At 40.8% G+C, this 142,855-nt stretch overlaps 1 protein-coding gene across 6 annotated transcripts; it reads left to right on the top strand.

Annotated features, from left to right (window-relative positions):
- The first annotated feature begins 24,779 nt into the window (after positions 1 to 24,779).
- Positions 24,780 to 141,323, top strand: LOC114657328 (bromodomain-containing protein 3-like). 6 transcript variants are annotated; one of them, XM_028809084.2, is made up of 13 exons: positions 24,780 to 24,906; positions 72,900 to 73,270; positions 78,858 to 78,995; positions 81,379 to 81,523; positions 83,544 to 83,740; positions 87,467 to 87,838; positions 96,736 to 96,864; positions 102,623 to 102,817; positions 110,441 to 110,509; positions 113,667 to 113,911; positions 133,636 to 133,928; positions 134,578 to 134,706; positions 137,687 to 141,323. In XM_028809084.2, exons 2-13 carry the CDS (start codon positions 73,070 to 73,072, stop codon positions 137,803 to 137,805), a joined length of 2,232 nt encoding a protein of 743 aa, XP_028664917.1. In that variant the 5' UTR covers positions 24,780 to 24,906; positions 72,900 to 73,069; the 3' UTR covers positions 137,806 to 141,323. The 6 variants fall into 6 exon arrangements, with proteins under 6 accessions (XP_028664917.1, XP_028664916.1, XP_028664919.1 ...); XM_028809083.2 differs by having other exon boundaries at positions 137,684 to 141,323; XM_028809086.2 differs by lacking the exon at positions 110,441 to 110,509.
- The last annotated feature ends 1,532 nt before the right edge of the window (positions 141,324 to 142,855 follow it).

Below are 142,855 nucleotides of genomic sequence, written 5' to 3'. Positions count from 1 at the left end.
TGAATTCTTGCTTTTGTCTTTGACTCTGACTTCTCCAGTCATGTTTTTACTTTGCTGTCAGATCTCCTTGACGTTGGTTTTGACCTTTAGATCTTTCTTCAATTTGCAGTTGTCCTGGTCATTTTTATTTCTGTTCTACTGACTCTTGCGAGTCAATATACCTACGTTGTAAGTAATCTGCTTTTAAACCTGCTCCACTGATTTCCATTTTTAAAGTTTATCACAGTTTGTGTGTTTCAGACTTTGTCTACATATGCTCAAAATGCGCCTTTTTAAAGATAAACTTAACATTTTAACCTCTCGCCCTCATTCATTGGCCAAGAGTCCTGTCTTCATTTCAAATATGGTGTCCTGCAAGGCTCAGCACTGGAACCTTTGCTGTTGTCACTTTCCATGCTTCTACTGGGAACTCTCATTAGAGGACATGACATTAAATTTCACTTGAATGCAGATGGCCCCCAGTAATTCATTTCTTTTAGATCAAATAACGTTTCTCCAATGCTGTCTTTAATTAGTTGTGTCAGTGAGTTAAAGTAGGAGACGGTTGAGAACTACTTGTCTTTGAATATAAAAAAAAAATAGAAATGTTATTTATTAGGGGAATAATGAGACCCCAAAAATGTTCTATCATTTTATAACTCAATTGGAATCACCATTAGTTTTACTCAATCATTGAGGTGTGGGTGAAAAAAATCGATTCATTTACAAATTGCAGTTTTGAAGTATGGCGATTATCGAATCACCAGTCTGATTAAAAGATCAATTTTTAGAAGTGCCAACATAACAATAGGCTTCATGGCAATAACTCCTGGGAAAATTGGAAATTAAGGTCAAAGCTGTCTAATCTTAAATTAAGAATGCAAAATGACAACAGAAGTTCAGAAGCAATGTCTCCATGACCAAAAAGTTAACTTTGTGAGCTGGAATGTTAAAGGTCTCAATCATGAATTAAAGAGAAAATAAATATTCTCTCACCTAACAGGTCTAAATGCTAAAATAGTATTTTTACAGGAGACCCACTTATTAAACAAGGCTCAGTTTCGGCTACACAGAGACTGGACTGGCCAAATATTCCATTCCAGCTTTACAAAGAAAACAAGAGGTGTGGGAATTCTAATACATAGAACAATCTGGTTTGTAGTATCAAATGTAGTATCTGATCCTGAAGGGAGATATGTGATTGTCATGGGTTGATTTGTTTCGAATCTAGTTTTGTAAAATTTGACTTGCTTGTATGGAATGTTATTTGATTTTAATAAATTCAATAAAATATTTAAAAAAAAAAGTTTTTTATTTTTAAAAGAATTTAGTGTTAACATTCCCGTCAACTTCTCTGAAGTTCTGCCTGTGCCACATGCCAGTCCAGGTGAGATTGAGGAGATTAGAAGGCATAACGCGTGGCTCAAATCTTGGTGCAGGGTAGAAGGGTATACATTTATGGGCATTGGGACTCCTTTTGGAACAGATGGGACCTGTTCCGCCATGACGGGTTACATCTGAACTGGAGGGGCGCCAATGTATTGGGGAGGCGTATGTGTAGGCGAGTCGAGGATTGGAGGCACAGGGAGTTTAGGACAGGCCAGGTTTAGATCTATGCATGGAGGTACAAACAATGGTGTAGAAATAAAAATGAATAGTAATGTAAATTCTAACATATCTTTTAAATGTAGAAGGAGTAACACATTTATTAGGGAGGATAGACAGAACAGAAAAGGAGGTGGGGTTGCTGTTTATGCCAAACAGGATTTAAATGTAAGTCCTCTTCAGTTGGATGATGAGCCCCATCGTAGTGAGGAGATGTGGCTTCGCCTGGAAAATATTAGGGAAAGAGGTCTTATTTTAGGAGTGTGTTATGGACCACCCAATTCAGACAGTATTTCCAACACACATCTTTTTAGTAATATCAAAAAGGCAAGTTTACAGGGAGATATTATAGTCATGGGGGACTTTAATTACTTTTAGAAGTAATCAGTGACTGTTTTTTAACACAACATGTTAAAGCACCAACATGGGGTGAAGCCTGTCTGGATTTAGTATTGTGTAATAATCAGGACAGAACTGAGGATGTAGAGGTGATTGGACCACTAGGGTCAGGTGACCATAATGTCATACAGTTCTCAATGTTCTGTAAGAGTGCAGATGCAAAGACTACAATTGTTGTGTTGAACTTTGGTAGGCTAATTTTGAGCAGATGTGACAAAGTCTAAGTAGGATACACTGGGATAAGCTTTTAAGTGTGGAGACAGTCGAGGAGCAGGTTTAAAAATGTTTTACATGTAATGCAGGACAGGAACATACCTAAACTTGGAAATAATAGGAAATTAAAAAAAACTCTACGGTGGATTAATAAAGATTTAAAAAAGAAGTTGCAAAGAAAAAACAGACAAATAAGGCATACAGTGCATCCAGAAAGTATTCCCAGCGCTTCATCACTTTTTCCACATTTTGTTATGTTACAGCCTTATTCCAAAATGGATTAAATTCATCTTTTTTCCTCACAATTCTACACACAACACCCCATAATGACAACGTGAAAAAAGTTTACTTGAGGTTTTTGCAAATTTATTAAAAATAAAAAAACTGAGAAATCCCATGTCCATAAGTATTCACAGCCTTTGCTCAATACTTTGTCGATGCCCCTTTGGCAGCAATTCCAGCCTCAAGTCTTGTTGAATATGATGCCACAAGCTTGGCACACCTATCCTTGGCCAGTTTGGCCCATTCCTCTTTGCAGCACCTCTCAAGCTTCATCAGGTTGGATGGGAAGCGTCGGTGCACAGCCATTTTAAGATCTCTCCAGAGATGTTCAATCGGATTCAAGTCTGGGCTCTGGCTGGGCCACTCAAGGACATTCACAGAGTTGTCCTGAAGCCACTCCTTTGATATCTTGGCTGTGTGCTTAGGGTCGTTGTCCTGCTGAAAGATGAACCGTCGCCCCAGTCTGAGGTCAAGAGCGCTCTAGAGCAGGGTTTCATCCAGGATGTCTCTGTACATTGCTGCAGTCATCTTTCCCTTTATCCTGACTAGTCTCCCACTCCCCACAGCATGATGCTGTCACCACCATGCTTCACTGTAGTGATGGTATTGGCCTGGTGATGAGAGGTGCCTGGTTTCCTCCAAACGTGACGCCTGGCATTCACACCAAAGACTTCAATCTTTGTCTCATCAGACCAGAGAATTTTCTTTCTCATGGTCTGAGAGTCCTTCAGGTGCCTTTTGGCAAACTCCAGGCGGGCTGCCATGTGCCTTTTACTAAGCAGTGGCTTCTGTCTGGCCACTCTACCATACAGGCCTGATTGGTGGACTGCTGCAGAGATGGTTGTCCTTCTGGAAGGTTCTCCTCTCTCCACAGAGGACCTCTGGAGCTCTGACAGAGTGACCATCGGGTTCTTGGTCATCTCCCTGACTAAGGCCCTTCTCCCCCGATCGCTCAGTTTGGATCAGCTCTAGGAAGAGTCCTGGTGGTTTTGAACTTCTTCCACTTACGGATGATGGAGGCCACTGTGCTCATTGGGACCTTCAAAGCAGCACAAATTTTTCTGTAACCTTCCCCAGATTTGTGCCTTGAGACAATCCTGTCTCGGAGGTCTACAGACAATTCCTTTGACTTCATGCTTGGTTTGTGTTCTGACATGAACTGTCAACTGTGGGACCTTCTATAGACAGGTGTGTGCCTTTCCAAATCAGGTCCAGTCAACTGAATTTACCACAGGAGGACTCCAATGAAGCTGCAGAAACATCTCAAGGATGATCAGGGGAAACAGGAGGCACCTGAGCTCAATTGTGAGCTTCATGGCATAGGCTGTGAATACTTATGGACATGGGATTTATCAGTTTTTTTATTTTTAATAAATTTGCAAAAACCTCAAGTAAACTTTTTTCACGTTGTCATTATGGGGTGTTGTGTGCAGAATTCTGAGGAAAAAAATGAATTTAATCCATTTTGAAATAAGGCTGTAACATAACAAAATGTGGAAAAAGTGATGAAGCTCTGGGAATACTTTCTGGATGCACTGTATAAGACTAATGACAGCAAAGTGAATTGTAGAGTGTATGAGAACATGAGGGCAACCATCAAGAAGGAGATCAGGGAGGCTAAAAGACAGTTGGAGAGGAATAGAGCAGATAAGAAGAAAGACGACCCAAAGACATTCTTTCAGTTTTTTAGTAGTACAAAGAACAGTCAAGGAGGAGATCAAGTGCATCAGAAATAGTAAAGGGAAATTAAAAGATACAGACAGTGAAATAGCGGACCCCCTAAACTTACATTTTTCTGAGGTGTTCACAAGTGAGCAAGTGGATAACCTCAGAGCAGTAACAGGGACTACTAAGGAGGTACTGAGAGATTTGGAAATTGTAGAGGGAGAGGAGAGCTGCTCAGATTAAATAAGACGAAATCAAACAAATCACCAGGAGCAGATCATATTCACCCTCGAGTTGTTAAGGAGGATAGCGAGTGCAGCTATAAACTCTTGACACATATTATTAGGAAGTCACTGCGCACTGGAGAGATTCAAAAAGACTGGAAAATGACAAATATCATCCCATTATATAAAAAGGGTGACAGTGCAGATCCAAGCAACTACAGGCCAGTAACCCTAACGTGCATCACAGGAAAATTAATGGGAGGAATTATTAAGGATAAGAGCGACACCTGGCAAGGACAGGAGTTATTAGGAGCAGTCAGCATGGGATCAGAAGAGGGAGGTCATGTTTTACCAACAGGCTGGAATTCTATGAGGAGGCAACAAAAGGATACGACCAGAGTGGAGCAGATGAGATTATTTATCTGGACTTTCAAAAAGGCATTTGATAAGGTGCCACCTGAGAGGGTGGGCATCAGACTAAGAGATATGGCAGTTCAGGGTGTTGTGTGTAGATGGGTGCAGAATTGGCTCAGACACAGGAAGCAGAGGGTGATGAGGGTGTGAGGAACCTCATCAGAACTGGCCGATGTTAAGAGTGGTGACCAGCAGGGGTCAGTGCCTGGGCCACTGCTATTGTTAATATCTAGAAATGATTTAGATAGGAATATAAGGAACAAGCTGATTAAGTTTACAGATGATACCAAGATAAGTGGATTAGCAGATAATTTGGAATCCATTATATCATTACAGAAGGACTTGGATAGCAGACAAGCTTGGGCAGATTTGTGGCAAATGAAATTTAATGTCAGTAAATGTAAAGATTAACACATAGGAAGTAAAAATGTGAGGTTTGAATACACAATGGGTGGTTGGAAAATCGGAAGGATTTAGGAGTCACAGTGGGCTCTAGGTTATCAACTTCCCATCAGTGTTCAGAAGCCATTATGAAGGCTAGCAGAATGTCAGGTTATAAAGCGCCTTAATGTGTGGAGTACAAGTCACAGGAGGTTCTGCTCAAGCTTTATAACACACTGGTGAGGCCTCATCTGGAGTCCTGTGTGCAGTTTTGGTCTCCAGGCTACAAAAAGGACATAGCAGCACAAGAGAAGGTCCAGAGAAGAGCGACTCGGCTGATTATGGGGGGCTACAGGGGATGAGTTATGAGGAAAGATTAAAAGAGCTGAGCCTTTACAGTGATGAAGAGGAGACCTGACTGAAGTGTGCAAAATGATGAAGGGAATTAGTCCAGTGGATCGAGACGGTGACGTTAAAATGAGCTCATCAAGAACATGGGGACACAGTTGGTAAACTTCACACAAACATTAAGAAGTTTTTCTTTACACAAAGAACAACAGACACTTGGAATAAGCGACCAAGTAGTGTGGTAAGCAATGAGACTTGAGGGACTTTCAAAACTCGACTTGATGTTTTGGAAGCAATAAGTGGAGAGGACTGGCGAGCTTTGTTGGGCTGAATGGCCTGTTCTCATCCAGAGTGTTCTAATGCTCTAACAGAAGGTAACTGTGTGCAACGATGTGTAAAGAATACCATGTGATTAATTACTATGGACAGTTCAATATCAGTTCAATATCAGATCCATTTGCCACAGCAAAGTCAAGTACTGTGGTAATACTATTAATAATCACACACATCTCGTTTGACACGACCTGGAGATGAACTCTGATGGCGACAAGCAAACTCTAGACACAGCCGTAAACACATTCCCCGGTACTCGTGATAAGGCAAAACAAATAATGTTCATTTTATTTGCGTGGACCTTCGCCCATACACTGTAGTGGAAAATGCAGGATTCCACAATATGATTTATACTCTCGAGTCGAAGTCCGTTATTTCATCACGATAGTTTTTCCCTGGTACAGTAGTCCCTGAAATATACAATGAGTTTGAATCAGAATTAAAACAGTCACTCTGTGAAGAGTTGCCCTGACATGTGAATCATGGAGTTTGAGAGCCACACAGCGTCACGTGACAGTAACATCACATCACAGATGGATGGCGCTTATCCTCTATTGTCGTGCATGGAAGTCACACCAGGGCTAACATGGCCAAGCTCCTTCATAATGTTGAATTGAAGAATAAGAGCCAGTGCTAGTCCTGACAATGTGGCCAAAATGCTTGTCGCAGATCAGGTTTCCTCAAGTTAAATGCTTATGTGCACACATTAAACATGGCGGCTCAGCACACATGCAAACTACCATCTGTTGTGCGACTGCTAGAAGAATACGACGTGTCACTGAGTTTTGCCACAGAAGCACCCAAGGCCTTCAAGTATTGCAGCAAAAGCAGAAATTGGATCTTCCTCAGCACAGGCGGATTACCATAAAGCTTTATAAATACATACATGTAAAGCCTGAATGGTGGAGATCCAGCATACTTGTCTGAACTCATCGTGACTTACAAACCAGAACGTACATTAAGATCCCAAGATGCCGGTCTGTTTAGGATTCCAAGGATTAATAAAATAACAGTGGGAGGTCGAGCTTTTAGTTACAGTCTCAGCTTTCAAAAGACTCGCCACTTCAGTTTAGCACACCCTGACTAGAGCTGCTGATTAACTGTGCAGACTGCATCTCTGTGGTCAATCATTAGCACTAAAACAGAAGTAATAATAGTAGTTAGCATTTGTTACTCACCCTCACCTTTTCTGTTTCTTTACTCGGTACACAAAGGTGGCACTTGGTGCCCACGGCCCACCTGCCAAGTTGTTTTGCCTGCCTAACATAAAGTCATCGGTGATGGAGGATCGCAGGAATCATCAGGTAGAGGGGTCCTGTCATCGGATTGGCTGGCCCAGCGCTGTTTCAGCTGTGGAATGGCCAGTAGGGGGGAGGCAGCTTGATGGCCGAGGTCTCCAGGACTCTCTGAACAAATCCAAATCCTGTGATGGGATAGCATCTCCTGTTGAATTCTGCTCCGTACTTGTAATATTTCTATTACACTATTATATTGTATAGGGTGGTCCAGATCTAACTATGCAACTTTTAATGCAATGCAGGAAAACAATGCAAGACAAAAGAATTGTTCGAAATAACAAGGGCAGGTGCTGCCGGCAACAAAAATATTTTTTTGTGAATTCTCTATGTAATAAACTTAATAAGTTATAGCGTAATGAAAATTGCATAATTGCATAGTTATATCTGGACCACCTTGTATTAAGGATTACTTGTGTTCTGTTCTGTATATTGTATTGTATTGTATTGTATTGTATTATATTGTATTGTATTGACCCCCCCTTCTTTTTGACACCCACTGCACACCCAACCTACCTGTTAAGGGGTCTCTTTTTGAATTGCCTTTCCAGAGGTTTCTTTCATGTTTTTTTCCTCGTCTTCTTAGAGAGTCAAGGCTGGGGGGCTCTCAAGAGGCAGGGCCTGTTAAAGCCCATTGCGGCACTCCTTGTGTGATTTTAGGCTTTACAAAAAATAAATTGTATTGTATTGTATTGCTGATATGCCAACCTGGTGGAGCAGCACACATGATATGGATGAACGTTTCCTTGAGGAGCAACCAGCAAGCACTGCTGCACTACTGTCCCCCGAGGTGATGGAAGAACAAGAAGGAGACTGTGACATCCACGGAGTCAGATATAACAAATGCAGAAGACTCTGTCAGAGTTCCTGTCAGAGAATGAGAGACAAGGACAGTCCAGCAAGTTACAGCCGTGGAGCAGCAACAAGCACCTCACGGAGACCGAAATTCATAAGCGCCTGTCAGACTTTACAGTACAGGCTCACAGTTCGGTTTAAGATGTGTTTCTCTTCGGTAGCTGACTGGCCACTCAGAGTAGGGCGGAGCCAGTGGCGTAGCGTAGTGGGGGCGGCCCGCCCCAGGCGGCACTTTTAGGGGGCGGCAAAATTTCACAATAAATAATAATAATATCTTGTAAAAATTTGAACCATACCTAAATAAGGGGGCAGCGGAATTTTCCTCCGCCCCAGGCGGCTGACACCCACGCTACTCCACTGGGCGGAGCTTCTCTCCGTGTCTGTGGGTGCAGGAGCACAAGTGCAGCGTGGGTACTTTTTTTTTTTTTTTCTAACATCTTCATTTTTGTTTGTTGGTCATTCTGTGCGGGCACTGAGCTTCAGTGAAATTGCCCACTGGTGTTATGTCAGATGACGATAACCCCACACTCTTTGTCGTCGCCCCAATTCACACACAGCTTCTGCAGGGCACACATGGCAGTCCAGGATATAAAAGATGCTAAAGAAGCAGTATGCAAGTGAGGAGGAGATGGCCGCACTTTATGTGGCATCAGCCATTGATGCAAGGTTAGCCATCCCCCCTTTTGGCTCTGCCCGCATAGTAGTGAAACAGGACAAAGTTTAAAAATTGAGGTGCGCTCCAACATGTGGCGACAGGTAGACCCACTCGAATGGAGGCTGACACATGAGTGACGAGGGCCCCCGCCTGGCTCCTCCCCACTCCTGAGGTCCCGCCTTCCCCCTCCCCTCGGACCCCCAGCCTCTCTCTCGGATTAGCACTAATAAATTGCCACAGCAAGTGAACTTAGCGTGATGAGAGAAGTCACATCCAGAATGTTCAAGCAAATTACAGAAAAAAACCTCAATCTAAATCCGTTGCGTAGTGAAAAGCAGACAGACAGACAGACAGACAGACAGACAGACAGACACTGGATTTTATATGTAGAGAGATTTGACTCACGGCCACTCCTGTCAGAGAATGAGAGACAAGCTACAGCCGTGGAGCAGCAACAAGCACCTCACGCAGACTGAAATTCATAAGCGCCTGTCAGATTTTACAGTACAGTCTCACAGTTCGGTTTAAGATGTGTTTGTCTTCGGTAGCTGACTGGCCACTCAGAGTAGGGCGGAGCCAGTGGCGTAGCGTAGTGGGGGCGGCAGGGGCGGCCCGCCCCGGGCGGCACTTTTAGGGGGTGGCAAAATTTCACAATAAATAATAATAATATCTTGTAAAAATTAGATAGATAGATAGATAGATAGATAGATAGATAGATAGATAGATAGATAGATAGATAGATAGATAGATAGATAGATAGATAGATAGATAGATACTTTATTAATCCCAGGGGGAAGTTCACATATTCCAGCAGCAAAAATATTAAATTAAAGAGTAATAAAAAATGCAGGTAAAAAAAAAAACAAACAATATCTTGAATAATGTTCAACGTTACCCCCTCTGGTGGAATTAAAGAGTCGCATAGTTTGGGGGAGGAATGATCTTCTCAGTCTGTCAGTGGAGCAGGACAGTGACAGCAGTCTGTAGCTGAAACTGCTCCTCTGTCTGGAGATGACACTGTTTAATGGATGTAGTGGATTCTCCATAATTGATAGGAGCCTGCTCAGCGCCCGTTGCTCTGCTACGGATGTCAAACCGTCCAGCTCTATGCCAACAATAGAGCCTGCCTTCCTCACCAGTTTGTCCAGGTGTGAGGTGTCCTTCTTCTTAATGCTGCCTCCCCAGCACACCACTGCGTAGAAGAGGGCGCTCACCACAACCATCTGATAGAACATCTGCAGCATCTTACTGCAGATGTTGAAGGATGCCAGTCTTCTAAGGAAGTATAACCGGCTCTGTCCTTTCTTGCACAGAGAATCAGTATTGGCAGTCCAGTCTAATTTATCGTCCATCTGCACTCCCAGGTATTTATAGGTCTGTACCCTCTGTACACAGTCACCTCTGATGATCACGGGGTCCATGAGGGGTCTGGTCCTCCTAAAATCCACCACCAGTTCCTTGGTTTTGCTGGTGTTCAGTTGTAGGTGGTTTAAGTCGCACCATTTAACAAAGTCCTTGATTAGGTCCCTATACTCCTCCTCCTGCCCACTCCTGATGCAGCCCAGTGTCGTCAGTGAACTTTTGCACGTGGCAGGAATGCGAGTTATATTGGAAGTCCGATGTATATAGGCTGAATAGGACCGGAGAAAGTCCAGTTCCCTGCGGCGCTCCTGTGTTGCTGACCACAATGTCAGATCTGCAATTCCCGAGACGCACATACTGAGGTCTGTTTGTAAGATAGTCCACGATCCATGCCACCAGGTATGAATCTAATCCCATCTCTGTCAGCTTGTCCCTAAGGAGCAGAGGTTGGATGGTGTTGAAGGCGCTAGAGAAGTCCAGAAACATAATTCTTACAGCGCCACTGTCTCTGTCCAAGTATAGATGATGGCATCTTCCACTCCCACCTTCTCCTGGTATGCGAACTGCAGAGGGTCGAGGGCGTGTTGGACCTGTGGCCTCAGGTGGTGAAGCAGCAGCCGCTCCATGGTCTTCATCACACAAATTTGAACCATACCTAAATAAGGGGGCGGCTGACACCCACGCTACACCACTGGGCGGAGCTTCTCTCCATGTCTGTGGGCGCAGGAGCACAAGTGCAGCGTGGGTACTTTTTTTTTTTTTCTAACATCTTCATTTTTGTTTGTTGGTCATTCTGAAGGAAGAGTCATGGACAGAACCGTATGAGAGGAAGAGGAGCGTTGCCCTTCATCAGCCAAGAGAAAAAAAAAAGTGCCTTGTGCCCTGGCTGATTTACACGGCCGCACTTTTGAATACATCTGCCAAGAAAAGGCAGAGGAGAAGAAGGTATAAAGGCGCTGCACCTTCTGGAAGCCCCTTGGAGCGATGGAAAGACATCAGTCAGAGTTGGCCGAACCAGCCAACCAGGGACAAGTGTGTCTGCTGAGCATCTGTTAATGCACCCAAAAGGAGCACCCTGACCCCTGTGGACCACGACCATCTGAGACACAAGTCTTGCCAAATCACACACCTTTTATTTATTCTTCTCCCCCAAACCACATCACACACGGTCCTTTCTTCCTCATTCTCTCTCTCGGTCTCCTCTCCACCTGCCGACTCCTCCTCAGCTGGTCCTGGGAGTGTCCCAGGTGGCTCATTAATCAGACCTGGAATCCCTCCCAATGTAGGGCTCTGCAGCACCCCCTGGCGGCCCGAGTGGAACCCAACAGGGCTGTGCACAAGTTCCAAGTCCCAGCATACCCTATGGGAATCCATGATGCCACAGCCGCCCAGGGAGCTGCCCTCTAGTGTCCCAGGGAAGGTATTGCACTGCTGATGCTTTCTCCCCAGGTCATTCCACACAGGTGGTGACCGTAGCCCCCCATCCCACTCCAGAGCATGGCAACCTGCTCTTGCTTGTACAAAAGAATCTCCGTGTCACGCAGCGCTACTTTCAAATGGAGCGGTTATAGCAGATATTGTAGTACTTTTGACTCGGCTCCTTTGGGCCCTTGAGCGAGGAAGGCCCTTAACCTGCAACTGCTGAGCGCTTTGAGTAGTGAGAAAGGTGCTATATAAATGCAAAGAATTATTATTATTACTTTTTTATTAACTTTTTTTTTCTACTAAGTATGGTTTAGTGTACAGTTTTTATATTCTACTGCCTTTAATTTATTGTTAAGGATTTCAGTGGAGGGTGGCACGGTGGCACAGTGGGTAGCGCTGCTGCCTCGCAGTAAGGGGTTCGCTTCCCGGGTCCTCCCTGCGTGGAGTTTGCATGTTCTCCACGTGTTTTCTTCCCACAGTCCAAAGACATGCAGGTTGGGTGCATTGGCCATCCTAGGCGGAGTGGTGGCTCTGAGGCTACGGATCTGCACTGGCACTCAAATCCCGTAAATGCCAAAAAGGACTCTGCTCTGTTGGGCCCTTAACCTGCAATTGCTGAACGCTTTAAGCAGTGAGAAAAGCGCTATATAAATGCAAAGAATTATTATTATTATTAAATTATCCCTAGTGTGTGCTTGGTGTGTGTCTGTGTGTGTGCCCTGCGGTGGGCTGGTGCCCTGCCCGGGGTTTGTGTCCTGCCTTGTGCCCTGTGTTGGCTGGGATTGGCTCCAGCAGACCCCCATGACCCTGTAGTTAGGATATAGCGGGTTGGATAATGGATGGATGGATTTCAGTGGATTGCTCATTTCTGCAGAATGTCATATTACACTCATGTAATGCATGTACAGCCAGTATGACATTTCTTAATTTCATGCATTTCTGTTGTCTGGTGATAAAAGAGAACACAAAAGAAAGAAAAAGGTTTGGGGTCGGAGCAAGTACTTGGCAAAAAAAAAACTGGAGTCCAAAACAGAATGAAAATAGCCATAAATATACAGTAGGTGAGCCAGAGGAAGTGATGTCAGAATGGGCGGGACAGGAAGTGACATCACAGTGGCCGGCAGGATTTCCTTTAGCTTGTCAGCAGAGGAAAGAGAGAAAGGATCAGTGAAGACTGCCATCTCCTGGTCTGGCATGTAATGGCACCCACTCGAGCCCTTTAGCTCTGTACACTTTACTGTATTATAGACTAGGGGGTTTGCCCTCTGCACGTCGTTCTCCAACCCCTGGTGGGCACTACCCGCTAGCCACTTTGTGTACAATTTAAACAGATTGTTATTTTCATGGGACTTGTTACATTTGCATAATAGACCTAACTATTTGATGTTACAGCGAGTAATTAACCATAGTATAAAAATAGTAAAACGTAATTACTTGAAAGTAAATGATGTTTCATGTTGCGTTCAAGTTTATCGATGCGTTATACGATTTCGCTCTGTTTGGCTTTGAAATTAACACGCAAATACTTTATAAACTTACACTTTTACTGTAAAACTTCAGTAAAAACAATTTTTGGAATTAACTTTTCGTCAAAATCGCATTGAATTTTGATTCCGTGTTTGGACTTTCATCGTGACCACGCAATGTATAAAACTGCCCGTGAGTGAATTTCGTTTCTTTCTCGCTAATAAAAAATCGACTTTTTCGAAAGTTTGTCTCTGTGATTTGTTAATAGTCATAGCTAAAGCTATTCTAATAGGGAAACTGTAAACGTTTTAATACGACTGGCATATCGAGATCTCCTTTGGTGTCTCATGTTAGATGGACTTCATTACCTTTCTTGTCGCCTGTTCATATTTTCCATGTTAGAATTGTTTGACCAATTTTCAATACAACTAATCTTGTCCCATTGCACAGCCCATCACTCAGACATTAATTACTCAATAACATTACGATACGCTTCTACAGTAATTCATGCAGTGGAAGACCAGCTGGTGTTAACGGTTGTAGATATTCTTCGTGATATTGTAAGTTGATGTTTTCATCTTCCGCACCACCACCACCACCTGTCTCAGTGGAGTCTATTGATCCGCATTTAACCAATCTGATGTGTAACCGATCAACAATTTTCAAGTTAATTCGTTTGACTTCATCGTTTCTCGGTGCTAGGATCGCCCGTGTACTCATTTCTTCTGTTGATAACCCTTCACGATGAAATTCTTCAACAAGACTTGGACATAATAAGTCTTCTTTTATTGGGAAGTTAAAGTGAGGAAAACGTAAAAATGTATAAGAGCCTGCGGTGGGCCCGGGGTTTGTTTCCTGCCTTGCGCCCTGTGTTGCCTGGGATTGGCTCCAGCAGACCCCCGTGACCCTGTAGTTAGGATATAGCGGGTTGGACAAGGACTGACTGACTGTCTGTATAAGAGCTGAGAGCACAGGAACTGTGTCTGACAAAAGCATTCACACCAATGAGAGGTGAGAGGACCACAAGAGGGTGTGGACTGTGAACTGGATATGTCTGAGAGGAGGGCGGGACTTGAAAAAATCTTCCAAAAAGTCATATCTCATCACAGTATTTTTTTTATTATTACAATAGAGAGATTTGGCCACACTGTGATGATTCTGATTTTTGATTTCTCCAGGGGCTTCTGTACCACCCAGCCATCCCTGTTTAGGGGTCACCTCAGAGATCTGCAGGTGGACAAGCCTGTGGTGTCCTGGATGACGGGCTCTCTGTCGGGCAGACCGCAGTTTGCGAGACTCAAGGATGGTGTGAGAAACTTCTGCAATGTGTTGTGCTGCTTTATTTCAATTTTCTGGTTTTGATTTTCTTGTAAGTCCTGTTCTACTATGAGTTTTGGTTATTTTTGACCCCAATCCTAACCCTACCCCTAACCCCAGTAATTACTTTCACTCAGTTCTGTCACCTTTTCTCTCCATGCTGTACACATCTGACTGTAAATGGAACAGCAGGTCAGGTCACCTGCTGAAATTCTCAGATGATTCTGCATTTACTGTATGGGCATTTATTGATAAAGGGGGATGAGACAAAGGAGAGGAGTCAGGGGGAGAACTTTAAGAATTGTGTGCAACTTAACACCAGCCAAGCCAAGGAGCTGCTTATTGCCTTTCACTACACCAAAAACCCTCCATCTCCGGTGACCATTCAGGGAGTGGAGGTTCAGGTGGTCCACACCTACAAGGACCCGGAGTCCACATCAATGACAGGTTGGACTGGCCTCGTAACACAGAGGAACTGGAGAAGAAAGGGCAGAGCAGACTCTTTTGTTCTTAGCAGACTGCACTCCTTTAATGTGGGACGTGACATCCTTTCACATCTTCTACTACTCTGTGATGGCCAGCGTGGTGTGCTGGGCTGGTAACGTCACTTCAAGAGAGGACCACCGAATCAAAAAGCTAAATAAAAGGGCAGGCTCAGTTATGGGATGCATTCCGGTAGTGTGTGAGAGAATGAAAACAAAATGGAGTGTCATTATGAACAACGCTGCACATCCTGTCCACGACACATGCACACTTAGGACTTCCAGTCAATGAATTATTCACCAGAAGGGTGTCATGAAACGTCTGATGTTTTCTTTCTTTGTAGTCTTTCTGCTGTGTGTGTGTGTGTGTGTGTGTGTGCCTATATATGTATTTATTGATCCTCTGTAAAAAGCCAAATTTCCCCCTAAGAAACTCTGTTATCTGTTGTGAATGTACCTGATTTCTATCTATCTATCTATCATATAGTGCCTTTCATTATCTATCTATCTATCTATCTATCTATCTATCTATCTATCTATCTATCTATCTATCTATCTATCTATCTATCTATCTATCTATCTATCTATCTATAGTGCCTTTCATATCTATCTATCTATCTATCTATCTATCTATCTATCTATCTATCTATCTATCTATCTATCTATCTATCTATCTAATTAAACGTGTGCATTTACGGGGTGATTTCTCAGGCTTAAAAGCTCGCCTTTTATTAAAAATGTAAATGCTAACTGTTTTCATTCTGAAGGGCACAAACCACGTTAGATTTCAGCCGTTAAACGCTCAAAAATGTTGGTACACCAGATATATAAGCGCAACATATTATCAGTTGTATTGTATGCTTACAATACATATAGAAATGTGTTAATCGTTAACTAATATTATGGGATGGTGTTTTTCGACTCGAGCCTTGATTTAAACGCTTGCATGTCTTGGTGCGTTTGCGTAGCTTATTGTCAATATCTTTACAGCTCTTTTTAAGACTTAATTTATAAAGGTTTTCTTTTCTTCTTAATAAAAATTTAAAAGCAGTACTTTGCCGGTGCGAAGCGCTAACTTCACTCCCTTACGGGAATCGAACCTCGGACATCAGCGCTAGAGGCGAAGCCCCAAAAATTGTGCCACGGCGTGTGGTTCGTTTATTTGACAGCATGTAGATCGGGGTAATTACATTCACGGCATTCGTAGTCTGATTCACAATCTGATTGTATGGGTGGATACCTACCAGGTAACGCTTATGGTTAGCCAGTAAGTCAACTCGAAGTAAAGGCAGCTTCACAAAAAAACAGATCCTTAAGAAATTGTTATTGGTATATTTTCTCTCAATTTAAAAAGGTTTTCTTTTCTTCTTAATAAAAATTTAAAAGCAGTACTTCGCCGGTGCGAAGCGCGTGGATTTGAGCGACTGACGCATACACACATATTCATGAGTGCAGGTACTTCAGAAAGAAAGCACCATGTAAACCTAAAGTTTAAATTAAGTTCATAGACCTACAAAAGGTTGCCATTGATTTCAGGCAAGATTGCTTTTCTACTGTACAACTATACGTTGCATTCTCAAGAGTGTGCTTGCACGGCTTGGTCATATTACAACCGGAGTGCTGAACTGACAACGTGGTATACAAACAGAACTATCGTAAAAAAGCAAAAAAAAAAAAAGCAAAGAACCCTTGCATTTAATAGAAAGGCTCCTTCCTTGGCGTTCGTTTATAAAACAGTGGAAAAGCTGTGTTAAGGCTGCTTCACAAAAAAACTGATCCTTAATATATATATATATATATATATATATATACAGTGATCCCTCACTGTATCGCGCTTCGCCTTTCGCGGCTTCACTCTATCACGGATTTTATATGTAAGCATATTTAAATATATATCGCAGATTTTTTGCTGGTTCGTGGATTTCTGCGGACAATAGGTCTTTTAATTTCTGGTACATGCTTCCTCAGTTGGTTTGCCCAGTTGATTTCATACAAGGGACACTATTGGCAGATGGCTGAGAAGCTACCCAACTTACTTTTCTCTTTCTCTCTCTTGCGCTTTCTCTGATCCTGACGTAGGGGGTGTGAGCAGGGGGGCTGTTCGCACACCTAGACAATACGTCTAAAAATGCTGAAAGATTATCTTCACGTTGCTACCTTCTGTGCAGCTGCTTAGTGAAGCGACATGCTGCATGGTGCTTCGCATACTTAAAAGCTCAAAGGGCACGTATTGATTTTTGACTGTTTGTTTTCCTCTCTCTCTCTCTCTCTTTGTCTGCTCCTGACGGAGGGGGTGTGAGCTGCCGCCTTCAACAGCTTTGTGCCGCGGTGCTTCGCATACTTAAAAGCCAAACAGTCCTATTGATTTGTTTGCTTTCCTCTCTGTTTCTGACAGCCTGTGCTCCTGATGCGCACTCCTTTGAAGAGGAAGATATGTTTGCATTCTTTTAATTGTGAGACAGAACTGTCATTTCTGTCTTGTCATGGAGCACAGTTTAAACTTTTGAAAAAGAGACAAATGTTTGTTTGCAGTGTTTGAATAACGTTCCTGTCTCTCTACAACCTCCTGTGTTTCTGCGCAAATCTGTGACCCAAGCATGACAATATAAAAATAACCATATAAACATATGGTTTCTACTTCGCGGATTTTCTTATTTCGCGGGTGGCTCTGGAACGCAACTCCCGCGATGGAGGAGGGATTACTGTATATATATATATATATATATATATATATATATATATATATATATATATATATATATATATATATCCATCCATCCATCCATTTTCCAACCCGCTGAATCCGAACACAGGGTCACGGGGGTCTGCTGGAGCCAATCCCAGCCAGCACAGGGCACAAGGCAGGAACCAATGCCGGGCAGGGTGCCAACCCACCACAGGACACACACAAACACACTCACACATCAAGCACACACTAGGGCCAATTGAGAATCACCAATCTACCTAACCGGCATGTCTTTGGACTGTGGTGGGAAACCGGAGCGCCCGGAGGAAACCCATGCAGACACGGGGAGAACATGCAAACTCCACCAGGGAGGACCCGGGAAGCGAATCCAGGTCACAGGTCTCCTAACTGCGAGGCAGCAGCGCTACCACTGCGCCACCATGCCGCCTATATAGATATATATTTATATATATATATATATATGTATGTATGTCTATATATAAATATGTAAGCTTATAAGTACTGCCTTACTTCTCTTTAAGAAAGGAAGATGTAATGATACTTGATTTAAACGATTCCATGTCTTGGTGGGTTTGCGTAACTTATTGTCAATATCTTTACACCTGTTTTTAAGACTTATTGACTGAAACGGGCTTTCACGAAAAAAGTTAGGGCTTTGCTACAGGATACACCCTCCACAAGTTAAGCAAGTAAAAATAAAATATATATTTCTGTTTTATTTAAACCTTTTAAGTTCGTATGCATAGCCCCATTTGGATGTTTTAGTTTTTTTTTCTTTCTTCAGTAATATTTAATCTCCTTAAAGAAAAAGAACATATGCATTTTACTTTTTTTGTATCTCTTTAGTGACATCACTTTCAGCTCCCGATGACGGCGCCACTTCCGGTTTCCGATGATGATGTCACGTCCGGCCCTCCCATTGATGACGTCACTTCCCATATGATCGCATTTCCTGTTTGAATCATTTCCTGTAGCCATTTTGTTTTCTCTGTATAAAAGCCAGCATCACAACTACCAGTTTGTCAAATGTCTGATATATTTCTATCATCTTGACCAATTATATTGCATGCCAGCAATATACGGGGCAATTCCCCAACTCTTGAAGATTTGTTTGGTGGCTTATTTCATCACAATATGTATTATCTAACTGCCTTACCTTAACCTTTCTTGTTTCTATTTGTCTGTTTTATTTCATTCTGTCTGTTATTAGATGCAACTGAGAAGGCAAATTTCATGTTTTCTTGTGTAAACAGGACTAAATAAAGAAACCTTAAACCTTAAACCTGAATGTGTGACACTCCACTCAGCTAATTAACCTGCAAAGGGGTCCTGAGCCTTTTCATGGTTTCTCAGTCTGCTTCAGTAGGCCATACAATCAGACTGCTGACGTGACAGTTGTCCAAAAGACAACTTTAGGAAGACTAATAGTGACCATCTGCCACTGAACACTCAACTGTGGAGGTCGTCAATAGCACCAACTTCCTGGGTTTCCACCTGGCAGAGAACCTCACCTGGTCCCACAACACCAGCTCTTTAGCCAAGAAAGCCCAGCAGCGGCTCTACTTCCTGCGTAGGCTGAGGAAAGCCCATCTCCACCAGCTACTCTAACAACATTCTACAGAGGAACCATAGAGAGCATCCTGAGCAACTGCATCAGTGTATGATAGATAGATAGATAGATAGATAGATAGATAGATAGATAGATAGATAGATAGATAGATAGATAGATAGATAGATAGATAGATACTTTATTAATCCCAATGGGAAATTCACAATATATATATATATACACAATGTATGGTTTGGAAATTGGGCGGTCAGGGATCGCAAAGCCCTACAACAGATAGTGAAGACAGCTGAGAAGATCATCGCTGTCTCTCTTCCCTCTATCATGGACGTTTACACCACACGCTGCATCCGCAAAGCCACCAGCATTGTGAATGACCCAACACACCCTTCACATTCACTGTTTACCCTCCTGCCATTGGGAAAAAGGTACCAAAGCATTCAGGCCCTCACCTCCAGAATGTGGAACAGTCAGACTCCTGAACACTCATGGACTGGACTGATATCTGACATTTGTGTTCTGTTCTGCAGTGTTGCACAGGTTTGCACATTTGACTCACATGCACCTTGTTATATGTGTCTGTATGTTATGTGTCGTGGATTCTTCATTGTCCTGTGTTCTATGTAGCACCATGGTCCTGGAGGAACGTTGTTTCGTTTCACTGTATGCTGTACAACTACTGTATATGGATGAAATGACAATAAATACTCTCTTGACTCATTGAGACCTTCTACAAGCCACAAAAGGTCACTGCTAAAGAAGCTGGCTGTTCACAGAGTGTTCTATCCAATCATATGGTTAATGGAGAGTTCAGTGGAAGGAAAAAATGTGACAGCAGAAGAAGGTGCCCAAGCAACAGGGAGAAGCACAGCTTTGAGAGGATTGTGAAGAATTTGGGGGAGACACCCAAGGAGTGGACTGCAGGTGGAGTCAGTGCTTCAAGAGCCACCACACACAGACGTGTGTATCGGGGACGTGGGGTACAACTGTCACAGCATTCTGTGTGTCGAGCCACTCATGAACCAGAGAGAACGTCAGACGCGTCTCACCTGGACTAAGGAGAAAACAGACTGGACTGTTAACAGCTCAGTGGTCCAAAGTCCTCTTTTCAGATCCATTTGGAAATCAAGGTCTCAGAGTCTGGAGGAAGAGTGGAGAGGCACAGAATCCAAGTTGCTTGAGGTCCACAGTCAGTGATGATTTGGGGAGCGATGTCATCTGCTGGCATTGGTCCACTGTGTTTTATTTATCAAGTCCAAAGTCAGCACGGCCGTCTACCAGGACATTTTAGAGCACTTCATGCTTCCCTCTGCTGACAAGTTTTATGAAGATGCTGATTTCATTTTCCATCAGGACTTTGCACCTGCCCACACTGCTAAAAGTACCAGTACCTGGTTTAGTGACCAGGGTATCAGTGTGCTTGATTGGCCAGCAAACTTGCCTGACCTAAACCTTTTCTCTATGGCGTATTGTCAAGAGGAAGATGAGAGACACCAGACCTGACAATGCAGACGAGATGAAGGCCTGCTATCAAAGCATTCTGGGCTTCCATAACACCTCAGCAGTGCCACAGGCTGATCGCCTCCATGCCACACTGGATTATGCAGTAATTTATGCAAAAGGAGCCCCAACCAAGTATTGAGTGCACACTTGGACATACTTTTCAGTAGGCCAACATTTCTGTATTAAAAATCATTTTTTTTATTGGTCTTATATAATATTCTAATTTTCTGAGATACTTAATTTTGAGTTTTCATTACCTGTAGGCCATAATCAGCAAAATGAATAGAAATAAAAGCTTGAAATATATACAATACAATACAATTTATTTTTGTATTGCCCAAAATCACACAATAAGTGCCGCAATGGGCTTTAGCAGACCCTGCCTCTTGACAGCCCCCCAGCCTCGACTCTCTAAGAAGACAAGAAAGACCCTTGTAGGGAAAAAATGGAAGAAAACTCAGGAATGGCACTTCAAAGAGAGACCCCTGTCCAGGTAGGCTGGGCGTGCAGTGGGTGTCAAAAAGAAAAGGGGGGGTCAATACAATACAATACACAGAACAGAACAGAACAAATCCTCAATACAGTATAAAAATAAAAATATTACAAGTATGGCACAGAATTTAACAGTAGATGATATCACATAATATGATTTGGATTTGTTCAGAGTCCTGGAGACCTCGGCCATCAAGCTGCCTTGCCCATTTGGCCATTCCACAGCTGAAACAGCCAATCCGATGAAAGGACCCCTCTACCCCACGACTCCTGCGATCCTCCATCAGGGATGACTTTACCTTAGGCAGGCAAAAAAAACTTGGCAGGTGGGCCGTGGGCACCAAGTGCACCAAGTCAATATACTGTATCACTCTGTATGCAATGAATCTATATAATACTAGGGGGTTACCCCCGCTCGCCAACCCCCCGGCCTGCACTATATGCCAGCCACTTCATGTCTCTGCCGCTCACGTTGTGAAGAGGGGGGCTGAACGCACCCCAAGGAGACGTGGTCGCTGCTCCGAAACCCCCTCTTAAACGGTGATACAATGGGAAACAAATAGTTTTTCATTTTACCTCCTCTTTACTCGATCAGCAGCTGCTGCTGCCGTGAAGCGTGATCTTCATCTCATGCGGCGCTTCGAACATTTAAAAGCCTGACAGCAGCTGTCTTTGTCATCTACTCTTGGTCTTTTATTCCCGGCCCTGGGAGTGGTTAAATATCTTGGAACAAAGTCTCGTCTCACGGGACATGAGTTCTTGATATTTTTTAGTTTATGATTTAAAAACGGAATAAGAATCTGAAAATCTAACAACATCACATTAAAGTTCGAAAAATTTTGAAGAGAATGATATCAAACATATATATGTAGGTCTTAAAATGAGCCTGATTAAAAGCGTGGTACAAAACGTAACATAAATGCGTGACATAAAATCATTGCACTTTTAGGCTTAGGATTTTATATATATATTATTATATATATTGTAACAGATAGAGGGCGCTATCGCTCCCTTGAACCCTTGTTCGAGACGCTAGACACCAGATAAAAGTCCAATATGACTTTATTTTATCAATAAACAGTGCACAAAGCACCCTACACTCCACAATACTCATATAAATAAACAATAATCAATCACTAATCAATACTCCACTCCCAGCTCAGCTCGATGTCTGGGATTTCCCATAGTCCTTTTATACTCCTTGACCCGGAAGTGTTTCTCTCTGTCCATGTGATTGTTAACACTTCCGGGTCAGATAAAAACTCTTTTTCTTCAACCCGGAAGTGAGTCATTCGCTCTGTCGCCGTGACTAATACGCACTTCCGGGTTATAGGTGAAACAAAAGTCTCGGGGCCTTCCTGCAGCGTCCCCTGGAGGTTCCCATGGTATCCAGCAGGGCTGTGATGAAAAACTCCACTGTCCATGATGCCCTGCTGGAACTCGGGGCACCTCTATTTTGCAGGCAGGGCTCCACCTGGCGGCTTGGGGGTATTGGCCGGGATGAATGGCCGGCCATATTCCACAATATATATATATATATATATATATATATATATATATATATATATATATATATATATACGGTATATATATATATATATATAGCAGATATGAGTTTCACTTTTTGAATTGCATTACTGAAATAAATGAACTTTTCAATGATATTCTAATTGATTGAGATGCACCTGTATTGGTGCCCTGTAGTTCATAAGAACTCAAGATATGTGGCAAATGAGAGGAGACCGTTCAGTGCATCAAGCCTGTTTGATTCGCTATGTGATGGAAACTGGAGCGTCAGCCAGCCCCAAACCGTCACGAACACACACAGAGTCCCGGGTTCAAATAATGGATGGCGTATTCATCCAAATTACACAATATCTCCACAAGTACACAAAAGCACAGGTTTCTCTCTCCACAATCCAAATTCTTCACCACAATTCCTCTCATCACCGTCAGTGGTGTAGCTAGGGGGGTCAAGGGGGGGGACATCTGTCCCTGGGCGCAGCATCCGGGGGCACCAAATTTCCCTTTCCCATTGAATTTTGGCAAACAGGAGGGGGCGTGAAATCTTCAGTTGTCCCCGGGCACTGAAAACCCTAGCTACACCTCTGACCACCGCACTACAAGTTGAGTGTTGCTCCATGTCCCCCTAGTCCCTTTTTATTAAGGACCCAGGAGTACTTCCAGTGCCAGGGCCACCTGCCCGATGGAAGCACTTCCAGGACACATGAAAGTCCATTATAACAGGGAGCTTGTCTCCCTGCAGCACCCTCTTGCGTCACCTCTGCTGGACTACATCACCCAGCATGCCCTGCTGGCTTCCTATTGGGCACTAATATCCTGGGCTGCTGCCATATAGCGTGCTGAGGGAGTAAAGAGCCCACAGTGACATATTGCTTTTTTCAGTGGGTTGTCCGTCCATCCCTTTCCTTCTGGGTCTGATTCCCTTCTCCTGCCTGGCCCGGGATGCCTATCTGCCTGTTAGGAGCCTCCCATCCAGGTAAGGAACCATCCCCTCTTCTAGCCCTATGCCCTTCCAGCCCATGTGGCATCTATAGCTAATAAGATTAAGGTTAGGCTTAGGGTTAGGGTTGTCAAGGGTTCCGCTTCAACTACATGTCTCTGTAGTTTGTTCCAGAGTCCTCATTTCAAATGTAACCTCTCACAGCTGAACGAGTCTCGTGTTTCAGAAGGAGCCACAATGTCACATATAATAGGACATTCTTTCAATTTTGGAAACCACAATTCACTTAGTTCTTATAGTTTCATCCTTTTTAGACAATTAAGTCAAACTGACTATAAAGACTACCTCAAAACTTTTTTTGCTTTTTACATTTTGTATTACTATGAGAGTGAACACTGGGAGTTATTATTACTATTAGATACTATTTGGCTTATACCTTTATCTAAGGTGACTTATGACATTTAAGAGATACAATTGGTTCCATTTCTTTTCTTGTTGTTTTTTTCCCAAATAGGAGCACAGACAGGTGACATGTCTTGCTCGTGGTCACACACTCACACTCGCACTGACTGCTGGGATTTGAACCCACAACCTCAGAGGTCCCCAGCCTTATCTAATACGTCACAGTGCTTGGGAATGACTGAAATGGAGTTTTCTGTCCTTAATGAATGTAAAAAAAAGTCAACAGCATTTCATAAAATTATTGATAAAAACATAACCTGGCTGACATTGGAAGTATTCAATCGACCATGGAGGACATATTATAATCCATAATAATCGGCGGACAAGCGATTCATACTTTTCTAATCAAAACAAGTCGCGTTTCGGGTTTTTTTTTTGACCCGTTGAGTTTTAAGATAACAATGTTAAAATCGTCACTACTTTATTTAGCCTTTGTAGCACATAATTCCCATAAAATAGGTTAATTATAACCGCGTCTTTGAACCGCAGCGTACAGTTTAAGGCACGACGGCGGCCGTCGGCTTACTAAATCAGTTCAATTCAACCTCATAAACTCTTCTACAAATTACGACAGTTAGCAAGATTAAAGAGTGTGGAGTGCGGCGGATGATCTAACAAACCGTCCTCCGAACATTTACAAAGTAAGGGTTGAAATAATAAAGGAATATAATACAGTAAAAAAACCGAATTGCCTGAAAATGGTAGACATTATTTATTTTTTCTCCGTACATCTAGAAGCAATCTGCTGACTGGGCCGAACGCAGAAAAAAAGGCAACGAGTCCGGACGCTCGGCATTGTGGGTCTTGCAGTTCTCAAGTCAGCGGCAGCTCCCTTTTACTCCACTAGACAGCGAACACTTTGAGGACTACACTACCCAAGAGGCCATTTTGGGCGGCGCATGGGCAGGGAGCTCCCAGCGGCTCGCTCTATTATGTTGCTTTGCTGAAATAAGAGGAGAGCTGTAAGGACGGCTGCAAGCAAAACGCTGTTGGAACCGCAAAGGGGGAAAGTAATTGATTAAAATATTTTCTCATTATTGCTTAGCATGTATTTGTGATTGTGTTGCCGGTAGACCGGAGGAGCCGGTTGAGCTAATAAATGTGTGCGTTGTGTTACAGATGAAAAAGAAAAAAAAAATCTCCAAAACGCTCACAAAGCTGCTTGTGTGCGCTGCAACAATGTAACAAAGCCTGCTTTAGCGGAGGCGGGGGCGCCGAGTGCGCTTCGGATCGGCAAAATGCAACGTGTTTGTAAACAAACGAGACGGGATTTTGGATTTGTTTGCGCGCGGGAGTCGGTGCGTGTGTGTGTGCTTTTACGCGATGTTAATTTGCAAATTGGCGTAAACGTTTCCGAAAAGAAAGAAGGGGGGGGGGGGGGTAGGCGGGGAGTGACGGGGGAGGACACGACTAAATGCATTTTTTACACCAAATCTTCACCACTAGTCTGCCCGCCATCTTTTAAAGGAGAATGTGTGTAGAAAAAAAAGGAACCAGAGAGAGAGAGAGAGCGCGAACGCATCAGGCCAGCTGTAGTTACACCGCCACTACCAAGACGCGAAATTTACAAGCAATCGAAATAATAAAGGGGGAAGAAGGGAGAACAATCGGAGGAGGAGGAGGACGGGAGCAGGATTGCGCGTTCGAATTCTCCGACTCCCCGGGGGGTGGGGGTGGATGGGTTCAACGGTGCTCCCTCGAGTCCCGGTAGAGCGCCCGCTTTGCGCCTTTTCTTTTTTTTTTCCTTCGTTTTCCACCTTATAAGAAATCCGACGGGGCTGACGTGTGTGGAGCCCGCCGAGCCGCAGTAGGAGGACTCTGTTAGTCCGTCTGTCTAACACGCGATCGGCGTCGCTCCCCTTTAATGCACACACAGACGAAGGACAAGTCTATTCGTGCACAACTAACGAATCGCTCCGTGTCCTAATCCGAAAATCGCAAACGTGATAATGCCCGAGTATATTGACTCTTAAAGCGGTCTTCGCTGACCCGCTGTGGTGTTACCCTTTATTTGCACGTACAGTATGAGCTCGTTCAGAGAATACAGTGTTTTTTTAATGAACCATGTCGTATTTTCTTGTGGTCACAAAGTGTACGGTTGGTTATTTAACAGATCGTTTTTGAGAGGCCGACCTTTTGAGGGAGCTTTGTTTCTTCCTCAGTTGATTCAGCGCCTTCTTCCCAGATGATTTGGGACAGAAACCAGCCGAATCGCGGGTAGCGCTGGCACAGATCCGTCCAGCCTGTTCACCTGTCTGTGGATCTGGGAGGGAGAACTAGAAAAGAACGACTGCACTTTAGGGACCATCAGACCTCGACTTGATGACATTTTGGGGGGGGCATTAGGATTGAAGAGCTTTGTTTGGACCGAGACTCCGTTAAGTTCTGTTGTTTCTTATTGCCAGTTGACAATCAAGTTGGATTGTTAGATTTGTGTTGCCTATATCCAGATAGCCTCCTGCACTCTGTCACTTTAAAGTTGTGCTTCTGGCAGTCCACAAGTGTTGCTTTCAGACGAGTCTGCTGGCAAATCTCATTGTGTCATAAATCACAAAAGCAAAAAGTGAGGCCTACCTGTCCCTGCTGTTATGGCTGCCTGCTTAAGGAGAGTGTGGAGGTGGAGCACAGGGACGCTTTGGGAAACTTCAGTGCAGGTTTCTCACTTAGAGAACCATAGACACCTGGAATAAATTACCAAGTAATGTGGTAGAGAGTAGGACTTTAGGGATCTTCAAATATGTTATTTTGGACTATCTAAGTGAATAGGATGAATGACCTTGTTGTGCTGAAGGGCCTGTTCTCCCTACAGTTTTTCTAGCGTCCTGATTTCTGTTTAACAAAAAAAAAACATGGTGGTCCCCTATTTGTCAGAGTTCTTATGCTTAATAGGTACATGGGTTAAAATTCCTGCTTTCCCTAATTTTTTTTTTTGTGTGTGTGTGCGATTATTGAATTGTGGAGGTGAAATGTTTTCTGTACATGCATGTTTCATACAGGCAGGCAGTGTGATGTAGTGGTCTTCAAACCTTTAAGGCTTGTGGGTTTAAATTCTGCTTATGACATTGTGTGACCCTGAGCAAGTCACCTCACCTACCTGTGTTCCAATTGGAAAAAATAAAGAAATGGAACCAGCTGTATATAAAATGTTTGGTTTTTTTTTTTGGTGTGTGCTTATTGAATTGTGGAACTCAAATGTTTTATGAACCTGTGTGTTTCATACAGGCAGGCAGTGTGGTGTAGTGGTCAAGGCTTTGGACTTGAGTTCATCAAAAACATGGGGACACACTTAGAAACTCGTTAAGGGTAAATTTCACCCAAACATTAGGAAGTCTTTCTTCACACAGGGAACCACAGACACCTGTATTAAGTGACCAAGTAGTGTGGTGCACAGTAGAACTTTCGGGACCTTCAAAACTCGACTTGATGTTAATTTAGAAGAATTAAGTGGATAGGACTGGTGAGCTTTGTTAGGCTGAATGGCCTGTCCTCATTCACATTGTTCTAATGTCAGTTTAAACAGCTTACAATTGCTGGACGTGAAACTAAGGATCTGTGCTGGTATCCAGAAGGTTACTGGATCGAATCCCTGTTCCTGCCAAAAGAGATCTTCCTCTGCTGGGCCCTTGAGCAACCTGCACTTGCTCCAGGAGCACAGTACAATGTGCACTCTGACCCCAACTAACAAATTCCTAATATACGAAATTGTATAAAGTGAAATAAAGAACAAATAACAAAAAAAACTATGCAACTGCGTGCCGACATTCCAGCACAGTCCTGTGCACCCCTTTCTCTTCACTCAAGGAACCATAGACTCCTGGAATAAATTACAGAGTAGTGTGGCAGAGAGTAGAACTTTAGGGCTCTTCAAATGTGTTATTTTGGACAGTTTAAGTGAATATGATAAATGACCTTGTTGGGCTGAAGGGCCTGTTCTCCTTATAGTTTTTATAATGTCATGATTTGTGTTTAATAAAACACCATGGTGGGCCCCTGTTTGTCAGAGTTGTCATGCTTAATAGGTACATGGGTCAAAATTAAAATTCCTGTTGAATTGTGGAGTTGAAATGTTTTATGTACAGTATATGCATGTTTCATACAGGCAGGCAGTGTGGTGTAGTGGTCAAGGCTTTGGACTTCAAACCTTTAACGCTTTGGGTTCAAATCCTGCTAATGACACTTTGTGACCCTGAGCAAGTCACTTCACCTTCCTGTGCTTCAATTGGAACAACTAAAGAAATGGAACCAGTTGTATCTAAAACGTTGCAAGTCTCCTTGGGATAAGGTGTTAGTTAAATAATATGTCATAATATGTGTGACATTACCACAGAGAAAATAAATGTCCAGAGTTTATGATGATTATTAGTAGTGGTATCACGCATAGTGAATTCTTACTTGCATGTCTGACTGGCACATATTACTGTTAAATCTTTATACATGGTGACTTTATTGATACACTTGTAGTCTACAGTGTCAGTGCTCACAGAGTATTTAAACAGCTTCAATGGACACTTGAGTGTGAAGCATTAACTTTAGAAGTGGTCTATTAACTGGGGGTGGGGAGCGTCCTGCATTTTATTGTTATGTTTGCTTAAGCATTATAGTGTTGTTTTTTTTGTGTTTTTTCCTTAAGACTTTAAGTACGTGTCTGTCCAGCTTTATTTACAGTTTCTAATGCTTAGTGAATTCTGTTCATTTCATTCTTCTCTAGTGGGCATGCAGCCTATTTAAAGCTGTTTAAATGAAAAGTGGCATATACAGTACCTAGAAATCCTGTATGTTGTTATCTGCGCTTGTACATTTATGTTCTTGTAGTCAAAGTGTTTGTCATGGATTTCTTTTTAAAAAGTCACTGAAGTCATCCTGCAATGCTTCCAATATAAAAACACACATACAAATTGAAATATAAAAGAGAACTTTCCCTTCACAGTTTAAGGATATTGCTTTATTGTAATGTAAATAAGCATGCACATATGGTTTCAAATCTTCTCAACCCAATTCAGGGTTGTAAGCATGGTATCAGGTATAAAACAAGATGCGCAAATGGCACACAACCCACACTCACACAGTTAACCAAACATGCATGTGTTTTGGGGTGCACATATGGGAAGAAGGTATAACCTGCACACACAACAATGCGTTTCAAAGCTAGGATGCTGGATCTGTAAGGCAGTTGTGCTAAGCTCTGCGTCACCATGCAGTTCAGCACTGGATGAAAATGAAGCTCAGGTTTATGAAGATTTTGGTGGGGAAAAAAATCCTGAGTTTCTTTTTATTAGTAGTTAGTAGCTTTGTCACGTGTACAGTGAGAGTCTTGATTGCATGTCTGACCAACATGCATTACTGTTAATCTTTGTACTTGTGACTTTGTTAATACTGTTGTGGTTTATGGTGTCTGCGCTCACTAATTATTTATACAGCTTCAATGGACACATTAGTGTAAATCACACTCTTTAGAAGTGGTTTATTAACTCAGAAAACCTATTGTTCTGAATTTTATTAATATGTTCACTTAAGCATAATAGTGTCATTTTGAAGACTTTGAGTCTGTAGCTGTCTATGAACGTCTAGATTTTTATCTTAAGGACATATTGGCATGTTGACTGACTTTATTTGCAGTTTAAGCTCTCCAGTGCTTTAGAGAATTCTGTTTACTTCATTTTCATCTGGTGTGCATCACTTTAGATTACAGGTGTTGAACTCTGGTCCTGGAGGGCCACAGTGGCTGCTGGTTTTCATTCTAACCATCTTCTTAATTTGTGACCAGTTTTTGCTGCTAATTACCTTCTTTTGCCTTAATTTTAATTACCTTGACTCAGGCCCCTTAAGTGTTTCCTTTTTCTTAATTAGCAGCTGTAAAATGAATTGACTCAACACACTTAAAAAGGTTTGGGGCAGCCACCCGTATATTATTCCTAGATGCAGAAGAGTCTTTTAAATATAGAGATGTTCTCTATACCGAGTCCAAAACAGAACTGATGATGGTTTGTCAAAATGGTGGTTTTAAGGGATAGGACAGGAAGTGATGTAAGGGAACCGGAAGTGATGTTCTTCATTATACAAAGTAGATGCCGGATGTGATAATTTTCTAGGTGCCAGAACCGGAAGTGATATTTTTCTGGGTTCCGGAACCAGAAGTGATGTCTTCTGTTCTAAATCAGACAGGTTTTCCCGCGGCTGGTCTGTAGAGATAACAGGAGAAAGTTTAGTGCAACACGCCACCCCCTGGCCTGGCGTGGAATTACCTTTACTCGGTCCATACAACGTCTTCCTAGTCGCACGTGTGTGACACAGCCAAACAATAACGAGACACAAAACAAGAATCCATATGACCAGCTCACCTGTGCCCATCACAAACTATGTGAAAATAAAGAAAGGTGGAGGGTTTTTTTTTCTCCAGCCTTCTGGAGTTTTTTTTTGTTTTTTCTGTCCACCCTGGCCATCGGACCTTATTCCTTTCTATGTTAACTAATGTTGTCTTATTTTAATTTCTTATTTTGTCTTTTATTTTTCTTCTCTTCATTATGTAAAGCACTTTGAGCTACTTTTTGTATGAAAATGTGCTATATAAATAAATGTTGTTGTTGTCAGTAAGGCTGATCTCTCAGCTCACCAAAACATTGTGAGGGTGGTCTTAGAAAAAACAGAAAAATAAACAGTTCTGGAAATGTCTGCTGTGGCAGAGTGAGAGCACCAACAAGCCATGGAATTAAGTAACGAGTTTATTTAACAGCAAGAATCTGCTTCTCATTGTGAAACCGGTTGGAGTCTGAAGCCCCAATTTAGCTGGTCATCTCGTTTCATGCCTCATTTCTGTTTGGCTGCTATTTAATGAAGAAAGGAATCAATTCAGAGGAATGGATCCTTAAGAACAGGGCTACTGAAATGAAGGGATCAGAAGTTAATTAGCAGTGAAAACTGGTCACTGATAAGGAAAAGGGTTAGAATGAAAACCTGCAGCCACTGCGGCCCTCCAGGCCTGGAGTTCAACACCCCTGCTTTAGATCATCTCACATGACTTTGACTTTAAGAATATGTTTCAAATAAAATGAGTTGTATTGCATATCATCTTCTAGGGTTAGGTTAGATAACCTTTATTAATCCCAAGGGGGAATTCAGATGCCTACAGCAGTAGAAACATTAAAAAACAAGGATATAGACTCACAGGACCGATAATAAAGCCAATCAATCAATAAGTGACTAAATAAATAAATACAATTATGTTCTTGTAAGTTTATTAAGTTCTTGCATTCTTTTAGGTTTTTGGTGTGGTTTTATTTTTAAATAATCAATGAAGTCCCTCTGTTGTGGATCCAATGTGAACATATACATATATACATATGTATATATACATATACATATTGCACTTTGAGCTACTTTTTTGTATGAAAATGTGCTATACAAATGTTATTATTATTATGTAGAAAAATATATATAATGTAAAAATATAAGATTCATGCATTTAGCTACTTACAGTAAAGAGCTAAATTTCCCCATGGGACAAATAAATTATCTACCTACTGTATTTACCTATCTGTCTGTAGAAAAATTAATTTTATTTCAGTTTAAGTGTAGTGTTTGATTTTAATGTAAGAACGCATATGTATACACTTTCAAACCCACTCAAGGCTGCAGGGACAGCATGTGGTGTAAAACCATATGCAGACCTGGAAATGGTACCAGTTTACAACATGGCATAATCTTCTTAACCCAGTTCAGGGTTCAGGCACAGCATCAGGTATAAAACAATGTGCAGACCTGGCGAAGGTGCCAGTCCACAGCATGGCATACCCCTGGGCTCCCTCACACAGTTAACCAAACATGCGTGTCTCTAGAGGTGCACAGATTGACAGAAGGTGTGACCTACACATATAAAAGGAGTCTCAAAGTTAGGATGCAGGATCTGCGTGGCAGATGCACTAACCTCTGTGTCACTGTGCTGTTTATCATTTGATGAAAACAGAGTTCAAGTTTGTGAAGATTTTATGTGTAAAACATACACTTCTGAGATCTGGTGTTAGGATTATTACAGTGAAATTCTGAACTTGTATGTCTGGCCAATATGCCTCCACTCTCTGGTGTCAAGATGATGAAGAATGTAACAAAGTGCATAACCATATGGTATTGGAGGTTTAGATCAAATAACAAGCACAATTTATTAAAATTACCAGTTTTAAAATGAAGTTTATTAGTTGATCACAAAGTGCATTAAACAAATCCAAAATAATGATTTATCAATTATAAGCTATATCACACAGATCTGTTAAAATGATATAAAAAATGTGTACATGCAGTGAAAATTGTAATTAGATAAATATATTAATGTATTCAGTTGATATTGGTTCAGTTCAGTTTATTTTTGTATAATTCGCTTCACTGAGTGCAGGCACGGAGCCCTGTGACAAGTTCTCAGGTAAAATGCAAATGTAAATTTACAAATGACTAAATACAGAATTAGCGCACACAAAAACACATTTGTTTTAACACACAGGAAAATACAGTAGTTTGAAACTGGAAATCAAGAATATCTACACATGAATGAAGTGTTGAACTGTGGCCAATAAATTAAGAGCCTTGTGAGTCGTCGGGTCTGATTTTTATGCCATGCAGTGTTGTGTTAATGAATTACTGTTTAATGGTTAGCTGCTAATGAAAAATAATAAGCATCAGTTTACTCTTGCCAGTCCATATAAAGATTTTCATGGACAGCGCTGAAGATGGCAGTAGAAGTATGTGTTAGTTTTCTGAAATAAAGACTTTAAGACCTTCTTTTTTTAAGGAGGAGGAGTTGTTGTTTTTTAAGGAGTCTCCCTAGTATGCTTTTTTGCTTATGTAGTGGTGCTTTAACTTGAAGGAGGATAGTTTATTAATGAAGGCCAAAGAAATGTATCAAGTATCAAAGCAAACTTTATTGTCATCTCAACCATATACAAGTATACAGATAGATGAAATTGTGAAGCTCATGGTCCACAATGTAACAACATGAAGTGCAAATAAAAATTAAGATTTAAACACAAGACATTGTGCAAAGACAAGACAAAGAAGAATGTACATTTAAGTGTTTCTCTGGGTTGGAGAATGTAGTGAGAAGTCAAGCAAAATGAAACCTTTTATTTACTAACTAAAAAGATTACAATATGCAAGCTTTCGAGGCAACTCATGCCCTTTCTTCAGGCGAGATGTAAGATGGAGAGAATATAGTCTAGTGGCTAAGATATGGGATTTTTAAACTCCAAGGACATCAGTTGATCTCTGGATCTACTTTTTAAACATCCATATAAACTGCTGTACTATACTTTTATATTTCTAAAGTGCATTGGGATCTTGTTCACTTTAGAAAAGACACTATATAAAACAAAAGTTTGGAAATGGATTGGGGTGGGGGAGGAATGGTGTCACAGTGGTGCCAGTCTTGCCCTTTCACACAGTACATGCGATTTGAATGTTGTTCACATGTCTGAGTGACTCACACTCTAAAGATAAAATGTCTGAATTAGGGTAAGCTGCCCTAATTCAGGGTGTTCATAAGAAATGAGGTGATTTACTCCATGAGGTACAAGTACGTAATAAAAGAGAAAACCTGCGTCAGATATTTGAAATTAAAAAAAAAAATGTGTTTAAAGTCTAAATATTCCCAAATCTAGAGGTCTATAGCAGGCTAGACCACTGGTAAAGGATCAAAACATCTGTAATCACTGACCTAGCATAAAACAATATGCTACATGCTTATGTTTGAAATCTGTCATATATACAGTAACCTTCTGGGAGTGACTCTTAGAGGGCTTAGACCAATGGTGAAGATTTAGTTATTAAAAATATCATATTCATGATTAGTAATCTTCAAATAAAAGGCAATTTCCCCTCCAGGATTTATAAAGTATATAATAAAAAGGACAAAATGACACTGCAAGTGCTTATATTACTCATACTTTTTTTTCAAAGTTTTGTGAAAAGGAGTAACTTTAAATGCTTGTATCCCATTAGGAGGTGAAACCCTGGGGTCGGTTGACCATTTTTGCTGAAGACACCTATTGTTTACCCTTTATCATAAGGGTGTCGTTTCCTGCACAAAGCTGGGTGCAAAAATGCCCTATAAATTATTGCTTTTCAGGTGTACATGACCAAAAATAGGAGGGAATCCCCCAAAAAGCTTGATGTCTTGTGATTACATGACATCGAGATGATTTGAGCGCTATATCATATTTGGGAGTTTCCTTGTACCGGTGAGCTAGGAGACGTGGACATTTAAAAAAAAACAAAAAAAACAAAAAACAAAGTGATTTCTAAGGATTCATAAATACTTCTTAAGAAGACAATTCTGTTAGGCCCGTTGTCGAACCTGACTTATACAAGTGAGTGTACCCTTCAGTGCACTTGCCAACCCATCCAGGGTGAGTGCCTGACTTGTGCCTGAGGCCGCTAAGCAGCCATGTAGTATAACAAGTGGATTTAATAAGTGACTAAAAACATTCACTTTCAAATACAATATACTATGGAAAATAGCGTGTTTTGCAAAGCAATTTTGTGTCTCTTGGAATGCATAATTTTGTATTACTTGCAAAACAACTTATGAAGTAAGTGATTTTATATTGATAGTGTTTAATTTGTGTGAACCAGTTGATTTGTAATGAGGTTGCGCTGTCATGGTTTTGACAAATGTGTTTAGTAATTCTCCATTTTATTTACATTAAGGCTGGCACTCGATTTCAAAAGCACATTGTAAAAACACATCCCTGTGTAACATCTGAATGCTTCAGGTACAAACTGTAAATATATTAAGCGCTCCATATCTTCAAGGCAAACTCCTAAACAGTAGCTGTCCTGCATATATGTAAAATTGAGATGCATCTTCATCTGGGCTTTACAACTCAGTTTTGACTGCAGCAGTTACCATGGAAGACACCAGTGAGCTGTTGACCAGACAGCAGCCAAATTAAAAGGGTTTAAAAAACAAAACATGGCAGGCAGCAGTGTGACATCTTTAAATCTTTTACCTGCTGTTAGGACAGTGGTCAGAAAAGGAGACTGGGAGGTGTGGCTGGATGGTTATGGTGTGGTGCTGTATTTGCTGAAAGCATACCGAACGAGTTAAATATTGCCTGAAGTTTCTGTTGTGGACTGGTGATGTGCTGCTTGGAACCAGACTTAGGAAGGTAACCTTCCAGAAGCTCTGTCTGAGGAAAGCAAATTTTAAGGATGTGATTTGAATTATTGCTTTATTAAGTATTAATATCAGATACTGTAATTTTTAGGGTGTTTGAATTTGGCTTAGCTTCTTCTTCTTCTTTCGGCTGCTCCTGTTAGGGGTTGCCACAGCAGATCATCTTCTTCCATATCTTTCTGTCCTCTGCATCTTGTTCTGTTACACCCATCACCTGCATGTCCTCTCTCACCACATCCATAAACCTTCGCTTAGGCCTTCCTCTTTTCCTCTTCCCTGGCAGCTCCTTAGCATCCTTCTCCCAGTATACCCAGCATCTCTCCTCTGCACATGTCCAAACCAACACAATCTTGCCTCTCTGACTTTGTCTCCCAAACGTTTGAATTTGGCTTAGCTGTTGCATTTTATTTTAACTGCTGTCATTTTTGTTGCAGACTGGTATGTTTCAGTTTTACACTGACCCTCATTCCTTGAACTCGGCTTGAAAATCTTGTTGGGCTTAAAGGGGCTGCTCTTAACTGGTTCAGGTCATATTTAACTGGTAGACACTTTTCAGTGACTTTTAATTCCTCTTTTTCATCTACTGCTCCTCTTAAATATGGTGTTCCTCAGGGATCCATTTTGGGTCCTATTTTATTCTCCATATACCTTCACCCTATTGGAGCGATTTTTAGGAAATGTAAAATTTCTTTTCACTGCTATGCTGATGATACTTAGGTTTATATTCCTGTCTGCAACTCTACAGCAAATCAGCTCCACAACTGTCTTTCTGAACTAAGATCCTGGATGGCTAATAATTTTCTTGATCTAAATCAAAATAAAACGGAGGTGCTTATAGTGGGTCCATCAACTAAAGCCCAAATTGGTCTTGGACGTCTCGGCTCTTTCTCTGTCTTTTCCAAACCTCAAGTCCGCAATCTTGGTGTTACCTTTGACAGTGACCTCTCTTTTGAGAAACAAGTAAATTCTGTAGTCAAGAGTTGCTTTTTCCAACTTCGTCTATTAGGTAAGATAAAGCCTTTTTTATCTTCTAGGGATCTTGAGATAGCTACTCATGCGTTTATTTTTTCTCACCTTGATTACTGCAACTCACTGTATTCTGGGATTAGCAAATCCTTGATATGCAGGTTACAGTTGGTCCATAATGCTGCCGCTCGCTTTCTAGTTGGGGCAAGAAAGTATGACTCTGTTTCTCCTATTTTAGCTTCTTTACACTGGCTGCCTGTCAGTTTTCGAATTGATTTTAAAATCCTGCTTCTAGTTTTTAAATCTTTACATGGGCTTTCTCCTGCCTATTTATCTGAACTGTGTGTTTTACATCAGCCATCCAGAGTGCTTAGGTCTTCTGGTCAGCTGTCTCTGGTTGTCCCTCGTACCAAGTGTAAAACCAAGGGGGACAGGGCTTTTGCAGCTGCTGCGCCTCGCCTGTGGAACTCTTTACCTCCATTACATAAAGGAGTCGTCTACAATTGAACTGTTTAAAACAAGACTAAAGACTCATTTCTACTCACTTGCATTCCGTGACCTTCAGTAATACTGATGGTTTCCTCTTTGTGATTATATAACATTACTTCTATTTATTATGTATTTTATTTTATGTTCATATATTTTATTTCTATTTATGTTTTTTGTTAATTTGTTTTGTTTTTCTTTTATTCTATTATTGTAAAGCACTTTGGCCACAGCATTACTGTGTTGTTTTAATGTGCTATATAAATAAATTGACATTCACATTCTTTAGTGTAGGAATGGGTCAGTGTGCTTAATTTCATGTATGCAAGTCATTATTACCAGTACTCGTATCAAAACAGTTGTGAAGTAAATAATGGATAACTCTAAAACCCCCTCCGTCTTACACCAGCCTCCCTGGTGTGTCGTGACATCCCGCCACACCACACACCGCTTCCCTCTTGACAGCCATGAAGTCCCAATTGTATTGAAGCAGTTTTATTATATTGGATCCCCTGAGAAGTTCCATCCACATTGAAGCATCTACGAAAAAGATGTTTTTTCCACAATTGCAGTAGCAGGTGTTGAGGAAAAGTGGTGTGGGTGATTGAGAGGAAAGCAGACATTTACCTCCAGTATCGAAAAATTCTCAATATAGTACTGTACCATTTTAAAATTTGTTTTTTTCAGTACCAATATATCATTCAAACTTAGTTACCAGTCCAGAAACTCTGTGTCTGTGGATAACTGATATGCAGTAACAACAAAAGTTGTCATTTGCTAAGCAGTCCATGTGCTGCTTGTATCTCTTGCAGCGTTTCCCACAGATAGATAGATATTTTATTAATCCCCAAGGGGAAATTCACATACTCCAGCAGCAGCATACTGATAAAAACAATATTAATTAAAGAGTGATAAAAACACCGTGCAAGTTAAAAAGTGCAAGGTGGAGAGTGCGAGGCAGGTATAACAGTCAATAACATTGAATAATGTTAACGTTTACCCCCCCCCCCCCCCCCGGGTGGAATTGAAGAGTCGCATAGTGTGGAGGAGGAACGATCTCTTCAGTCTGTCAGTGGAGCAGGATGGTGACAGCAGTCTGTCGCTGAAGCTGCTCCTTTGTCTGGAGATGATCCTGTTCAGTGGATGCAGTGGATTCTCCATGATTGACAGGAGTCTGCTCAGTGCCCGTCGCTCTGCCACAGATGTCAAACTGTCCAGCTCCATGCCTACAATAGAGCCTGCCTTCCTCACCAGTTTGTTTCTTTATGCTGCCTCCCCAGCACACCACCACGTAGAAGAGGGCGTTCGTCACAACCGTCTGATAGAACATCTGCAGCATCTTATTGCAGATGTTGAAGGATGCCAGCCTTCTAAGGAAGTATAGTCGGCTCTGTCCTCTCTTGCACAGAGCATCAGTATTGGCAGTCCAGTCCAGTTTATCATCCAGCTGCACTCCCAGGTATTTATAGGTCTGTACCCTCTGCACACAGTCACCTCTGATGATCACAGGGTGCATGAGGGGCCTGGTTCTCCTAAAATCCACCACCATCTCTTTGGTTTTGCTGGTGTTCAGTTGTAGGTGGTTTGAGTCGCACCATTTTACAAAGTCCTTGATTAGGTTCCTATACTCCTTCTGCCCACTCCTGATGCAGCCAACGATAGCAGTGTTGTCGGCGAACTCTTGCACATGGCAGGACTCCGAGTTGTATCGGAAGTGCGATGTATATAGGCTGAACAGGACCGGAGAAAGTACAGTCCCTTGCGGCGCTCCTGTGCTGCTGACCACAATGTCAGACCTGCAGTTCCCGAGACGCACATTCTGAGGTCTGTCTGTAAGATAGTCCACGATCCATGCCACCAGGTATGAATCTACTCCAATCTCTGTCAGCTTGTTCCTAAGGAGCAGAGGTTGGATTGTATTGAAGGCGCTAGAGAAGTCCAGAAACATAATTCTTACTGCACCACTACCTCTGTCCAAGTGGGAGAGGGATCGGTGTAGCATATAGATGATGGCATCCTCCGCTCCCACCTTCTCCTTGTATGCGAAATGCAGAGGGTCGAGGAAGTGGCAGATCTGTGGCTTCAGGGGGTGAAGCAGCAGCCGCTCCATGGTCTTCATCACATGTGACATCAGGGCGACAGGCCTGATATAGGAGTGGGTCACCCCTTTTATGAGAGAATCTGTCTTGGTCACTTGACCATTTCCATTCTATTGTTTCGTTGGTTAATTCGTACATATTTTAAAGTCAATTGCTTATCATTACAATGATTATGACCATTTTGCATAGTGCTAATCGATTTAAGAAACAAGAAATCTGAACTTAACCAATTAATTTTTAATAAAATTAAAAGTAAACAGACATTAAATAAAACAAAAAAGTTCACAAATAATAAATAACAAATATTAAATACCAAAAAGAATTTTGAATTTAAAAAATGTTTTCTCTTTGTAAAGGTTACAAGTATAGCTGCGAAGACGCACAAAAGCTGAGTAACAGAGGTAAATGCAGCTCCATATTTAAAAGACATTCATTCTTCACATTGGAGCAGTGTCTTACATCTTGTTACAAACATGTGTGGTGCAATAAGTACCTCCCTGGCGTTTTACTGGGCTGTAAGAGTAATGTTAAAATGACACAATAAAATTAAATTGCAGTGGGATTCTGCTTTTTTTAAAAAAAAAACAATATGCTGTGAATCTGAGGTTGTGTGTTATACAGTCTTTGTTTTTGAACCACCTGTGAGAAACTACACACCATGAAACTTTTTCAGGTATGTCACTTCTTGAACACTAAATTATGACCTTAAATGCCTGCAACAAGTCAGTATAACGTTAACAGCCCTTACTGAAAGTAAATACGCTGTCGTTGGTCACTCCATCCTATTGGTGCTTCTGTAGCCATGATCCTATAACAGATAATGCATCTCGTATTTTTTAAAACAGCCTTTGGTTTGAAGGTTTCTGCAGAGACTTCAGTGTACCCTTGTTATCCAAAAGACATTTAGCTAAATACATTATTTGGTTTAAGAGTCTACACAATAAAAACGTCTTAAAAGAAGACCAGCCTTGTGCAAATAACTCAGCCTACAGTCTTCCTGCACAGCAATGTTTCACCCCTTGGTGGCATGGTTTACGCTCTAAGCTGTTTCTGCCTCGTGGTTGGCTTTGTTTTGATTTACTTCCCTATTTACATGAGAATTCATACAAGCAAACAGAAATTGTATCCTTACCACAAGAAAAATAGAACCAGGAATATGTGAAAAGTTATTTCCAGATCCACAATGTATATATTCTTGGTCACCACATGACAGTGTTTTAGTTCAAAATGGACACTGTCAGCAAACAGCAGCTTTTCATTATACAGCTTGGTGCGGTAAAATGGAAGGTATAATCTGATTTCCTTTCTGATGGCATTTCTTGATTTTGGTGTGGTGGCACTGGTTCCCATTTTTTTTCCACAGGAGAAGAATATTTTTTTAATGCGGGTAAAAAAATGTTATATCTGTGTGTATGTTTCAATTCAGTGATTTGGTGTTAAACAGTGCTTTTTCGTTTTATATTTTATAGTTGTTTACCTTTGCTGTTTAACAGTTCTAAGCTGTAAAGTAGCAGCCATTTATTACAGCCTTCATTTATATGATGTTATCGAGTCAGAGGCAGTCAGCAGTGCACCCCCATGATGACCAGCCGTGTAGTCCGGCATACCCAGCAACTCAGTCCAACTAGTCTGTGGCTCAGACAAATTCAGATAAGGTTAGATATTGTCTTTAGCTGAATGGGTGGCTCTTTGTGCGTGGGAGCTGACATCCAATGAACACTCATCCGGAACTACAATGCACATAATGCTACGATGAGAACTAAGGAACAAAAATGTTTTTGGGACTGCACAAACAGAATAGAAGCTAGTCTGTCTGTTGTTTTGTGTTTTACTTACCAGGGAAGAAGGGGAGTGGGGGTTGTGAGAGTTGTGGGAAGGGACAAAATTGTGGCACAACTGACTATACCAGTTAACCGACCATCTGGTAGTAGCCTGTTATTAGCTTTCAGAAGAAGAAGCGAGGATGACTGTACTGGAAAGTCATCACAAAGGTGACTTGGCCAGTGAATTCAGTGGTGTAAGTTGACATGGTCTGGTGATGAAATCAGCAACTGCATTTGGCAAATGTGACGTACCTTTCGAATAGAAGTCACCTAATGTGGCATCAGCTTTGTTTATTCTAGCATTATAACTTGCCACATCCCGTGCGGCATTCATTCTGTTATACTGTGCCAGCTTATTCTCGTAATGTCCAGCAATAAACCAACCAGTCCAATGTGCACATGCATGTTGTTATACATAAAGCTTATATCACTTGTGACTTGTATATGATTTGTGTACAGGAATATTTAGGAATGGTATATATGATGGTTTTTCTGGAATTTATTCTCTCTGTACAATGGAATTTGCCTTCCACAATTGTCAAACAGATGACCCATCAGTTCATGTGTATGCGAAGAAGACATGGAAGCAAGACAAATACAATACAATTTATTTTTGTATAGCCCAAAATCACACTAGAAGTGCCGCAACGTGCTTTAATAGGCCCTGCCTCTTGACCGCCCCCCAGCCTTGACTCTTTAAGAAGACAAGGAAAAACTCCCAAAAAAACCCTTGCAGGGAAAAAATGGAAGAAACCTTGGGAAAGGCAGTTCTAAAAGAGACCCCTTACCAGGTAGGTTGGGCGTGCAGTGGGTGTCAAAAAGAAGGGGGTCAATACAATATAATACACAAAACAACAAATCCTCAATACAATATAAAAATAAAAATTGTACAAGTGCGGACCAGAATTTAACAGTAGATGATATCACATAATATGATTTGGATTTGTTTAAAGTCCTGGAGACCTCAGCCATCCAGCTGCCTCCCCCATTTGGTCGTTCCACAGCTGAAACATTGCTTGGCCAGCCAATCCGATGACAGGACCCCTCTACCCCATGATTCCTGCGATCCTCCATCAGGGATGACTTTACCTTAGGCAGGCAAAATAACTTGGCAGGTGGGCCGTGGTACCAAGTGCCACACTTGAGTACCGAGAAGAGGAACAGAATAGGTAAGAGTTAGTAATAAATTATAACGATCATGTTACTTATGTTTTAGTGCTAATGACTAACAACAGAGATGCAGTCTGTACAGGTTTGGTGGGCTGAATGGCCTGTTCTTGTCTAGTTTGTTCTAATGTTAAGCTCCAGTTTACATTCCATGCTTAAAGTTAAGTTGTTTTTCCACTTTAATAATAGGATACGTATCTATGTTTCTGTCCAGTGGCTAAGCCTCTATCATTCCAACATTTTTAGTAATAAAATGCATTGCAAAATCCATTTCCAGAGATGGTGCACTGCAAACTTTAGCGCTGAGGTCTGCGTTGGTTGCTTACATTTTAACCGGTCTTAGATGGCTAACACCGCTATTCTATTGTATACTCTAATAAACTTTCAGGGCTCATGGTATGAGTTGTATTATGTTACATTACAGTTTGAAGCTGTTCACCCTTCATGCTTGCCGATTGCAAGGTGGAATCAAGATAGAAAACATCTCTACTTTAAATGACAATAAAAAAGTATACAAGTTCTTCCAATTACGTGTTAGGGTTAAGATAGTACCTGCCATTATCTATCTTTTTGATTATAGTGTATATTCTATAGAGAAATATAAAGTCAAACATTTGAAAATCACTAGGTAAATACTTGTAGTAATTTAACATAACATTAACTTACTAGAATGAGTCTTAGCAGTGGCCTCTGTTTCAAATCCCAAATATTCAAAGAAAACATTGGCTGCATGTGGTCACCACCAAACAGATAATAATGTTGGACAGGTGCTACTTATGTCAAGCTCATTTTGACACTCATTCTTTAAGGGAGACCACCTACGCATGCTGTTTGGCTAAATCAGACCCCTCATTCATGGCATGCCCTCTGAGGTGTCAAAGGGTTACGGTGCAGTGGCTAATTGCTGCACTTTAAACCACAAGGCTACTGGTTAAATTCCCTCCTTTGCCCAATTGTCAAGAATATCATTTTTTTCCCCATAGAATGCCTATTACATCCAAGACAATACACATGAGCCAGCTTGTCCATCACTCCTATTTGCCAAGATTAAACCCACAGGATCTTTTTTCCCTTATTCTTATGGTATGCTTACTGTTAAAGTGATCATTGTGTTCTTGGCCACCTCCCTGACCAAGGTGCTTCTTGCCCGTTTACTCAGTTTGGCCAAGTGGCCAACTCTAGGAAGAGTCCCAGTGGTTGCAAACTTTTTCCATTTCATTACTGAGGCCACTGTGCGCTTATGGAACACCCAAAGCTTCTGAAATGGTTTGATTCCCTCACCCTGATCTCTGCCTCACCACAGTTTGATCAATGCAGAGGTCTTCAGAGAGTTCCTTGGACTTAATTTTAGCTTGAAGTAGATGCATACAGTAGATAGATACATAGAACTTGATTTGTCCCCAGGGTGAAATTTGGCTTTTTACAGAAGCTGTTAAATAAATAAATAGACAAATATTTACACACAATACAGTATAGTCTGAGCACACATTAGAATGACTAAAATGGAAGAGAAACGTCTGACCTTGCAGTCCCAGTTAGAGTGAGGTGCCATACAGGCGTATTGCTGTTGGTTTAAAGGAGCCCCCATAGCGTTTCTTTTCACACTTCTTGTTCAGTGATTCTTGACTGAAAGTCCTCAGTGTTTAGCTTGTCATAGAGTGGGTGTCCATCATTGTTCATAATGACCCTCAGAGAATTGTTTTAGTTCTCTTCATTGCTACTGGGGGTCCATAGTGTGCCCCATAGCTGAGCCTGCCCTTTTAATTAGCTTGTTGACTCGGTGAGCCTCTCTTGAAGTGATGTTACCACCCCGGCACACCACGCTGGCCATGTCACTTCTCACATTAAAGGAATGCAGTGTTCTAAGGAAGAAGAGCCTGCTCGGCCCTTTCCTCTATAGTTCCTCTGTGTTACGAGACCAGATCAACCTGTCATTGATGTGGAACTGCACCACCTCTGCATCCACTCTCAGCTAAGTTAATCTTTATATCAAAATGGAAACTGATTTTTTTTTTCTTTTTTATAATTGGCAAAGATGATTTCAAAATTTGCTATGAAGATAATTATTGGTTTTTCAGATTAATGGCTTCACTCAAGGGATAGGAACCTTCTGGTGTCTTGCGTGCTGTCAGTGGGAACTTTTTAATAATTCATGTGCAATTAATGTACACCATTGGCTGGAATGGTGAAAAAGGAACTGGTGATGCACCCTGTTGTTTCAGCTCCTCATCTTCCTCCTAAATATCTAATGTTCTAGACATAATGCCAATATTACAGTTTCTCTGGATACAAGGAATATGGGTTACCCCCATTGAAGTTCAGAAAATGTGCCAATTTAAATAAACTTTTTTGGAGAGACCCCTGAAAGTGCAAATGTATTTTCTAAATATGAGTTGGTAGTGGGGTGTGTGTATTAACGGCCGGTATTCCTAATGGCAGAACAGCCTACTTGAAGCACTGATTGATATATTTCACCCAGGGTTCCTCCCCTGGCTCGTGGTCAGTTCCTTGTTTTATGTTCTTTGTGTGTCATTTATTTATTTATGTTGCTTTTGTTAATTATCTGCTTTGTTTTCGGTGCCAGTGTTATGTGCCTTGTGTCTTATGGATAATTCCCCAAGCGGCAGGACCACCTGCCCATTACTTACTGGGATTGTCCTGAGCCCTATAAAGGCGAGGGTTTCTCACGGTTCCTGCCAGTTTGTTCAAATGCTTGGGAGCTCGTGAGTTTTGTGACATCCTTGGATTTTTTCCCCCTTCTCTCGATTACTGCACTGGGACTTTGTTTTCTTTGGATTGTCTTATTGTTTTGAGTAAATTCTTTGCTGTTTTGTAATCTACGGAGCTTCAATGTTATTGAAGAGCTTTTCTTAAGAATACATCTTTTATTTATAAAGATACTGCATTTGTGCTTGTGTCTAACTGGGGTTAAATGGTAAATCCTTCCGTAGTGGGCCTTTTTGGAAGTGTTTTTGAAACTCTTTAGTGTTTTGAACTCCAAGATCATAATGGAGATAGTCACATTAATAGTTACTCTTGTTCTGTCCGTGGTGGTTGCGAGAGTGAAGGTGCCCGACATGTTTATGGTTTTTACTCAGCTATTCTAATTCTCACATGGATCCTGCAGGGGCTTTGAGAATGGGGTTATTGAAGGTGAAGTGCTCAGGGTTGATCTCTGTGAGTACAGTTACTGGTCCTGTGTACAGGTCTCCTTACATATCTAAGAAATAACAAAGTCTCCTTAAAAATAATGGATAGAACATATGTTAGTAATAAATGCAACTAAGTGTGTAAACTATAGAAGAATGTGTGGTAATTTCTGAAATTCATTGAACATTATGTATGTAGAGTGGACGTAGCTGGTTTTCAGACCTCTTCACTTTATTGTGCTGTAGATTTAATTTTAAATGGATACATTTGCAATTTGAGCACATCAATCTACACTTGATAGCTCACCAAATGACAAATTGAAAGCCTGTCTTCAGAAAGGTTTGCAAATTTATTAAAAAATCAAAAACTGAAATCGTCCATTTGTAGAAATATTCAGATCCTTAATTCAGTATTTGGTAGAAGCCCCTTTGGCAGCAATTCCAGCTTGGAGTTTTCTTGGGTACGTCTCTACAAGCTTCACACACTTGGATTTGGGCAGTTTATCCCATTCTTCCTGGCAGATCCTCTCAAACTCTGGTGGATTGGAAGGGAAGTTTTAGTGAACCGTCATCTTCAGGTCTTTCACAGTGTTCTGTGGGATTTATGTCTGGGCTTTGGCTGGGCCACTCAGTGACATTTAGGGACTTGTCCTGAAGCCCTACCAGCATTGTCTTGATTCAGGTCATTGCTGCCCTGAAAGGTTACCTATTGGCCCAGTCTGAGGTGGCATGTGTGTTGGAGCTGATCATCTTCATGAGTCTCTCTCTGTGTTTGGCTGTGTTCATCCTGTCCTCAGTTCTGACCAGTCTCCCTGTCTATGCACCCCATAGCATGTTGCTGCCATCACCATCCTTCAGTGCAACGATGATTTTAGGCAGCTGATGAGCATCATATTTACCTTTGGAAAAACAAGTCAAAAACCTTGCAAGAAAAAAAGGTTATCATGGGTAACAGAAACATGTAAACACAAAACTTCAACATAATCACAGTTTGAAAGGTGTATTGAATGGCCACTGCAGTACTGAAGCTGATTTAGTACACATCCATTGTGTAACATGCTTTGAGACAGTCACGAACACATGGCCCAGTGTTGCAGTTGGGGCAGCAGGATGCATCTTTCTTGGCACGCTCATAGTATTTTTTTCTATTGTTTAGCGAGTAACAGGGTCAAATGTCAGTGCCTGATGCACATGATTGCCGTGGCTCTTACAATCAAAGTAAAAAGTATGTGAACCCCTAGGAATTCTCTATATTTATGTCTAATTCCCATATAAAACATGGTCGTGTCTTCATGTCAGTCAAAATAATGAACTAACACAGTCTCCTATAACTACAGATACACAGATTTTCAGAGAATTTTTGACAATATTGAATAAATCATTCAAACTGTGAAACTGAAGGTTGGAAAAAGTAAGTGAATCCTAAGCTAATGACTTTTTAAATAGCTCATTGCAGTCCGAATTTAGCACACTTGGAGTCCATTTAATGACCTAGAATGACTTTGACAGATCAAAAACACTCTAAAGTTTGAGTTTGAGCTTTTGACAAGAAGCATATCCAGATGGGAATCATGCATCGCACAAAAGAGCTGTCTGAAGAGCTACGATCGAGAATTGTTAATCTACATAAGGCTGGAAAGGGTTACAAAGTCCTCTCAGAGATTTGAGATATTCATCAGTCTACTGTTAGGCAAGTTGTCTATAAATGGAGACAATTTGGTATTGTGGATACTCTGCCTAGAAGTGGGCGCCCTGCCAAGATGACCCCAAGAGCACAACGCAGAGTCAGCAATGAGGTAAAGAAGAACCCCACGGTGACAGCAAAGGACCTGAAGAAGTTATTAGAACTGGCTAACATCTCAGTTCATGAGTCATGTATACACAAAACATTGAACAAGAAAGGAGTCCCTGGCAGGAAACAAAGAAGGAAGCCACTGCTATCAAAAAAGAACATTGCTGAAAGAGCACTTGGACACTCCACAGCGGTACTGGGAAAATGTTTTGTGGAGTGATGAAACCAAAATTGAACAATTTGGGAGGAACAAGCAGAACTTCATTTGGCGTGAAAAGGGTGCTGCATATCAACATCAAAACATTCAAGTTCAAGTTCAAGTAGGCTTTATTGTCACTTCAACCATATACAGTTAGTACACAGTGAAACGAAACAACATTCCTCCAGGACCAAGGTGCTACATGCAACATAAATTTACAACATAAATTAACAGAAAAACTAAACTAGCTAACTAAGAGGCCTAGTTAGCTGGCTAGCAGAGACAAGACAGATTGACCTAACATGAATTACCTAACATGAATTACCTAACATGAATTACAACATAAATCAACAAAAACTAACTAACTATCTAAGGAAGACTTTTTTAACCAGACAGCAGACAACAAAGTGCACGTGCAATGTGCAAACAAAAGCAACAAGTGACAGTGCGACAAAAACACAAACGTAACATAATAATAAGGTGTTGTGGTGATGAGTTGAGGTAGTGGAGAAACAGTAAACATTCCTTAGTGTAGCAGCAAAAAATTAGGAAGTAAAGAAGTTAGTGCAAAAAAGTAGTCCAGTAATGGAAATTGTGCAAAAAAAGAAAGCATTTACAGGTTGGTACGTATGGTGGAAGGAACATCATGATTTGGGCCTGCTTTGCTGCATTAGGGCCTGGACAGCTTACCATCATTGAGAGGAAAATGAATTCACAAGTTTATCAACAAATTCTCCAGGATAATGTGAGGCAGTTCTGCAGGGGGGAAAAAAGGGCTAAAATTCCCCCTGCACAATGTGCAGGTCTGATCTGCAGTTACAAGAAGCACCTGGTTGAGGTCATTGCTGCCAAAGGAGGGTCAACCAGTTATTAAATCCCAAGGTTCACTTACTTTTTCCACTACCACTGTGAATGTTGAATGCGTTTGTAAAATAAAGACATGAAAGAGTAGAATTTTTTTGTGTGTCATTGGGTTAAGCTCATTATGTATATCAGTACCTGTGACTTAGATGAAGATCAGATCACTTTTTATGACCAATTCATGCAGTAAACCAGATCATTCCAAAGGGTTCACATACTTTTTACTTTGACTGTATGCTATTGTGGGCTACCATTGTGCAAGGCTTAGTTACTTAAATTACATTTTTATTTACTTATTTGGCTGATTTCTTTATTCAAGGTGGCTTATGGCATTTGACTTTCCCGCGACATGAACATTGACAGTTGCTATATTGAGAACAGCTTAGGAGATTAACTTCTTTCTTGATCTTCCACTTGATTCCAATCATTTTGCCTTTTTGCCACGCCACAGCTTTACACCACTAGATATCACTGCGTTTTAGTAGTACAGTGCCACATGCATCAGTGTCACCATCCTCATCAACATCTGATGACCAATTCACACTAACACTATTGCTTGAAATAACTAATGGTTCAGTTCCAGTTTGTACTAAAACTGGCTTTATAGCCACTCATTTACATGCCATTGTGTTTTGATTTGAAGGCTTTGCCCCTTGCTAAACACTGACATGTTAACCTAGAGTGGCAAAATGCATAGAAATATTCATGAATTTTTGCACCAAAATGATATTTTGTCCAGAGGATGACAGCAGAATACTGTCCTGAGTGTCATGCGGGCTTGGTACTATAAACCTAATCGTTACACCTCACCCTGACTTGGGCTTAAACGTAATTACACAAAATTCCGAGCCGACATCAGGCTCTGAGTTAACGCCTAGGAGGTTAATATTTTCATTCAGATATGGCCAGTTTACAATGAGGAGATGAAAACAAAAACACTGCCACCAGCATCAGTGGGGAAAGTAAATCTTTGGAGAGCCCACAGTCATTTAAAAAAACGAAATTAAAGAGTAAAGTCATGCTACATAATGTATTATAGCTGATAACAATATTAATAGTAAGTTCTTCTGAGCAGTTAGGGTGTTCTGAAAGGTGGCGGCTGCATGCACCATGTCTGCCACCCACCCATTCATTCTGATATATTGATGGTTGTTTTCCATTCCCAATGAGCCGTGCTCATTTCACAGAAAATGGTAGTTTTGTGGTTCAAGTTATGAACACCGTATTATCAGAAAACAGTTGATGTTAAAAAAATGTGTTTGTAGTAAATGGTCAGTTTCAAGTATGGTTCATAAGTACAGCTGCTGAAATACTGAAACACAGTGATATCCATAGATACAATCACAGCTGTCATGATTTGATGTTTCTTTTTTATTTTCTGTGCGTTTTCATCGACCACAAAAGTAATTGAAACTTCTTTCAGGGGAGGCCATGAAATGTAGCCTTGGCCCACTGGTGACTTATAGCAAACTTACAGAAAAAAACTTGGGGAGTATGATTCAACTTTGGTGTTTGGGGGAGTAGGGCGGGTTTTTTTTTTTTAGCCAAGATTAAGCCTTTTCTTACTTTTTATGACTTTGAGAAAGTGATCTGCTCCTTTACTACTTCGTTGCGTGACTACTGTAACTCATTGTAGGCAGGAGTCAGTCGGCCATCTCTTGCCTGTCGTGGGTTCAGAACACTGTTGCCTGGCTCTTGATGGGTTCACATAAATGAGAACACATCACTTCGTTCCTGGCTTCTCTTCATTGGTGTCCAGTCTATTTTAGAATTGATAATACGATTTTGCTTTTTTGGTTTTAAGCCCTTGAATGGATTAGCACCACCTTACCACTCAGATCTTGTGCGTTACCAAACTGCTGCTGGGTCACTTTGGTCTTCTATCGAAACACTGCTGAATGTTCCCAGATGGAGGTTGAAAGGAAAGGGGCCGTTGTGCTTTCTCAGTTGCTGCCCCAAAACTCTGGAATACTTTATACTAGCTGTATCCCGTGGCTGTGCCCACATAGTAATGAAACAGGACAAACTTTAAAAATCAATAGACGCTGGCACTATATCTGGTCTTGTTCAGCTCTAACGGGAGAGCGTTCCCTGTGTGGGGAGAAAAGCACATGGCTGTGATATCTCTGGCAATCAGCAGCTACCCTCTAAAACACACAGAGCTCTGATCGCTCTCTCTCAAAAACATCAAACGTTACTCCTTAACAATCTGTAGATGATAATGTCTGTTGAACAAACAGGTATCGCTAGCTAAGCGGAGGCAAGGTGCGCTCCAACTTGTGGCGAGACGTAGACCAACTCGAACAGATGGCTGGAGAGTGAATGAGGAAGGCCGCATCCCCCTGCTCTCGGCCCACAGCCATTCTCTTGGAATTGCATAAATACATCAGTACCGAAAGCGAACTCTTGGTACTTAGCGCGATGAGAGAAGTTGCAAATTATGGAAAACAACCCGATCTAAATCTGTTAAGTAATTCTCTTGTGAAAAGCGGCCAGACGTAGACCGAACGCACTTGGACCACAAAATTTTTAAAACCATTTCTTAGCGAGCCCTTATGGGCCAAGAGTAACCTACATTCCAAATTTCAAATTCCAAGTCCTCATGGTTCGGAGATTTTATGATGAGTGAGTCAATGGTATTTGGCTTTTTATATATATACACATATATATATATATATATAGAAGATTAGGACTACACCTACTTTACCTACTTTTAAATTATGTCTAAAAATTATTTTTAGTGTTTATCTTTTAATTCTCATTCACTTTTGTTTGTTTCACCCTGATTATGTCAGATTTCATTTGTTACAATTTTTTATGGATTTTACAGCACTTAAGTCAACATTTGTTTTTAAAATGTGCTTTATGGCCATAGTAGGCCAGATGTTTACTGTAAAGATAAAAAACTAAAAAACCTCTGCAGTTTTCCTTACAAATGTATTCTTGAGGTGGTTATTATTGTCACTGCTATTGTTAAAAAAAAAATAATGTCAAGTACCCACAATAGTGTTAATGTCTACACCCTCCCTCATTTTAGGCATGTTGGTTCAGCACTGCTATTACCGTCTGTCACACCTAATTTAGCACCTCAGGTGCTGAAATCCATTACAGCCATAAACAAGTTGAGTGTAAAACTATAACCATAACCCATCGGTTTTCTGATAGTGGGTATCTTCAGCAAACTCAACCATGCATGAAATTCCAGACTTGTCCCTAAAAATTCCAGACATGGATCTTTGGTTGTGACTACACTTTAAGTTGCATTGGTCATCTGAACATCTATGCTATCAGAAATATGCACTTTTGTCTGTTTTAACTTTGGAAAGAATGGACAAGTCATCCTAGAAGACATGTCCTCCTTCATTAACAGACAGCACTGCTTTTAACATCTGAAACACACATCTGGCCTTTGATGGGGATGAATGAGAAATCCATCCGTAAAATACTTGGGAGATCAAGCAATCTAGAAGTTCAGTGTCTTAGTCAGAGCACACTGCTTGTCTTCATCTTGGAACATAAAGATTGAGTTCACAATTACATAGTAGCTGTGAATATTAACTGCCTTTGTATCAATATAATAAGATTGAATGTATTTTATGGGGCTGAAGAAGTCTATTCATTTTTGTGGGTTTAAGCTTATATGAGTTTATTATATGGAGTGTCACTTGAGAGGGTTGTGTGGGTATAGATAATTGTGTTCATATACCGGGCAGTAAGTCAAGCCTGTTTAAAATCAAAGTTATTATTTTGAGTAGGATTATCAGCCAAGGCTTGGACTATGTGCAGTTTATGGACTCAAGGGTTGCAGCTCTGCAATCTATGGGCAGTGTCTTCTTGGCCATATTGAAGTGTGATCTCTGATGTCTCCAGATTTGAGATCGTCATGGTCCTATTCCAGAAAAGAGTGATGTGCTCTTTGTCTAAGACACAGCTACACTAAATGGAGTAGTTTTAATTCACTGATAGATACATAGATGTTTCATTTATAGAGGACTAGACATCCCCCGCGGCTTCGCCTGCGTATTAGTGAAACAGGACAGTGAGGAGGGCCTGGCCCAGCTCTCTACTCCTGACGTCATTCTTCACCCTCCCCTCGGCCAGCAGCCTCTGTCTTGGATTAGCATGAATATATGGCTCCTCCAAGCGAGCTGTGATTCTTAGCACAATGAGAGAAGTTGCAAAATCAACTGGAATGTTCAAGCTAATTATAGAAAAAAAAGATCTAAATCCGTTAAGTAGTTCTCTCGTTCACTAACTAAGCAGAGTTAAGGTTACTCACCGAGGCAGACGCGTGAGTGAGGAGGGCCTCGCATCCCGATGAGTCTGTCTCGGATTCGCACTAATAAATCAGTACCGCGAGCGAACTATGATACTTAGCGTGATGAGAAAGTTGCAAAATAAATAGAATGTTCAAGCAAATTATAGAAAAAAACCCTGATCTAAATCCGTTAAGTACTTCTCTCGTGAAAAGCGAGCAGACATACAAACTGGTCTAAAAAACTATAAAAAATTTTGCACTTGGACCACGGAATTTTTAAAACTGTTTCTTAGCAAGCACCTGTGGGCCAAGGGTATCCTACATTCCAAATTTCAAGTCCCAAGTCCTCATGGTTCGGGAGATTTCGTGATGAGTGAGTCAGTGGTATTTAGCTTTTATATATATATATAGATTCAAAGATTGGACGATGAATGGGTGCTGCAGCAGTTAATACCATAAGTGTTTTTCCTGGTGGTTTTGGGGAGGTGGGAACCAAATTGGCAAGCAAAGCCTTTATTTACTGGTCACACTACATCTCCATTTTCACCTTTGCTCATAAGCTCTGGATAGTTTGACTGAGTGAGCATGTTTGTGAGTGCAATGTCTGAAGTCGGCTTCCAGTGCAGGGTTGGCTCACTGTCCATGGCAGGAGTTTGATAATTTTGGAGAAGCTTGGTTTAGAGCTGTCTTCTCTCTGAATTTAAAGGTAATGGCCCTTGCAGGAGACAGATGGACAGGCTCAGGGCATGCAGGTACATTCAAACTCTCACTTGGTCTTTGAGTAGCTCCTTATTTCTCATGAACTAAAGCTTTGTAGCAGGACTGGGAAACTCTAGGGTGTCCAACTTCAGTGTAAATAGCAAGAACAGATAGAAATAACTTTTTGTCCCCAGGCAAATTTGGCCTTTTACAGAAACTCTTAATAAATAAATACATATTGTAAATAGATAAATAAATCTACACACGCATTATGGTCTAAACATACACCAGAATGACTAAGGAGGAAGTAAATTAAATAAGAAAGAAAACGTATGACTTGAAAGTCCCAGCGAGGCACTATATAGGCGCATTCCTTTTTGTATAAAGGAGCCTCCAGTAACGTTTCATGACACTCCTGCTGAACGATTCATTGTCTGAAAGTCCACAGTGTTACTTTGTCATTGAGTGGATGCGCAGCCATTGCTCATAATGGCACTCAGTTTTTTCATTCTGTCTACCATTTCTAGGAGGTCCAGAGTGTGTCTCATAACTGAGCTTGCCCTTTGAATTAACTTGTTGATTCGATGGGCATCTCGTGAAGTGATGTTACTGGCTCAGCACACAACACTGGCCATCACAGACTTGTAGAAGATATGAAGGATGTCACTACCATATACCAAAACACCCACATTAAAAAGAATGCACTCTCCTAAGGAAGAAGAGCCTGCTCTGCTCTTTCTTCTCTAGTTCTTCTGTGTTCCAAGACCAGTCCAGCCTGTCATTAATGTGGGCTTTTGTGGAGGTGATGCATTTCTACAGATACTCATCCACTACCTGAAAAATGACCAGACATAGAGGCTGTTTGGTAAGGCAAAAGTCAATAAGCAGCTCCTTGGCTTGGCTGATGTTGAGTTGCAGACAATTCTCAAAGTTCTCCCCCTGACACCTCTCCTTTGTCTCATCCCTCTTATCAATACCCCACATAAGTGCAGAATCACCTAAGACTTTCTGCAAGTGACATGACCTGCTGTGGTATTTATAGTCAGATGTGTACAGATTGAAGAGAAGAGCAGACAAGGCCTGTTCCTTGTGGTGCTCCAGAGTTGCTCACACAGTCCTTGAGTCTCACACACTGCGGTCTGCCCGACTGATAGTCCATCATCCAGGACACCACAGGCTCGTCCACCTGCATCTCTCTAAGCTGACCTCTTAACAGGGATGGCTGGATGGTTCTGAACATGCTGGAGAAATCAAAGTCATTATGCTACATTGCACTGCTTAATCAGTTTCGGTCTTGCATTTGATTGGTGTCTTGATAACTACTGGATTATTCCCGTGTAAGTTCGGGTGTAAAGCAGGAGATGCTAGTGGAACTCACTGTGTCACTGTGGTTATACTGTGATCATTACAGACATGTCCTGAATTTTGTTTGTGCTTGGGTGGGCGTTAAAAATTTGGTCAGTTTTAGTGTAAGAGTATTTTATAAAGAAAAACATAGATAACTTTTCTTGAAGTGATTATGTTGAGTTAATTCAGTGACATTTTGTTTTCAATAATTTACAAATAAGACTTAATGGGTAATTTTAAAATCCAAAAATATCATCATGTATCAGTAAACATTTAAGGTTGTTCAGCATACTCCTATTGACAGACACTCTTTAGAAGTGCGTTTGTAATAAAACTTTCGTCCCTTTGTTAGGTATCTGATATTATGTTTCCATTTGTAGATTTCTGAAACAGTAGTAGATTAACAACAGTGAAAAATTGTCAATCTATAATTAAAACAAATTTATATTGTTATGTGTGCTTAATATTTGATCAGTCATTTGAACATTTGTATTTGCATTTTACCTTAGAACGGGGTGTCCAACTCAAGTCCTGGCGGGCCACAGTGGCTGCGGGTTCCTAATCAGTGCCCAGTTTTCACTGCTAATTAACTCCTTTTCCCTTCATTTTAATAACACTGTTTTAAGGATTCCGCCCTCTGAATTGATTTGTTTCTTCATTAAATGGCAGCCAAACAGAAATGAGATGTGAAACGAGCCAACAGATGACCAGCTAAATTGGAACGTCAAACTCCAGCCAATTTCATTCCAAGCAGTTTCTTAATGAGAAGCCAATTCTTGATGTCAATTAAAGCAGTTATTGAATATCAGGACTTGTTGCTGCTGTCATTCTGCCACACCAGACTGTTGATTTTCTGTTTTTCCTAAGACCACCATCAAAATGTTTTAGTGACCTGATAAAGACCAATATGACTGAGACCTTCACCTTTCTTTATTTTCATGTGGCAGCTTGCTTTGTATCTCATTATTGTTTGGCTTCTCATTAAGGAAAAAGAAACAACTAAGGGGGTCCGATTCACATCAATTAAAACAAAGGCAAAACAAGTGAATCAGCAGCAATTAATTAACTAATTAAGAAAATGGTTGGAATGAAAACCTGTGGCCCAGGGACACCCCTGCCTTAGAATTTGTCACAGTGATCTGTGCCTGCACTCAGTGAGGTGCTATAGGGGAAAAAAATTGAATAATTTAAAAATTACTAAGAAAACAGACTTTGTTGGTTTTGTTTTGTTAGTTTTGTTACTACTTGTGTCTGTAGACTTATCTGGAATTAGCCGTGAAACAAACCTGGACTTAACGGCAGTTATTGTGTCATCTGTCAGTAAATGAGGAGCCATTAAGGAAATAAATTGTCATTTAAAGTCCACTCTGTGCTCAGATTTTGTTTTATATGCTGCACACTTTATGATTCAAATGCATACCTGATATACTGAATAATGAGTATTTGTTGAATTATGAGATGTGCTTAAATTGCAACTATTTTTCCTATAAGGGTAATAATTAATTAAAAGCCAATACATGAAAAATATTGATGTTGAGTGTATTGTGCTGTGAGATATTTGGAGCAGTTTATTGAGGTGTCCGGAAGTAGAGTACTTCTTGCCTTCACTGTTTTATGACTTTGTCCCAGGAATTCATTACGTGTTGTTGATCTTGTTCATCATTAGCCTGAAAGTAAGCACGTGCTCATTTTCGCAATTTGTAATTTACAGTTTAAAAAGTCTGTAGCTAAGTTAATGCAATACATTTTATATTCATTATGAAACTGTTTAAATATACAACAAATGGATTTCAGACTATAATATATTTCACCGTATAGACCTCATACATCTTAAAAACACCCACAGCAATGCATGCCTCTTTTTTTGGTCATCTGCCATTGTTGTGTTTGTTGTGAATGACCATTTAGTTCATCTTTTGGCAGTGGTGTATGATGAATGATGACTCAGCCCTGAGGTGTCTGACTTATGGCTATTATGTGCTAAACTTCTAAGCATCCGTTACAGATAGGAAAAGACTTGATGGGGTCCTTCTGAATATCCTTGTATGACAATAAAGCTCTTTACCTGAATTAGAGCTATGTTTGTAGGTGTTATGTCACTCCTTGGTCTCATCTTTACCAATGCAGGAGTATAGCTTACCTTTGGGTTCCAAGTGTGAACTTTTCTTGAGAATGAATATATATGAGGTGTGTGTGTTTTTTATTTATATATGTGTGTATACATATATATATATACACAACAACAACATTTATTTATATAGCACATTTTCATACAAAAAAGTAGCCCAAAGTGCTTTACATAATGAAGAAAAGAAAAATAAAAGACAAAATAAGACAACATTAGCTAACATAGAAAAAGAATAAGGTCCGATGTTTCAGGGGGGGACAGAAAAAACAAAAAAAAAAACTCCAGACGGCTAGAGAAAAAAATAAAATCTGCAGGGGTTCCAGGCCACGAGACCATCCAGTCCCCTCTGGGCATTCTACCTAACATAAATGAAATAGTCCTCTATTTTAATATGTTTTATATATATAAAACACTAGGGGGCTCTGTCCCCTGCTCACTTCGCTTGCCAACTCCTGGTCGCAAAGCGCTAGCCACTTTGCGGCTCTGTCGCTCACGTATGGTGAAGCTGATGTACAATTTAAACAGATTGTTATTTTCATAGCAATTGTTACTTATACATAATAGAACTAACTATTTTACATTTCAGCGAGTAATTAAACATATTAAAAAAAAAATAAAACGTAATAAATTGAAAGAAAATTGTTTCATGTTGCGTTAGAAGTATTCGTTGCGTTATACGTTTTCATTCTGTTTGGCTTTGAAATTAACAAGCAGATACTTTTTAAACTTACACTTTTACTGTAAAACTTCAGTAAAAAATTTTTTTAATTAACTTTTTGTCAATATGGCATTGAATTTTGATTCCATGTTTGGTCTTACATCGTGACAACGCAACGTATAACTGCCCGTGAGTGAATTTCTCTCTAATAAGTAAACCAACTTTTTTGAATGTTTGTCCCTGTGATTTGTTAATTGTCATAGCAAAAGCTATTCTAACAGGAAACTGTAAATGTTTTAATATGAATGGCATATCAAGATCTCCTTTGGTGTCTAATGTTATCCCCTGAAGATGCACTACATTACCTTTCTTGTTGCCTGTTAAAATTTTACATGTCAGAATTGTTTGACCAATTTTGAATACAACTAATCTTGCCCTATTGCATAGCCTATCACTCAGACATAAATTATGCAATAACATTACAATATATCCTTCTTTCTACAGTCAGTGTTAGCGGTTGTAGATATTCTTCGGGATATTGTAAGTTGATGTTTTCATTTTCCACAACATCGCCACCAACTGTTTCAGCATAGTCTATTGATACGCATTTAACCAATTTGCCATGTAACCGATCAACAATTTTTGCGTTAATTTGTTTGACTTCATCGTTTCTCGGTGCTAGGATTGCCTGTGTACTCATTTCTTCTGTTGATAACCCTTCAGGATGAAATTCTTCAATACGATTTGGAAATAATAAGTCTTCTTTTATTGGGAACTTAAAGTGAGGAAAACATAAAAATGTATAAGAGCGTATGAACTGTGTCTGACAAAAGCATTCACACCAATGAGAGGTGAGAGGACTGCAGGCGCGGGCCGTGAACTGGAAATGGTTGAGAGGAGGGTGGAACTTGAAAAAATCTCTTGGCAATAGTCTTGCCGCAAGGTTTCCTTTTGTAATATATATATATATATATATATATATATATATATATAATAGAGACTGCGGTGGGGTTGGCACCCTGCCCAGGATTGGTTCCTGCCTTGTGCCCTGTGTGGCTGGGATTGGCTCCAGCAGACCCCCCGTGACCCTGTGTTCGGATTCAGCGTGTTGGAAATTGGATGGATGGATATAATATAGAGAGAGAGATCCAAAAATACCCTAAATTAAAAATAATAATAAAATTATTGTACAACTTACTCCCTATGAGATGCAGTACACCATTCCCAGCGCTTTTTCTGTTTCTTGTACTCCTCTTTTGTTGCCGTGTCTGAACCCTCCGATGGTCAAAAATCTTTCTGACTGATAATGTGGTTATGTGCAGGTGTGCTGTCATGAAGTTCTTTGAGCGCCACTGCTTAGGATATTTGTGTTTTTTTGTTTTTTTTTTATTGTCCTTGTGGTTTGCAGTAAACGCTTCAACAGTGTAATGTAATATTGTTGATAAATGGTCTTTTCACAAACAAACTGTTTATCAAATTGGTTAATGTTGAAAAATGCGATCATCGCTGTCTTGATATTTAAAGTTGACCTGACGTGCTTTTCTCAGATTGTAGAGAAAAAAATTGCCAAAGTTATGTGCATGATTGTAAAATAAATGTCTGAAATATGAATCTCAATCACCTCTGAGCAATGCCACTTGACAGTATCAAAAATATGGTGTCATCGCAGGTAAGTCAATATGCAACGCATGTAAGTTTGTTACTGGCTGTGCAAGCTGGGAGCTAATTTGACTGAGGAAATAAAAGTACAGATGAAATGACAACAAAAAAGCAAATGAAAAGCAAAAACTACTGGTGCCATTTTGCATTTGTTTGATCAGTACAGCCTGTGTTTGCTTGTAGCAGTGCAGTCCTTCAGTGTTATGTTGTTATTGTGAGTTCATCTATAATCTATATCTATATAAAAGCCAAATACCACTGACTCACTCATCACGCTTTTCACGAGAGAACTACTTAACGGATTTAGATCTTTTGTTTTTTTTCTATAATTTGTTTGAACATTCCGGTTGATTTTGCGACTTTCTCATAGCGCTAAGAATCAGAGTTTGCTGTGGTACCGATTTATTAGCGTGAATCCGAGAGAGACTCATCGGGCTGCGGCGCCCTCCTCACTCACGCACCAGCCTCTGGGCGTAACCTTAACTCCGTTAAGCTAGCGAACGAGAGAACTACTTAACGGATTTAGATCTTTTTTTCTATAATTTGCTTGAACATTCCAGTTGATTATGCGACTTCTCTCATTGCGCTAAGAATCAGAGTTCACTTGCAGGAGCGATATATTTGTGCTAATCCATGACAGGGGCTGCTGGCCGAGGGGAGGGGGAAGAGTGACGTCAGGAGTAGAGAGCTGGGCGGGGCCTCCTCACTGTCCTGTTTCACTAACACGCGGGTGAAGCCGTGGAGGATGGCTTTTTTAATAATATATTGCAGTCTACTTGTACTTTGTGTGTGAGTGCGTGTGTTGTTGCTGTTGTGTTGTTTTCTCTATTCTAAATAGACATGCATGTATGAATCTCTTGCGTAGTACACATGGCAATAAACTTAAGTTTAAAATCATTATTTTAACAGCTGTTTCAAGACAGGAAGAAGCTTTTTTTTAGCCAATTCACACATTCAAGCAGCATCACAGTAGTCTACATAATAGTGTCAGGTGTGACAGGGATGTGTCCCGCAGTCTGTGTCCCACATTAGCTGCTTTGGCACACACTGCTTAATACACAAAACTATTAAAAGTATTACTGAACAGAAAAAGCTGGAACATATTTTTGAAAATTAGAATTTAGCCCTGCCTCTTACTTCTTGACTACCTGCTCCTTCCTTAAGTGCTAAAAACTTCATCTTGCATTGCAAAGAATAAAATGTTGTAACAAAGGGTGGCCTTGGGAGTGCAAGTCTCCAGCTGGGAGATCAAAGTAATGTGCATAAAGTCATCCATAATACCACCGTACAGTTTAAATGGTAAAAAGTATCTTTTTTTTAAAAAAAATCTCTATACCCTTGTAAATGGCTATGGGTAGTGATTTAAACAAGGTGGGAGTTAAATGTACTCTTTTGTTTTATAATCTTGCTGTTCCCACACTGAACTAAAGGGCAATAAATGTTTAACTTTGTTTAGTAAGAAAAAGCTTAAGAATGCCATTGTCCTTGTTACAGGTCGGTGAAACCACTGAATTGAATTTAAAGTTACAGCCTGCGGAATGAAACTGAGCAGAGCACATCAGTTACTGAGCCTCGCACAGTGTGGTCTGTGATGAAGTTAACATTAATGAAAAGAATTGCCAAATTGATTGTTTTTTTTGTGTTTGTGTGTTAAATTCTATGGCTGAATATTCCAAAGTGGGAGTTGCAACAGCTTTGAGTGTTGCAGGGGGGCATAAGGGGTGTCACAAAGGTAATACTGGAATTTGCTTAAATTTTTCAAATTCAGTCTTGACTCTAAATATAGCTGTAATAATCTGAGTACTGTATATGCTTTTATTATATTTCTTATGAATACTATTTTATGTCTTGGTCTTGAGGCATCTGTAAAGCAGACTTGTGTACAGCTGCTTAAAAACGCAGATGAACACTTCAGCTTTCAGACAAATGCGACACTTGAAAACCCAGCCCTTCACAAAAGCACGACCCTCTGTGTGCACCCAGTCGATTCAGACTGACAGCCAGTTGACCTTAGCATTACCAGTGGCTGTATTTATGAATGTTGTTTGCATTATAATAATAATTATTTTAGCGTAATTTCATGTAAAATTTGGTGTCACATGTAGCTCATTAATGTCATCTGTTTAAATTGTGACATCCATGGAATGACTGTGTTGATTTTATTAAAAATCAAAAACTTTGATACTTTTTAGTTAACAGAAATATTGTTGAAATTGGAGAGAAATTTCGGCGAAAGGATAAAAATGCAAAGACTCTCAATGCAGATCTCCACAGCTCCACTCCTCTGAGAAGGCTGTCTCTTTATATGTATTATATGTTACGCTGTCGTTAGAATTAGGGTGGGGGGGTTATCTGACTCAAGTCGAGCAAACCAAGTGACAAAAACCTGCAATTCAATTGGCTGTCCTGCGGAGGTCTGCATCTGGACCCCTCTCAAAAGATGACCAAATGAGATTCTTTCAGTATTTTACTAGAGCTGCTGATGTGCATTATAAATGGTGAGGGTGAAATGACATATACAAGAGGTAAGACAGGAACAGCTCCTAACTTGAATTTTTTTTGAAGAAGTCAGTAACATCCAGCAGTATCAGGAAGTGATTTGGAAATTATACAGAGAGAAGTGCTGCTTATTTTTTTTTCTTTCTTTTTCGCAATTCCTCAGTGTTTCTTAGAAGGTGGTGGTGGTGATTGTTTGTTTTAAATTGTCTGTATTTCTTGAGCTTCTGTAAAAGACAAATTCCATGGTTTGGATAAATAAAATAACATCCTTCAATCACTCCATCTATATCCAGTAAACAAGCTACAATGGTAGAGCGCTTGTGAAATTGTTGTCACATGCACACCATTAATGACCACTCTTTGCCATCAAATCCTGTAACTCCTTCAAAGTGGCCATTGGCCTCTCGGTGGCCTCTCTTAACAGTTTTCTCCTTGCTCTTCCATCCAGTTTGGAGGGTCCTAGTAGTACCAAACACTTCTTTATGATGGACATTACTGTGCTCTTTGTGGTTGATAAAGCCTTTGAGATTTTTTTGTGTCCATCTCCTGCCTTATGTCTGTCCACAACTCTGTCCCTGAGATCTTCTGAAAGTGTCTTGCCACCCATAGTCAGTTGTGTGGTGTCAGTGGCACTGCCAAGCAAGGGAATGAATGCTCGAGGAACAACTTCACAAATCACACTTATTACAACTGATCACAGGTGGGAGGAAGTCAGTAACCACAATGGAAATGGGGGGCACTGACACCTGATTGAGTTTAGGGGGCGGGTCCTTTATTCATCTCAGAATTTCTTGCTTTTGATTTTTTAAAATTCTTCTGAACTGTAGCTGTGATATCTTTTACTTGGATGTTAGAGATTGCATTGCATATGTAAAGCTGGAAAAAATATTGGTTGGTGTGTTTTTATTTAAGGCTGTAAAGGAAAAAAAAATGGGAATACAGTAATCCCTCCTCCATCGCGGGGGTTGCGTTCCAGAGCCACCCGCGAAATAAGAAAATCCGCGAAGTAGAAACCATATGTTTATATGGTTATTTTTATATTGTCATGCTTGGGTGACAGATTTGCGCAGAAACACAGGAGGTTGTAGAGAGACAGGAACGTTATTCAAACACTGCAAACAAACATTTGTCTCTTTTTCAAAAGTTTAAACTGTGCTCCATGACAAGACAGAGATGACAGTTCCGTCTCACAATTAAAAGAATGCAAACATATCTTCCTCTTCAAAGGAGTGTGCGTCAGGAGCAGAGACTGTCATAAAGACAGAGAAAGCAAACAAATCAATAGGACTGTTTGGCTTTTAAGTATGCGAAGCACCGCGGCACAAAGCTGTTGAAGGCGGCAGCTCACACCCCCTCCGTCAGGAGCAGACAAAGAGAGAGAGAGATAAGAGAGAGAAAAACAAACATGAAAAAATCAATACATGCCCTTCGAGCTTTTAAGTATGCGAAGCACCGTGCAGCATGTCACTTCACTAAGCAGCTGCACAGAAGGTAGCAACGTGAAGATAATCTTTCAGCATTTTTAGACGAGCGTCCGTATAGTCTAGGTGTGCGAACAGCCCCCCTGCTCACACCCCCTACGTCAGGATCAGAGAAAGAGAAAAGTAAGTTGGGTAGCTTCTCAGCCATCTGCCAATAGCGTCCCTTGTATGAAAAGAATGCAAACATATCTTCCTCTTCAAAGGAAACAGAGAGGAAAGCAAACAAATCAATAGGGCCGTTTGGCTTTTAAGTATGCGAAGCACCGCGGCACAAAGCTGTTGAAGGCGGCAGCTCACACCCCCTCCGTCAGGAGCAGGGAGGGAGGGAGAGAGAGAGAGAGACAGAGTTTGTTTTTCAGTCAAAAATCAATACGTGCCCTTCGAGCTTTTAAGTATGCGAAGCACCGTGCAGCATGTCGTTTCAGGAAGCAGCTGCACAAAAGATAGCAACGTGAAGATAATCTTTCAGCATTTTAAGACGAGCGTCCGTATCGTCTAGGTGTGCGAACAGCCCCCCTGCTCAATCCCCATACGCCAGGATCACAGATAATCAGCGCAAGAGAGAGAGAAAAGTAAGCAATCTAGCTTCTCAGCCATCTGCCAATAGCGTCCCTTGTATGAAATCAACTGGGCAAACCAACTGAGGAAGCATGTACCAGAAATTAAAAGACCCATTGTCCGCAGAAATCCGCGAACCAGCAAAAAATCCGCGATATATATTTAAATATGCTTACATATAAAATCTGCGATGGAGTGAAGCCGCGAAAGGCGAAGCGCGATATAGTGAGGGATCACTGTATTTCAAGGGGGGGGGTTCTTTTCTATACCCACTGTATAGCATGATGTGTTGAGTATAAATCAAGGAAGTTTACGATTTTGCTTTATAACGCACTGGTAAGGCCTTAACTGCAGTACTGTGTACATTTTTGGGCTCCATATTATTAAAAAGACAAAGTAGCACCAGAAAAGAGCAACGAGGCCGATTAGCACATTGACTGTCACATTGAAAATGGAGGAAATTTGTTCTTGACGCCAGTGTAAAATTGGGACATTATTTTAATATCCTGACTGGCTGTGCTACCCGCTTAAGACGTGTTGAAATCAAAGTAATCAACATAGACCTCAGTGGTAACGTTTGCAGTGCACCCTGCAATCAGTTACATACCATCTGGAATGGGATTTGTTAAAGCAGTGTTAACATTTGTGTCGCACCATCTGTTGGAATGAAAAATGCAGTGCATTTTATTACTAAAAATATTATGATGCACCATCTTTTGGAGTGACAGGGACATAGCAACCCGAAAAACATTTAAAGGTACTTATCCTTTTATTAAGGTAAATTAAATGCATTTTGTTAAACTCAAGAATGTTTTTTCTCTATTTCATTTTCTTTTATTTGAGTTACTTAGTAGTTGGTGTGTGGGACAGAAAGTTCTTTGTGCACGCCAGCTGTGAGTTAACTTGACTAGATCTTGCTCAGTTTGTTGTAATCCAAGGTTTATTGAGGAGTACACCATACAGTGTGGCATAGTATTGTAGCGGCGCTACATAATTGAAGAACTACAACCCTTGGCTGTCTCATCTGGGGCCTTGATTGGATGTTTGCAGAGAGCACAGGGGCTGCTGGGAAGAACATTGGCCAGCTGGAGTTTTAAAAAGAGAACCAGCAAGACATCAGAGGATCACAATCGTTCGCCTGTCTGATGAAACGCCGTTTTACACATTTGGATTACCAATCTATTGTCTAATCATCCATATGGTTCCAATAATCCAGGATAAAATGGTAATCCACAGACTGGTGAATTTAGACACAAACTCCAACCCCTAGTTCTTAATTTACGTATCGTCACTACAATGTATCAAAGTTTTGGACTTCAAACCCTGAGTTTGTGGGTTCAAGTCCTGCTGCCGACACTGTGTGACCCTGAGTAAGTCGCATCACCTGTCAGTGTTCCTACTGGTATCTGAAATGTTGCACGTCTTCTTGGATAAAGGCATCAATAATAATATCATAATAATAATAATCTTCAGAGCATACAATACACCTTTAAGGACAGCCATAATGTATCATAATTTCTTATACCTATCCAAAGATTAACAGATAGATAGATACTTTATTAATCCCAAGGGGAAATTCACAAAAAGAGTGATCAATAAATAAAAATAGAAAAATAAATAAAAGTAGAAAAGTACACATACAGTCATATACGGAGCTGCTGAAAAGGCTGCCACTCTCGGCGGCGCCGGAACTAACATAACAGACTGCTTACTTTACTATTTGAGAGCAACAGTTACTGTAGAAAAATCAGATCTGCTGCTTTAAATGTGAAATCCTGTACATGAAGGATATTTGTGTGAAATAATAATAAGATTCCTGACTATGAAGAAATTAATCCAAATTACTAAACCTGTGGCATAATACATCAGGAGACCAAAAACCACAAAGTTCATGTAAGCCAGACTGGCTGCAAACCACACAGAGTGCCTCTGATGAGCATAAAGATTTAATCAACAGTTTTGTCTCTTAAAAAGTAAGTGCCTAGCAGTTACTCATCTACTTGTGCCATCCCGACTATGGGAAGCTCATGGTGGTGCACTTCATTATTCCTTAACAGATGAAGCTTTGCACGTTATTAAGTAATAAAGTGGCACTTCCTTTGAGATGAACACATGAAAGGATGGCGTCATACCCCGGTAATGTCCCGTATCTCTATTAAATAAACAGACAAGTGATAAGACAGCCAGAATCCCCTCACAAAACAAAGATGAGAATTATTTTTTACTTTTTAAATTACTGCATTGTCCACCTGAATGCCGTGTACATTAGATTTAATAAAGGCTTAAACTTTTTAAATGCTCGCCAGTGCTGTTCATGGGGGATTTATAAATCTAAAGAAACTAAATAGCAGGCCAGGATGGTTCCTCCATTTGCCTCAACTTAAAGGTGGTTCAGCTTTTTTTTTGTTGTTATTAAATATTTCTCAAAGTTTAAGTAACACTAATGAGAGAGAGAAATAACGACAGGAACAAGACTTCAAAGAGCGAATGCAAGACAAGGACATAGTCAAAAAAAATGTAGCGAGGGTCAGAACCAGGAGAACAACTAACAGCTGAGCCAAGAATCAAAGAATCAAGAATCAAAGCCAAGAGTCACGAGACAAAGTTGAAGAAGTTCAGAAGGTTCAAAAATCAGAAAAAAACATGAAGTCCATGTGGGCAGACAGTGCAGTGTAGTGGCTAAGGCTTTGGGTTGTAGGTTCTAATCAAGTCTGTTCACCTGACTGTGCTCCAAAATGTAAAAACAAAGGTCACCAATTATATCTCAGATGTTGTAAGTCACCTTAGATCAGGGTTCTCCAACTACAGTCCTGGAGAGCTATGGTGGTTGCAAGTTTTCATTCTAACTCTTTTCTTAATTAGTGACCAGTTTTTGCTGCTAATTAACTATTCCTCTTTATTTAATCAACTTTTCGTCAGACTCTGACCGCTGAATTGATTGTTTTTTCCTTAAATGGCACCTAAACATAAATTTGATATGAAGTGAGCCAACAGATGACCAACTAAGTTGGGGCCGTCCATCTTATGATCTGTAAAGGGAGGAAGAGAAAAGGTGTTAGTATACAGTGCCAACCTGTGGAGCAGCAGGGAATTATCACCAGAGCCATTAAGCTGTCCCCTATGCACACAAGTGTGACACCTGTTAAAAAGGATAAAAGAAAACGGACTGAGCAAAACCTGGGAGGGAAACACAACCCAAATGTCAGACCCCACCCAGCGAGCCAGGATTTAAGAAGTGGGAAGAGCAGTGTGACAGCATCAACCGGCTGTCTAGCTCTCCAGAATTTCTAGTAGGGCTCACCATTTTGTAACATATGAAGTGGATGACCGATTGATCACTGCCACTGTGAGTTCTTGGAGAGTAAGAGTGAAAGATGAGGCTTGCCAAGAAGCAAAGGAGATAGAAATGTCAGATTTCCAGTGGGAAACTAAAAACATCTTTGCAGCTATGGTGCCAAAACAAAACGGCCTCTGCCCAGATAGAAGTGAGAGAATGAGACACAAGAGGTCCAGTAATTTGAGGAAGGGAGTTTATCCTCCTAAGAGCAACTTCTCCTAACCATCCAAGAACAGTTTGGTGACCAACATAATAGAGCACCGTGCCATAAGGAAAAAGTGAGAACGAAGTAGCTTGGGAAACAAAACATGAAAATTTTGGGTCCATGGCCAGGAAATTCCCCAATGTGGTCAATCCTCAAGAGGCAGGTGGACAAACAAAAACCCTCCAATTCTGACAAACTCCAAGCATTGATGATGTAAGAACGGGCTGCCATCAGTCAGGATTGGGCCCAGAAGTTGATTGACAGACAGCATGACAGGGTGAATTGCAGAGGTCTTTAAAAAGAAAGAAGTGCCAACAGTGCAAATATTGAGTCTTTTCTGCCTCACTCTGCACTGTCTATGCAACGCGGCTGCAGAGAGCTTAAACAACTCGGCACATCCACATAAAAACGACAAGGGTGAGCTTTCTTGAAGGCGTTTACTGGACGTATCTTGTTGTAAACTGAAATATATACAAAAGAAACATACAGGTATATACAACCAAACACAATAGATAATGATTTACAAAGCAATACGTAGCAGACTGTATACATTAAACAATAAAGCTTTTAAAAGACACTTACAAGGCGGGTGATTTCCATGATGGATCGAGACAAAGAGAGGCGCATAGACAGAGGTTCAGATTGCTGCGTGCCACAACTAACCAGACCCAGGAGTTTATATACCCTAAAGATACGCTTTGGACGTGACTGAAACAAGAGATAAAGGGGTGCCTATGTGAGACACATGGGGTGTATTGTATTTAAACGTTTATTATGGGACCTACATGCTTTACTTGAGTTTCATAGACATTTATGACACCACTGTGAGTGTGGCACTTGACTAACAGGTGTGTTAATAAATGACAAGACAAAGGGGGAGCACAGCTCAACAAATAACAGCTAACAGCATGTGGGGCAGAACAGACTCTTTGCATAAACTTCATCACCAACAGCAATACGCCTGTATAGTGCCTCAATGGGACTGCCAGGTCAGAAGATTTTCTTTCTTTACGTTTTCATCCTTTTTAGTTATTCTGGTGTGTATTTGAGAGAGGAGGTTGTTGTTTACGATAATATACAATAATAATTTATTTACTGATACTCTGTAAAACTCTGCCACATTTCTTCTTCTTCTTCTTTCGGCTGCTCCCGATAGGGGTTGCCACAGCAGATCATCTTCTTCCATAAAATGCCACCTCTCTCCCCAAGGACAAATAAAGTGTGCATTAAAGAGTTAACAAGAAGACGTGTATTAGAAATATCCTGAGAAAAAAATGGCTGAAATTGTGCCTCTCATGGGTCAAACCTGAGCGTTGGTGGTCATTTCAGGTATTAATGGGGACACAAAGTGAGCATGTGTCAGCGGATCTGCAGTAATTAGTGCACAGAGGTGGCACCTCATAGTTTATGTTGTGGCTGTTTAGTGTAATATTTTGATCACGTGGAAAGTTTCTGATTTAAGAGAGGCTGCTGCTTTATGGCCAGTTTGACCCTCACAATAGTGGCTCTTGCTCAGACCATAATGTTGTTTTGGTTGAATACTTGGAAGTGGCCCCTGGGTCACTTCAGCTGAAAAACAAGTGTGTCAGTCCAGGAGCATGAAAGGATTCACAGCAAGCAAGGAGGAGGAGGAATAGGAGGGAGGAGTGTTTGGATTTGTACTAACGGGGCCAAGGAGAATAAAGGTGTTTTCCCGTTCCTAGAGTGTTTGCTTTGTGCTGATCAGGAGATGATGAATTACTTTGTTTCAGTCTCCAATTAGTTTGTTTGCATTTCACTCTGCAAACTTTGAAGCAACCCAGAAGTAACAGCTGTAAACAAACCGCCTGTGCGCTGTGAACTTCTTTTATTGGGCAGAAACATTTTTTCCCCAGGAAAATTCATCACAAAGGGTCGACAGGAGCTGCGCTTGTGCACAGGCACATTTGTAACAGCTTTGTGTTTTGTTCGCCTGGTAGAGCTCAGTGAGCAGAATGCCTATTATCTGATAACTGGGAGAATACATGAGAATGATGAGATACTTTACTTCAGGGGTGGACAAAGTCGTTCCTGGAGAGAACTTCAGAAATCAGAATCAGAAAACTTTGTTAATCCCGAAGGAAATTAATTGCTCAAGTAACACTTTAGTCTTAAATGGCTGTATTCTTCTTTTTTTAATTGTTCCTTATTAGCAATAAGATGCAAATGACAAAAGAAACCAGCATTTCTCCGTTTAGTTTATTTCCATTTACACCTGTGTGTATTTATCGTACGCTTTGTGGTTTAATTAAATACTTGGAAGGAAAGAGAAGAGTAAAAAGTGAAGGACTGAGAATTACTCTTCCATTTTAGACTTCAAATCATTTGGATGATATCTTTAGAAAGGAAAAAAAAAAATCTAGGGTATAAGAATGACCTGCCATGGCAGAGTTAAAGCACTAACAAGCCATGAAATTAAATGATTGGCAAAGATTGTTTTCTAATTAAGCAACCGAGTTGGAACAAAAACCTGCAGCCACAGCGGCCCTCCGGGACTGACTTTGCCCACCCCTGCTTTACATGCTACAGAAAGGACATGTTTAATGCAGGCAACTGTACAGAAGAGGGCAAGCTGCTCTGGTGATGTGGTTCAGTTTCGTTCAGACAGTGCATGTAATGTCACTGTCGTTGTGTATTTATTTGCCACTAGCCTACTAGATGAGCATCATCTCCATTTAGTTCATCTCTCTAATCACATGGCTACTGTCTTTAGGCCTGTAAATATTAAATGTTCATCATGGGATGTTTAATTAATTAATCAACTGTAGTAACATTTGCTACATAGTAGTGTTGGATTGGCACTAAAGGTTTGACTTTGGTATCAAAACCCACTTTCAGGGCACAAATAACGGATAAGTCCCCTGGGGATTCAAGCCTGTTTCACTGCACAGGTGGGCACTTCCCTGTTTCAACACTTCTACATGCACCTCCCTGCCTTGATACACTCCACGGTTCTGCTTTGCATTAACGTTCAGTGGTGGAAAAAACACTGTGGAAAGGTCATTCCACTTTCAGTCTGGCCCTGAAACTTCAGCACAAATCAGTCATGGCACAAATAATATGCAAACAAATCCACAGTTGTTTCGGGAGACCCAAAATAAAAGTTGATGGAGATGAATATATGAACATTCTCTTCACCAGATGCTGTAGAGCAGTGCTTTCCAAACTCGGTCCTAAGAACCCACTGTGTCTGCAGGTTTTTGTTCCAACCAGCTTCACAATCGTTGATAATAACGATAACAACTGATCTTATTTAGTTATCTGCTCTTTTTTACTCTTCTCTTATTCTGCATTTGGAAAAACACAGCAGTATGGTTTTTACATTTATAAGACATTTAGAAATATTTCTGTTGTTTTCTAAAGCTATAAATGCTTCACTCTCTTTTATTGTTTTCCTATTATTTTCCCCTTTTCCTGTGTAGTTTGCACTTCCCTTTCTTTAACCCTAATAGTAACAGTTAACAACCAGCATAGCAGACACCCAGGATGATGAAAGCAGCAACGACGTCAGTGTCAGACCTGCTAATTAGTAAAGAATCAATTAAATAATCAGAACAACTGGAAAATACAAATGAAAATGAGGTTGAAAATACTGTTAATGACTTAAAAACACCCTGCATATTCCCCATATACATTTAAAAATAAAAAACAACCAAACTTAGTTTGTAATTTCTACATTAACTCCAAAACACAGAAACTGGGGAATAACGAGTCACTTAACTAGGCTAAGAGTCCAATGAAAAAAGGAAGTTGGTTGGAACAAAAACCTGCAGCCACAGTGGGGTCCCCAGGGCCGAGTTTGGGAACCACTGCTGTAGAGTGTGCAGCGGCCTGGCGTGTACAAAGTAAAATCAGCAGTGTTAAATTGGGCCCACTGATTCAAAGGTGGGGGGCTTAGAGAGACAGAGCGAGAGAGAGAGAGACGTAAGGCTGGGTTTGTACTTCACGCGACGCATGCTCCTGCTACGCAAGTGTTTTACTGTTTATACTGGGGCGCATACTTTACATAAATCTAGAAGAATCCAGAAGGTGGCAGTGCAATATATTATCATGGCGAGAACAGGTTCGGCTTCGCTGTGTTGTGAATACCCATTAAATTCCGATGACACCTTACTGCAGTATCTCTGAAAAGGATGATTAATGATTAAATCCATCCATCCAGGGACGTGCCCATTCCAGCTAATTCTGGGCATGAGACTGAAACAATCCCTGGACGGGCATCAGCTCATTGCAAGGTGAATACAAGCACTCACATACACACACTGGTGTCATTTTAGCGTCACCAAATCTGCAGATCTTTGGAAGGAAACCGGAGCCAACTGTGGAAACCCAGCAGGAAAACACGCAGACTCCAGGCAGAGAATACCCGCGACGTGACTCCCTGCGACCGCTCTGCCATTGTGTCACCCCCATGTGTGTAATTAACAGTATTTAAATGAAATGAACAATTTAGCTGTAAAATGTAACATACATACTTCAATGCATTTCATCATGAAAGTGATATCAAGTATAAATCTTAGGATACTAAATGTGCAGAGAGTTGGAATATCATAAATGTAATGTGTTCTGTGTGGTGATCTACTGCTGTTTGCTGCTGTCAGGTCAGGAGGAAGCCCTAGAAAAAAAGACGGCACAGAAGACGGTATGTGAGACTTAAAATGTATCGCGTCATTACAATCAGGAATATGCAACGCTTGAACAAAAAAGCATCACGAATGTATCTGTATGTCAGCATTTGCTTCACCACATCGAACTGTTCATCAAACATAGAAGCGAGCACATCGATCCCGTAGGATCCTCAAAGCAGCTTTCTGTCACATGTAGATAGTAAACAGAGACTCTGACGTCACATTCCAACTTTTGTCACACTGCGCCCCCCAACTTTTTGCTGGTACTGCAACTTGTGCATGCATCACATTAATTTCTAAGGTCAAGCTCAGAGGACGCATCAAATGAACACTGGTAACGCGTGGCAGCCATAATGTGTAAACTTTCTGATTGTGAAGTATAAACAAGTCCTCCTATTAGCTCGTGCTGTTCAGGAGATCAGTTCTGAACCGTTCATTGCATGTTTGTGACTGACCACCGGCAGTTCACTGTAGTGCAGATCTGCAAACTTGAGATGCTTCATGGTGCGAGTCCAAACCAATGCAAGCCATGGTTTTGTTTTTTTTTAGGAAATTTAACATTTCTTTTCACTGCTATGCTGATGATACTCAGGTTTATATTCCTGTCTGCAACTCTACAACAAGTTAACTCCACAACTGTCTGTCTGAACTAAGATCCTGGATGGTTAATAATTTTCTTGATCTAAATCAAAATAAAACAGAGGTGCTTATAGTGGGTCCATTAGCTAAAGCCCAAATTGGTCTTGGACGTCTCGGCTCTTTCTCTGTCTTTTTCAAACCTCAAGTCCGCAATCTTGGTGTTACCTTTGACAGTAACCTCTCATTTGAGAAACAAGTAAATTCTGTAGTCAAGAGTTGCGTTTTCCAACTTCGTCTATTAGGTAAGATAAATCCTTTTTATCTTCTAGGGATCTTGAGAAAGCTACTCATGCATTTATTTTTTCTCGCCTCGATTACTGCAACTCGCTGTATTCTGGGATTAGCAAATCCTTGATACGCAGGTTACAGTTGGTCCAAAATGCTGCCGCTCGCTTTCTGGTTGGGGCAAGAAAGTATGACTTTGTTTTTCCTATTTTAGCTTCTTTACACTGGCTGCCTGTCAGTTTTCGAATTGATTTTAAAATCTTGCTGCTAGTTTTTAAATCTTTATATGTGCTTGCTCCTGCCTATTTATCTGAACTGTGTGCTTTACATCAGCCATCTAGAGTGCTTAGATCTTCTGGTCAGCTGTCTCTGGTTGTCCCTCGTACCAAGTGTAAAACCAAGGGGGACAGGGCTTTTACAGCTGCTGCTCCTCGCCTGTGGAACTCTTTACCTCCATTACATAAAGGAGTCGTCTACAATTGAACTGTTTAAAACAAGACTAAAGACTCATTTGTACTCACTTGCATTCCGTGACCTTCAGTAATACTGATGGTTTCTCTTAGTGATTATATAACATTACATCTATTTATTATGCATTTTATTTTATGTTCATATATTTTATTTCTATTTATGTTGTTTTGTTTTTCTTTTATTCTATTATTGTAAAGCACTTTGGCCACAGCATTACTATGTTGTTTTAAATGTGCTATATAAATAAATTGACATTGATATGCCAAAGTTTAGTTTTGAGATGAGGATGCGCAAACAAAATGAACAAATGACATATATGTATGACTTGCTACAGTGAACCTGTGCACCTAAGGTTTAACAAGCAGGGTGTTGTTTGGCTAATACAGGCCGCCAAGCCGCCTTGTTGTTAAAGGGTGGCTGAAACTTGTTATCTCCATGTTCAGTTCTGACTGCTAAAATGACCATTCTGTTCTTTCTTGTGTTTTACTTTCAGGTCTAACCCTGGAGATGGGATGCAAATCCCATTTGGGCTGTAAAGAGCACAGCAAAGGATTACCACAGTACTGAAATCCAGACAGACTTAAAGGAGAGAAGAAAGTGACTACAAAGCTGCAAAATACAAATAAGTTCATTTAAGTCCAACCGTAACTTTCCCCTAAAAAGATGTCTGCGGTGACTTCAGCAATTCAGACTCCCCAGTCCGGGGTGAATCCCCCTCCACCTGAGGTCACCAATTCTAACAAGAAGGGCAGGAAGACTAATCAGCTGCAGTACATGCAAAATGTAGTGGTGAAGACCCTGTGGAAGCATCAGTTTGCTTGGCCATTTTATCAACCTGTTGACGCAGTCAAATTAAGCTTACCAGTACGTATTAAACAGAATATTTCAGTACGACAAAAGCTCTACAGGCTTTAGGCACTAATATTTAAAGTGCCACACACTGGGATTTTGTGTATTTTTGAATACTGTAACTGTGGTCTTAAGGTTTAGAATAGAATTTGGATTGTAAGCATTGCTTAAATGAAATACCTGGGAATTCTGATATGTTCATGATGGACACGAAAGGGGGAAAAGCGATATGCAAAACTGAAATTTGCAAAATACATTGAATTGGGGCCATTCACTGTGATGCAGTTTGAGGATGAATAATGTTCAAAGATTTAGGTTAGGTAGATTTAATTATCCTAGATGGAAATTTGTTTGCAGCAGGAAAGTACAAAACATAAGGCACTAGACATAGCTGCCAACTAGTGCTATCATATACAGTATAGCAAGGGTCACCAACTCTGGTCCTGGAGGACCACCGTGGCTGCAGGTTTTCATTCTAATCCTTTTAATGAGTGACCTGTTTTTGCTTCTATTTAACTTCTTTTGAACTTATTTTAATTGACTTGCTCTTGAAGACTCAGACCTCTTAAATAGTTTCTCTTTCCTTAATTAGCAGCCAAACAATAATGAAATATAAAATGAGCCAAAACAACTGGTGTCCATTATACAATATCTAAAAAATAAAGAAAGATGAAGGTCTTAGGAATGTATGTTGATCTTCTCAGGTCCCCAAAACATTTTAACAGTGCACTTAGAAAGAGAAAATTCAACAATTTTGGAAAATGTCTGCTAATGCACCACGAGAGCAGCAACAAGCCATGGAATTAAAGAATGGGTTTAATGAACAACAGGAATTGGCACCTCATTAAGCAACTGGTTGGAGTGAAATTGGTTGGAGTTTGAGGCCCTCAGTTGGTCTTCTGTTGGTCCCTCACTTCACATTTCATTTCTGTTTGGGTGCCATTTAAAGAAAGAAATGAAGCAATTCAGAGGAACGATGAAGAAATGTAAACAATCCAATTAAACTGAATTCACAAGAAGTTAATTAGCAGCACAAAAAACAGGGCACTCGTTAAAAAAAAAAAAAGGGTTAGAATGAAAACCTGCACACAGGTGGTCCTCCAGGACCAGAGTTGGTGACCCCTGCTGTACTGTATATGATAGCACTAGTTGGCAGCTATGTCTAGTGCCTGATATACAGTATGCACATACTCTAGCTTTATACAAAGAAGAAAAATGGCCCCTAATAATAATTCAAACTTCCAACAGAATCCCTACAAATAGCAGAACTCAAAATGCTTATAGCTCTGGGTTTAGAGTTTTTATATCTGTTGCTGTTTACCCTTGGGAACCTAAATCTGCAACCTGATGACAGCATTTAAAATTTAGGGAAAAAATCAAGTCAACCTTCTTTCTAACTTGCTTGTAATACAGCTCAGTCACAGAGATCTGCTGCAAACCAATGGTCTTACTGCTAATATTTACAACATTGCTTAGAATAGTCTATATTTATATCCAAATCATATTATGTGATATCATTTACTGTTAAATTCTGTTCCATTCTTGTAATATTTTTATTTTTATATTGTATTGAGGATTACTTGTGTTCTGTTCTGTGTATTGTGTTGCATTGACCCCCCTTCTTTTTGACACCTACTTCACGCCCAATGTACCTGGAAAGGGGTTTCTCTTTGAACTGCCTTTCCTGTTTCTTCCATTTTTTCCCTGGGGAGTTTTTCCTTGTCTTCTTAGAGAGTCAAGGCTGGGGGCGGGCAAGAGGCACGGCCTGTTAAAGCCCATTGTGGCACTTCATGTGTGATTTTGGGCAATACAAAAATAAATTGTATATTCTTAATGCTCAGGTTTCCAAACCAACATATACAAGCAAACATAACAACAGATTCAGTAAAAGACTTACTATAAAGTCTCATTATGGTTTTGTCTACTTCAGAACAATTGAGGTTCCTAAGAAAGAACAGTCATGTCTGCCCCTTCTTACAGATTTGTTCTATGTTCAGATCAAAGGTGATATTTGTGGTGCTCCACTTTGTCCACACTCCCCCCTTTTATTACTACGGCCATATCCCAGGTCTTAGAGGTATTTAGCAATAAAAAGGAACAGTCACTCAATTGAACAAACTCATTAACAACAGGTCTATGGCAGTCCTTCTTATCTTGTAAAAGGCACCAGAGTGATTGCTGGTCTACTCTGGTTGTACCTAAATGGGAACAGTCACATCTTTCCTTCTTTTAATGATGAAATGTACTCATGTTGCAGCTTTGGAAAAATTCACAGTGTGAAAGAAGAGCAGTCCAGTCATGTCGCTGGTCTAGTATGGATCTGGTGGAAGAACTCAAAATCCCAAGAATTAACACAACAGTGTGAGCTATGCCATGCATGGGTAGCCCATCCCCTTCTTGGGATTTTTTACCAGTTCTCTCTTTCCTGGTGATTTATACAAAAATGAGATTTCTTTAAAGCACCCACTTGAAGTAGTAATAATTTTTTTCATTTATATAGCGCATTTTAGACCACTCAAAACGCTTTACACAGTGAGTAGGGAGACACTTCAGCCACCACTAATTGTAAAGGGGTGAGAGATCGTAAATCATTTAGAGATAGGAGATGATTAGGGAGCCAGAATGACTAGGCGGTAGTGGGCCGTTTAGCTAAGACAGGGGTGGGCAAATTCATTCCTGGAGGGCCGCAGTGGCTGCAGGTTTTTGTTCCAACCCAATTGCTTAATAAGAGGCACGTATTGCTCTAGAAACACTTCTGCTTCATTTTAGTTATCTCCCTCATTAAGATTTTGAACCCTTATTGCTTATTTAAGTCTTAAACAGCTGCATTCTTGGTTTTTAATTGCTCCTTATTAGCAATAAGATGCAAATGACAAAAGAAACCAGCAGTTATCCATTTTGCTTGTTACCCTTTACACCTGTGTGTATTTATCGTGCACTATTTGGTTTAATTAAATACTTGGAAGGAAAGAGAAGAGAAAAAAGTGAAGGATTGAGAATTACCCATCTGTTTTACACCTCAAAGTATTTGGATGATATCCTTAGAGTGGAAAAAAAAATCTAGGATATGAGAATGACTTGACATAGCAGAGTTAAAGCACTAACAAGCCATGAAATGTAATTATTGGCAAGGATTGTTTTCTAATTAAGCAACTGGGTTGGAACAAAAACCCGCAGCCACTGCGGCCCTCCAGGAATGAATTTGCCCACCCCTGAGCTAAGACATTGGGGGTATGCCTTGCTGTTTGCACGGGATGTCCAGGAATCTTTAATGACCACAGAGAATCAGAGTTTCAGTTTTACGCCTCATACCAAGGCCCCCTGCTGGCCTCACCCATACTTCATCCCACAGCAACCCAAGCTTTTTTTTTTTAGATAGTCTCTCATCCAAGTATTGGCTCGGCCCAAACATACTAAGCTGACTTGTAGTTTAAAAAAAAAAAAAAAGTTTTGCAGTTAAAACAGAAAAACAACCGTTACCTTTCAGACATTTCATCTTCAATCCTCTACCTACCTCTGTGCTGGCATACTGATTTATTGTCCATCCTTCTTAGCTTACATAAAACTTAATGTAAAATGTAATGAAAAGCACTGCACAAGTATAAGGAAGCCCACAGTGTGAAGTGTGTGCTTCTCTAGTTTCCTATTAATTGCATCAATTCCTACTTGCACAAAATCTGACATTTTACCTCCAGCTGAAATATTAAATCAGAGCAGAGTCCAGTCTGGCTTTCCAGAGCGCTGCACATCTCAAATTTCAAAGGCAGCTTTTTCACATTGGAGATAAGACTGTTTTTATTAATTCTAAATTTTGAGTTCAGTTTTTAATCTGTCATTCACATTTGAACATACTGGAAATTCAGATGTGAGTTTGACAACTGCAATGCAAGTATTATAATAAGTAATGTCTGCTTAATAAAAGAGTGAAAATATATGTAACATCAAATAAACCAATGATTACTTAAAAATCAAGAATCTACTGAGGCAGCTGACAGAGTTATGTCTGTTAGCAATACAGTATATTAAAAAACAAAAGAAAATAAATAAACAACATCATATAGTGAAAAGCCATGCAGTTGTAACTATCACTTATTTAAGGGGTGCGTCAGCTTGCCAACACCAAAGGGAAAATAGATGAACCTTTTTTACATGCAGAAAAATGTAAAAAGAAAGGCAGACATGCAACGTTTCTTTTTTATTGCCCTGTGTAACCTCTAATAAAGGCTATTGTCCATTTTATGCTATCAGTCGTAAAACTGGGCCCTGTAAAACATTGAAACTTTGAAATAAAATCACAAATATGATCGTTAGCCTAAGACATGCTTTATTTTTCTGCCAAATCTCAAATTTCATGTATTTTAACTGAGTCACTATTTTAAAAGCATCAACGTTTCACAGAACTAAGGACCAGCACCTCTGTTCCTTTTTGCAGAATGTAAGTGGACAAGATGACACAATAAAAGCTATGTTAAAAAAAAAAATCCTTCATTTTTGTGTAAGGATGCCAGCTTCTTTGTACTGAAGGACCCAGACATTACCCATATAGCGAACATGAAGATGGTATACAATAATGACTCACAGAACCCACTCATTATATCATTGATTGTGGGGTTGGAAAACAAGTGTATGACATTAATAATTACTTGTATGATTTCATGGCAGATAAATTACAAGGTCAGTATGACAGAGAAGTACAAACATGAGAAGTATTCTATCTATTAAGTCAATGTTTTGCACAAGTGCAGCATTCCTAAGAAATATTCTGGAATGCACAAATGTGTCTACAGTAGCTTCTTAGTAATTATGTATTCAGCTATCCATCCAATTTAGGATGGACTTTATTCAGTGCTGCATTGTGGGAGTACATTTTATTCAATATCTTGAAGGCATTTTCTTCTAAAACACAGTCATTGTGAGCCAGTCCTACATCATTGAATTCAAGGGAAGACATCATCCATCACGTACCGATATACAACTTCTACAGTACCATTTTAAAGTCATTTGTAAAGCTAACCTTCATTTCCACAGCTTGTGGGAGAAAAGTCCTTACAGACATGAAGAAAATGCCATGGCCAGGATTTGAACCCAGGATACTGGAGCTCTGAGGCAGAAACCTTGTTTCAGTTACTTGTATTCAGAATCTTATTCTTCTTGTCCCTACATAGGTCTTGCGACCATAAGTGAGAGTGGGAATGTAACATTCACCTCTACAGTGTCATACAGTACAATGCTTTAAAAACTGGCACCATAGCTAATTAATCAACCTCATGATCATCTTGGCCCTCACTTGTCAACCAAACTGTAAAGTAGATGAATTTGTTTACTTGGGGCAACTGCTCATTGCTTAACTGTAGAGAGCAGTCCAAGTGGAGGTGCTGCTTGTCATTTATGCCACAACACTGACGTAACCCTGTATGATGGCACATAGGTTTGCTGAGCCAGGCACAAGGTCTAAAGTGATGACTTCTTTTAAACATTCAGAACACGTGTTGTAGTAATAAAATCCCCTTGCAGTTATTTAGCTCTTGTACCATTTAATTGTGATTGAAGAATTGTGTGTGTATGTTCTGACAATAAATATTTTTCATTTTTTACTTCCCAGGACTATCATAAAATAATCAAAAACCCTATGGACATGGGAACTATCAAGAGAAGGTTGGAGAATAATTATTATTGGAGCGCCAGTGAATGCATGCAGGACTTCAACACAATGTTTACTAACTGCTACATATATAATAAGGTGGGTACCAAATGAATGGAAATTTTAAAAAAATGTATATTGTATAGGGTAGGGGCTGGAGCAAAGCTCCAGGTAACAAGGAGATTGTTTTTTTTTTTTTTTTGAATGGCTAGTTTGTCTAAATTCATCCATACATTTCTTGGAGACAACATTAAAGTCTACACAAGTCACCAAGAATCAAACCCAAGCCCTTGCAGCTATGAGATAACAAGTGTCACATTTTTATAATTGTGCCTCTTTACACAATTACACAGCACTTCACATCCTCAAAACCAGTTTAGTCCAGTTCAGGGTCACTCAATGTCAGAACGTTCTCAACATCACTGGCTTCAATTATGGATGAGGCACAGCCCATTGCGAGGCCCGTTTACACACCCACACTCGTACAATGCCATTCAGCCTAACCTACATATCCTTGGGATTTACCTGGAAAACTGGAGTATGAGTGGGGAAAAAACACATCTGTGCAGACAATAAGGAGCGCACGCAAAGTGATATAGTTGACAACTTGGCACAGGATTCAAGCCTAGGACACTTGATCTGGTAGACCCGAGCTGGGAGCACAATGCCACTGCGCGAACCCCTATTATAGATTTAATCACCGCAAAGAACCAAAAAGTGAATGCTTGTGTATTTTCAGGCTGTGCTGCTTCTGTGTAGAGTTTGTGCAATCTCCTTTTTGTCCAGCAGTAAACACAGTGCAATGATCTACCTAGGATGGTACATGGTGCGAAAGGAGTTCATTAATTCAATCTATTGATGACAATCTCAAACATGAAAATTAGTCTCCCAGTAAGAAATGTCAAAATTGTGTATGATTTTGCAGTGGTGAATCTGGGATTGATGATAATGCTATAGTTAATGCACTCTGGAAATGTTGTTCTCCCTTAAAGCCACCACTGAGTCATTGTAACCACAAAAACTAATTGCAACTAAAGGCTCACCAGCACTGTTACTTGCTCAGACATCTGAGGGCAGCTTCCATTTCTCCGTGTGTTCTCACATGCTTCTACCGGTGCACAGTGGAGTCCACCCTCACTGGCTACATCACATCCTGGTACAGCGGCAGTTTGACTGAAGAGTGTAAAGCACTACAGAGGGGTGTGGAGGTGGCACAGAATAGCACTGGCACCAGCTGCATTATGCTCAGGACATACAGCATATAACACTCACTGCCTTAGAAAGGCAAACCGGAATATTAAATATCAACACAGCCACTTTTCTCACTTCTCCCCAGTGGCACTCGGGGACAGTTTCCAGCCATGGATCGTAAGGATTCTTGAACAGCCAATCATAAGAACAAATATATCTTGTGCATGAATACATGTGTACTGTATACACATGACAATATATTTGAACTGTGAATTTCCCCTTGGGATTAATAAAGTTATCTATCTTATCTATGTAGAAATGTTTATGGGCTTTATATTACCCATCATGTCATCAGGGTAGGCACTAGGTAGCCTCTTATTTGAATGAACTGGATTGGTAAATGGAGACATGGTTTTACTGACTGTTTTGACAGGAATAGTTTTAGTGTATTCATACATTTGCATAATGCGGTCTACTTGCATATATCCCATCATGCTCAGTTTTTGACTTCAGTTGCTTGCCATATTCTTGCTTCAATCAAGTAAGAAGAAAATAGGAACTCAGTTTAGGTGATAAGTAGAACGTTTGACTATTGTGAATCAGATAAAAAAAAAAAATGTGTACAGTTTGGGCACCAAATGTGTTAAAGTACCCTTTGTTAACCTTATGTGTTATTTATAATATTCAGAAAATCTTAACAGATTGACCCTCTTGTTATGTAGTTGGTATTAACTGGGTGACAGCCAAAAATGGATGAGATGATCATCTTTGCAGATCGTCTTTCCTCTTTGGATTCTTGGCGCAATATTCATCTTGAATCTTTATATGTGTCTTGTTTAGTGCTACCACTTACCTCAGTACCCTGCAGCTCTGCAATCCCAATTCATGACCATGTCTCCTCCCTTCTGTGTAAATCAAAGGGCGATCCTGTCTTCAGTTTATTAACTGATCTACAATTCTGTCAAAATTTCCAGTATGCCTTTGTTTTATTTTTTTCTGGTTTCTAAACTTTGCATCTGTTAAATGCTCCATGCGACACATCCTTGAACTCTTGGAGATTGTGCGTGTTACCCCTCTCACTTATAGTAGTCTTGATTTTACACAATCTGTACCTGATCTTGTTGGGACAACACTTCTATATCCTGGCAGATATTTGTTTTTGTTTTTTGAAACTAATTCCAGCTGAGACTACATTTCTTGAGATGTAATGCATTTTTACTTGTACATTTTAATATTCAGAAGGACCCAACAACAAAGGTTTGCTCACTTTGTATCATCTGCTCCTCTGTAGTCTACAGATGACATAGTTTTGATGGCCCAAGCTTTGGAGAAAATCTTTCTGCAGAAAGTGGCTCAAATGCCCCAAGAAGAGGTGGAACTTCTCCCACCTGTTCCTAAAAACAAAGGCCGTAAACCAACAGTAGCGCCAAACACAGGTAAGGACATGAAATATTTTGCAGGTATCTAATTACACTGACATGCTCAAGTCTTTATTATGGAGTGGATTGTCATTGTAGCATCTCGCATTGCTTTACAAAACAGTTTCAGGTAACAAGGTAAGCAAACATGAATAGTTCCAGGCATTTTCTAGTTGATTTGCCTAATGTTACAGTTCAGCCAGGTTGCCATGCAGAATTGTGAAATGGCTCTACCTTCTACTGTTATTTTTATTTTCCCTACATATAATGCCAGTGAAGCACAATGATGTGGGGAATATTTCAAGTTTGAGTTTTAAATAAATTAACCTGGTTTAGGTACCCCTGAACACAAGTGCTTTCTGTGTGTGAAGTTGTGTTGCTTGCTGACATGACACCTTCAAAACTAATCTGTCATTTTGAGTGAAAGCTGGCATGATTATTAGTGTTGTAGCGGGATTTGAAGCAAATTCCCTGTACAGTAATAACTACATACTGTATGGTAGACCACATGTTTATATATGGTATAGGTACTGTGATGGGTGTGATCAAAACCTGCAGCTTCAAAAAGAGATTTCATTATGTAGATAAACGTGATGTGCATGAACTGGTGTAGTATAAGAAGTAAAAACAAGACTGATTTAAGATTACCACCACCATGGTGTCAGTTTCACACCTAAATTTTTAAAGAAAGAAAAATGAGTTAGGGAAAAAAAATAAATCGCTGAATGGGTTTGTATAATAAAATATTCTTAGTCTTACTGGCTGTTATAGCTACAGCTGTAGAATTTATAAAGAAACAATGGATTTTTGGGAATCATGAATGTGTAATTTGACTGTTTTTACTGGATGGATGTTCAATGGATGAGTGCAAGAAGCCAAGAAATTGAGTAAGTACTGGGTAGCTAATAATAATTGTGCTTTTCTCACTAATCAAAGCCCTTTAGTAATTGGAAAGCCACTTCAACGGCAGACATTTTCGCACCAGTATGCTTACCAACTGTTAAGTGGTGAGAGAGAGAGAGCACCAGTTAGAGACAGAGCATGATTAGGGGGCCAGAATGACTAGGCCGTGGTGGGCAACATATCCTAGACATTGGGATACACCCTACTCTTTTACAAAGGATGCCCAGGGATCTTCTGTGACCACAGAGAGTCAGGACCTCAGTTTTACGTCTCACACAGTTCCGTTTTTACAGCACAGTGTCCCTGTCAGTCCACTGGGTTATTGGAATCCACATTCAGACCACAGGGTAAGTGCCCCCTGCTGGCCTCCCCAACACTTCTTCCAGCAGCAACCTTAAGCTTTCCTAGATGGTGTTCCATCCAGGTATTTGCCATGCCTGAACGTTGTTAGCTTCCTTTAAGTTGTATTGGGGAGGTTTGTTTACATTTTCTTTTACATTTAATTGCTTACCAGATTTTTTTTTTTTATCCAAAGAGACCTATAAATGACATCAACATAATCAAGTAAGCATCAGTCTGGAGTACTGTTTGGGAACAAGCATGACAGGGCAAGGTTATAAATTTGATCGTCCTAAGTGAAATTCTTAGATCAAAATGCAAGCTCATTACATACAGTTCCTAGCATATTAAGCCACACACACATATTGATAAAACTGTTATGCCTGTTCATCTCAGTGATCATAATAACAGAAATGACTTGTTTAGTTACAGAGGTTTAATAATGATTTGTCCTGATTCATACATTGGGGAGTTTGGATGGTCAATTTGAAGGCACAATAATACAATAAAACTGGCAAAAGTGGCAACACACACACATACATATATATACTGTATATATGTATTTTCTACCAAATTTTTGGTAGAAAACAAAAAAACTGTTTTTAGGCATTGTTATTATTGCTTCAGTATTACTGAACGAGATACAAACAACATTAGGACTCCCTAATACTTTGTAATACTCTTTGTATTTTTGTTTAATTTGACATTCTTTATATATATTTTTTCCTTTGTGTCAGAGTCTTCTGGTCCACAGAACATGTTTTAATTTTACTTTCATTTGGTATTGTCTTTCCAGGGAGTCAACAAGTGGCAGCAGTGTCCTCTGTTACACCGCCTCCATCATTCCCAAGTGCCCCTCCTGCTGTGTCTCAAACTCCCGTCATTGCAGCAACTCCAGTGCCAACGATCACGCCCAGTGTGCCCCCGGTTCCGGTGACCCCACCAGCTGCTCCCATGATCCCTGTTGTTCCTTCTGCACAACCTGTTGTTAAGGTGAGGCCACTTAATTCATTTTGGTTCAATTCAATTTATTATTTAAGCACATTTCCATTTATGAGCTAATTGCTTTATGTAGTAATTAGTGTGAAAAAAGCACTGCAACATAAAAATGGAGCGTAACATGCAAGATAAACAGAGAAACATCACGCTATGTAAACAGTAGCACAGATGAAGAGTGTGTGTGTGTGTGTATATGTGTATATATACATATATATATAATATATACGCAATGGTCACCATCACTTTGCGGCCCCAGCTGGAAGAAATGGATGTAGTGAATGCCCAGTTTTAACAGAATGGGGGCAGCAACTTGTACAGAGCGGAGATCCATGCAAGGTTTGCAGGAGATGGTTTCCAAAGAAGCTGATCTCCCTGCACAGCGATGTTGGGTGGCCTTCGCTTTTGCCTGATCTTGCTCCTTATGATTTCTTCTTGTGGGGCTATCTCAAGTCGAAGGCATACACACACTGACTTCAAAACCTTGAAGCCCTCAAGGATGCTATTCGTCACAAAATTGCCACAATTCCCCTTAAAATGGCCAAACGAGTCATGTGAGCATTCAGAAATCGTCTTGAGGAGTGTATCGTTAATGATGGCCACCATCTTGAAGATATCATTTTTAAAACACTGAAAAAAATGTATTTTGTATACCCTTATGTTGTAATGAAATTTATTTGATCTTGTAGCATTTTTATAGAATAAACATTTGAAATGTGGTACTTCTTTTTGGCTCACCCTGTATGTAAGTGTGTGTGTGTGTGTGTATATTTATTTATATTAGGGCTGGATGATAAAATGATAAAGATAATTATCGCAAAATACATTTTCCTCAATAGAAATATGACATGGTTCATAGAAACTGGATAGAACTCATTCCATTCATGTTTTGACGGACAACTCAAAAAGCCAATGATAACGAGAATAGCGCCACAGTGAACCAGTCATGTGGCTGGAATAGAGTTACAGCCACGTCAAGTTAGGTTTGACGCACACAACAGCAGTTCATAGTGTACACCAGTATGTCAGGAATGGGAACAAGATGAAGAGAAAATGATGACAGAAAATGTTAATGATAACTCAAAAAAAATAAGCATTACCGAAAAAGACATCCCAATGGACATTTTTGAAAAGAAGGGTTAGAGGAATTCAGAAGTGTGCACATATTTTGGCTATTTGTACTATGACAAGAAGCAGAGTATTGTGCACTGCGAATTGTGTCGAAAGCAGGTTTGCATTAAGATTTAGTGATACTATTAATCTTTTGTACCAGCTGAGACAATGCCATCCTTTAGAGCACCGACAATGCAAAAATTTACAGTCCCAGACCCAAGCAAGTGCTGCACTATATTTCTTGTGCCTTCTTTTTTTTGTAGCCTCTTAGTAGAGGTCTGTATGGGAATGACTTTTTTTTAAACCCATGCCTGCCTGTGCCTGATTGCTTTTGCATACACTTGGCTTCATTTGTCCTGCTCTGGCATGCAGAAACAAATTACTTCAATTAAGGAAAGAAGGTCATCTATGGTAGATAAGCCTGTTTAACACGATATTGTACAAGGGCGTGGATTATTACCCCTAGACCCTCATTCATGTGCTCTCCGACAGACAGTATATACACAAGTTTCTGAGGCAGGGGTTCCAATTGAATGCCCTATGAACTCAGATATGCAACATTGTTCATAATGGCACTCAGTTTTGTCTTCATTCTCTCCTCCTCTTCTACCTCCAGGGTGTCCAGAGTGCATCCCATAACTGAGCCTACCCTTTTAATAAGTGTATTGGTTCTGTGGGTCCCCTCTTGAAGTGGGGTTACAAGCCCAGTACACTATAGCACAGAAAATCATACTGGCCATCAGAGTTGTAGAAGATGTAAAGGTTGTCATTACCCATGTTAAAGGAATATAGTTTCTAAGGATAAAGTGCTGGATCTACCATTTCTTATGTTGTTCCTTTGTACTACAAGACCAGTCCAACCTGTCATTGATGTGTGCATCTAAGTACTTGTAGGAGTGCACCACCTCTACATCCACTCCTGGAATTTTGACCAGACGTAGAGACTTTTTGGTGTGTCAGAAATCAAAAAGCAGTTCCTTAGATTTGCTAATGTTAGTAGCAGACAATTCTTTCTGCACAAATAAACAGCATTCTCCTCTGTGTCATCCCCCTTGTCAGTACACCCCATAACTGCAGAATAAGCAGACAATTTCTGCAAGTGACATGACCTGGTGTAATATTTATAGTCTGAGGTGTACAGAGGTAAGAGAAAGGAGACAGGACTGTTCCCCGTGGTGCTCCAGTGTTGCTCACATCCATATCAGCAACACAGTCCTCGAGTCTCACAAACTGCACTTTGCCAGACAGACAGTCCATTATCCAGTACACCATAAGCACATCCACCTGCATATCTCTGATGTAGCTCAAACTGCTTTCCAAGATAAGATGGTAAAGAATAAGTTACAAACAAAGAAAAACAAATTAAAAGTCAATACGAATAATAAAGAATAAATAATTTAAAAAAACACACATAAACGTTTGTTTTTCTACGAGTCACATTCAAGAAGTTTCTGCACTTTTATATTTTCGTTGGAAATGGTGGAAGCGGGAGGAGAAGTAATGTCTGGTCGTGTCTGAGAGTGTCATGTGAATGGGAAAATTGCATCACAAAGGAAGGTGACTATGTAGAAAAGTGATGTAATTTGTTTTTGAAATTCTTAATAAATAGAGGTAAAAAAAAAAAGTGTGGAAACTTTTTGAACGTCCCTCATAGTTTCACGAAAGTATACAGTTTATCTTGTTTTTTTCATTGACCAAATAAGAAATTAAGAGCCACTTTGCATTTCTTTGAATAATCTGACAAGAAAATCATGTGACTGTACTGAGGTGGTAAGGTGAAATTTAACGAGTCAGAGCTCTGAATACTATGATGGCACGTGAATGTAACAATAGTGCTAAAACAGCATATTTATTGTTACTAGGCAGCAACATTACAGGTTAATACATGGATGTGATATACTTTGTTTTTAACTTTTCTCACTTTTGTTTTAGTCTTTTCCTCATTCATTTCTTTGTAGCAGTTCCAGGCACCAATGCAGTTATGCTTCTGTTTCAGTGCAGACGTACTTTTTGCTTGCAGCAGTGTGATCAATAGCATCATCTCTTTATTAATCACTTCTTGAGATCAGGTGTACTTTTACCATTAGGGTGGATTGCACTCTTTTCCTTTGACCGCACAATTCAATTGCAAGGTGCAGCAAAGCATGAAATTTGCTGGCATTGTTACGAGGTTAAATCCTACCATTGTTTTTGGGCTCTGCTCCCTTTGCTTGATTTTAGTGTGTTGCTGTTAATCTGGTATTTCAATAGGTTATTAATAACTTGAGCTCCAGCTTGCCTTGGGAATTTCAGGCAGGTGTCATCCTTAAAATCTGACCTCCTAATTGAAACTGAACAGAATTCTGCAAATAGTCAGGGGATTTGCAGTGGTGGGACTGTAATGTCTGCGCAATGCAGCAAACTCCCGGACTTCACCTGAGTATTAGTTTAGATATATAGATAGATAGATACTTTGTTAATCCCAAGGGGAAATTCACAATTCAGTTTAGCTATCAAACACTACCATTCTTAATCTACGTTTTGTGTTTTCAGGTAATGTTCTTCTGGAGTTATAAGCAAAACTGGAATTTGTTTTCCTTTGATTAATCCATCTGTTTGCTTACTCTGCAGAAGAAAGGCGTGAAGAGGAAAGCAGACACCACAACACCTACAACTTCAGCAATCACAGCAAGCCGCAGTGAGTCCCCCACTCCATTACTGGAGCCTAAACAGACCAAGGTGGTTTCTAGGAGAGAGAGCACAGGACGGCCCATTAAACCACCTAAGAAAGACTTGGAAGATGGGGAGGTGCCCCAGCATGCTGGGAAAAAGGGAAAGCTAAGTGAACATCTCAAGTACTGTGACAGCATCCTAAAGGAAATGCTTTCTAAGAAACATGCCGCTTACGCCTGGCCCTTCTACAAGCCTGTTGACGCAGAAGCCTTGGAACTGCACGACTACCATGAAATCATCAAGCACCCCATGGATCTCAGTACTGTCAAAGTATGTTCCCCCAGTACATTCCTTACTGATCCTAGTATTTGAAGTACTTCATCTGCTCTGCATTGTGCCCTTCAGTCAAAGCTCTGTGCAGGAGTGATTTGTCAGTTCTCTTCTTATCAGGTTTCTTTCCACATTTGCCTGCTCCTAAACGGTTCTGATTTTGTCCCAGTCCCTCCAGCAAAAGGGCACTGTAATTTTAGCATGCGGTGAGTGCCCCTGCCCTGCAAATTACAGGGGTGTTCGCTGCCTGGGCCAAACATTCATTCTCTGTAGCTCGGCTGATAAGGTAACGATGTGCATCCATAAGAACACAGGCCTGGTAGGAGGCATAATGAAAGATTTTAGGGAACGTGATGACAGTTAGTTTTTTTTTTCACTATTAGTCCTTGGTGGAGTCTTAATATTTAAGACTATTAGTTTCACTTTAAACATGGGAAGAACTGATTAGTCACTCGGTCCTGCAAGATGCAGAGCCCTCAGAGTTAGATATGATACATGCAGGTAAATAGGTGTAGCTAATCTTTTCACACTCTTAATTTCTTACTTTTATAGGTTATGTAACAATTGTATGTATTGTTTATATCGTAGTTAACATTTTTTATGTCTGCCACTCCAAACCACTGCTTATTCCCAGACTGCCCTTTCAAGACTGAAGCTTATTTCTTGGCCATTCTTCTCCAACGTCTTCTTGTCCCCTGACTGCCATCTAGCAACCAGCCTGTGTCCTGTGACTCTCTGCTGCCTGCTCAGTAGCTGCCCACAGCTAAAGTCTTTATAGCAAGCCTTGCAGAATTCCCACAGCTGTTTTGCTGGAGCCATCTCCTTTTTTTCTAGATTCCTATTTTTAGAAAGTTGTTTGGAAGCTGGAATGCTCCACATAGAACAAAATTTGGTTCTGTATGTTATAATGTGCAATATATTAATGGAGCAGTAGCTTTATTAAAAAGGTGGAACAAGCTGAGCAATTTGATATTTTGAAAAACTTGAAGCAATAATGCATCCAGAAATTATGCTTTTTTTAATACGTCACTAACCCCATGTAGTTAATGGTGATGGCTGAGAAAAAAAATTCAGTCTCATGTTTTCAAGCAGCACAGAGAGTTCACAGTGGAGACTGGGGGTGACTAACATTGGAGAAACGGTAAACAATAATAAAAAGGTGCATGGAAAAAATCTCATGCTATTCAGGACACATCGTCCACATGGCAACTCTCTCAATTGTATGCTCACAACATCCCAAACGCATGTATTTTTACTAAAATATTAAATAAACCACTTCCAGAAAATGCTCTTGTCAATGAGATTGGAACGTGCTCAGACACACCCATGACTTGGAATTGAAGATCCTCCTCCTTGCCTCATTCATTGGCCAGCAGCAAGTTAATTCTTATTCATTGGCTAACGTTACACTTAACATGAGATCAACAAAAGCACGCACTGAGAGACAACGGTTAAAAGTTAAGTAAAAGCAAGTGAGCACATCATCGGGAAGAGGATATCTCTCATACTTGTATGTGCAGTATTTGAGATGCTTCAACCAGCAGAAGGTCAGTTCAGCCATGCAGTTTCACAGAGTGCTGTTAAATAGTCCTGGAGATGGTGGCACTGACCAGAAAGCAGGAGACAGAGCTGAAGGTGGCAGAGTTAAATTGGGTGTGACATGGATGGACAGGATTAGAAAGGAGGACATTAGAGGGTCAACTCAAGTTGGACGGTTGGGAAACAAAGTCAGAGAGGCAAGATGGCGTTGGTTTGGACATGTGCAGAGGAGAGATCCTGAGTATATTGAAAGAAGGATGTTGAAGACAGAGCTGCCAGACAAGAGGAAAAGAGAAAGGCCTAAGGGTGTGACAGAGCAAGATGACAAGGACAGGAAGAGATGGAAAAAGATGATCTGCTGTGGCGACCCTTTAACAGGAGCAGCCAAAAGAAGAAGACTATGAATGTAAATGCAATGATGAGAGGCATGATCTAACTCTATTTTAGTAAAAATTCAAGTGTTTGGGACGTTGCCACCACACAGCTAGACAACTTGACATGGATTATGCTACATGAGCAACAAGTCATTTTTTTTCATAGACTTTTAGATACTGCTTGCTGTTGTCCATGTTACTTTCATGTCTTTTTTAGTTTTTTTTTTTTCTGTTAATTGCAAACTTGGTTGCTCAAAGAAAATTAAAGACTAAATTGGTTCTTTATTAATCGATATCTTAAAGTCAGAAATTGAACCTGCTGCTTGTTTGGATTTCACGCATTAATATTTAGTTGCACCTCCTTTTGCTGCAGTAATAATTTAGCGAATATAGGGATCCATTTGGCATAGTGGTTGACAGTCTTCTTCTGTGCGTCTCTCTTTGCAGATGTACTTCATCTCTTTCAAGTTGTGAGTTGCCCTTTAAGCCCTTGTCACATTAGACATTTCCAGCGATTTTCAGTTGTAGCCTTCATTTGTTTAATTTTAGTTAGTCGGTGGTGCGCCTAATGTGACATACCGCACGACTAAGACCAACTAGTCTGCAACTGGCTAGGATAAAATCAACCATGTTTGATTTCCTCAACTAGTTGGGGTGGTGGGGGGGTAGCAGGCTGTGCACACAAGAGAGCTGATGACCAAATGAACTGCTGAATGCTCATCTGTAAGTACAATGCATGGAATGTAGCACCAAGAAATAAAGAATGCAGGTCTTTTTTACCTCACAAACAGAAGAGAAGCTCATCTGTCTGATGCCTCATATTTTATATACTGTAACAGAACGAAAACAAAAAGAAATAAAAGGGCACAAATTTCTGCTGAACTTGCTGCGGCTGTCAACTCTTTGTAAAGCGCCGCTGAAGGTAACATGCTGTTGGCTTTCAGAAAAAGGGGCATGCACAACTGCACAGGAACATTGGCACTCAGTGGGTAAATGTGACTTGGGTTGCAATTTTCATTTGTGTAAACTGACTTGGTGCAGTGAGGAGATTAGCGACTGTGATTATTAAATCTGACATACATCACGACAAAAAGTTACGTAACCTGACATTGGCTTTAGCCAATCAAAGGCTATACTCTCTGAAGTTGACTGAACCAAAGGATGTTCTCCTTTTTACTCTTGAGCCACTTCACTATTGCTTTGGTGACGGTCCTGTGCACATCATGCTTAATGTTGAATCTTCTGTAGAGCTTCAGTTTATTTAATAGACTCGGTCACACTTCCTTACAGTATTTTCAGCTACTGTGCTCCATCTGCTTTCCTCTTCAACTCTGATTTGTTGGCCAGTCTTAATGAGAAGCATCCATGTGGCGTGATGCTGCCGCCGCCAGTCTTCATTGTAAAATGCTTTTTTCTTGGGGTGTGTGCAGTGTGCCACACATGACACTTTGAATTTGCCTGAAGAGGTCAATATTGTTCTTGTTTGATCCCAACAAACTTTCCCAAAACTTAGCTGTTTCATGCATCAGACAGACAACAGACAGAGTCCACTTCCTTAGAAGCCAATAGTATGTAGAGCCCTTGACATAGCTGAGTGGTGCACCTTTACTCTACACGTAACTGCTGACCCCTGGAGGTCTTTTGTGGTGATTATTGCCACCTCGGTGACTTTTCCCACAAGTCTCCTCCCTCTCTATTCAGTGTGTGATGTCTGTGTACTCTGAAGTAGTATGAACCCGTTTCCTAGTCTTTGTGTCTTTTTTTTAATCACTTTATCTCAGACTTTTCTGTTATTCAGTCTTCATTTTCATACCTTTTCTTCAGATTCACTGTGTGTGACCAATGATTTATAAACAGACTGGAGTTTTTATCCTCAAAATGTGACAGTGACTTCTGTGGTGCACAGGCAGAGGCCAATGGTAAGGCAATTATATCCTTGATTAGGGCCATTTCAAACTACCAGAGCTCTGGGGTCTCAATGTTTATGCAGGCAGCAGATTTCTGTTTATAACGTCAAAAACTGTCTTGACAAATAGTTTTGTTTTTTAAAATTTTTCATCCAAAGCATGTGAGTTTATAGTTAACATATGGTTCTATAGAATCCATTTGCAGTATTTGAACATTTTTCGAGGTTTGTGCTCTTATGTATGTGTTCAGTACAGCTTGTACAGTACATGGTAGGTACACAATGACGTATGTTTTTTTTCCAATGAATCTTTTACGCTTAGTGTAATGGAGCCATTTAGTTTATTTTTGTAAAGCTCCTTTCACTCAGTGCAGGCATGGCACTTTGAGCTATATTATTTGTATGAAAATGTTGTTGTTGTTGAGTTCTTGGGTACAATATAAATGCAAACTTTATAAAGTACACATAAACACACAGATTTGTTTAAACAGACAGGAAAACGAAATAGTTTGAAGCTGGTTAACATTATTGGAACTCAAACATATCTGTCCATTAACTGATCATTGAACTGTGACTAGCAAAATTTATAAAGATTGTTTCGCTTCATGACAGACTTAATCATTTTTAATTCGTAGTAACTCTTAATTATTTCTTAACGTTGCCTGGTGGCACAGTGGTTAGCACGAATCCAGTGTAATAAGTTTGAATCTCAAGCACAGTCCTTGCTCATGTGGAATTTGCATTCTCCCCTGATGTCACTGTTGCTTTTTCCCAGGGTACACCTGTTTTCCTCCCACATTGTCAAAAGACGTGCAGGTTACATTAATTAGAGGGTTTAAATAGCCCACTTGAGTGAGTGTGGCTGAAAATGTAAAAGTACAAGTTATATCGTTAAATGGGAGGTCAATCTAAATTTAGGGTCATAAGGAGACCGCCTGTAGTGGTCCAGTCTGGAACAAGGCAAGCACCATTTCTTTAAATGTCATACGTGTACATATATGTACACCCAGAAACATGTATCTGGCCACTCGACAGCAGCCATTTTATGGAATTCTCCTCCCAAAAATAATAATTTATTTCTGTGTTACTTGCTCCAAATTTGTAGTGATCACTAAGTTTTCATAGAGAACATAGATAACAAACTTTGTTACAGTGGGCTTGAGTGGGGACCCACAGGGCCCAACTAATTGCAGATGCTTTTAGGTACTGGCACATATGCACGATTATGCAAAAATGAATTTTAAGAAGGTATAGACTTAAATTTCATCAATACATTTCAGTAATATGGTAATCATGCAAGCTTTAACTTAGTTGTGACCAGAATGCACATCATTTAACAATTAGCCCTTTCCACAAAAACAGAAGTGACGCAATAACAGTTTAATCTACTTCCTGTTAGTTGACCAGCAGTGGACCACATTTATTTATCATCTCCCTCCTTTCACTTCCAAACATCGATATTTAAACTGAGAAAGGTATTGTTGAAAAGTACCAGACGATGAAAGCATCAAAAGTGGACAAAGGCTGTACGGGATTCCTTTATAGTTGCCACGTTATTTAGTTGTCTTATGCCAGTATAGATTCAGCCAACCTGTTTTTATATTTAGCATTAGAGCACTGCTGTGACGGATGTCTGTATACTGTAAAATGGAATAAACAAGGTAAATTATCTGTAATCTTTGAAACGAACTATATTTTATCTGTTTAGACCTAGCTACAGTTTATCTTTGTATTGTTTTAAATGGCTTTTCACGTTTATTATGTAACTAGCTGTGTAAGCCTGTGTTGTAAAAAAAAAAACCAAAAAAAACCTGGGCTCCTAGAAAGTATTGAAATCGTCAGAAAAAAATTTGAAATGCTGAGCCGGTAGTGACGTTTTGCTGATGTGCTCGCCTTGCTTGTGTATTAGCAGCTAAGCGAGTTTGTCTTTCATATCGGCAGTTTCACTTTGGTGACGGAATGGCTTTCTTCCAGCTTCATGCTGTAGCCTTGCTTTCTTTTTTCTTCTGACTCGTTAACTTGGGGCTGCCTTGCCAGCTCTTTGAGCTTCATGCTTTAACCTTGCACTTCCAGGCTGGACAGACACACACACTTCCACGTGTAGACATTCATATATAAGATAGTTATTAAGTTCCTGCCAGGTAACATATGAACATACAACATTAGATGTGGTTTTAAACTTACAGTTCATATTGTTAGTAATCTCATCACAGTTATGATAACTTGTGTATACTTGCCAGTAGCAGGCACCATTGCATAGCTGAGTTCCATTTAGAAGGCACTTATTGTGCTCTTTTCTGTCAGTGTAAATTCTTACTCATTAACTCCGAAGCAAACATTTGCCCCTTCGGTTCCTGTGTTCGTAAAACAACAAAATTGTACCAGAAAAAAAGTCTCGGCACAGCATCAGTCTTAATGTGTACTCGTCAGATTTGAAGCGCTGGCATATAAAAAAAGTTGGTCCTTCATCGCTTTTGATGGCTTCGATCCACTTTCTCCTCTATTCTGATGATTCTGTCTTTGTTTTGGACAACCAAAAGTGAGTTTAACCATCAATGACACTTTCCGGAAGACGAAAATATGGTGTGAAATGAGCTACACCTGAAACCCATGTGTCACTCCATGCAGAAACTCAATAAATAGCTGGGAAGTAAACTAGGTTTTAACCTTTTAGAAAGGCCAATTCCATTCTATATATGAGATACTGGAATCTGATTTTGTCCACACACATCCTTGACCAGCATTAATGAAAGGAAAATTTGGGGGTGTTGGCACTAAACTTAGGTAGCCACACAGTTGCCCCTTCTCTTTGACTGGGGATGAACATGCCCGTCAGTAGTGTTTTGTGGCCAGGCATGTAACAGAGTCTAGCTGCAGACCTCCAGAGATCTGTCCAGTTGATGAGTCAATCGAATTGAACACATCCTATACCGTTTAGCAGCAGTGTTGTAACTCGATATGCCCAGTCACCTGTGTCTTTCTCAACATACCCTTCCTTTTCGAAGGTGTACCTTGCACTTCATTCTCATAGAACATACTTGTAGTTAAGGTTAGGGTTGTGGTAGGCATGTCTGTGTCGTGAATGATGACAGTTGAGTCGGCGATTCTTGTATTGAGTGTGCCGTTTAGTATGACTCTCTCTGTAGGTTAGCGACACTGTCATGTAGTGCTGCGGCCTGTAACCACACCTTTCTCTGATTTTCCGCTGTGTAAACCACATGGCACAAATCCGATTGGCTGTTCACGAAGAGCTCTGGAGATCTGCAAGCTAGACCCTTCTCAATTTTTTGGCCTCACATCCATCTTAAGAATAGCCGAGTGAAATGCAAGCCAGTTTTCAAAATAATGCTGCCTAGTTTACATTTCTTAGTGTTCATTCACAGCATCATCTTGGTGTGATCTGTTCCTGTATGTAAATAATAATTAAATTACTTGCCATTTGCCCATTCATCAAAAGAAACCAGTTCATCTGGCAGACAGTTTTCAGAAATCACACTGCAAGGAGCGCATCAAGAACTACGCCGAATCTCATTTGCGAAAAAGCAAATGTCTGTCTTGCTTGATGTTACAACAGTTATTTGAGAGGCATTCTCTGCTAGCGTCTCCTAATGGCTAAATTAGATTTGGGCTGGGAGTAAAGTATGATATTTTTGTTAAATTAAAAAAAAAAAAAATCTGTCATAATTACCATTTGCATTTATTATGTTTTTGGTTAGGCTTTCAAGTCATATGGTTCCAAATATGATGAAAGTAAAGAACGCATGGATGAATTTTGGCTAACTAGAGTTTGTTTCTTTTGCCTGCCTTTCCTAAAAATTTGATCGCAAAACCATCAGGTTTCTATTTAATCTCATCTGTTTTCTTGTAAGGCAGCGCTTGTACACGTAGTATTCTGTGATCTTGTTGACAATTGTACATTGAGGAGAGTACTGTTAAACTGTGTGTGTGTGTGTGTGTGTGTGTGTGTGTGTATATATATATATATATATATATATATATATATATATATATATATATATAGTGTCACTTGTAAGCAAGCAGGCATTGTAAGGATGATGGGAGATATTTTATTAGAAATTTTTGCATTCAGTTCAGTCCTTAAGAAATGGCAAAACACTGGAGAGTTTTTTTGTGTGTGTAACTTTCATTATGCATAACATCGCAAGTGCTAGACTCATGGAGTAAATTACCAAGTAGTTGTGATCAGGTCAGGTCAAGTTGGGAGCATGCACTGGCACCATGCGTTGCCACACCCACCACACAAAGAAATAGCTCAGGATCCCAGTTGGCAACCCCCTAGGCAGACACATGGTCCAGTTCAACCCCCGGAATTGAGCATCTATCTGCTGTAGCCAGGTGTTACATGGGCATCCCCTTGGCCTTGTCCAGCTGCTCGGGTCCTCAACAATGAGGATTTTGTGAGTTGGATCACCCTCAGGGAATCGCGCCACTTGGCCGTAGTGCTGTAACTGACATTCACTCACAATGCAGGTAATGTACCTCAATCGGGACCCCATGAGCAATCGCTCGTTCAACACAAAGTCAAACCAACAGTACCCAAAGACTCTCCAAAGAGACACAGTACCAAAGTTGTCCAGTCTTTGTCTCAGGTCACTTGACAGCTCCATGTCTCTCAACCGTATAGCAAAACAGGGAGCACCTTTTTTTTTTGCAAAGATACTAAGAGTGCTGCACACCCCTTTTTCATGGTAGGAGCATTCAAAACTCAACTTGATGTTATTTTGAAGAAATTGGATAGGATGGGCGAGCTTCGTTGGGTTGAATGGCCTCCTCTTGTCAAAATGTTTCAGGTGACTAAGTGCCAGGTTAATTTGGTGCAGAACAAAAGAGGGGAAAAGGTCCCTGGAAATGAAGAAGGCATCCAGAGTAATGGTGACCACAGCTTTGGCCCTTGAATGTGAATTTTTATAAAATTAAAACCAGTAGAGTGGGTCCAAATTAAACGCAAGTACTTTTGGAGGTCAACATTGTCACTGATTTTATTTGTTTTGCCTAAACATAGATTTCTGGGAAAGATCTTGGGTTCCCATTTCTAGTTTTGTTTTTGTTCTTTCCAGAAAAAGATGGACAACAGAGAGTATCAAGATGCACAAGGCTTTGCAGCTGACATCCGGTTAATGTTCTCAAATTGTTATAAGTACAACCCTCCAGACCATGAAGTTGTGGCGATGGCTCGAAAATTACAGGTATGATTTTTTTATACAATTATATATACAGTATATATTTACATATCTTCATATTTTGCATATTTTCTTAAACTTGCCAACTTGATTAGTTGAAGCTAAGGTGCTACACATTAAGTGTTCCTGATAGTCATAACCACTAGCAGTTCTTACCATACTGACACATTTAGATATAAAAACTGCTATGCCAAAGTCCTATTTATAGATTTTTAGCCCGAGATTTAACAAACGCTGACCACCAAACTATCCTCAGCTTGAGACTTAGTTCCAAACTCGGTAACCGGTTGCAGAAGTCAGCATATGTAGATTGGTAGCATCACATCCTCCACACTGACTCTGAAAATAGGCATTCCACAGGGTAGTATGCTGAGCTCCCTTCTGTACTCCTTATTCATTTTTCACTGGGAGTCCAAACACCACTTCAGATCCGTCATTGCATGTACTGATAATACCACAGCCATAGGCCTGATCACAAACAGAGAAGAGGTCTACCTGCTGACTGAGTCGTGCCTAGACAACAATGTCACTTTTACCCAGCAGCTAGTCACGGACTTAATAAAGCGATCCACACTGCCATCTGCATCAGAAGGGATGCAGTTTTATTTTGTAGGGGTGGGCTCGTGTGTGCGAGAGCTGATGGCCATTGAGCACTTACCCAAAAGTAAAATGCTTATAATGCGGCTTTGAGGAATAAGGAATGTGGTTATTTTGGACCTTGCAGACAGAAGAAAGGCTTGTCTGTCTCATGCCTTGTTTTACGTACTGCGAAAGAATTTTAAATAAAAAAAAAAAAAGACTTGAGGTTGCATGTGAACTTGCCATACCTGCAAAGCATTCATACAGGACTGGCTCTGTCAGGCTACAGAAAAAAGGGCAAATGTATGTTACTTTGGAAATAAAGAAATATGCGAGAAAGTAATCACGTAGTCACCTAATTTGGTTTTAGTCTTGTCGTCTGACATCCTCAGGTGACAAGATCAGCAGCCAAAATCAGCTTACGGGTTCTAGAATTGTAGTTGAACAGAGTTGCACAGGCAATATTTAACCACTAAGACATTTTAGTGTTTAATTTGTTCTTGACTTAACACTTTCAAGATACATTAGTTGCAAGTTTTTGTTTGTTTTGTTCAAGTCCTTGTTTCTTACTTGTGAATTGATATTTTGTCTCGGTAAGCTTGGTTGAATCATCATTACACTGGTCTACAAAAAAAATATTTTTTGTTTGCTACTGGGAACTTCAGACCAGCTCTCTATTAAGTTTTTCACACTGATTTCATATATGAAATTAGAATTAAGATAGCACAGCAGATTTTTGAGAATCATTGCATCATCACATCATTGCCGTTTTGACACCTTTGAATATCAATATAATACAGTCATATGAAAAAGTTTGGGAACCCCTCACAGCCTGCATAATAATTGACTCTCCTTTCAACAACAAAGATAACAGTGGTATGTCTTTCATTTCCTAGGAGTACTGAGGTGTTTTCTGAACAAAGATTTTTAGTGACGCAGTATTTAGTTGTATGAAATTAAATTAAATGTGAAAAACTGGCTGTGCACAAATGTGAGTCCCCTTATCATTTTGCTGATTTGAATGCATGTCATTGCTCAATGCTGATTGGTGTGATGAGCTCGTTACGCCTTGAACTTCATAGACAGGTGTGTCCAATCATGAGATATAAAGGGATTTAAGGTGGTCAATTATAAGTTGTGCTTCCTTCCCTTTGACTCTCCTCTGAAGAGTGACAGCATGGGATCCTCAAAGCAACTCTCCAAAGATCTGAAAACAAAGATTGTTGAGTCTTCTGGTTTAGGGGAAGGCTACACAAAGCCATCTCAGAGGTTTAAACTGTCAGTTTCTGTAACTGTAAGGAATGGAATCAGCAAATGGAAGGCCACAGGCACAGTTGCTGTTAAACCCAGCAGGTCTGGCAGGCCAAGAAAAATACAGGAGCGGCATATGCGCAGGATTGTGAGAATGGTTACAGACAACCCACAGATCACCTCCAAAGACCTGCAAGAACATCTGCTGCAGATGGTGTATCTGGACATCGTTCTACAGTTTAGCGCAATTTGTACAAAGAACATCTGTATGACAGGGTGATGAGAAAGAAGCCCTTTCTGCACTCACGCCACAAACAGAGTCGCTTGTTGTATGCCAATGCTCATTTAGACAAGCCAGATTCATTTTGGAACAAAGTGCTTTGGACTGATGAGACAAAAATTGAGTTATTTGGTCAGAACAAAAAACGCTTTGCATGGCGAAAGAAGAACACGGCATTCCAAGAAAAACACCTGCTACCTACTGTCACGTTTGGTGGAGGTTCCATCATGCTGTGGGGCTGTGTGGCCAGTTCAGGGACTTGGGGCCCTTGTTAAAGTCGATGAATTCAACCCAATAAACAACAAATTCTTCAGAATAATGTTCAAGCATCAGTCACAAAGTTGAAGTGACGCAGGGGTTAGATATTCCAACAGGACAATGACCCAAAACATTTGGTTCTTTGTTAAATGTATTACTAGTTTGAAAACAAAAGCATACATTTTTAATTTACTTAAAAGTAAAATGAATATATGCTTCCAAGAGCAAGGAAAAAGTTTACTAAAGAGTATATTATATAAAATTAAGTTTTATTTTAAACTGGAATTGGCTAGTTGTCTGTATTATCAGAATAGATTAGATGAGATCAATTTTATTAATCCCAAGGAGAAATTCAGTTGCTTCCAGCCTCAGAAGCATAAAAAACAAGGATACAGACTCAGGGAACATATAGTCTCTCTATTGTATTAAAAAACCCTGGGACAAGACAAGACTTTTTCAGAGAGATACTTTCATGTCCCACAAGACCAGACTTCATGCCAAGAGATTTAGCCGTGCCCGGGGCCGGAAATAAAAGACAAAGAGTAGATGACAAAGTAGAACATCGTAGAAAGGTTCAAAAATGTTGGCGCAATACACATGCAGAGCAGATTAGAGATTATGAAAGTAATAAAATTCGAAAGTCTCAAAAAAAATGAGAGTAAAGATCGCATTCGCGTAAACAAATGGAAATTATTACTTGGTGAAATAATGGAACAGCGAAAAGAGATCAAATATATTGTTCAGATTTAAACTTTATGTTGGAGTTTTGTAGATTGTCTAATTCATGTTGCTGTCAGGGAAAAGTAGTGTTTCTTCAAAAAAGAAGAGGCATATCCGTGAGAATTAAAAGATTTCTTGTTTGGTGAAAGTGAAGTCCACATATATATGAACAGCAGAGATGTAAAGTGGCTGGTGCATAGCGCAGACCGGGGGGTTGATGAGCGAAGTGAGCAGGGGGTGAAGCCCCCTAGTATAGCCAAATAATCAATAAGTGAACAAATAAAAATAAACTTAACAAGTACTTTGGGTGGAAATATTAAATTGTCTGATACTGTAGCAGTGTGCAGAACAGACCCTCGCAGGTGCTTCTAAGCTCTTCGTGATGGAATGAGCCTGTGACTAAAAGTGATCCAAGAGACCGCCACCTGGAGGAAATGAAGGGAATTTTTCATGATGTTATCTAAATTTGCCATCATCTATTTTTCCACAACAGCTTCCAGTGTGTCCAGGGGGGTTGGCTTTCCTGGTAAGTTTGCTCAGGCATTGTGCTTCTTTTGAGCTTGGGTTGATTCCCCGCCTTGGAGACCACAGCGTAGAACAACATGATGGCCATTATGGACTGGTGAAACATTACAATGCAATCTGTACAGATCTTGGTAAACCTTGTTGCATCTCTTTGGAGAGCTGGCAGCTTGTTGTCTGCTTAATCATTGTGCAGTCGTATGACCAAAGAGTGGGCAATAAACAGGCTGCGGCATACATTTCTGATTGGAGTTTCACTGGTATACTAAAAATAAGTGCCAATGTATTAAACATAAAAAAGTACCAAAAACATGCAAATGTGTGCATGCCCATGGAAAATGGGAAATGTACTTCGATGTTTGTATGTTACAACAACATTTATCTCTATAGCATGTGTAGCTCAAAGTGCTTTATAAGTAGTAATGAAAGATGAAATGGACTACAAAGAAAATAAATTGAAATACAAAAATAAAAAATGAATGCCTACATAATATAGATATTAGTGTCCTAAAAGTAATGTCTTTGTGGACATGAACTGAATATGGACTATCTATAGTGAGAGAATGGACCCGATAGAATATATGTTTATTATATTTATATATTGATAAAGGCGCTATATATGCACCTGACCCGACACAGACTGATAACGGAGGCATGTTAAAATCAACTAAAATTATTTATTTTTCTTCACCTGTAGGCCACATCTTCCCCATGACCCACAGGCAGTACACAGTCCCAAAGCACACCAACAAAACACAATTAGAGCAACACTTTTCACCACCACTCCTCTCGGCAAGCATTGTCCTCCTCCTCCTGACTCAGCCTCCTCAGTGGTGTCTGCTGGCTCCTTTTATAAGTCACCCGGAAGTGCTCCAAGTGCTTGATTGCCGAGTTCCGGCTGCACCTCCGGGTGTGGTGAAAATATTGCCCATAAGGGCTCAGGAGTCCCAGCTGCATCACCCCTTGGTGGCGCCTGCAGGACCCAACAGGGCTGCACCAAACTCCAATTCCCATGGAGCCCTGCGGGAGACCGAGGCACCACTCCATTCCAGAGTGGTTGCCATCTAGCTTCCATGGGGAGGTATTGGATAGTCCATGGTTGCTCCCCCAGAACATATAGTGAAGGGGCGTCCCAGCCGGGCACATGCCCCGGCCATCCGCCACAATATCTATATATTTAAAGCCAGCAATTTGAAATGGAGAGAGAGGACAGGAAATGGCCATGTTTTGCTTGGTGACAGTGTGATTTGTGAGTGAGCAAGAAGCTGCAAGTTTCATCAGTTCAGGCCAGAGAAGTGAATAACTGCGATTGAATCCTTTGAATTTCCAAAAGTAAAAGTCAGGACACCCATCAGGTTGTTCCATTTAATATAACCATTTAATGTCCAAACAAAAAAGAAATGCCTTGTGCCGTTTAGGCGTCTTGCTCGAGCTTTGAAATAGACAGCAAGGCATGACTTTAGCTGCAGGGTCTGTTTGCTTGGGGGCTCTGACCAGCATTTTGCTCTTGCCAAAAAAAATGCCTCATTCCAGGCAACCAGGGTTCTTATAGCTGGGGAACCGTATGTGTCGGGGCTAAGTGCTCCCACTGGGCGGCTTCTCGGTGTTGTTGGCTATTACATACCTCAGTCAAGCCCGTGAGGAGATCCTCTGATGCGCCTATGTGATAGTATATAAAAATACATTAACTGAAACAGTCAAATATTTTTGCTTTACCATAATATGGATTTTTGCCTACTCCGACTTTAATCCTGATCAATGGTGCTTCTAGTACGGGTAGAGGTGTAGCAACAATACTGCTTGCAAAACTCAAAAAATAGACTGAGAATCAGTTATGTCAGTAGTCAATAACAGTAACAGAAACGTTACTGTTTAATTCAACTGGGAAAAAGTCATTGATTCAGGGCTGATGAGTTACAGTACATGGCAAAAGATTAACTCTGTTTTCTTGTAGTCTTCCATTTCATGTTCATTTTATTTCAGCAATTAAAAACCTCACTGATCTCTACACACTCTGTCTAAGCGGCCTGTTGGAGATTGGATGTGTTAGAAGTATAAATTCAACTGATAGGACGATCACTGACATTTGTGTTTTAACTTCTAAACAGCATCGTGTCACCCGTGACACTTTATTTTTGATTTTCCTCCTCACAGGATGTCTTTGAGATGCGCTTTGCTAAAATGCCAGATGAGCCAGTGGAGCCCACGCCACCCCCTGCACCCCCTACAGCTCCTGTAGTTAGCAAGAGCACAGAAAGCACTGACAGCAGTGGGGATACATCGTCTGACTCGGACAGCTCCGACTCCGAGGAGGAGCGTGCCACGCGACTTGCAGAACTGCAGGAACAGGTAGGTATTAGCATGACAAACTAAGGGGGTGATCTGATCCTCTCCCAAATCTTTTGTTCCCCCTTCTTTCAGACAGGAAAGTCTCTTCTGAACTAATTTAAAAATGAAAACAAAAGAAATAGTTTGAAACTTCACGGATTAGTTTACCATTTTTTTCCATAAGAAAATATTTTTTAAAAGTAAAATTAATACAACAGATGATTATGTATGATTGCTCTTTTAAAAAATGTTTGAACACAGTTAATTAACCCTCTACCGCATTCCTTTCACAAATTATGGGACATCTCCTGGCTTTGGTGGTATTGCCTTGCATGCTGTGACAAAGGAATTAATTAAAACAGATCCAGTACTTTTTTTTCTTTATATGATTGTGACTTTCCTGGAATAATCATCTTACAGTGGTGTACATCTCCATCCCTGATGGGGTTCTCCTTCTTTAAAGGTTTTTTTATCTTTTCTATATGGCTCATATTAAGAATTTAATTTGCCATGTTTTGGTTTATGGCACAATTTACACTAAGAAGAAGTCAGTCAAGACCTTGTATAGCATATTTCAGAGGGGGAAAAATGTGCAACCAAAGACGCAAGAACCCATGTTCAGGCACAGTCCTGTAGCATATAAGACATGCAGTACTAAGACTTATCACATACAGTATACAGCATATTATGTTGTTTCTTTATGATGGACATCCTGAAGCACATTTACTTCACCTTATAATAAAGTTAGCATAGTATGCCTTAAATATGACAGTCGTAAGTTAGCCATGAGATACCTGTTTTGTAATTATGTGCATATCATCATTAGCAGTGTTTTCTCATATTTGCAGAGTGGTAATTTCATGATTGTCTCAAAATTAAGACCATTTCTTGCTCATAAATTTGGCATATTGGATGTTACAAAATAAAGAAAAAATAGTTCTTTGTGAGAGTTGTATTTCGATTTATACTCAACGTCTACAGCACAAAGCACAACACATTCAGAAAGTATTCAGACCCCTTCACTTTTTTTCACATCTTATGTTGCAGCCTTATGCTAAAATCATTTTGATTCTTTTTTACCTCATTCAGCAACACTCGATACCCCAAAATTACCAAATGAAAACAGGACTTTAGAAATTTTTGTAAATTTATTAAAAAATGAGAAAAACTGCAATATCATGTTGACACAAATGGTCAGACCCCTTGCTCCATGCTTAGTTGAAGCACCTTTGGCAGCAATTTCATCCTGATTTCGCTGATGTCTTCTCGAGTTTGATACTGACCAGCTTTGCACACCTGGGTTTGGGAATTTTCTGCCATTCTTTCTGTGCAGATTCTCTCAGGTTTTGTCAGTTTGGATGGTGACCATTGGTGGAAAAGTAATTTTCTCTCCAAAAAAATGTTTAATTGTATTCAAGTCCCAGCCTCTGTCAAGGCAAACTCAACTCAAGGATATTAACAGAGTTGTCCTTAACCCTTTCCTGTGTTGCCTTTGTTTCGTCCTGTTGGAACGTTAACCTTCCAACCATAGTGCTGTGGAGCAGGTTTTTACTAAGGATATATTGGTACTTGGGGTCCGATCGGCTTTCCCTCAACCCTGATTAGTCTCTCACTCCCTGGTGTTACCACCACCATTCTTCACCATTGGAATTGTATTATACAGATGATGAGCGGTCCCTGGTTTGCTCAAGACATGATGCTTAGAATTGAGGCCAAGGCAGTTCAATCTTGGCTTCCTCAGTGCAGAGATCTTGTTTCTCAAAACCTGAGTGTTCTTTAGGTGCCATTTTGCAAACCTCAACCCAACTTTCTTGAGGTTTTTACAGAAGAGAGGCTTCCATCTGGCCAGCATAGATCAATAAGAGTGTTGCAGTGGTGGTTGTCCCCTTGGAGGTTTCTCCCATCTCCACTCAAGTTCTGTGGAGCTTGTCTTGAGTGACCTTCGAGTTCTTGTTTATCTCTCTTACCAAGGCCCTTCAAGTTTAAGAATTATGGAGGCCACTTAGCTCTTGGAACCTTTCAATGCTGTAGAAAATTTTTTGTAGCCTTTCCCACATCTGTCCCTCTATGTCTCTGAGCTCTGAATACTTGTGTGAATGTGATATTTGAGTTTTTATTTTTTGTTCATCTGCAAAATGTTCTAAGTTCCTGTTTTTGCTTTATCATTCTGGAATACTGAGTGGTGCAATGATGGAGGAAAATAAATTTCAACAATTTTTGCATAAGGCTCCAACATAACAAAATGTGAAGGGGTTTGAACAGACCTTCTGAATGCACTTTATGTTTGGGAAATGGAAAACGGAAAAGTCTTGTGAGTGACAACAGAGATCTCACAGTCTTATATAATATTGCGTCCATTCCTTTTTCATGATGTCATTCCTCACCAGTATATGCACCCCTCGTTCACTCCTTGTTTGTTTGTAGAAAAGTAAGTAAAGTTGGGATGGGTGATGTTTTGTGTGATGCTTGGATCATCTATGATGAAACAAACATTTTTACAGGTGAGTAATTGCCTTTGTTGTTAGCTTGGGCAGGACATATCATTGGCACAACCTCTTAGAGTGTTTTGGGGGCAGTCTTTGTTGAAGTGGATACGACCACCCATGAAAAGCAGATTGGTATCAACCCCAGGCTGTAGTGCAGGGGTGCAGTGACCAAGGGTTAAATTAGAAAACTTTTGGAGGTTATAAAGCATGTTATATAAAGAAATGACTTCACAATGCACTCACTCCACTTTACATAATGTACTTTGATTTCCTTAACTCTTATAGGGCTAATTTTTTTTTTGTTTCTTTTCTCCCAGGGCTGAATATTTTTCCAAAAACTAACTTTTTGTAAAAAAGAACACAAAGCCATGGTTTAACATATCAAATCAACAAAAATATTTATTTTTGACAAATGTTACTGTCTTGCATGTTGTATGAGCCTGCATACTATATGATTTCACATGCATAGCACATACATGTTACACAGCAAAGTATGATATCACTCAAAACAGCCAATTGCATGCATTGCCACATTGCACTGCTTACAATCCGTGTTGCACTGGTGCCTCCTTTTCAATTGTCTGGTGCTGCACTTTCTCTCATATATTGTTAGTGTGTACCGTAGAGAGACAAGTCACCTGTTTGACATCATGCCAAGCCACTGCCACCAAGTTTTCTGCCCGCATGAAAACCGGATTGTCACCACTTTTCCTCTTCAATCTGTCTGGCTTCAACTGTGAAGGCCTGTGTCTCCTGTTCACCCTCACTGTGCCACAAGCTCCAATTCCCCTGCTCTGCAGCTCCATGAACAATTCTGGGCATGTATAAAAATTATCCATGTACACAACAACACTCAAATGTTCATAGCCGTGAAGCAGCTCCAGCACAACCTGACTTGTCAAAGGACAGTTCTCTCTTTGAAAGAAATACTTTCCTGTATATGTAATTACTTTCAGGCAGAAACCAGAGTTTGCTTCTGCCAGAACAAAATCCTTTATGCCATACTTTGTGGGCTTGTCTGGCATATATTGGCGGAAAAAAGGCGTCCCTTGTATTTTTATCATAGATTCATATACAGACAAATCTCGGCCAGGCTGATAAAATTATTTATATGTTGGTTCCACAGTGTCAAGCAGGGGCTGAACTTTATACATGGGGTTATAGCCTGGCTTACCCCTTGGGATTTTCTTCTGGTTATCACAGAAGTGAATAAAACTTTGCAGGAGCACGTACCTATCATCATGCAGCATAACCTGTTCAAAGCCACCAGGGGACAAAGCACGTTTGGACCAATGCTCCCTGAAGTTGCATTGCCAATCTAGTCCCATCTCTATTTGTAATGCCACAAAGCCCTTCATCTCGTCTTTTGTTGTGGGTTTCCACTTTCAAAAAATTGCTCTGTATACCTGTTTGTCTCGTCTAACAGTAGCTGAAAAGCAGCATCAGGAAAGAACAGCCTGAAGTAGTCCAGCGGCTGGTAATCTGTCGTGTCCAACAGTAAGTCATGCTGTCTTGTGAAGTCCGGTAGCCAGTTTGGCTCCCCCGGATCAATGTCTGGGTATTCCTCCCACATGAACCTTGCCGTAGATGCATCAGCTGCACAAATGCACTCAGCTGGCAGCCGATCAGCTGGGGCGGCATCGGCTGGTGTCCGATCAGCTGATGCCAGTTCCTCACTCTCTTGCTTGATCTCCTGATCACTGTCAACAGAATCAGATTCTGAAAAATCAGTGTCCGATTTTGATAATGCGCAAAACATCGTCTGCTGAGTATTTTGTTCTCTGCACTCGCTTCGCTCCTTCGTGTGATGTTGATGCCATCTTGCCTTTGTTTTCATTTTACATTTCATAACTCACGCACACACAAGGATTAGATGGCGAGTCAATGAGTAACATTTCTCCAAGCAGAGAGGGATTGCCTGTGTGACGTAAAAGTGAGTTTTGTCGCCATTAACAGCTGATTGTCGCCCTCTACCCCTGGATGTCGACATGCATCCTCATCCCCTCCTGTCGACAAAAGTCGACATCCACCCTAAAAGAGTTAATGAGATTTTCAGCGCAATATTTAGCAGACTAGACTGAGTGGGTTAGATAGTACCTCTTTAATTGGTCAGCTTTACGTCTCTCAATAGAATATTTAATAGTGAGCAGACTTTGCTTTGAAAGGAATGGAGCTAGCTTGCTCACTGTTAGCTACTTTGTTTCTTTGTTTTTGCCCCTACTTGTTAATTGGTTAGTCAAGAAATTAAGAATTATTTGTTAAAGGACCCGACTCTTTATTGGGTGAACTAAAACTAAGTAAACGTAAAAAAGAGACTCTTGATCATCTCTGACTGCTGTAAGAATTTTACTAAAGGTCTAAAGCAGGGGTATCCAAGTCAAGCCCTGTGGGCTGGATCTGGCCTATGGCACTTTTAAAAGCTTCATCAAACATCTTAAATATGGCTTGTGATGACCATTAGTTTTCTCAATGACCCCCTTTTGCCATGTGTTTGTTTCTGTGTATAATTTACGTTTACTCCTGGCGTGTCCCCAATGCTCGCTCACGTTATTCTGCACCGAACAGTATGCATCAGTTATTAACCTGTAGTTAAAAAGGGAACTGTCTACTTGCATCGATAAAAGAAAGTGAAAAGGAAGTGACTGGTCACACTTCGGTGGTTTAGCATGATTTCAAAAATATGAAAGGGATAGTAGCTTAACGTCACCCGCTGCTTCTGCCGCCACTCCACTCACTTTGTAAAGCTGTCAGGGCTGACCTCCCTATCATGGATACCCGACTCAATTATTGCATGTGAATAGAAAGCACATTTGCATTACCTCTCATGTTAAATGTGATTGCTGTCTGTTTATGACCAGCTGAGCATGTGGTCTGTGTGGTCCATCTTTAGCGAGTTTGCACCTTTTTTTTTTACGTGGTCAGGTGTCATTTGTTCATGATTAGATGAACCAGGGGTGTCCATCTCCAATCCTGGAGGTCTGCAGGCTTTCATTCTAACCATTTTCTTAATTAGTGACCAGTTTCTGCTGCTAATTAATATCTTTTGTCTTATTTGTAATTGACTCGCTATTTAAGACACAGTCCCCTTGTTTCTTTTTTCCTTAATTAACAATCAAACAATAATGTGACACAATGTGAGCCAACACATGACTAGCTAACCTGTGTCCATCATACAATATCTGAAAAGAAAGGAAGGTCAAAGTCTGAGTAATGTTGATCTACTCACGTCAGTAATCAAACATTTTGATGGCTCTCTTAGAAAAAAGAAAATCAACCATTTTGGAAATTTCTGCCTTGTCAGAATGAAGGCACTAGCAACCCATGGAGGTTATTTAATCAACAGCAAGAATCGTCTTCTCATTAAGACACTGATTGGAAAGAAATAGGTGGGGTTAGCTGGTCTTCTGTTGGCTTACTTCACAGCTCATTTTTGTTTGACTGCCATTTATGGTAAAAAAACATCAATTTAAAGATAGGAGTCTTTAAAAACACTGCAGTTAAAATGAAGAAAATAGAAATCAGTTACCAAAAGAACTTGGTCCCTGATGAAGAAAGTGGTAAGAAGGAAAACCAGCAGCCGCGGTGGCCCTCCAGGATCGGAGTTGGACACCCCTGAGATAAACCTTTTTAATCCCATGGGGAAATTCAGATGCATACAGCAGCAGTAACATAAAACACAAGAATACAGACTCCCAGGACAAATGACAAAGCCAAACAATAAATTAATCGATAAATAAGTAAAAGTATATTGTACAAAAATTTTAAAATTAACTTAAAGAGTATGTTGGGAGGAAGCACTGAATTGCCTGATAAAAGTGGGCAAAAAAGACCCCCAGAGGCACTCATACCGTGGTGAAATGAGCTTAAGGCAAAAAATGCTCCAAGAGTGTACTTCCTGGAGGGTATTTTTCATGCTGGCATCCAATTTTGCCATCATCCTCTTTTCTACAGCCGCTTCCAGTGCATCCAGGTGATGAAGCAGGCTTTCCTGGTAGGGTTGATGCATGTTAATACAGATTTAAGTGTATGTAGTCTGCTTTAGCTACAAATTCTCACCCATGCCTGCACTACCACTCTTGCGTGACTTTATTCTCTGACATATTATTATTATCTGTCAAAGCTGATTCGGGACCCATAGCTTTTGTAACCCGCTGCAATATACAAGAAAATACAGGCTGACAAAAAGGGAAGACCGTTTCAAGAAAGGTGTGAGGGTGAACATTCAATACTGATGAACAGAGAGATAGCAGTGAATTAAATGTCACAGCAGTTGTTAGTTGACATATCCTGAACCACGTTGAGTTTATAAAGTGTTATTTTTGTCCCTTAAAGAAAAACTGAGCTTGACACCCCATATCTCAAGTAAAACTAATAGTAATTTTTAACACAGTCAACAGAAAGTTACAGTAGCTGGCTAACAAAACTCTTCTCATCCTTCAGGATCTTGGATTCAGCTGCTCTTGTGGGTTATGAATATCAGGTAGGCAGTGTGATGTGGTGGTTAAGGCTTTGGATTTCAAACCTTGGGGTCGTGGGTTCAAATCCCACTGCTGACACTGTATGACCCTGAGCAGGTCACATCATTAGGAAAGGAAAAAAATATATATAAAACCAATTGTATCTCTAATGTTGTAAGTTGCCTTGGATAAAGGAGTTGGGCAAATATTTAAATGTTCATCAGGAAAAGGCACCAGGTCACTACAATACATATGTGAGTCAGGATAACAATTGCCAATTGCTTAGAACATGTACTCTGACTTACAGTGAGTCGGTGGTTGGGGATGAGCAGCTTTGCAGATTCCAGTTCCAGGAGTCGCCTCCATTAGAAACCCTGAAATGGGGAGAAAAAAAAGAAATCCATGGGTTTGCTGTGCAAATTGAGTGCACTTTCAATGTTATTGTCTAGTGAACATATTGTTTTTTTTTTGTTTTTTTTTTTATTTGACACTTTTTTAGAGATTGAGTATTGTGCCACTAATCAAAACAATGCAAAAACAAGCTGGCTGAATGGAAAACCAGGAGGATCCATCTGTCCTTCAGGACTGGGGTAGAAGCACCACTGGGTTACTGTGTACAAAGAAAGCATAGCACACAGTTGTTAGCTTAAAAAAAAACAGTCTGTCTTGTCACCTGATATCACTTTTAACTTTTTTACCAGCAAATCACTGTGGATCGCCCCAATGGTAACATGGCAGGAAAAAAAAATGGGCGTGCCAAAAGTCTTCAGGTGATTTATTTTTCATTTTTAGGTTCCCCCCTTTCCTCCCCACTAATCCCTGTTTATTTTGTTGCCTGCTGATTTATGCGGTAGAGGGTTAAGTTGGGTGGCTGGATGGCTGGAATTGGAATTCCTAGAAAGCTGGTGGCAGCAGTGGGGTAAAGGGAGGGGTGCTGCCCCACCCCTGCCTCTCCTTATATGCATCAAAGCAGGGGTTATATTACATTGCTTTTGCTGAAAAACAAATCCTCCTCATGTTTATGATGGAGTCCTTGTTCTGTGCAGATTTTACTCTTGTCTGAGTTGATGTGGCTTTGCTTAGTGCTGGGAAGATGACAACACAGTTGCCTGATGCTTGTAGAGATAAGGGGATGGGTTAAGAGGTCTCTGAAAGAGGTTCATAAATCAAATTAATTCTTTTTATATTCATATTTGAAATGATTTTTGGAAATGTTCTGCTTAATTTCTTCTTCTGATCTTTTACATTGACCCTTTTGTGTTCTCACCTTCCTTACCTGTATACTGTATTTCTGTAAAATGTTTGCGTGCACTTAAATGCCCTTAAATTGTTTTCACACTGCCCAGTTAAATGAACACCTGGGAGTCCAGGCAAGGAGCTATAAAGCCTCTTTTGGTTTGTGGCCTTCTGAAATGTTAAAATTGCATAGAATTTAATAATAGTATGTAAGAGGACTGTGCCCTAGCCTTCGTGTACAAGTTGTTGCTTTTCTACTTACCTTCTCTTCTCCAATTCCACCTCACCAGAGTTTAGCTCTTCAAGTTATCCTTTTGTGTTGTTGTGTTCTACAAAACTACTTGGTCTTCCTCTTATTATGACAGATGCACATTTTGGCCCACTCATTTTTTTCATTTCACTATAACCATTCCAAACCTTGCTCATTATATCAGTTTAATTTAGCTTAATGTAATTTCTCTCTCTCTCTTCAGCCATTTAGAATTCTGCGTGTCCTTTGAGTTCCCTTCCTCATGCTCCCAAGCATTCATACCCAGGCTCTTGTGAATTTATTGACTATATTTTGTTTAATTATATCCATTTACCATACTTTTAGACAACTTTCAGGATATCATTTCAAATCCGTTAGCCTTTTGGTAGCCTATGAATACTTCTTCAGTCGTCTCACTTGCACTTGTCTATAGTATACTGTAGATTTGCCTACACAATTATATTTTTGTATCGTTCTCCTCTACACTGTTGTTCTTCCCAGCCTAATGTTTGTTCCCTTTGTGTATGCTGTAACTCCACTTTTTAGGTTCCTCAACACTAGCTGATGTGAATCCTAATGTGTAGTGATGGGTGAACCAGGCAAATTTCAATCTTCAATCTGACACTAAAATGCAAAACTCACTAAAGCAGGGGTCACCAGCTCCGGTCCTGGAGGACCACCGTGGCTGCAGGTTTTCATTCTAACCCTTTTCTTAATGAGTGACCTATATTTGATGCTAATTAACTCATTTTAATTGACTTGTTCTTGAAGACTCAGACCTCTTAAATTGTTTCTTTTCCCTTAATTAGCAGCCAAACAATAATGAGGTACAAAATGAGCCAAAACAACTGGTGTCCATCACACAATATCTGAAAATAAAGAAAGGTGAAGTTCTCCGGAATGTCAATTTCCTCAGGTCCCCAAAACATTTTAACAGGGCTCTTAGAAAGAGCAAATCAACAATTTCAGACATGACGGCTAATGCACCATGAGAGCAGCATGAAGCCATGGAATTAAAGAATGGGTTTAAGGAACGACAGGAATTGGCACCTCATTAAGCAACTGGTTGGAGTGAAATTGGTTGGAGTTTGACGCCCTCACTTAGTTGGTCTTCTGTTGGCTCCCTCACTTCACATTTCATTTCTGTTTGGGTGCCATATAAGGAAAAGAAATGAAGCAATTCAGGGGAGCAAATCTTAAAAAAAGCAATTCAATTAAAATGAATTCACAAGAGGTTAATTAGCAGCACAAACAGGGCACTTATTAAAAAAAGGGTTAGAATGAAAACCTGTAGCCACGGTGGTCCTCCAGGACTGGACTTGGCGACCCCTGCACTAAAAGTTTTTTGGGGGTTTAAATTTTTTCAGGGGTAGAAAACAAGGACATCTGTGTTTACCTGTACTCGTTATTTGCCGCTGCTTAACACATGTAATATGTGGCAGACCTATCAACTCAATTCTGGTTTTGTGCCTCATTCACATAACCGCTGAGAAGCACAGTACTTTTTTCCACATGAAGATACACCAAAACACACCATTATTTACATCACTTACTACATGTTCAACTCCCAATTGTTACACAGCAGCCATCCTTTCCTCTTCCGTAATTCCTGTGAAGGACTTTGAGGTTATGGATTCACCAAGAGCTGTAGAACTTCACGTTTCTGTTTGGTCTCTGATGGATCTTTAGGATTGTGATCCCCACGCATGTCATCATAATTGGCAAAGCCGGGTATTGTACTACCAAAACACATTTGGCAGCTCAACTAAATGTCAACACTTGACAGGAATATGGAGTCCTGTGTTTAACTGTTTTGTCCTCACACTAAATGACAGGAAGATACATGCAGAATTAATACATGTAAATGTTTCCAGACGGGAACTAAATACCTTTATTCTTGTGTCAGTACTGGGCTGGGAACGAAATGCCATTTGTTTCATAAATTTTTTTTGCAAAGTAAAACACAGCTTCAATGCAAATTCAGTTTTGCTCTTCACTAACGCTGTGTTATGTTAACTGTGTTCAACTTTGACCTATTTAGTACTAGAGAGAATTCTGTGTACAGTTTTGTCAAATGATCTCGGTGTAGTAAAGGGTAGATAGTATTCATTACCAGCATTTTCCTACAGCTTCCATACTATTCTCTGTTCAGTTACTGTTAGATTCTTCCTTTAACTCCACTTAATGCTCTATACTTCACCCAGTAATTTTGGGTGAAACCTTTGATCTTCTAACACACCTCTGTTTTTTTGGGGCATATTGCACATTTTTGGTTCTTAATCTTATTACTGTATGGGTTCCTTTGATTCTCTCAGACTCTTCTTACTCTCTGAACTGCATTACCTTTATACATGAAGCTCATGCCATCTTTGCTCACATCATTGCACTTTTATTGTTAAGTTCTTTACAGCGGTGTTTTTTTTTTTTTCTTTTGTTCATAGCTAAAAGCAGTACATGAGCAGTTAGCGGCTTTATCCCAAGCTCCAGTGAGTAAACCAAAGAAGAAGAAAGAAAAAAAAGAGAAGGAGAAAGAGAAGAAGAAAAAAGACAAAGATAAAGACAAAGAAAAGCACAGTAAAGTGAAGACTGAAGAGGAGAAGAAAGTCAAAGCACCACAGCCTGCCAAGCAGACACAGCCGAAGAAAGCACCAGCCAAGAAGGCAAACAGCACTACTACAGCCACCAGGTATCAGAACGCCTAGAAAAAGAAATTAAAGGGGTATTCTGTAAAAGTGCTGTTTTGTAGGACATCAGGAATTTAGTTGAAGAAAAATGTTTGTACTTCGTGTTATATTAATGAAAGCATACTGCTTTGTGCAGAAAATATGTTTATTTCATGGTTTATCCATATTACTAAACGAGAATGGTAAACCGGATATGGACGCAGGGTCGTGCCCGTGGACGCAAAAGACATAGTGCGCAAGCGCCACACAAAGCCCCCTCCCATAGTGAAACGGGAGAGACTACGCACGTACACAGGTGCCACACAAAGCCCCCCCCCCACCGCAACAGAGCAAAACGGGAGAAACTACGAACTGTCAGAGTAGGAAACAAAGTAAAACCTCATAAAGAGGATAAAGAACAGGAACAAACGCATGGAGAGCAGGTTACAGAACAAAGCCCCCCTCCCCAGAGTACAACGACAGAGACTATGAACCGTCTGACATGCCGCAAGCAGGATAAAGCGAGGTCAGAAATAAAACACAGAGTAGGAAACAAAGTAAAACTTCATAAAGGGATTAAAGAACGGGGACGAACACATGGAGAGCGGGTTACAGATGATGAAACCTGGAATGCAACAGCTACAAAAAAACCTAGGCACTAAACACATGCACACCGAGATACAGTTAAACGTCCACACCACACAGTGGATACGGACCCTGAAGGTTCAGGCGCCTACATCAGGCGTCACAAAGCCCAGTAAAGTACATAATATGGAATGCGCAGGCGTGGCCGCCATATTGTGAGTGGCAGTAATACGTAGATCTAATGAACGTGGACTCCTACAACGCGCGTCTCAAACTGCATAGGCAAAGCAGGCACGGGTTCAACACGACACAGCTCGAGTTGCCGAGATACAAACACGCGCCCTGCCTGGATATAATTAATGAACGCAAGTGCCTACAACGTGCTTCTGAAATGACGCAAACCAGGCAGAGACTCCTCCAAAAACAAACAGCTCGACTAAACGATATACGAAGTCAAACGGTAAACACTACAGATTCTGCAGTGCTCCACAATGCACCGCATAATAGTTCGGAAACAGCTTCGTATTAACAGTGGAGAGACCCACAGTGACACGGGCAAACGCTCCGTATTAAACATACGTCATCCTCACACATCCAATCTATACTGCATAGGTGAATCACATTATAGTTATGCATTATTAACATTACGATAAACATCACAGTATCGCAAACAAATGAAAATTATTACTCGAAACAGGGAAAATACAATCAGGTACGTATCTGAAACTGCATAGGCAAAGCAGGCACGGGTTCAACACGACACAGCTCGAGTTACCGAGATACAAACACGCGCCTGCCTGGATATAATTAATGAACGCAAGTGCCTACAACGTGCTTCTGAAATGACGCAAACCAGGCAGAGACTCCTCCAAAAACAAACAGCTCGACTAAACAATATACGAAGTCAAACGGTAAACACTACAGAGTCCGCAGTGCTCCACAATGCACCGCATAATAGTTCAGAAAGAGCTTCGTATTAACAGTGGAGAGACCCACAGTGACGCGGGCGAACACTCCGTATTAAACATACGTCATCCTCACACATCCAATCTGTACTGCATAGGTGAATCACATTACAGTTATGCATTATTAACATTACGATAAACATCACAATATCGCAAACAAATGAAAATTATTACTCGAAACAGGGAAAATATAATCAGGTACGTATCTGAAACTGCATAGGCAAAGCAGGCACGGGTTCAACACGACACAGCTCGAGTTACCGAGATACAAACACGCGCCTGCCTGGATATAATTAATGAACGCAAGTGCCTACAACGTGCTTCTGAAATGACGCAAACCAGGCAGAGACTCCTCCAAAAACAAACAGCTCGACTAAACGATATACGAAGTCAAACGGTAAACACTACAGATTCTGCAGTGCTCCACAATGCACCGCATAATAGTTCGGAAACAGCTTCGTATTAACAGTGGAGAGACCCACAGTGACACGGGCAAACGCTCCGTATTAAACATACGTCATCCTCACACATCCAATCTATACTGCATAGGTGAATCACATTATAGTTATGCATTATTAACATTACGATAAACATCACAGTATTGCAAACAAATGAAAATTATTACTCGAAACAGGGAAAATATAATCAGGTACGTATCTGAAACTGCATAGGCAAAGCAGGCACGGGTTCAACACGACACAGCTCGAGTTACCGAGATACAAACACGCACCTGCCTGGATATAATTAATGAACGCAAGTGCCTACAACGTGCTTCTGAAATGACGCAAACCAGGCAGAGACTCCTCCAAAAACAAACAGCTCGACTAAACGATATACGAAGTCAAACGGTAAACACTACAGAGTCCGCAGTGCTCCACAATGCACCGTATAATAGTTCAGAAAGAGCTTCGTATTAACAGTGGAGAGACCCACAGTGACGCGGGCGAACACTCCGTATTAAACATACGTCATCCTCACACATCCAATCTGTACTGCATAGGTGAATCACATTACAGTTATGCATTATTAACATTACGATAAACATCACAATATCGCAAACAAATGAAAATTATTACTCGAAAAAGGGAAAGTATAATCAGGTATGTACGGGGCTCCGTCTTAACGGTGGAAAGCCCCGCAGTGACACGGGCAAGCTCTCCGTATTAAACGTGCGTCATCCTCACACGTGGCTACCCAGCGGGCACGGATTCAAAACGCCGGGGGTAGGTGAGCGAAGCGAGCAGGGGGCGGAGCCCCCTTGTATTAACAGAAAAGGACATCTTCAGTCAAATGCCAACCAGTTGTGCAAACAAGAAGCAGTAGTGTGCATTGTTTAGCTTCTTGGCTATGGCTTCTCTTCAAGCCTCGGGCCTGAAGTGTGACTTACTACCTAGTAAAGCCAATGTCATGTTTCAAATGGTCAAATCCTGATGATTTCAGTTGCTGATTTCATTGTCTGAAGATGTCATATTACCTGAATAGAAATTGCTGGGTATATCAAATCAGATGACTACATAATGACTTTTCAGCATACTTTTCACATTTCCAAAGTATTTTGGGCCCAACACTTTTTCTGATAGCCAATAACACGCTACTTTCAGGAATACCAATCAGTATAACATGCACATATTTGGGATGTGCTAGGAAAACTGAATACCTAGATGGGAAAAAACACACACAAGTGCAGAGAAAGAATGTACAAACTATGCAGCCAATATTCAAGCACAGAATATTACAACTGTGAGACAGAAACACTAAACACTGTGCCATATCTGCGTTGCCATGCTTTCAAATTTTTAAACAAGCGTATTGATCTGTTTTCAGTAGCAGTACTTATACCACTTTTGAAAAAGTTTTACCAGTGGATTGTTTCCCATAGTAATGTGATCTAGCAGTGGGGGCACCTTGGGAGTTTTAGTTGGGGTCTCCCTTGCAAGATGTCACTGTTTTGGTCACATGACCATTTCCATAAAAACTAATATTAAATGGTACCAATTTTTTAACATTAAGAATACATGACAATTTAATAAAATAAATTAAAAAAAATAAACACAAAAGTGAATTACGATTAAAAAGTAGTTTCTCTGATTAAAATGAAAATTGTAGCTCTGATGATCCTACAAAACTGATTAACAGAACTAAATGCAGCTGCATATTCAAAAGATTCATTCCTTGCAGGCACAGACCTGCTCATTTAATAATAATAATAATTCTTTGCATTTATATAGCGCTTTTCTCACTACTCGAAGCGCTCAGCAATTGCAGGTTAAGGGCCTTGCTGAAGGGCCCAACAGAGCAGAGTCCCTTTTCTCATTTGATAAAACCAAAATGTTAAAAGGCCAATGGGAAATATGCTAGGATAATTAAATGTGCTAATAAGAAGTCACACTGGTGCCTGCATCTAAGGCAGTTTTTAGTAGGGCATCATGGGAATTATTTAAAAAAAAAAAAATTGTATAGTATTTGAACAGGTTGATGAAACCGCATACCATGACAAAATTTCAGTTGTGTTGCTATCTGAACATGAAGCTATGATATGATATAAATGCCTGTAACAAGTCAAATATAAAGTAAAAAAGAAACAAATTGACAGCCCTACTGGAAGTGTATATATTGTAAATGAGAACAGCAACAAATAAAAGTGAGGGTTGGGGTCGTGCAGGATGCCCTGTTTAAAAAAAAAAATAAAAAGCAAACTACAAACGTTTTGAACAAAAAATCAATTTAGAGGGTTGGCGCACCGTTGTCCACAGATGAATGCCAAGTTCAGGTGATGATTGGGGGTTGGACTTATTATTTAAATAAGGTAGTGAACTTTGTGAGTGAAGGAAGTGACCTCAGAGGGGTTTTCTCCTGCCCCATCTTAAGGAAACGTTATGGAACAAAGTTGTTGTCGGTGCCACACTCAGTTCCTTCCCCATATTCACCCAGCACAGAACCATAAAATGCTCTCCATGCCCATGTGTCTGACACAATCTGTTTGTATATCAGTCTGTTGTTGTTGTGCTGCCCTATTACTGCTTGTGCAGCCACAATCCAGTAATGAATAGGCTGCTTTGCTAAATATAAATAGAACAATTAGGTATGAAGGTTGTATGCAGATTCTTCACTATTCCTTTGTTGTCCAAAAGTAATGTGTGATATTTATCTGAAGAAGTAATTTGGTGTGAGGGTCTGCACAATAATGAAGAAATAGTTTGACCCGTTTATCAATGCAGGAGAATCACAAGGAAATCTGCTTCTGTCTGTCTTTTGTCACAGCACACAAGACAATATATAGATACTAGACAGTAACGGCGCAGTGCACAATAACATGCAGTGAATACACTTGACTTGAGCATTCATAGTTTTCCTACTCTTTGTACGTTTAGCATTTGTTTGCTCAGAGGTTGATGCGTTTGCTGAGTGGCCTGCTTCTTTCGTCAGCATCTTTTTGCATTAAAACTGATTAAGTCAGTGTTTGTGTTATAATTACTTTGTATGTTTTCTTTAATTTTTCACTTAAATTGGCACTTAAGTGTTCAATCTGCCTCAAGAATGATTTAAGATATGAAGAGGTAGGGGATAGCGAAGGTGGGAGGAAATGAGGACAGTGCCCGTATGCATGCGCCATATGGCCGACCTGTTGATCGCTGCCGAGAGTTTATTCTACAATAAAATAAAAAGAGGAATAGCGTTCGAGGTCAATCATCACCCTGAAAGCGGATAATAGATGTCACGTAGTATATGTGTACCAAATTTCAGGTCAAACAGTTTGTGAGTTACAGGTGATGTAAAATCCTGGACAGACAAACAGACAGCCATGGTAGCTTATTATATAGAAAAATTTTTAAACAGCATATGATATTATGTTGATTTTACATGGTCCACTAAAACGGCCAAAGTAGACAATAAGCATTACATTTAAAGCAAGGCTATACACAAGCTCTAACTAATTAATTTTGTAAATAAAAGTAGCCTTCTCACTATGTTCTAATGAATGAATTGATTAAACTCCCCTTTTGTGTATATGATGCCACCAAATACTTGGCTGTCTTATTTATTTGTAAAATATTTTAAAAGGCTCATTCAATTTGTAGCTACAGTATGTGTTTCTGGAGGACCAGTGCATGTTTCCCTTAACTGCTTGCTGACCACAAGGGTCACATGTAATGAGGAAGGTAGCAGTAATCTGCTTAGGAGAGCTACACAAAGCCTTTTGCATGTGCACATTTTTCTTGTCACCATTAGGCACTGTCTGGGAAATGATTTTGGATTTTCATTATTTAATTTTGTAGCGCCAGCGGTGGAAAATTGAGGTGTGCTGCCAATAAATTTTCTGTTTGGACAGAACATTGCTGATGAGGTAAAAATTAGTGGAAAACCTGAAAAAACCTTTAAACATGAAACACATCCTTTAAAAAAAAACAAAACATGCAAATCTGTGTAATCAGAAGAAACCAGAAATGTGATTTTAGGTCAATATAGTAATGTATTAAAGGTAATATTCATAATAAATCAGTAGCCAGCATCTCCTATAAATTGTAAATACTAAATTGAAACATTCGCCACTTACTATATTTTGAAATTTGTTACTTTTGTGCGTAATTGCCAGGCATTTGGTGTATTTTGTATGGCGCTGGCTGTACGTTCACCGACTAAGGCATCCTTCCTCAGAAAATCTGGATGAGAAACTACATCCCTCCCTAGATTCCCCTAATCAAATGCCATTTGCTGCCAAGCAGTTTCCTCTTTTGAAACATGTTGTCTACCAGCTTCCCATGTAGTGTACATCTTTATGATAGGGTCAGATTAGCCATGCTCCATTGAGATTTTATTCATCTCTTTGTTGCTTGCGGACAGTTAAAAACAAAAAACAAAAAAAACCCAGATAATTTGGTGTTAATCTGTAACTCTTCACACATCTGGGCCTTCACTTTGACTATTGCTTAAGCTCCTGTCTGTTTAGCCATCCAGAATTTCATGTGCGATTCTGAAGACCATTGTCTGAGCATTTTATGGAGAACTTCCTTTTTTAAACATCTTCTCTAACCTTCAGTGGATCCTAAAATTACCACCATGATCAGCAACAACTTTTCTTTGCAGCCACTTCCACTAGCGAGGGATCAGAGACTGTTTGCTCTTGATATCTAATGTAGGAAAGGCTTCTCTGGAGGTGAGGATACACCAAACCAAGGGGTCTTCAAGACATTTTCTAGACATTCATCTGTTTAGATCTTTTAAGGCATTTTGCTTAGTTCGAAATCAGAGGATGATTTGTTACTTTGTTTCAGTTTCCAGTTATTTATGTTGGCGTTTCACACCACAGACTTTCAAGTGAGCCAAAACTCTCAATTAACACCCTGTGGGTGTGTCGTGGACTTCTTTCATTGAATTGAAAATTTTTTTCCTCAGGACAAAATATCAGAGGGTCAGCAACAGCTGTATTTATGCATCGCTTAGTTTTCCATAGTTGTTAACTAGAAGACTACTTGAAAATTATATGGTACTGAGATGATGCAGTAAAAGACACATTTCACGTAGCCAAGTGTATAACAGCAAGGTCTGCTAAGAGCATACACTCATGTGCTTCACTTTAATGACAATAAATTTATCAGGTAACTTTCACTTAATATGATGATGCATATTTAGTCTCCTGTAGCCACCATATGAACGTAACCTCAATTTACTTTGTCTCAGATCACGTCTTCTGTCTTAACTCTCGTACATATTTGATGATAAAGTTTATTTTGGAATGCTTGATTAATATTCACTACACATGTCAAAGTTAGTGTAGGCATTGAGAGGATGCCGAATATTAGGGGGTTTGGCCACTGGTCTCATTTCTGACCACATTTTTATGTGTTTTAATAGACCCGATCACATGTCCATTTATATCTTTTATTTATTTATTTAACATGCGTCTGATCGTGCGCACGAGAGGCTGTGAGATTGAATCGGATGCTCCTCTGATTGAACAAGTAATTTTCAGTTATGCACATTGTGTTACATTTCTAGCAGTGGTTATATTTATTTTTTACTGTTAGATTCCCCAGTTACTAACAGCAGGCAGGCGTGACAACCACAGCACTCACAATTTCACTTATAACGCACAGCATTTCATGCAGTTAGTTCTGTTTCGTGTCATATCACTTTCATACCTCATGCAAACTGCTCTAGGGTTCACTTGGTACTACACCAAGCTCACCCTTTTCAAAGGGTCTTGGTAGGTTTGTTATGGTCCTCAGGAGAGTTTGATTTTCTTGTTCACATCTGCCTAAACAAACTGGACTTTTGGGGAAATCACACCAGAGTTTGCATAAATAGCAGCAAGTGAACTAGTTGTAAAAACACCTACAAGTTTATCCATCTTACTTCCCAGCTGTCTGATTTAGTTCACTGCCCAAACCCAAAACTGATCACCTCTTTCATGAAATATGGCAGCAAATTAGATGATTCAACAATAGAGGTGTGTATTGGCCTTATGTTGCAACTGTTGTGATTATGTCATCTCATTTTCCCATCTGCTTTTCATGGTAAGAGTTGCTGTGGCAGCAGACCAGCCCAGACTTTGCTGTCCACAGCTACAGGGTCCATGTCTTCCTGAGGCAGTTCCCATGCATTACCAAACCGTCTGAGAGATACAATCCATCCAGCATGTCCTGGGTCTGCTGCATGGTCTCTGCCCAGTGGGGACTGCCTAGGGGGAGATACCCGGGGTCAGTCCTACGATATGCTCTCATACCACCTCAGCTGACTGTGCTCTGTTCTTAGGAACAGCGTCTCGACTCGCTCCTAAATCGCTCAGCTTCTCACCTTATCAGAGAGTGTCAGCCCAGCTACTCTGTGAAGAGTTCCATTTGCCAGGTTCCAAGCAGCCAAAGCTCCCACTATACTGGCTGGTTTCTGCCTACACTAGATTAGATGGCTCAAAAAAGGACCCAAAATAAGTTGTCAACAGGCAACCTGAAAATAATAAGTCCAAACACAATCCTGAATTGTAATTAGTAGCAAAATAGTTAAAATCCATCAAAAATACAAAGCTCTCAAAGATGACCAAAGTCCACCAGCTTCACACCAGGCTTCACTTCCCGAGCCTGCCTTTACTGGGTGCGAGAGGACCAGTATTGGTGAAAGAAGGGTGGGAAAAGTAGACTGTGCATAGAAACTAAATATAGCAAAGCTAACAGAAAATGCATAATTAGACAAACAATAAATGAACAGAACAATATTATCAGAAATGATAGAAAATAATGAGCAATAAAGAACAAAGACAGAGAAAAGACATTTAATCATAAAGCCAGGGAAGGAACCCAGACTTAACCTTGACAGCAGCTTAATATTTATCATTTATTGCGGGTAAAATGTGATTACCCCTAAAATTCAGATCAGACAAGCTTTCCACCCATTAATGAATTTCCAGTTGTCTCCATCACTTCTTACATGAGCATTAAAGTCTCTTTGTGTGACATTGGGTCACTAATGTATTTTCTCTTAAGGTCCTTGTCTATTATCATTAAGTATTTGGAATACTTTTCTTACCTTAGAGGTGTATGTCCACAAACATACTTTTTCCTTTCTGTAGACTCCTAGAGGTGCAGCCATTCTAGATGAATGGCACCAAAACGATGTATCATCTTCCATAGTGGGCTCTGGTTTCAGTAGATTTGAGCTTTTTTATGTCTAGCTGTTCACTATCCCGCACCACTGTCTTCTTTTTCCCTGATAGTTTAATGTAGGTCCATGTCATTTACACTGTCTGAGGCCTGCCTCTCTAGCGTTGACCTCCTTGTGCTTATCATTCCATTACAGTTACAATTCCAAGTGACTTTAGTTAGTGGATTCGAACTTCTGCATGTTTGGCTCCAGTGCTTGAATAACTCAGTCACTGGTTGGTTTCTCTTAGTTTTAAGTAGAATCTTTACTTAATTCTTTTTATGGAATCCCAACCACACTACTGTAAATGTTTCAGAGGTCAGCCATACACACACACACACACACACACACCCAAGTCATGATTGTAAAAGGGGGCAACCGACAAAAAACTTGAAAGATTGTCTCTCTTGAACTAATGGTGACCAATTGAATTGCATGCAAGAGTAAGAAATCCAGCTTCTGTCTGAATGACTGAATGTTTCACTTGTGCTATCACCACAAATGTTAGGAGATCTTCTATATTTACAGACTTAAAAGAGCATGCTGTTTAAATTAGGTATGATTAGATACATTTTATTACTCCCATTGGGAAATTCAGATGCATACAGCAGCAGAAACATAAAATACAAGGATACAGACTCCCACCACATATAATACAGCCAATCAGTCAAACAATAAGTAACTAAAAAAAATAAAAATAAACCTAATGAGTACATTGATTGGAAGCATTGAATTGCCTGATAGCAGTGGGCAGAAGAGACCCCCCATAGGTGCTTCTTAATACTCTGTGGTAGAACGAGCCTGTGGCAAAAAGTGCTCCAAGAGAACGCCTCCTGGAGGGAGTGCAGGGGATTTTTCATGATGTTATGCACTGTTGCCATCATTCTGTTTTCCACTACATTTTCCAGTGTTGAACTTGTGATGGAGCAGGATTTCCTGATAAGTTTGTTCAGGCTTCCCCAGGAAACTGCAGTGTATATCACGACACTGACCAGTGCAATATTTCTATATTTTATCTATGACTTGGTGGTGGCCGAAGGCGGGGACCTTGGCGGTCCGATCCTCGGCTACAGAAGCTGGCTCTTGGGACATGGAATGTCACCTCTCTGAAGGGGAAGGAGCCTGAGCTAGTGCACGAAGTTGAGAGGTTCCGGCTAGATATAGTCGGACTCACCTCGACGCACAGCTTGGACTCTGGAACCAATCTCCTTGAGAGGGGCTGGACTCTGTACCACTCTGGAGTTGCCCCCGGTGAGAGGCGCCGAGCGGGTGTGGGTATACTTATTGCCCCCCGACTTGGAGCCTGTACATTGGGGTTTACCCCGGTGGATGAGAGGGTAGCCTCCCTTCGCCTTCGGGTGGGGGGACGGGTCCTAACTGTTGTTTGTGCGTATGCACCGAACAGCAGTTCGGAGTACCCACCCTTTTTGGAGTCCCTGGAGGGGGTGCTAGAGGGCATACCTTCTGGGGACTCCCTCGTTCTGCTGGGAGACTTCAATGCTCACGTGGGCAATGACACTGAGACCTGGAAGGGCGTGATTGGGAGGAATGGCCCCCCTGATCTGAACCCGAGTGGTGTTTTGTTATTGGACTTCTGTGCTCGTCACGGATTGTCCATAACGAACACCATGTTCAAGCATAGGGGTGTTCATATGTGCACTTGGCACCAGGACACCCTAGGCCTCAGTTCGATGATCGACTTTGTGGTCGTGTCGTCGGACTTGCGGCCACATGTCTTGGACACTCGGGTGAAGAGAGGGGCGGAGCTGTCAACTGATCACCACCTGGTGGTGAGTTGGCTTCGATGATGGGGGAGGATGCCGGTCAGGCGTGGTAGACCCAAACGTGTTGTGAGGGTCTGCTGGGAACGTCTGGCAGAGCCCCCTGTCAGAAGTAGCTTCAACTCCCACCTCCGGCAGAACTTCGACCACATCCCGAGGGAGGTGGGGGACATTGAGTCTGAATGGGCCATGTTCCGTGCCTCTATTGTTGAGGCAGCAGACCGGAGCTGTGGCCGTAAGGTGGTCGGTGCCTGTCGTGGCGGCAATCCCCGAACCCGTTGGTGGACACCGGCGGTGAAGGATGCCGTCAAGCTGAAGAAGGAGTCCTACAGGACCCTTTTGTCCTGTGGGACCCCGGAGGCAGCTGATAGGTACCGGCAGGCCAAGCGGAATGCGGCTTTGGTGGTTGCTGAGGCAAAAACTCGGGCGTGGGAGGAGTTTGGTGAGGCCATGGAGAACGACTTTCGGACGGCTTCGAGGAGATTCTGGTCCACCATCCGGTGTCTCAGGAAGGGGAAGCAGTGCAGTGTCAACACTGTATATGGTGGGGATGGTGCGCTGCTGACCTCGACTCGGGACGTTGTGGGTCGGTGGGGGGAGTACTTCGAAGACCTCCTCAATCCCATTAACATGCCTTCCAATGAGGAAGCAGAGCCTGGGGACTCAGAGGTGGGCTCCCCCATCTCTGGGACTGAGGTCACCGAGGTGGTCAAAAAACTCCTTGGTGGCAGGGCCCCGGGGGTGGATGAGATACGCCCGGAGTTCCTCAAGGCTCTGGATGTTGTAGGACTGTCTTGGTTGACACGCCTCTGCAACATCGCATGGACATCAGGGACAGTGCCTCTGGATTGGCAGACCGGGGTGGTGATCCCCCTCTTTAAGAAGGGGGATCGGAGGGTGTGTTCCAACTACAGAGGGATCACACTCCTCAGCCTCCCTGGAAAAGTCTGTTCAGGGGTCCTGGAGAGGAGGGTCCGTCGGATAGTCGAGCCTCGGATTCAGGAGGAACAGTGTGGTTTTCGTCCTGGTCGCGGAACAGTGGACCAGCTCTATACCCTTAGCAGGGTCCTGGAGGGTGCATGGGAGTTTGCCCAACCAGTCTACATGTGTTTTGTGGACTTGGAAAAGGCATTCGACCGTGTCCCTCGGGGAATCCTGTGGGGGGTACTCCGAGAGTATGGGGTACCGGCCCCCCTGATAAGGGCTGTTCGGTCCCTGTACGATCGGTGCCAGAGCTTGGTCCGCATTGCCGGCAGTAAGTCGAACCCGTTTCCAGTGAGAGTTGGACTCCGCCAGGGCTGCCCTTTGTCACCGATTCTGTTCATAACTTTTATGGACAGAATTTCTAGGCGCAGCCAGAGCGTTGAGGGGGTCCGGTTTGGTGGGCTCAGGATTGGGTCACTGCTTTTTGCAGATGATGTTGTCCTGTTTGCTTCATCAGGCCGTGATCTTCAGCTCTCTCTGGATCGGTTTGCAGCTGAGTGTGAAGCAGCTGGGATGAGAATCAGCACCTCCAAATCCGAGACCATGGTCCTCAACCGGAAAAGGGTGGAGTGCCCTCTCAGGGTTGGTAGCGAGATCCTGCCTCAAGTGGAGGAGTTCAAGTATCTCGGGATCTTGTTCACGAGTGAGGGAAGAATGGAGCGTGAGATCGACAGGCGGATCGGTGCGGCATCTGCAGTAATGCGGGCGCTGCATCGGTCTGTCGTGGTGAAAAAGGAGCTGAGCCGCAAGGCGAAGCTCTCAATTTACCAGTCAATCTATGTTCCTACCCTCACCTATGGTCATGAACTATGGGTAGTGACCGAAAGAACGAGATCGCGAATACAAGCGGCTGAAATGAGTTTCCTCCGCAGGGTGTCTGGGCTTTCCCTTAAAGATAGGGTGAGAAGCTCAGTCATCCGGGAGGGGCTCAGAGTAGAGCCGCTGCTCCTTCGCATCGAGAGGAGTCAGATGAGGTGGCTTGGGCATCTGATCAGGATGCCTCCAGGACGCCTCCCTGGTGAGGTGTTCCGGGCACGTCCAACCGGGAGGAGGCCCCAGGGAAGACCCAGGACACGTTGGAGGGACTATGTCTCTCGAGTGGCCTGGGAACGCCTTGGGATTCTCCCGGAAGAGCTAGAAGAAGTGGCCGGGGAGAGGGAAGTCTGGGCATCTCTGCTCAAGCTGCTGCCCCCGCGACCCAACCTCGGATAAGCGGGAGACAATGGATGGATGGATGGACTTGGGGGTTCCCACCCAACCACCTTCAATAAATATATATTTGCAGCTGGAGATCCACGAAGGGAGAAAAAATTAATCACGTGTCATAAAGTAGTTTTTATTCCTGAGCTTTCAGCCCCAACCAGGAGCCTTCATCAGAGGATAATGCTTAGACGTACAAGAATCAACAGCAATATATAGCAAAATTAGGTGGGGGGAGCTGGGTCTGGGTTGGTTATTGGTCGTAACATTTTATTTATTGTGAATATGTTCTACTTAAGTTTGCATATGCTGGGTTTATATCCAAATGTCTGTTAATGGCGTTTTTGTCTGATAGTCAAGATTCAGCCAGCTCTCTGGCACTTTTGACAGATATGCTCAGAAGCATAAAAAACAAGGATACAGACTCAGGGAACAAATAGTCTGTCTATTATACAGTATAAAAAAACCTGGGGCGAGACTATTTCAGAGAGATACTTTCATGTCCTGCGATACGAGACTTTGTGCCAAGAGATTTAACCATGCCTGGGGCCGGAAATAAAAGACAAAGAGTAGAAGACAAAGTAGAACGTCGTAAAGAAATCAAAAACATTGGTGTGATACACATGAAGAGCAGTTAAAGATAATGAAAGTACTAAAATTCAAAAGTCCCAAAAAAACTGAAATTATTACTTGGTGAAATAATGGAACAGTGAAAAGAGATCGAATATATTGTTCGGATTTAAACTTTAAGTCGGAGACTTGTAGATCGTCTAATTCGTGTTGCCATCAGGGAAAAGTAGTGTTTCTTCCCAATGAAGAGGTGTATCCGCGAGAATTAAAAGATTTGTTGTTTGTTGAAAGTGAAATCCACATACGTGAGCGGCAGAGATGCAAACTGGCTGGCACGTAACGCAGGCCAGGGGGGTTGGCGAGCAAAGCGAGCAGGGGGCAAAGCCCCCTAGTTTAAACCATAAACTAAAACTTACAGAGAGAAACTTGTTCCCATTTGGGCCAGTTTATTTTTTTTTAGTTTTGTTGCTGCTTTGCTGTCAGTTCTTGGAGGCTTCTTTTGTCAGCGAATATTAATACTTGGGTGTGTCACAAACTCCACTCTGCGTCATAACAAGATTTGGGGCAGCCACCCGTATATTTGGTATCCTGGCCGCAAAGTTGCAAAAATATAAAAAGCACTGATGTGCACAAAACAGAGTCCAAAACAGAACTGAGGGAATAAGGAAAAGGTGGAGGGTTTTAAAGGGGAAGACAGGAAGTGAGATCAAAGGGGTAGGGCTCACAAGGGTCTTCAGCCATAGGCTCGAGCCCAGACATGACATCACAGGGGCTGGAGCCAGCAAGTTCTTCCTCCATAGGCTCGGACCCGGAAGTGACGTCAAGAGGGCCAGGTGGAATCTCCCATAAATGGTCTGAAGGAAAGGGAGAAAAAGAGTCGGTGCACTCTGCCACATCCTGGTCTGACTCGGAATTGCCGTTATTCAAGCCCTTTAGCTGCCTCCCATGCGCATGTGTTTTTAGACAAGGCCCCCCTTCAGCCCAGACCTGTTGAGTCGGGCGTCCCTAACCGAGAGGTCGTGAACCCAAGAAAGAGCATCAGCGTTGGCATGAAGAGAGCCCCGACGGTGAATGAGCGAAAACTTGTATGGCTGGAGGTCAAGAAACCACTGGGTGACCTGTGGATTCGACTCCTTGTGCAGGGCCATCCACTGTAAAGGTGCATGGTCCGTGACAAGGGTTAATTCCTGGCCCAACAGGTAGTACCTCAGCTGAGTAATTGCCCATTTAATGCCAAAGCCTCCCTCTCCACCGCTACATACCTGGTCACCTGGTCCAACAGTTTCCGGCTAAAGGAACATGATAGGGTGTTCCACACCATTGACGCTTTGGCTCATCATGGCCCCCAGGCCTGTGTCCGAAGCGTCCATCTGGTGGATGAAAGGTAAAAAAAGTTAGGTGCTTTCAAAATGGGTGCGGACATAAAGGCCTGCTTCAAGTCACTAAATGCAGCGCCTGTCTTTTCAGTCCATACCACAATGTTTGGGGCTCTCTTCTTTGTCAAATCAGTCAAGGGCACCGCTTTCTTCGAGAACTAGGGCACAAACCAGCAGTAGTACCCCGCTAACCCCAGAAAGGCTTGGACCTGCTGCTTGGTTCGCGGATGGGGCCATTTCAAAATGGCATCTACTTTGGAGCACTGTGGCTTCACGGTACCCCAGCCCACATTTCTTGGGATTAATCTGAAGCCCGGCCTCACCAAGTGTCCGCAATACCGCTTCTACCTGCTGTAGGTGTTCCATCCATGTGCTGGAATAGATGACCATGTCATCCAGGTAGGCAGCACTGTATGAGTTATGAGGCATGAGCACTTTGTCCACCAGACGCTGGAAGGTTGCCGTAGCCCCGTGTAACCCAAATGGAAGGACACGATACTGCCAGTGTTCACTAGGGGTACTATACGTGGTCTTAACCTTCGTGGAGTTTGTTAAAGGAACCTGTCAGTTCCCCTTTGTCATGTCCAGAGTGGTCAAATATTGAGCTTGTCCAAGCCTCTCGAGGAGGTCATCCACTCGTGGCATTGGATAAGCATCAAATTGGGAGACTTAAGTCGACGGAAGTCATTTGCAAAACCTCCAACGCCCGTCAGGCTTAACAACCAGTACAATGGGACTGGACCAAGGACTATGACTTTCCTCAATTACTCCTAGTTCCAGCATGTGCTTGATCTCAAGTTCCACTTCAGCTCTTTTTGCCTCGGGAAGATGATACGGTTGTTCTTGGACTATAACCCCGGGCTCTGTCACAATGTTGTGCTCAACCAGAGAGGTCCTTCCGGGGTTTTCACTCACTACATTCGAGATGGACAGGATAACTGCTTCCAGCTCCCGTCGCTGTCTGGGACTTAAATCCGCACCAAAGTTAAGGCTAGCTGTGTGAGCAAAGAATGAGTGGGGCTGACCGGAGGAGGGATCGGGATCTCTGTCATTCCACGGTTTCAGCAGATCTACATGATAAACCTGCTTCCTCGGCCGACGATTGGGTTGACTCACCAAATAGTCAATGAGCCATTTCCTCTCCTTAACTTCGTAGGGACCCTGCCAATGGGCAATTAACTTAGAGTGGGAGGTAGATACTAGGAGCATGACGCGATCTCCCGGGCGGAACTCCCAGAGAGATGTGCCACAGTTGTAATATCGGACCTGTGCTGCTTGTACCTCTTCCATGTGACTTTTAAGGAGGGGCCGAATTTTACCAAATCTATCATGTAATTGCGCGATTTACTCCAATTCTTTGTAGAGGGAAGAGCCTCTTCTTCCCATCCTTCTTTTAAGATAGCTAATAGGCCCTGGGGTTGTCGCCCATACAATAATTTACAAGGGGAGAACCCCGTGGAGGCTTGAGGGACTTCCCGATAGGCAAAAAGGACAAGGGAGCGAGCTGATCCCAGTTCCTTCCATCCTCGCTGACCACCTTACGAAGCATTTGTTTGAGAGTCTGATTGAATCTCTCTACCAAACCATCGGTTTGAGGATGATATACCGCAGTCTTTAGATGCTTTATTTTAAGTAACTTGGCAGTCTCCTTGAACATCGCCAAGGTAAAAGGCGTCCCTTGGTTCATCAGGACTTCCTTAAGGATGCCAACACGCGCAAAGACCACTATTAATTCCCATGCAATGGCTTTAGAAGTAGCTGAGAGGAACGGAACAGCTTTGGGGTATATGGTAGCAAAATCCACGAGGACTAAATTGTATTTGTGTCCTCGGGCTGAGTGCTCTAGGGGTCCGACTAAATTGACCCCATTTCTGTGAAAGGGAACATCAATTAGAGGAATTGGAACGAGAGGAGCACAGTCCTTCCTAGGAATTTGTCGCAAATGACACTCCAGGCAAGAAGTGCAAAAGCGACGAACCTCCTCATTGATTCCCAGCCAATAAAAGTGGAGCTTGATCCGCTCTAGGGTTTTCTCTTGCCCAAATGGCCACCTAGGAAGTGGGCATGTGCTAACTCACAGACCTGCCGCCGGAAGGTCCGTGGGATTAGCAGCTGCTTTCTCTCCTGTCCCTCATGCTCAGCTACACAATACAGAAGGTCTTTCTCTAAAACAAAGTGAGGACCCTGTGGCATGACGGCTCATCTCCGTCTACAACTAGGCCTAAGTTAAACCCAGGAGTGGTATGTGTCTCACCTCTTTTAATTTTAGACCAGTCCCGCCCCAGTATCACTGGATGTGGTGGGTTTGGGTTGACCGCCACGGTTAATTTCCGTACAGATCCCCCGCAACTGATGATACAGACGGCAGACCTGTACCAGTGGATTTCTCCGTGGACACAGGTTATACTGGTCTTAAATGTTAACCACTGTCGCGGTAGCACAAATCGGCGGGCAACAATGGTAATACAACAATGTTGTAATGTTAAGCCAGTTTATGATCACCACGTCTGTGTGTGGGACCACCAAAGGGTTTGTCAGAGCGCACCGACTCCTTATCCCCAACCCCCCACCCCCGCGCATTCCTCCTCGCTTCGATGTGGCTTGTGTGCCCACATCTCCGCAGATGCTGGCGTGAGCTCCAGGTTGTAGAGGAGGGGGCTAGGTTTAGGGACATACCCCCACTGAGCTCGACTAAGGGACCGTTCTGCTCCGCCAGGTTGCGAGGCCCTCCTCTGTGCCTCAGTGAGGTTCAACAGACCTTTCATATTAATAAAGTCTTTACCCCAGACCAGCTGGGTAAAGCCGCGGGGTGGTGTCTCTAGGAGCAGGTAACAAGCCACCTGTTCCACTACTGTATTTGGTAGGGTGTTTTCCCCTGGCCGTAACCAGTGACCTACTGCAGCCCATAAAGACCAGGCCTGCTTCTGGGTCGGCCGCCCTGTGTCGAGTCTCCACTGTCTTACTTTCTTCACCTGCCAGTCTAGGGCACCCCTAGGTGGAACTCAGGATTCTGCCTTCACAGGGAGACGGGCACTCTCCCCTGGGAGAGCATAATAAGCCCACTTCGCCTCCACCCTCCGGGGCAGCCCAAGTCTGTGAGCCCCTCCCACACACCCCCTGGCCTGCCTGGGTTGTCCAGTCAAGTGTGCCGGCAACGGAGCCCGCACTGGGTCCTCCTGAATCGCAGGACACCCTCCACGCCTGAAAACATGGCCCCAGTACGCTCCCACCTGGGTTCATTGCAGGTCTTGTCCCTTTCTCCTCCGGAATCCAACCATCATGCCGGCTACGCCAGTGTCACAAACTCCACTCTGCATCATAACAAGGTTTGGGCTAGCCACTCGTATATTTGGTATCCTGGCCACAAAGTTGCAAAATAAACAGCACTGATGTGCACAAAAACCGAGTCCAAAACAGAACTGAGGGAATAAGGAAAAGGTGGAGGCTTTTAAAAGGGAAGACAGGAAGTGAGGTCAAAGGGGTCAGGCTCACAAGGGTCTTTAGCCATAGGCTCGAGCCCAGACGTGACGTCAAGAGAGCCAGGTGGAATCTCCCATGAATGGTCTGCAGGAAAGGGAGAAAAAGAGTCAGTGCACTCTGCCACATCCTTGTCTGGTTCGGAATTGCCCTTACTCAAACCCTTTAGCTGCCTCCCATGCAAACGTGTGTGACAGGTGTTATAAAGATCAAAGAATTAAAAACAAATTGAGTGTTAAGTTTTAAAAGCAACCCATATCTTGGACAGCACTGTATTTCTAACTCTGTAGTACAGGGGTGTCAAACTCCAGGCCTGGAGGGCCACAGTGGCTGCAGGTTTTCATTCTGACCCCTTTTCCTAATCAGTGAAAAGTTTTCACTGCTAATTAACTCCTTTTCCCTTCATTTTAATAGCCCTGTTTTTAAGGATTCAGTCCTCTGAATTGATTTGTTTCTTCATGAAATGGCAGCGAAACCGAAATGAGATGTGAAACGAGCCAACAGATGACCAGCTAAACTGGGATTTCAAACTCCAACCAATTTCACTCCAACCAATCTATTAATGAGAAGCTGATTCTTGCTGTTAATTAAGCCCGTTATTTAATTCCTTGGCCTGTTGCTGCTCTCTTTCTGCCACAGAAAACATTTCCAAAACTTCTGACTTTTTGTTCATCAAAATGTTTTGGTGACCTGAGAGATCAACCTTACCGAGACCTTCACTTTTCTTTATTTTCAGATCTTGTGTGACAGGCACAGGTGAGCTGGTCATGTGGCGGCTTGTTTTGTGTCTCATTATTGTTTGGCTGCTAATTAAAAAAAAGAGACAACTAAGGGGCCTGAGTCAATTTAATTAAAACTAAAGAAAAAGAAGTTAATTAGCAGCAAAAACTGGTCACTAATGAAGAAGATGGTTAGAATGAAAACCTGCATCCACTGTGGCCCTCCAGGCCTGGAGTTCGACACCCATGCTGTTCCATTGTTTTTTGTGAAATGTATTGTAAACTTAACCACCTTCCAGGGCTAGCGTCTTAGTGGGGGAAAAAAATGTTGGGAGTGCTTGTGGGAAATGACTTTCGAACATTCAGATCTCTGATGTGAGGAAGATGCTGTGCTCTAATAATATCACAACTCTGAACAGACCCACATAAATACATTATGGTATGATTTATTTTAGGCAAATCAAGAAAGGAGGCAAACAGCCAGCAGCCAGCTATGACTCTGATGAAGAGGAAGACTCCTTGCCAATGACCTATGACGAAAAGCGGCAGCTCAGCCTGGACATCAATCGTCTGCCTGGAGAGAAACTGGGACGGGTTGTGCACATTATTCAGTCAAGAGAGCCTTCACTTAGGGACTCTAATCCCGATGAAATCGAGATCGACTTCGAGACGCTTAAGCCTTCTACGCTACGTGAGCTAGAGCGCTACGTCAAGTCCTGTTTACAAAAGAAGCAGAGAAAGCCTTTACGTAAGTGTGGCTTTGTGTAGAGCAGAGTGGTCTACTTCGGTAGGAGTTACAGTAGATGAGGTGGTGATGAATGTTGGTGGGTGGTGGTTATTGGGAAGGGAAGTACCGGTAGTGCTTGATGAAGAACTGTTCGTGCATTCAAAGCCCTTTTCTTCGTGTGACAGGTGACTTGCTTTACTGAATGAATCCTCTTTTTCTAGTCCTTGAAGAGTGAGCTTTGTTGGTATTACAGTTCCCAGTCCCATACACGTCGAGCCATGTAGTTTTACTTTTTCTTTTTCTGTTTAGGCTAATTTTTATTCTTGTTTGTTTATTTTTGTAGCCTTCTCTTTCGATTTTCTTTTTTTGTTTATTTTTGTTTTTTGGCATGAAGATTGTGACAAGAGCTCAAAAATAAAAACGTTATCCGTTACAGTTAGATTCTGATCTGAGCTCTCTATTAACTCAAGTAGTTTCATTGTTTGGTTTAGCTTTTGAATTTGGTTGGCTTTTTTTATTTCTTTATTTCTTTACATTTCATTTTAATTAGGATTAGCTAATCCCTCCCCTGCCCCGGTATGTAGACATACACACATACACATCACCACAGCTGTGCGGTCTTAGATCGATCCACGTACTTACTGTACACGGCTGTGTGTTTCATCCTCAGCTGGCACAGGGAAAAAGCAAAGTGCGAAGTCTAAGGAGGAGCTCGCTCAGGAAAAGAAGAAAGAGTTAGAAAAGAGACTGCAGGACGTGAGCGGACAGCTGAACAACAACAAGAAACCGCCCAAAAAAGGTACCTGTGTTTCAAGGGTTAGCCAAAGACTTGAGGTACAGGCTGCCATATTGGGCTTTTGAGCGCAGAGATCAGAGCAGGAAACTAACTAGTCAGGGCAGAGATCCCATGAACAAGGAGGCCTTTTAGAGTTACTTTAAAAACTTTTTGTTTTGTTTTTTTGCGCACCCTATTTAGTTATTTTTGTTTATCCTTTTTTATTTTAAATCTGTAGATAGGCTTATCTCGAGTGATAAATTTTTCATCCCCAACCACAAATCATCTAATCATCTTAAATATCTCTATATTTTTTTTTTTGGATCTAATGGATAGAATTTGCGACTAGTGGTCTTTTCTTTTTTTTCCCCTTTTCCTGCTCTCTCCCTCTCTAATAAGGTAGCTCTGATTGGTTAAAGAGATGATGCAGTGTAGTTTTGCTGAATCGAAAGCCTGTATAAACAGTTTATGTTCCTTTTTTGGGTGGTGGGGTGGTCCTAACCGAGCTACAGACAGTCTATATTGGTGCAGTCAGTGCTTTCAGTTACTTTACTCACTCTTTCCTTCTACTTTCTGTTCATTTTTTTAGCTCTGCTTTTCTCATTGTGTGTGTGCTCTTCTGTTTTAATTTGCATTTGTACATGTGTCTTGAACTTGTTAAATGTTTTTGTTATTATTGCTGTGGTGGTGATGGTGTTTGTGTCTATTGAATCATTTGTTTGGTTTTGGTTAAAAATCTCAATAACGCAGATACAAACCAGCATTCTTTTTTTTGGTTTTGAATTCAAAGCATATACTCTCCATCCATCTATTTTCTATACCCATTTTTTCAATTAAGATAACTGCACAGAGTTGGAACTTCAGCTTCAGTTTATTATGGGTCAGTCACACTGACATAGCCACACTTGTGCAAGGCCTGTTAACTTAATACACACACTCACCTTTGGGTGGATCCTTGAGTTCTCGGTGATAGCCGCACACAGACGCTGATGGCGCTGAGAACCAAACCGAAATTCTTGGCTCTTTGAGGCATTAAGCAATAAGCATTGTGCCACAAGGACAACCAGAGATGTACTAATGATTGGTTTTGTCTTGACTGCAGTGCCAACATTTTTTCCACTGTGGACAAGGATCTAGTTATGAATTCAAAATATAAAAAAGCATTCACTCGGTATAACTCAATAATTCATAGGTTAGGTCTCCATGAAAAATCAGCCTTATTTCAAATGGCCCATGTTGGGCCACCTTAGCATTTAGTGAACTCTTCTTGAATGCAACTTCATATGCAGTATTTTCCTTACATTTAATGCAGCATCACTTTTTATAAATAATCCTGAGTGTATTCAACAAGCATTATATTTAAAAAAAAAAAATGACAGTAATGCTCACTGTTAACACATTTATTTAGCTGTCAGTTTTATCCAAAGCAGCTTAAAAGTCACATTTGCAAAAGTTTGTTTTGTTTTCATGTTTGTACTTTGAGCAATGGCTGGGTAAATTGTCTCATTCGGGACTGAAGTGGCAACAGAAAATAAATAACCTGCTGCCATGTTCAAAGTATACTCGGTGGTCTCAATTCTAGACCTCTCACAATAAAGTCTGAGGAACAGAATGTGCAGTACCCCCTATGTCAGTGTTCAGATTCTCCATTATAATGTGAATCAAGATCTGTGTTTTAGTTACATTTCTGCAGGCCAGATAATAATAGTAGTCTGACCAACATGAAACACGCTGTCACCCTCTACCGCCATGATAAAAAACAATGTTTAAAAAATAGATAACATACGATGAAGGACACTATGTGATAGATGAACCAAACTTAGTTTCCCTTTGGTAGTTACTCAGTTTGTTTAGATTGTCCATTAAAATGTAAATCAAGATTTGTGTATTAGTTTCATTTCTAGTTACAGGCCAGATAGTAGTAGTAGGCTGACCAACATGCAAAACATTGCCACCTTTTGATGCCACGAGAAGCAGGAATGTATTAAAATGATAGATATGATGAAGGGCACTACATGATAGATTGACCAAGTGTATACTGTAGTTTCCCATTGCCAGTGACTCAGTTTGTTCAGATTCTTTATTAAAGGTGTAAATGAAGAGTTGTGTATCCGTTATATTTCTACCTACTTGCTAGATAAGTAATAGTAAGCCAACCAACACAATGCCAGTCTCTGATGCCATGATAAAAAAGAGAATGTATTAAAATAGATAGATATGATGAAAAGGCACTACATGAAAGATGGACCAAGTGTACAGTTTCCCATTGCCAGTGACTCAGTTTGTTCAGATTCTTTATTAAAGGCGTAAATCATGATTTTGTATCAGTTACTTTTCTACCTACAGGCCAGATAGTAGTAGTTGGCCAACCAACATGTAACACGTTGCCACCTTGTGGTGCCATGATAAACAAGTATGTATTAAAAACATTGATAGGAACTTTTTGCAACTATCTATCTATCTATCAATCATAGAGTTGCAGCGTTCTTATAAAAACCTCTAAACTTTCATCCTGTGATAAGTCTCATTGTCAATCATCCATCTTTTTTTTATTTTATGCCTGCTTTTCCTGTTACACTGTTGTGGAGAACTGAGACCTGCCCCGGTTCAAATGGGCTCACAAGGCAGGAGTTAGCACTGTTGTGGGACACCAATCCACTACACATGTATACATCCGCACCCACACACACATGGCATGGCAGACCAGGAGAGTTAACCTAAGGTGTACGGCTTTGGAGTGTATAAGGGAAGACGCAGGGAGAAAGTTATAGACACTGTGGATGGGCTGAGATTCAGGCTGTGCCGTAATCACGAGATTCTCTGACACCTTACACTGCATGGTCTATGGCAATGTGTTTTACAAAGCCAATAAAGTACAGTGAAAATTAGCATAACGATGTAAATGACAAGATAATTGAAATTCAAGATATATTTACTAACAGCCTGCCTCTGTTCTCTTTTCTTGTCTTTTTTTTGTGTGTGTGTGTGCGTACTTTCATAGCAGAAAAGGGAGGTTCAGCGCAATCAGGAGGACCCTCAAGACTCAGCGGTAGTAGCAGCTCTTCAGACTCTGGGACCAGCAGTACCAGTGGCACTAGTTCTGACAGCAGTGACTCAGATTAAACACAAAGGAACCTGGAACTTTTTAATATTATTTTTTTACATTTTTTTTTTAATCACAGAAAACAATGTATGCCGTTTCAAGTGGATGTGTCTCTGAAAGACATTTTTTAAAACAAACCCTTTAAAAGTCATACATTTAAAAAAAACAAAAAAAAAAAGATGGCAAAGTCTATTACAACAGCAGTGTGCAAGAAAAAGACTGGCAGTTAGCCACATTTATTTTGTGACACGGTGCTTTGAAATGAATGTCTTTTAATTCTTTTTTTTTTTTCCTGTTTTTTTTTTTTTTTTTATTTGACCTGAATTAAGTTTGAGATTACAAAAAAATGGGCATCAAAGTGTACAAATCCAGCAAATTAGTAGAGTTTGTTTTGTAAAGCCCCTTATTTAGTGAGGCAAAGCCAACAAAAAAGTACTTGGTACAGATGCATAGTTGTGAGGTTTCTTTATAATTAAGTCCCAAACTTTACTGAAAAGCGATCATGGTTCATACAGACATACAGAGCACATCTGATGTTCATGATACGGGTGTGTATGCATGTTTACCAGGATACACACACACACACACACACATTCACTCTTATGTGCTACAAAGAGGTGGTGGGGGGGACAGGCTGGCTCTGCTACCATGACCCGTCACCTCCATCTTTGTGTCGTATGTCTGTATAAGCCAGCGCAGATTTCTGGAAGGAAAAAGAACTACATATTTTCTAATGCTTCATGAATTTTTATACGTATACATAAATAAGATTACCAATTAAAATATAAAGTCCCTCATGACATTCCATAAATGCTGATAGCCACAGTTGTGTGTGCGTGTGTGTGGGTGTGTGTGCGTGCATGCGTGCGTGTGTATATAAATATATAAATATCTTCCTTATTTATTTGACATCTCGGGTAGACATCATAAAATGGATAAAAGCCACACACAGTGCATTGTGTTGTCCCTTTGAAAATATCATTTGACGAGAAATCAGAAGTATAGCTGGCTGGCACTGGAGGACGCTGCTGTCCGTTTTCCCTGTCCTGGTGCCATCTCATAGATTTCCGACAAGGTGTGAGGCTTTACTTCAGTGTGAGTTTTATTAGGCAGAGTGATCGTCTTTATCTTGGCATACATCATAAGGGTGGTAGGTACTTCTAGGCAAACATACATATATCTAATCTATCTAATCCAAATGTAACCATTTGGATAAGAGAGGATTTGCATTATTACTAAACATCTCTTTTTAACTTGTGCTTTCTCATGATCTACATTTTTTTTTTTTAATCTACCTGCTCAAGAGTTGTTTTTTTTTTCTCCTTTGTAGATTAGTATTGCATCCATATTTGAGTAATGTGTCGTTAGCTTTTATTACTTGCGATTTTTCTATGAAGAGCTTGCAGCTTTCGTCAGCTTACAGGCTTGTCATGGACTGTTTCAGTTCCACTGCTACAGCAACACATGTGCATTTTCTTTTTGGTTTTGTCCATGCAGTATCTTCTTATTCATGAGCTATTCACATGTGTTTGGAGTCATATTCAAAGTAAACTATAAAGGCTGATTACTAATTTTTTTTTGCTAAGTTGCCCCCCTTCAGAAAGGTCTGATCAAAAATCAACGAAAATTCCGAAGTATCAGTAAGCATGTCCTCCCTTGATTTACGGTTATGTTGGGCAGCAAGCCGAATAGCTTCTAGGTTAAGAAAATCAATATTTGTATTCAGTCAGGTTGGTTTTAATGTTTTTTTTTTTTTTTAGTTTGTGAGAGTTTATCATATATTGCTAATTATCTTAATAAAATCATCAGGACACCCAATCTTGTTTTCTCCCTCATCTCTCTCTTTAATATTTTTTTTTTTTTGTTCTGGCTAGAACTGGAAATTCCGCAAATAGCTAGCTGCTCATCAGAAATGTTGGGTCAGCTCAGGCTAGAGCCTAAAATTCCTGCCCTCTTGACTCAGAAGATGCTCTTTAGTCATAGCTTTGATTACGGGGTTTTTAACACTGTTTTTTTTTTTCACTTGGAAATCAATCAAATAAGCATATTGTTACTCAATTACATTTTTTCCACTGATGGGACCATTTTTAAACAACAAAAGTATATGGACTGTCTTAATTGGAATCTTTCATATATATTTCATCTAATGGGTCAGTTTTTTTCTTCAACCTTAAAAGTTGGTATGGAGGGAGGGGGGAAAATAAAGTGATTCTGGGTCCCAGTGCTATTCTGGAGAAAGTGACAGTTATGAACTATAATAATGTGCTATTTTTAAAATACGTATTGCTTTAACCAGTCAGGTGATTTAATTTCAAGCTGCAGCCAAGAGCTTCGAACTACAGACAGTAGGGGGCGCTGCTGACATCCCTGGATGGATGTGATTCAGGTGAAATGTAGAAGGCCAACAATTGTGGGTGGGGCAAGGGAGGGGCTTTAATGGTGCTTGTTAATCAGAGAACCTTTATTGGCTGACTCTGGCCTTGCCACTTGGGGGAAACCAATCCTATGTCAGGAGCCGACATGACTAGAAAAATGAAAAGACATTTGGGAGACTTACTACTTGTTTGTATGTTTGTGTGACATCCTTTTGGAGCTGGGGTGGGGTGGGGGGGGGTGCCTCGTGCTTTCTTTTCTGTGTGATTTGAAGGAGTGGGCAAATAAAGAGTAAATTCAGGTCTTGTTAATCTGCATAACCCCAGTGCTGTAACACAGTAGTCTTGAGTCAGACAAGGGCAAATCTAATATTCTCAAAATGTATTCAGTTTGTCTGTGATTCATACAAGTCGCTTGATAATTAGTAGCTGGTGTTTTAGTTTTTTTTTTCTCCTCCTTCTACCCATAATTCACCTAAGTGATATATATTTAATTAATTATGATAATTTTAGATAACTATTTTAAAGCATTAAGTTTTTGTTTTGTTTTTGCATGATCTACAGCTGACCAGAGTGCAAAAATAAACCATTGATGTTTCTATGCTTTTTTAAAAAAAAATTTTGCCATTGATCCAGAAGCGCAGTCCCAGGAGAATTAGATATTTGTGATTGCTCCACTTAAAGCAATATTCACTAATATAAATTCATTTTCGGTTTACTTAGCGAGTGATGTCTATAGAAATAAACGGGGGGAAAAATATATATATATAAATATATATTCTCACTTTTTAGTTGATTCTTAGGCCCTGATCAAGATATTATAGTTATTTTATATTTTAAAGCAAAGTTTACTTTTTATGTATGATGTGCATGCAGGTTTACTGTACTTTTTCTTACACTTTTTTTTGAGAACTGTTTATAGTATCTTCATGTAAATGTCAGTCCCGGGGGGAGGGTTAAAATTTAAAAAAAAAAAAAAAAAAAGATTCCGTGTAAGTAGTTTTAGGGTTGTATTGTCGCAACTGAGGCTTTGGGAGCCTTCCATGGAGAACGGGGAGGGAGAAACAGAAGCTAATATTTGATGTAACTGCTAACTGGGGTCCCTGCATCTGCCAGGGGCTTCTTTTGTTTTCTTAAAATAAAAACAAAATGAAAAAAAAAAAAAATGTAAGGTGTGTGTAAATATCTTCTGTTCAGAAAATACCCGATAACTCTGTGTCGTGCCAGGCTATGGACCGTAGCAATGCTGCAGGAAACTATTGGCTTGGAGCTGCAGCTTAATTTAATGTAGGGTGTGCCGGTGCGAAAAGGCTTTCCTTTTAAGTGAGAACTCGATTTACTAAGTCTATTGTGAATTTAATACCAAACCTTGATCACTCTTCCTGGTGAAACTCACAATATCAAATCTTGCTCACACTAAATTTAATACAAATCTTGGTCCCTTTCGATGTAAAACTGTAAATTTAATATCATACCTTGATCACTCTGGGGGAGAAACTCACTGTTACGAGACCCCGGCATGAGATGGTGCCCGCAAGTATTTCGTAACTGGATGGCAAAAAAAATACGAAGCATCAGGCAGTTCTAAAACAAAGACAGAGGAGTTTAGGAACAATCCAGTATTTGTTTGTGAGAAAACAAAAAGGATTGACAAGAAAAAGTGCAATAAAAAGGTAACAATCCATAAAAATATAATATGCTACAGAGATAAATTCTTGATTATTGAAAATACTTGCAATTAGTACCGTATATACTCGCATTTAAGTTTGTCCATGGATTAGTCAGCACTTGATTTTACCGTTTAATTTCCAGTATTTTATAATGCTAGTCGTATAAGTCAAATGCAGAAAACTCACGCTATTGGTCCAAAAGATTACGATATGCTAACAGCCAATCAGGAGAGTAACCATGGAGCACACGGCCTTTTTTTTTTTCTATGTATTGTGCCTACGTGACCACACGGTAATACCTGAACTATTCCGAAGCGACGTTTGCACTGTTTTTGTGTTTTGTATCTCACACCCTCATACACCTTTGTCATAAGAGCATCCCTTATCAACGATGGTGCATTCAATCAGAAGGAAATATGAAGCTGGTTTTAAATTAAAAGTCATTAAAGTGGTGAAAGAAATTGCTAACTGTGCTGCTGCAACAAAATTCAAAGTGTCTGAGAATCTGCCGTGAGATTGGAGAAGGCAAGAAGATGTAAAAAAAAAAAAAAAAATTAAGTCGTTTCTGGGAACGAGGAAAAATTCAGTAAATGTATAAATAAAACTTTCAGTATTTACAGTTAAATAGCAAGGACTCTGTAAAAGCAAAAAGTTCAATGCTCCCAATTAAGGAAAAGAAAAAATATATATATACATTTCTGATAATTGATCATGTGACTCTGTAGCAGCTGATAAAACGAGTAACATCCACTTGCAGAGCCACAGCACCATACGTCACCGCAGTTACAGACCCGGAAGTGACGTCACTGCCATTTCAGGACTGACTTCGTAAAATTACTTTTGGAAGGTTACAGCAGGACTCGGAAAAGCCCGGAAAGTAACGTCAGGTCAAGGACCCGTTCAAAAATGAAGCGATAAAAACGAGAAGGAAAAACAGTACATCAATCCAATTAATACGCATCATTGTGAAGTTTGGAGGGTTTCTGCCATCACGACGTGTCATACATCAAACTACACAATACGGATCA

The sequence above is a fragment of the Erpetoichthys calabaricus genome, chromosome 9 (genome assembly GCF_900747795.2).
Source record: "Erpetoichthys calabaricus chromosome 9, fErpCal1.3, whole genome shotgun sequence".
Taxonomy (NCBI): Eukaryota; Metazoa; Chordata; class Cladistia; order Polypteriformes; family Polypteridae; genus Erpetoichthys; species Erpetoichthys calabaricus.
Note: the sequence above shows the minus strand (reverse complement) of the source record. Positions and strands in the feature narration are given on the sequence as shown.

What these genes read in the sequence shown, in the direction of transcription:
- LOC114657328 (XM_028809083.2), top strand. Translation starts at nt 73,070, where the DNA reads ATGTCTGCGGTGACTTCAGCAATTCAGACTCCCCAGTCCGGGGTGAAT. An exon ending in CAGTCAAATTAAGCTTACCA is followed by an intron (nt 73,271 to 78,857) that starts GTACGTATTAAA and finishes TTTACTTCCCAG; the next exon opens with GACTATCATAAAATAATCAA. An exon ending in CGATGGCTCGAAAATTACAG is followed by an intron (nt 96,865 to 102,622) that starts GTATGATTTTTT and finishes TCCTCCTCACAG; the next exon opens with GATGTCTTTGAGATGCGCTT.